General features: G+C 37.3%; 1 pseudogene; it reads left to right on the forward strand.

The window, feature by feature from the left end:
* The first annotated feature begins 36,070 nt into the window (after positions 1-36,070).
* Positions 36,071-99,006, forward strand: LOC103288804 (ATP-dependent RNA helicase DDX54-like; annotated as a pseudogene).
* Positions 99,007-144,179: the final 45,173 nt, after the last annotated feature.

Below are 144,179 nucleotides of genomic sequence, written 5' to 3' on the forward strand. Positions count from 1 at the left end.
TCAGAGGGGATATCAAGGCACAAGGATCTGCAGCCTTTATAAACTGTAGGGAAAGGGGACTCAGTGGGACTCTTTCCCCCTCCCCATGTTGGAGTCTGTGCTGTGAGATTCTTTCTCTTTCCCCCTCCCCATGTGAGAGTCTGTACTTGTTCTTTGATAAATTTCCACCTTTACTATACCACCTTTCTTCCGTGATTTCATTCTTCGTCTCCACCGGACAAGCGCTGGGGAGACCATCCTGCCCAAGGAAACACCACACGTTTCCAGTCCAAAATTCCCGTATCAATATGATGAGGCCATCCATTTAAAAACAAATAATGAAGCAATGAGATAAAACTCAAAATGTGAACATAATGGCCTAATTATACCCCCAGGACATTTTCAAGGCTTGACATGTACTAAAAGGTTCTAAACCCTAGGAGAGTGATTAATATATTTTACATTATAATCTTTTCACCCATTGGAATCATTTCAAGGGTAAGAAATGAAATTATTAGAAATAAATATTACACACAGAGTTAAAGAGGATCGTTAGGCAGTAAAAAGGACTGCATAAGAATTTGAGAACTTCAGTATAATATTCCTAAGTGTGGATTTAATTGATTTGGTGTTAGAGGATACACCTTCCCATTAAATTGAGCTGTCATTCACATTAAAAAAAAGTGAGAATCCTGCAGAAATTGTTTAATTAATAGCCTAGAATTCCACCCTTGAGAAACACTCACTTTCCCGTACTTCCACTATAATATCATGCTATTATATACAGTTGCCTTAGGTTTCAGAGTCTGCTTACTGAGAAAATTGTAAACTCCCTCCAGTTTCCTTCTTACAAATCTTGCCATCCTATATAGAGTGCATGCTTCTAGGCTGTAAAGCACTCTTGGGGGAAGGGTGGAACACCATATAAACAAACATGTTTTTCTAAAGGAGAAGTCCCTGAAAGTTTTTAAGCAATTTTCCTACTTATTTGTACAGATTTATCCTTACTATTACTAAGAACTATAATACACAAAGAAATGAAATAAAGTGGTTTAGTTCTTTTAATTCATTTAGTGTTTGTTCATTCACAAGCTTTTCCACTGTTCTGTATAATTCTGTAGACATTAAATAATAGTTGTGATTCAATAATGAATCCTCAAATGGATTGTACCCATGGATTCTAGGAGCCTAGTATAAAAGAAGTAATGCAGTTGCTTTGTTAGAGAAAGGACAGGCTATTAACAAAATGTGTAAGGCTGTTTCAAATAGATACACTTATAATGTATACCTTTTTAAAAAATATTTTTATTGATTTTTTAGAGAGGAAGGGAGAAGGATAGAGAGTTAGAAACATCTGAGAAACATCACGGATCAGCTACTTCATGCAGGCCCCCCACAGGGGATAGAACCCGGAACCCGGGCATGTGCCCTGCACCACACCTGGCCAGGCCAGAAATAATGATTCATGTGCAAAAAGCTAAAGAAATCTAATTTTTAAGTACAGTCCTTTATCTGAAATATGAAAATTCTAAAGCTTCTGCTATTTCTGATAAAAGTTTCCAAAGAGTAATGTCATATATATCAATTTAAGAGTAAACTATTGTGGAGGCAATTCAATTTATTGGTTCACTTCATCTGGTGATATTGGCAAGCTCAGTTATTGTAATTGGTAAAGGAAGATTAAGAAAGGAATATTATCTGACCTACTGGAGATCAAATTAAGATATAGGGCAAATTGGTGCAAAGAGTAAAACATAACTTTTATTGTACTTATATTTTCACTTCTGTTGCTTCTGTTTGTATTTGTGTATTTTATCCAATTCTTTCAAAATATTTCATAGAAGAAATGTGAGAGTTAATGCAGTTTAATAGATTCTGAAATTGTATTGCTGAATGGAGTTATATTCAAAATTTTCTGAGGTGGATTTTTGGGTTCACTGCTTTCTGAAATGAACTTCAAGGCTGTCTTGAATCTCAGGCAGGATAAATGAAGCCGGTACACTTGAGAATAGATAGATGACAGCAGGTATTTACTACCTGAGTAGTTAAATAGATATTTGTAGACCAATTTTCTTTTCACTGTGCTTCACCAACAGTAATTTATAAAGTGTAGCCATCGATTAATTCAAATTGCACATGTCAGGTTGAACAAAATATTATTTTAACAGCTTCTAACACTGACATTTAAAATGTGGACTGTCTCTTAAAGAAGCTAAGTGGATTCGGAGGCTATTTTAAGGAGGAAAGAACTTTTAAATCAGAATCTTTTAAAAAGAGATTTAAAACATTTTTTAAACTTTAAATGGATTTTTAAAAATACAGACAACAAATTATATTAAATGTGTAGTCTGATTGTGCTCATTTCTCTTTAATGTGTTAAATCAATAGCCCATTGTACATATACAGTAGGTCATATGTATTTATATGTGCATGTTTGCATTGTATACATTTTATGAATATGTTTTAAATGTTTGATATTTTCTCATATTTATATATTTTTAAATCCAGCTATGTTAAAAAGGCTGCTACTGATCATGCAGCTAGAAATAACTTGTTGACATCATGAATAGCTGGCTTGAATACAGTACTGAACTCTGAATGGGTGCAAAAAATAATAGCCTTCTAGAATAAGGAGGCGATTTTTGCTTACTACTTCTAGCTGGAACACTAATTCTAGGAGCCATTTAGAAATAATGCTGTTTTATTTATACTCATTATAGGCCATGTAATTTTGATAACCTTGGTTATTATTTTAATATTATTATAATAAGCACATTTTTTCTGATATTGCATTAGTAAACTAATATGGTAATAAAGATTAACACATAGGAACTTAAGTACATAGTTTAAATATTTGAGAATGATAATTATAATGTCTCATAGTTGTATAGTAAGTTTGACTTAATTTCATACCAACTATTTTAATTTGTTTTTTACTTCTAATATTTCTACTTCAGTAATTCATGTATAAAAATAGTATGTGAAATAGTAAAAAGCTGATAAAATTGTTCAGAAAATACTGAAATGCATAAATGATTTATTAAAATAAATTAAAACGATGGTATTAAAAATCATTTTCTAAAAGTACATGAATGAAGACTAGTTCATTGAATAAATTGTAAGGAACTAATTAACTGGTCACAATATCTAAGTTTTATTCAGACTAAATCTCAAAACTGTTTATTCAGTTGTAAAAGTTTTTGATACTTCATATAAAAATATATGACTTGACATTACATGTCTCTCTGTTATTGATTTCTCCAGTAATCCCAGTTTTGATTTTCATTCTGCCATTTATCACCCAACACTCATTGGTCCAGAGGTCACAGATGGTGTGCTAAACTTGGAGCCACTAGCTGTGGCTACAATGCCCACAGCAGCTAACTAGATCATTTGGCATTAACCCATCAACAGTAATGTACTCTATTCAGCCCTGTTAAATATGAAGTCCAAAAGACATGTTAATAAGATTTATCTCTAAATTTAGGCATGGTTTAACAAGGCCTTGATTATATTAATAATGTTGACTGATTTGGCTTTCTTGATAATCCACTAATGTTTTATGGCACTAGATAATTTTATTTAATAAAATACTTATCTTGATAAGGAGTCGTGATTATATATAAGGTAATATATATATTAGGTAGTTTGTCTCATTCAATTAAATTAGTATTTTCAGTAGCCATATTCTGAGAAGCTAATGAAATTCTGTGCAGTTTATTGAAATAATGCAGAGCAAACTTTATCTTTAAATGAATGGCTATTGACCTTTAACATGAAAATCACTACTCTGAGAAGAGTAAATGTGACAGAAAATGAACATATGAGGTTTTGTTGCTCAAAGTGTTTATCCAAATGTTATATTTTTAAATCGCAGATAACAAATTTTATCACATTGTTAGGCATAATTAATTTCCTCTTCATATTTTAAATAAAATATAAATGTATTCATATTTTATTTTAATGATAATATATTTTTAGAAACTCACAAAATGGATAAAGATAAGGCAAGGTTAAGAAAAATCAAAAAGTGAAAGTATTCATACAAATAAATAGGTCCTATTTCTTTAGACATAGTTTTCAGTATATAGGACCTTCACATTCTTTGTTTCAAGGCTGGTCTCTATTTTTTTATTTTATTTTAACAGTGTTTAATACTTGATTTTTTGAGAGTTCTACATTTACAAGATTTGTACATGTAAATGAAGCATTGCTTGACAAATATCCTACTTCTTATGATTCTTGAGTTTTTTTAATGTCTCAGTCCCCATCATACAAGTCTTCCCTGAGTATCACAACTCCTATCATGAAAGGGCCAGAGAATGAATCCTACCAATCCTTTCTCAGAGTGCATCTTTGTTTTCATGATTGGGATGCATTAAAATTGTAGCATAATAATCTCCAGGTCCATCCCTGCTGTTTCAAAGGATAAGAAATCCTTTTTTTTTTTTTTTACAGCTGCATAGTATTCCCTTGTGCAAATGTACCACAGCTTTTTATCCACTCATCTACTGATGGGCACTTGGGCTGCATTGAACATAGGAGTGTAAGTATCCTTTGTGACTGTTTCAGAATTCTTAGAATATATTCCCAGAAGTGGAAGCACAGGGTCAAAAAGCAGTTTCAATTTTCCATTTTATAGGAAATTATATAATTCCCCTGCCCATTTCTTTATTATTGCCTAGGAACTAAGAATGGTTTACCTTTCCTCTGAGTTGAACTTTCAAGTTAGTAAGAAGAGTGTAAGTAATATTTATGGCTTCCCATGCCACTGTGTCAATAGAGTTATCATTAAGCTTGAATTTACAACTCTAGTGTAATGACAAATTTGTTATTTTCTAAATGAGATGTCAAAAGAGTGGGTTGGGAGTTACATAGGAAAGAAGTGATTAACAAGACTTCAGGTAGTGCTCTTATAAAGTCTTCAGTTTCACAATCTCATGTGAAACACATTGTAATCTACTGATTGGACTCCTGTGATTGCTGTGAAACCATACAGAGAACAAATACATACCTAAAAATGAAATCCCTTTAACATCTACAGATTTCTCTGAAGAGCAGCTGCTTTGGTTCTATTCCTCTCTTATTTACTTTGCTTCTGCATTGGAAACCTCTATTGCCTAGAGATTTTCCTGGCATCATGGATATATTTAGCAGATTTTGGATTGCTTTGTATAGAGAATTTAGGTTATCTGTCATTAATGTTTGTCAGCCAGATAAGCAAAATAATTTAAGTTGGGAGAGAAAACCTAATATTTGTGTTACTAAAATATTTTTACCATCATGGATATTTGTGTGTATTTTGATACCCAGATGAAATTTTTTATTTTCTACTATAACTAGCACAATTGAGCAAGCATGAACCATGGGATAGCATTAAAAATTTTTATTCTTTCCTACTGACCATTTTAAATTTATTTAATAGAGAACGTGTTTGTTATGACAGTGAGTAGAAAATTGTGGGACAAATCATTATGGGTTTTTTTTTTTTTCTTTTTTTTCATTTTTATTAAGATACTAGAGGCCTGGTGCATGAAATTTGTGCAATGGGGGGGGGGTGTCCCTCAGCCCAGCCTGCACCCTCTCCAATCTGGAACTCCTCGGGGGATGTCCGACTATCAGTTTAGGCCTGATCCTCTCACAATCCGGGACTGCTGGCTCCCAAACGCTTGCCTGCCTGCCTTCCTGATTGCCCCTAACTGCTTCTTCCTGCCAGCCTGATCACCCCCTAACCACCTCCCTGCCAACCTGATCGATGCCTAACTGCTCCCCTGCCAGCCTGATGGCCCCCAACAGCCCTCTCCTGCTGGCCCGATTGCCCCAAACTGCCCTTCCCTGCCAGCCGGGTCACCTCCAACTGCCCTCCCCTGCTGGCCTGGTAGCCCCTAACTGCCCTCCCCTGCCAGCCTGGTTGCCCACAGCTGCCCTACCCTGCCAGCCATCTTGTGACCACATGGGGGCAGCCATCTTTGTGCAAGGGAATGACAGTCAATTTGCATATTACCTCCTTATTATCTATAATATATAAAAGCCTGATATATAAATTTTCCCCACAGAAGTTCGACCAGGAGACCAATCATTCACTATGATGTGCACTGACCACCAGGGAGCAGCGCGGAATAAAGAAAGGCCCTGGCCGGCGGCCAGCAGCCAGGGAAGGGAGGCTGCGGCCAGCAGCCAGAAGGCCCTGATCAACCCTGATTGCTGGCCAGGCCTAGGGACCCTACCCGTGCACAAATTTCGTGCACCAGGCCTCTAGTATAGAATAATTGACATATAACATTATATTAGTTTCATGTTAACAGCATGATTCGATATTTGTATGAATTGTGAAATGATCACCACAGTAAGTAAGATTATGGGTAGAAAATGGGGCAGTAAAAGATTTATTTGACTTTGTAGTAACCTAAGATAGCCTCAGATACTCTGCCTAGGTAAGGATTTAAACTTGACTCTCATGTAATACATTTTCTGGGCTTGCAGAGACTCCGTACTGTTCCCTTCCACCTGTAACTTAACATTTCACAGACAATTAAGATTTCATTACTCTAGCTGCTGCTCTTTCCTCAGCTCTTTAGGAGGTTTTTCATTCTCCCTTATCATCTGAAGATTTAGGGGGATTTAATAGTAAGTCTAAAATCTTTTTTATAAATTTCATGTCTGTCCATGGTAAGTACAATTTGCCATGATGCTGATAATGATACTTTCTAAAACATTCTTTCTCCTTTCTCTTCCTCCTTCTTTCCCTCTCTCCCTTTCTCTCTCCCCTTCTCTCCAACCCCTTCCATATTACCACATCCCAAGAGTGGTAGAAGCTAGTCTTAGGTTCTTCTGGCCAAAACCTAAAGCATCCCAGTGAACATGGAAGAGGAGTACCACTCTTTCTGAATTGTCTCACTGTGCCCTTCTCATTAGCTGTGAGGTGGGCACACATTCCTGTTTCTCCTCGTGAATGTTGAAACACACAACAAAGTAATTTTCTGCAAATATATTTTTCTTTAACTTTCCCTACAAAATATATTTTTAAATGCTTTGTATATGCATGCAGTTAATGAGAGAAATCAACTCATCTCAATAGTTTTAACTTTTTGTTTCTAAATATGCATATTGATTCACCTCCCATCTCATGTTGATATCTTATACATTAGACATCTTAGGTACCAGTTGAAACTTTCACTTTAATATATTGTAACACTACTGTGATAATTCTTTTGTTGATGGTGTGGTTAACCAATCATTTGAAGTCATAGAAAATCGCTGTGTGTGCTTGATTACAACTCATGCCGACACCCTTCTTATGTAATCTATAATAATAAAAGCGTAATATGCTAATTAGACCGGACAGCTGAATGACCTTCCAGATGTCCTTCCGATGTCCTTCTGGATGATCTTCGGATGAAGCAAGGGCTGCGAGGACCAAGGCAAGCCTCCATGGCTGCGAGGGCTGAGCCCCTTGCACGAATTTCATGCATCTGACCTCTAGTATTCAATAATATTACTTGTTAAAGTAAAATTGTTTTATATTTAACCCAACTTTAGTTTTATAAATTTCAATCATTTAAACATCTTAATGTGAAGATGGACATTTTAGGTCATTAAACAACTAGGAATTACTGATATTAGGCATAAAAGCAAAGAACATAAACTGAGGAGAGTCCAAGAAATTATTATAACTTTACTTCATTAAATCCAATATTATTCATTAACATATACAGCACATTATGCATCTAAATTCCGGTATTTCTGCTACTAAGCAGGAAGACATGTATCTTTGCCAGGAAGCTGTACCACTTTGAAAATGTATGATATAATGTTTTACAATCAAAAAAGGTAGTTCTTATGAAGCTTCCATCATTTTTTTTTTTTAAATTGGAGAGAACAGAGCTCTTCAGAGCAATGGTTTCTTTTTTTTCTTTTTTTTAAATATATTTTATTGTTTTTTTACAGAGAGGAAGAGAGAGAGATAGAGAGTAAGAAACATCGATGAGAGAGAAACATTGATCAGCCGCCTCCTGCACCCCCCCCCCCCCCCGCCACTGGGGATGTGCCCGCAACCAAGGTACATGCCCTTGACCGGAATCGAACCCAGGACCCTTCAGTCTGCAGGTCGACACTCCATCCACTGAGCCAAACCAGTTTTGGCAGCTTCCATCATTTTGTGAACATTACTTAATGGTATAAAAATCTGAACAGAATGTCTACAGTGAAGGGAACAGAAGTCCAAGGAAAATATTAAATATTTTCCCTCTTTATATGGATATTACTCATTTTCAAAAATTGTCATTTATGTGAGACTGTGGATTTCATAATACACTCATCTTACTTGAGATAAGAATAAGTTTGGGCATTGCCCTTGGGTAAGGTTATCAACCTGTTTGTCATTGTTACTGATTTGATTTTTTGCTACTTTTATGCAAAATATTTTATGTTTCCCTAAAACATATTTTACTGGTGAAGATAACTCTAGCAAACTAAGTTTATACTTTGCTGGAGAAGAATTTCCTAGTTTTCAAAAAGCATTACAAGTATTTTCGCTTTGGCATGGAAATAAGCTGAGATCCATCCCCAAGTATGAGGTGTAGATGCTCCAAATGGAAGGATTTTTCTGCAGGAGAAAGGATTTCATAGCCTATTTTTTGCTTACTGTAAAAGTTTGACTAAAATATTTAATTATGATATTCTGACATTCTAGTCATTTTGTGTATATTAAAAATAAACAATTGTGCCCTAGCCGGTTTGGCTCAGTGGATAGAGCGTCGGCCTGCAGACTCAAGGGTCCCAGGTTGGATTCAGGTCAAGGGCATGCACCTTGGTTGTGGGCACATCCCCAGTAGGGGGTGTGCGGGAGGCAGCTGATCAATGTTTCTCTCTCATTGATGTTTCTAACTCTCTAACCCTCTCCCTTCCTCTCTGTAAAAAAAAAAGCAATAAAATATATTTAAAAAAAAACAAACAAAAATAAACACTTGAGCTGTCACTTTGTTTTTGTGGGTGGGGTCTTTAAAGCAATTGCAAATATATTAAACTATGGCATATGATATATATATATATAAATATTTAGCATTTGTAAAAATAAGTTGGGATATTTTAAGTATATATGAAAATTTCATTTACTTTAGATGATATAGAAAAAAATTAAGGAGTACCTGACTAAAATGGCATCTAAAGTGATGCTTTTAGCAAGATGAGAAAATTATTGAATTATGAAACATATGTGGCCATAGTCACTAATCTTAAAAGTGCTGTCAGTCTGTGGCCAAATAAATCATTTTAAAAATGTAAATTCTATACTTTTAAAAGGATCATTTAACATATATGCTTTAGCAAGCTTAAACTTTTAAGGAATTTAAATATAGAAATGCAATTATTTGTAAGTGGCTAGCTTTGGCAAATTTTGAATTGCCACATAATTTATAATATATGATTCATAAACCATATTAACAATTTTTTGAAATGTAAAACCTGTTTTTTTTTGCTAATCTTGACTTTTTTCTAAAAGAAAAATATCTATAATAATAAAAGCATAATATGCAAATCAACCGAATGGTTGAACAGCAGAACCATGGTCCAGATGACCTTCCGGACAACCTTCCAGACGAAGCTAGGGCTGTGAGGGCCTACCCTTGCACAAATGTCATGCATCAGGCCTCTAGTAAGTGATGAACTTGGACTCCCTGTTAATAGCTTCAATTTGTTGATTATTGATTATTCTCTTAATATCAGGTGCCAAATACATTTTAGGAAATAGTTAATAAGATTCTCCTATTTTAGTAGCTATACTAAATATTGAAAATGTAAAAGTAAGTGAGTAGTTTTCATAAAGGAGGGGGAACTGCTTAATAGCTGAGTTGTCAATCAAAGTTATTATTTGGTCAATAATTTTGGTTCTATGGATGCAAAGACAAGTAATGCAAATATACATTTGGGTACTCTCTCATTGTTGAACACTTTTTACCTTTTCTAATTTTATATAATTGTATGATTTTTTTCCTCTTATATCATATATATTAATTGATATTTATAAAAGATAATAAATTAATAATAACAAAAATTGCTCCTTCATTATTTTAAAGGAAAAATGATTCATGCAATGGGATTTATTTTAAATATACACTTTTTCTTTCAAGTAAATTAAAGACACTAGTCAGATATTCAAAGTCACCAATTTCAGATATTTTTCATGCAGCTGTAGTCAAGGAGATGAATCACTTTATTACTGCACAAGATAACTTATTCCTTTTTCAAATTTGTGAGGAATTTTAGAGTAGAGCTCTAAAATCCAACCTCACATATAATGATCAAATACACATTGTTAGCACTTAGTCTAAGATTCTTTCAAGTTCTGGTAAATTGTCCTTCAGGTAAAAGATGAAGCCTGATTCTTCAGGCATACAGGCTTTAAAATTATCTTTCTTATATGTCTCAGTTTTATAAATACGTTCAGTTGTTCCCAGTAGCCACACATCTCTAGATGCCCAGTTAAATCGCTAAAGGGATTTACATGCAGGAGCTCTTGCAGAATTATGCTGTAAACTTACCTTGATTTACATTTCAGTCTAGAATAAATTATTTCCTTTTTAATACACAGACAGCTTCAAGGTATGAGTCTTTAAAAAAGGAAACTTTTTTAAAAGGATATTTTCTTGATATTTTCTCCTTATTTGTAACAGTCAACACCTATTCTTTTTTTTAATTTGTTCTAAAATGTTAATAACAGCTGAATTAGATTTGATTCCATATTTATCTTTCAATTGAATTTTAAACTTCTCAATATTCATAGAGTAGAAAACAGTCAATATACAAAGAGATACGTTGATTATCTAGAATCTTTATAGATATAGCCTTCAAATTCATATCAGTGCAGTTCACATTTGTCTAATTTAAAGGGTGTTCTAGGGTGAAGCTTTGAAGGGTTGCAAGCTCCCTTCTTCAAGATCAACATTTATGAACCCAAGTAAATGAGACAAAAGCATGTAAGAGATAATTAACAATAATGACAAAAAATTAGAAACCTTTGGGAAATTGGAACCTCTTATAAATGTGTGTGTGTGTGTATGTGTGTGTGTGTGTGTGTGTGTGTGTGTGTGTGTGTGTGTGTGTATGTGTGTTAGGGGAGAATTTATTGCTGCAATCTGGTGTGAAACACATCACATCTAGGGGCAATAGTGAGAGTAGTGTTTGAATGGAATCTGAGAAGACTGGTTCTGCCCATTTCCCCATACCACTATTACCTTCTAATGATAATTTCCTTACCACAGAATTTGGGAACAGCTTTCCAGGTCTCCCATATCAGACCTATCAGGCAGGGCAAAATCCTGATGGGATGAACAGTTTTTGAAAGCATTTGAATACTGCTCAAACTGACTTGAGTTCTTGTATTATTAGTTTGTTTGGGTAATAGCAAAGGGATGTGGTCCTTACTGGGTCTGTGGTGGTTGTTGGGGGTCAGTCATCATCATTCTAAGACTAATTATTGCTTATCTCCATTCTCCAACTCAACTGGAAGGATGTGTGCCTAGTTTTATCACTTCTTCAATATGTTTTCTGTAAGAGTGGCCATTGTGGTATAGTGTGCTGGAACGAGTCTGCCGCTGCTCCTGATTAGCCAGCTGTGAACCTCTCCTCCCAATTCTGGATTCAGTGATGAAACTTTGATAACTTGACATCAACCATGGTGGGCGTAATTAACTACAGTGATTGAAAAACACCTCAGATCACACTTAAAAAAAGATTGATGGTACTAGTAGATAAAAGAACACAAAAGGTTAGTATATCTTATAAACATATGCAAATATTTTTAAAATGTAATAAAAAACTACAATATATACTAGTATATGAAGGACAATATGTCATGCTTTATTGGCATCTATCCCCAAAATGCAAGATTTAAAAATCAAGTAATATAGTTTGTCATGTTTACAATCTAAGAAAGAATAATCATATGACCGCATAAATTACAAATGCAGAAATACCTGTTGGTAAAATCTAACATTCTTTCCTGCTAAAGTCTCAGTGAACTGGAAAGTGAAAAGAATTTCCTCAAACTGATAAAGGACTTGAGAAAACTTTCTCCTAAGATCAGGAACAATAAAAGGATGATAGTTCTTACCAATATGGGGCGAGGGAGGGGGATTCAAGCCAATGTAATATGTGAAAGAAAAGAAATAAGAGTAACCAGGTAGGAAAGGGAAAAATTGGAAAGGGACATGAAGAAGCTGTTAGGTGCTTGGGTGTAATGGATATTGTCACTATCTTGATGGTGGTGATCACTTCATATGTCAAAACCTTTCAAGGTATACAATTTAAACATATTCTGTTTCTTTTTTTTTTTTTTTTTTTTTTTTTTTTTTTTTTTTAAATATATTTTATTGATTTTTTACAGAGAGGAAGGGAGAGAGATAGAGTGAAACATCGATGAGAGAGAAACATCGATCTGCCTCCTGCACACCCTGCACTGGGGATGTGCCCGCAAAAGGTACATGCCCTTGACCGGAATCAACCTGGGACCTTTCAGTCCGCAGGCCGACACTTATCCACTGAGCCAAACATATTCTGTTTCTTATGTGTTAATTGCAAACTAATAAAACTGCTAATAAACGTTGAGATAATCAATTTATGCCCACTAGCCTGACAAAAAGATAAACAGCTAAATAATGCATACTTTTGTTTTGAAGGAGGAAATAGTAACTATCTCAAGCACTGCTCTTTCCTGGAGTAAAAGTAATAGTTGTTCATTAAATAAAATGCACATACTCACTTTCACACAACATAAAACATAGGAGGGTATGAGCCAGGATACTGATTACAGTGTTGTTTGTTATGACAGGAAGTCGAATATAACGCTGGTGACCATCACTGTAACAGTACCTAGGATAATGTGACTGATGTACACAGTTGAATACCACAAGAGACTTGATGAGTATATTAACAAACTAGAGGCCCGGTGCACGAATTTGTGCATGGGTGGGGTCCAGCCAGCCCACCCCAATTGGGGTAGGGGGGTGATTGGGGATGGGCTGACTGGGGGGAGGGGCCACAGGCAGTTGGCTGGCTGGCCCTGCCCCCTGGTCGAATTCCCAGTCAAACTCCCAGTGGAGGGGACAATTTGCACATTAGCCTTTTATTATATAGGATAATGGATTGAAACAAAGAAAAAGTAAAGCAACAAACCGATGAATCTATAAATGGAATGTGGAATGAAACAAGCAAAAATATATAGCAAATTATTATACAGGATCATTTATATTAGTAAAACCTTTATTAAACTAAAGAAGGACATATATTTTAGCATGATACATACCAACAAAGGATATACATCAAACACATTAGCATGTTGCCTGTTGGAGTAGTTAGGGATTAGGGAGTGGTAAATAGAAAAAAAAAAGTGTGAGGAAATAAATAAAATTTTTAAAAAACAGGTCTTGAATAAGTTAATGATTATAATATTCATGAGCTACATAACTCAATACTTTAAATGTACATTAAACATAATAATTAAAACAAAATAAAATATTAATTGCCCCCACATGTTCAGCAAGTATTGGTATTACAGACCTGGTCAAAGCCATTATAAAACCACTGATTGTGTATTGGCCTTGTTTCACTGGTCCTATCAGCAAGTATTGGTATTACAGACCTGGTCGAAGCCATTATAAAACCGCTGATTATATATTGGCCTTGTTTCACTGGTCCTATTTGATGCCACTTTTTTCGTTATTTTGAAACCTGAGATTTAACAAGGCAGGTGAGGTCACAGCTTGGTGAAGTAAGTAGAGGAGTGAGAGTAGTTCCTAAGGGGACTTCTAGAATAGCTCAGTTGGCCCCCCTGTTAGGGAAACATGCTAAGACCATTGTCTTGTATAAATTCCATTAATGAGATTAACATCATTTCTGGAATTTCTCAAGATGTTCCTATATCCTTTCCAATGCACATTCTTTTAAGAGGGCCCAGATGCAAGAGAGGAAATCTTGGTGTAAATAAATGCTTCAAACAGGAATTGTGACTAAAGAAGGAGATACAAATCAAGGAAGCGGGGGATTTCAGGACAAAAGATCTTTCTGCAGTTTGTCATTTGATGACTGCTAAGACAGGAAAATTAGAATCAGCTAAGATTTCTCACTCAGTTGAGTTGTGCCAAGTTCACAAAAAGCCGGAGGAAACAGATAGGGAATAGAGCTCTTTGTCTTTTTTCTATTGGCTAGATGGAACATAGGTTTTTTTGCCACTGTGTCACTGCTAACCATAGATGTTCTCAGTTAAATCTCCAGGGACATCACTGAGCTGCACGGGAACAGTGAAGGTAGCACTAGGCATTCAGAACTTCTGGCAGAGTGTTCTTCCTTTCACCTCTTCTCTCCCTCCACACATCCTTAAGAAAGAGGATACAGGGCCGAGCTTTTTTACAAAAGGTTCTTTAGGAATTTTGTAAAAAGTAGGATATTATATGTTATCAGTGATGTCTACAAAACAAAGAATATGGAATAGATGCCAAAGACTTTAGAAATAAGAGTAGAATGATAGTGGATGAGAAAGAATGTGGAATTAAGGAAAAAAGTCTGTCCTTGCTGAGTTTCCCTAAAAGTTTAGCTAACATATAATGTGGGGCATGGGAAACGCATTGAAAGAAATATAAGCCAGTATGGGAATGTCTCATTCTGTTTTTTAAATGGTGAGTAAATGTGCTATGACAAATTCATGTACTAAATACCTTCCGTTGCAAGCAACAGTATCCTGAAGACTTCAACATGTGTGAAAGATTTGAAAGCTGATTTATTTATAATTATCATTCAGAAAGTACACCTGAAATCTAGCTGAACAGAAGTCCTACAATTAAGAATATAAAGAAGAAGCCACATGGAGATTGGTAGAAGGGACCAGAGACACAATGGGCTGGTTCCACACCCACGTGTGGTGGATAAAATTCAGGAAGGATATCTCGGCTGTAGAGGTCCCCACCTGAGGAGCAAGGGGTCCCAGGCCCACACCAGGCCTCCAAGCCCAGGGTTCCAGTGCCGGGAAGGAGAAGTCCCCATAACATATGGCTGTGAAAACCAGTGGAGATTGTGCTTGAGTGAGATGGAAGGATGCTGGAGTCCCAAGCAGTATCTCCTAAAGATTCCACACATGGATTTACTCTGACTCACTGGCTTTTAGTTTCAGTGATGGGGCATTTATTTGTAAAATCAAGACTTTCTTATGAATTAAAAACTCAAATTTTATTATCCTAATATATAAAAAGCCAGGGGCCATCACGACCTAAATGACCAGATAAACAACCAAACAGCAGGCTGCCAGTGGGAGGGAGCTCCCCCCCCCCCCCCCCCCGCAGCCCCATTCTGGGTGCGGCGGCAGCGGGAGGGAGCTCTGGGCCCTGGCCGGGGCACGGCAGAACTCTGTTTCTCATGCGATCGGGGGCGTTGCCGGCTTTCAAACCAGGCCCTGACAGGAGGGAGGAGGGAGCCCCATTCCTCACAGAATCAGCCATTGGAAAGCTTGCATGAATCCCATTCCCCTACACCCCAGACCCTGATCTGACACTGGCCTCCCATTTAAATTAATTCGAAGACAGTTTCCATTATGCCAGCATTTGCGATGACTATTAATAAATCACAAGGACAAACTCTAGACAGAGTAGGAACATTCCTACCTGAACCTGCTTTCACACATGGTCAGTTATATGTTGCTTTCTCTCGAGTTTGAAGAGCGTGTGATGTTAAAGTTGTAAATACTTCATCACAAGGAAGATTAGTCAAGCACTCTGAAAGCACTCTTAATGTGATATACAGGGAGATATTAGAATAAGTTTAATCAATTTATCAGTTATTGTTTGTATCAGTGTTGTTTTTACATCATGTTTTTGTTGTTTTTATATCATGTCTTTGTTGTTATATCATGTTGTGATTATTTATTAATAAACTTATATATTATTTTCATATATATTTTACTAATTTTCTTTCATCTCTGACAATTCTATTATAGAGAAAGGGCAAATAGCAATATTACAATATTTTCTCTCATTAATTCCCTATTAATGTGCATGAATTTCGTGCACCGGGCCACTAGTGTGTGTGTGTGTGTGTGTGTGTGTGTGTGTGTGTGTGTGTGTATGTATATGTATATATATATATATATATATATATATATATATATATATATATATACATATACATACACACACACACACACATACACTTGAGGCCTGGTGTACAAAATTCATGCACGGGGGGGGGGTGTCCCTCAGCCCAGCCTGCACCCTCTCCAATATGGGACCCCTCGAGGGATGTTCAACTGCCCGTTTACAAGGATCGGGCCATGGGGGTGTGGCCAACCTGAGTGAGGGGTTGAGGGCTGTTTTCAGGCTGGCCACACTCCTTTCAGGGTGACGGTCTCCACTGGGGTGCCTGGCCAGCCTGGGTGAGGGCTGATGGCTGTTTGCAGCCTCGCCAAGCTCTCCAGTGGGGACCCTCATCCCATGGGGGTGTGTCCAGCCTGGGTAAGGGGCTTTTTTTCTCTCATTTTTTTTTTTCAGTGCCTCCTTGAGCTGAGGCCAGGGCAGGCTAGAAGCAGGTATCTGGGATTTATTTATCTTCTATAATTGAAACTTTGTAGCCTTGAGCAGAGGCCGGGGCTGGTTGGAAGCTTGGGTTGCCCCTGGAAACCTAGGCTCCCAGCCCCTCCTTGAGCAGAGGCCAGGGCCAGCTGGAAGCAGGTATCTGGGATTTATTCATCTTCTATAATTGAAACTTTGTAGCCTTGAGCAGAGGCCAGGGCTGGCCAGGGAAGACAGGAAGCTTGGCTTCCTCCATTGCCAGGGACAACCGAAGCCTCCTGCTTGCTCCAGCTCTGTGGCAGCTGCCATTTTATTTGGGTTCATTTGCATACTCGCTCCTGATTGGCTGGTAGGTGTAGTGGAGTGATGGTTAATTTGCATGTTTCTCTTTTATTAGTGTGTGTGTGTGTGTGTGTGTGTGTATGTATATATTTATATATATATATATTTGCATTGTGATTATAAAGGGATTGCAGTGCTATGTTCTTGTTTCTGATGCTGTTGGTCCATGAACCAAGGAAAGACTTGTTAACTGTGTTCCCAATCCAAGAGGATGTAATTCCAGCTGCCATATATATTTCTCAGTTAATCTGAATCAAATGCATTCATTTCCCACTTATGTTTAGAAACAAGGCATATGTTGTTAAGCATGCATTTGAAATATACAGACCATTAATCCAACCTTTTAAATCATGTGAACTTTTACCTCATTTTCCTCTTTTCTGTGTAGCAAACATGATGCTTTTCTGGTAATCATTGTTTAGATACTGACCCTACTACTTAACTAACTCTATATCCTAAATAAATATTTCAATGTGGCTCCTTTTATGTCCCATAAAATATGAAAATAGTTTCTTATTCTATCAAATAATTCCTTGTTTTTAAACTAAAATTCTGTTGGAGCATAACACATGCACAAAAATATACAAATCACAAATGTTAGTTCAGTAAATTTTCTCGAAGTAAATGCAACCTGGAACCATAAGCCTGATAAGAAAAATATAATTAATGTACCCAGATGCTCCTTCTTGTGCTCTTCCAGCCATCACTCTTCCCTAAAGAAGTCAGTATCCTGACTTCTGTCACCATTGCTTAGATTTACCAGTTCCACATCATTTATTTGTCTGGCTATTTTCAGTTAAACTTATGTTCCTAAGATTTATCTATGTCATTCATGGATTGTAACAAAGTTCACTCATTTATTCTCATGAATGTACATAGTTCCATTGCCTTAGTATCAGAATGCTTTTTAGTTACTCTACTTAACATTGTTAATCTTTTTTTTTATTTTCATCATTCTTGTAGGTGTGTTATATTATCTCATGTGGGCACTTTATTTTGAAAAATAAATATAACTTTATAAAGGCAAAGTTTAGTTGCAATAAGTTTAATATTATTATGATTTAAGCAGACTTTATTCTTCAAATATTTATGTGCTCTTAAAATGAACCAGGCATCATTCTAAGCTCTAGGTATTATGAGGGATAGAAGACAAACTTTTCAAGTAAACAAAACATCAAATAAAGACAAGTATTATAAATAACACGAATCAGTTTTACCAGTGTGTTATAGTTTATTTATTAATCATGAGATTTAATTTATTTAGGCAAAAAAAAACCCAAACAACTTTGACAGTTTAATGTTTGGATATATATCACTTCTACTACACCAATTATTTGGACCAGGAAGGAAATCAGAATGTTCTTCCTACTGAAACCGAAGCCCTTGAAATTTTCTTTTTTCCTGTTAGGGCATTTAGACGAATAATAACTTATATATATCAGCTCTTTTAGTTGAATTTCGGACTCTAATGTAAAATATTGGCTGAGATGTATACTTACGTATTCCCTTACCTTTATAATTGATCACTTATATTGTTACCAGAAAGGGACCTGGCCCTTGTCCTGTCTGTCTAGGACCAGCCGGTAGTGTGTGGGTTCTTGATTAGTACAGGAAAAGTTTCACAACATGAGTCCAGATGACTATACGGGAACATTTATTATAGCTGAACACTAAAACAAGAGAGGGCTTAGCATGGAAGAAGCAGTAGGAGAGCCTAAGCTGAGCTGCCCTAGCTCTCTAGGAAGTCAGAGAAAAAGGGACTTGGAGGTCAAGTTCAGGGGCCTAGCCACTGCCGATGAGCTGCCACTGTCCATTGCTCCCCAGGTTGCAAGTCTTTGGGGTCCTTTAGAGTTTAGGAGATGCATGCCTCTGGGGAAAAAGTGGCGGGAAAGGAGAAAGGAAATGGTGGTTCTGCTCCCCAGAGGAAGAGCAAGGGGTGAGTTCTTTTGTCTCCAGGCTTTATCTCCTTCTCCCAGGCTGGAAACTTAGGGGAGGTCTCAGGAGAGGTTTTTAGTAGAATATTCATCAGTTTTCTAGGGGTGTGCTTCTCCAGGGCCATGGTCTTCATTGATTGGTCAGTGTCAGGGCAGGGGGTCATCAGTTATCTCAGCTGGTCCTGGTGTTGCCTACCTGGTTTTGTTGCTTTTCTGGGTCTGGAGCTGAAATACAACTGAGGCCTAGATGTTATTTCTAGGGGGATGATCTTCTCTATCTGCTGTAAATGTCTCTGCTAGTTTGTTCAACTATCTATCTCAGTTTCCCTATTTCACGTGTCCTGGCTTACTGGTGTGTCTCAATATTAGTTTATTCCTCAGATCCAAAGAGATTTTATTATCCAAAATGTTGAGCCAATATTCATCAGTTGTCTTTATCTACAATATGTGTTTTAAATACATATTTCCAATGATCAATATGACATTAGCTCACCATTAAATTTACATAGATTGTGTATGTACATATATAAAATCTATAACTTGTATACTAGTATATGTAGCTGAAAGAAAACCATCGATTTTTAAAAAGAATTTAATAGATAATTTCTACAAGTCCTGATAGGCAGATGAATTTTTTTCAAAAGTTTTAAGTGATTTTAGCTATATTAGCATAAAGCTTAACTTATAGTAGTCCCATTACATCTCTGCACTATTAGAATGCTGAAACATTACTGTTCTATTGTTCATGCCACTGTTAACATTACCTAGGTAAAAATTACTATGGATAGATAGTGTAACCCAGATAGGGTAGGAGTTAGATTAAATAATGTATGAAGAAACATTGAAAGGAGATGGATAGTTTAAAGAATAGTTAAATGGAACACAGAATTCTCTCAAATCTGAAATGCCTGTCCTTCCAATGAAGAACACTAGTTATAATTATTGTTATAAAAATCATTTTTTCTGAAGACTATATTTTTCCAGAAAATTATATATTCTTTTCTAAAAATGTGTGACTCTGAATGAAGAAAAGGAATCCCACATATTCTCAGTATATCTGATGCAAGTAATCATAGAAAATGATTAACCTTTATAGATCCCTCAACAAATTTTGGAAATTATTTTGAATGTTTAAAATTCCTGAAAGGAGAATCTATAAAGAAGAACAATAAATCTGGAAAAAATTAGCCAAAAAGTTTCTAAATAATAATAATAAAGAAGAAAGAAAAAGGACAAAAAACATTGCAATGTTATTAAAGCAGATAATAGTTATTTTAAATGTAAAAATGAGTAATAGTCTGAAGAAATATGTTTGTTCTTCAGTAGTTTCAAGTTGAAGAGCTAACCCTAAACTGAATGTCCATCATTAGTTCAAAAACATCAAATCAAGATAAGGTAACAAAAGCCTTGGGAAAATATTGATTTAAACCCTGAAAGTTAATTTAAAGATAAGATGGATAGAAAAAAGAGCTTTTAAAAATAAGGTAAACCAGAGAAATTGTAGTTTGCCCTTTATTTGTCCATTATGAATTTAGAACTGTAGAAAGTTAAAATCTATATATGTATATATCTATGTATATATGTATGTACTTTTATACATGTACTTACGTTTTTATTATTAAAAGAGGTAGGAGTTAAATTATATTCATATAATATAAATGTAAACATATAGCATCTCATTCAGTTCCATTAACCTACACACGTTGGGCACAACATACCGGCTCTTCAATAAGTTTATTTCATTTTTTATTTTTTTATTTAAATTCTCTATTGTTACTAAGTTTATTTGTTATAGGAAACAATTTTTATGTTTAAAAATTTTCTTCAGTGTTAGCCAAATTTTTATAAATGGACTACAAGAAATAACTTTCTGTCACATCAGACCAAATGCTATCTTTATCAACCCTCTTTTACTCAATATGTAAAAGATAAAAATCCCATAGAAAATTGTCCACTTATAGTGCTCTTCAGAAGGAAAATTTATCAGATATATGCAAAGTTTACAGTACAAATAAAAACACATGTACATCAATATTGTATTGTTTCTCTACTAACGGTAATTATTTTAAACTGAGGAAAGAAGTGTAGTTTAAAGTACATATTAAATGTCTTCATTAGTCATTAAAGGCCTACATAAATGATAGAGTGCCTATATGCCAATGCCTTTGATAGAGATGTAAATAAATTCACTACTGTCGAAACCCAAGTTCTAATAAACACAATGGATTACTTAATAAGATAAAGTTATACAACATAAAGAGAGTTCTGGGAACCGAGAAGGGGGGCACCCCACTCAGTCTGGGAAATCAGAGGGGGTTTATTTTAAAAGCATCATAGAGAAAGTGCTGTTTCAGCTGAATCTGGGAAGACAAATTGACAGAACGAAGAATGTTGTTTTAGGAAGAGAAAACAATGGCAAATGTACATAGCGAAAGAAAGCAGACATTTAGGGAAGAAGAAATAGTTTAAATAAAAGGTGTGGCATCTAAAAAAGCAGTACATGACTTAAACAAAGAAGACTCAGCGTGCAGTGTTAAAGAGAATAAGCCTGATCTTGTACTGTTGGGTGATCACTGAAGAAATATAAACACAGTCTATTTTGCATTACAGAGACTGCTGTCTAGTTGTGTGGGGTGTGTACTTGAAGGGGACAGTACTAGAAAAGGTGACTTCAATTAGGAGATATGTTTTTGACATAGTGTATAAATGATAACGACCATAATCGGGCATTGTCAATAGAGATGATAAAACTAGATGCATTTTTATATAATGAGAGGTATAACTGAAGATATTTAAATGATAATGTATGAGAGCATTGCAAATAGGATTCCCTGAGAAGCAGACTTTGAGATCTTTTATCACAGATATGGTGTCAATACCTCTAGAAAGGGGAAAGAAGTAGGGACAGGCAGAGCAAAAGAGGTCTGGGGTACCGAGGCTGAGATTGCTGGTCAGAGATATCCTGCATTGGGCTGAACTGAATGAGGTTTTATACTCCCTAAAGTCCAGGCGTCCTCAAACTACGGCCCGCGGGCCACATGCGGGTATTTTTGCCATTTTGTTTTTTTTACTTCAAAATAAGATATGTGCAGTGTGCATAGGAATTTGTTCATAGTTTGTTTTTTTAAACTAGAGTCCGGCCCTCCAACGGTCTGAGGGACAGTGAACTGGCCCCCTGTTTAAAACGTTTGAGGACCCCTGCAACAATTAACCATTGGATGTAGGCCACACTCCCAATAGCAGGACTTTGGCTGAGGCAGCTCACTGATTCCAAGGCAATTTCTGAAGGGGCAGACAGTGGAAACCTGTCTGTTGACAGCCTTCCTAGTCCCTGGGAAACAAAACTGCAGAGATTTGGGAGAACACCTTTGAGTCCATCACAGTAGGTTTAAGAGAGAAAGAGCATCCAAGGTTGACTCTAACATTTACAGCTTGAGAAAACGATTCTGGAGTGATTCAGTAGAAGAGGTTTGCAGAAAGAATGACAGTGTGTTGGTGGGGAATTGTGTCTGGCTTAAATAATTCTGTTTCAGACCTATTGAATTTGACTGAATATTTTTAGGTAAAACTGTTAAGAGTATAAGATTTATAATACCTTTGCCATGGTCCACATCTCTGCATATACTAGGTAGTTTAATTGTATTAAATTTCAGTTGTCAGCCAGCATAAATAAGTGCATTTAGTAATACATGGGAAAGGAAAATGATGAAAACTGAAACACATCTCATTTACTGGAAAAACAAAGCTAAATACATGCATATCTGGGAAAGAGTCAATAACATCTTCATCATTAAAATATAATGTTAGTTTGCATGAACAGTGAGGAAGTATAGGAAGTCTTTCAAAAAATGTTAAGCTAAAAGATACTAAATACTAAAATGTTTTATATTAAGAAATTAAATCACATTAAGTCACTCAACATTTTTATCTAAAAATAGCTGTGGGTCACTGGGGTTTTAATGCTATAGCTATTTACAGAACCACCTTCTGGAGCTTCCTGCAGAAAGTAACCATTTTTTAGTGCTTTGTCATGGCATTTCATGAGATGTGGCATGATACCTTGTAATAACTTCATTTTCCTCACAAGGAAAAAAAAAATGAGGCTACTGCACAGTAAGAATTTACAGTAAATCTTACAAGAACTCAGTAGCTTGGCATTTATGGCCCATTGCTTCCTTTTGATTTAGCAGGTCTGCCCTTCAATATTTCTCTTCTCCAAATACTTGCCCAACTCTGTTTTTAAAACAATTTATACTTGTGGCACATTTTGCAGCCTTTGGTAGTTTGTGGCATATGTTATTGTGTCAGAATGGTCCCACTCTAGTATATTTAGAGAACCTTCTGGACATCTTTGGTAAAACTCAATTATTTTAAGGGTCTATATCTCCAAGAAGGAAGGGCATGGTACTATCTAAAGTTATTCCATGCAGGGAGTTTTTTCTTTAAATATTGCTATATATTTCACTTTGGGTTTGAAGGAAACAATATCTGGAAGTGGCCTTGGTGAAATTTTTATTCTTTATTTTTGAACTGGTTAAACTAGGAAGTATGAATGTTAAACTAGAAAGATATGCATGATAAAAGTAAAATATTCAATAATTTTTATCATAGGCTTGAATTCCAACATTTTTAAGAGTATCTTAAATCTTCTATATATTGAACTAGACTTACTTTGGAGAGTTGCTAATTTTCATTTGAGTATACATATTTCTTCTATATTTCTAAATATCCACTGAGGTTTGGAGGTGTTATTTAATAGCAGATGACTCATAACTATTTAAGATTTTACTTTCAATTCTATTGAAATTATTCTAGTAATAAGTTCTAATACTTAAGAATTTCAAATAGATCTTTATTAAAAGCTGGCATTGTCCCAAAATCCTATTACTAAAAAGCACTTTGAATTATTGGGAGCTATTTGTAGGTATATATCAAGGAATTTTCTTTCATAATTAAATTTATATGGTATAAAATAATGTGTTTCCTTATAAATGTAAAACATATATAAATATAAAATTAGAATGGAAAGACTACCCTTTACACTTTTATAGTTTGTTCCTCACTAGTTTATTAGTTTTTTGTGTTTGTTCTTTTTTTATGGTAAATGTGCATTTGGGAATTACATAGAGCACAATTAATTTGTATCTTGTTTTTCTTTAATTTGGTGATATATAACTCAATAACTAGTTATGTTTAAAATGTTCCCAAAATAGTTTACAAATAAGAATGGATCTTGTTTAAGATAACTAAAAACAATGGGAAGTATTGCTTTTGCTGTATACACCATCCTCGATATCCATATGTGATTTGTATAGCATTTGAGTGAATTGATATATTGGAGAAACAACTCAGATAATATTATGAAATAAAATTAATTTCATCTTTTCATTTCTTAGGGCCTATGATATACCTACTTTATTATGTAGAAATCCCTTAGCCTAAACTTAAAAGACTGCGCACAATGAGGATTTCTTCAAGCATATATAGCCATCCATGATTTGCACACTATATTTCCACCTCTTGAACAATGAGGCTACCTCTTCTTTACCACCATTAACTCAAAGGTATAAATTGCCAAATGTAACTTCACAATATTATATGTTGAGTGAGCTAAGCAATGTATTATTTCATTTTATTTGCATGAAAAATATATAAAGTAGGTATTATTATATTCACTATTGTGTAATGAGGAAAATGAAACTCAAGTGAAAGCTAGAGTTGTTTTTTGAGTTTTGTTCTTTCTGAATCCAAATAGAAAGGCAGAGTATAAGATGCAAAATGTTGCGCTCAGACACATCAAGCTTTCTGCTTCTGTAGAGCTTTCATGAGATAGTTGTTTTTTAAATAGGTAAAAAATACAAAAGGAGATCATTTTAAACACTGAAAAGTGTTTTGAAGATCATACTAGTTTAAGTCAAAGAAAAACTCCATTAGGGGATAACATCTGAGTTAAGATATGAAAATCTAGCCATGGAACTATTTAAAGCATATTACTGCAAGCAAGAAAATTAGGAAGTATAAAGATTCTAATGGAACTGAGCAGAAATAATGATTCGTGTGTATAGTGGGTAACCAGGGAGAATCAAGAATGGCATCATAGGGGAGATAATACTTAAACAGGATATTTGAGGAGTTCACCTTGAGAAAAAGGAGATGCCAGCTCACTTTTAGAATTGGAGTACCTGAAATATTCTGGGACAAGAAGCAGACAATAGCTGAATGCCATCATATGTCAGGGAAAAGAATGTTAACTGGATCTATATAGTGAAGAACTACAACATCTATGAATGAGCCAGTAAATAGTTTGAAAAGAGGCTGATGTGAACAAACCTGCACTCATAGCATAGGGATATTTTGTAATCAAAGCTACATAATAAAGTTGAAAAATCAAGAAAAAAAAAACAAAAACTAAATGTGAGTCTGGTACCAGCACTGGTAAGTGATGGGGTGTGTGGTGTGTGGTGTGTGGAAGGAAGGGTGGGAGAGAAGTATAAAAGAAGGATATTAAATTAGTCCTCGGGAAGATTAATATCCTTTCCTAGACCACTGGTAAAGAAATAAAAGGGAGAAAACATATTAGCTAAGCATTTAATGGAATAATTAACTATTTCTGGGTATCAAAGTTGAGTGTGCTTTTAGAAGACAACATAGACAAGGCTGCTGGATCACACACAGAACAAAACAACAACAAAAAATGAGTGAAGCATGTTCAAGATTGACATATTCTGTCAATTAATCTAAGGGCATAAAAGATGATCCTTCTTTTGTCAGAGAAAGATAAATATCACATGCTCTCACTCATTTGTGGATTATAATGAACAACATAAGCCAATGAACAAAAACAGATCCAGAGACAGAGAAGCATCGATCAGATGCTCAAACCTCAGAGGGAAGGGCGGGGAGGATGGGGGTAAGGGGGGAGAGATCAACCAAAGGACTTGTATGCATGCATATAAGCATAACCAATGACACAGACAACAGGGGTTGAGGGTGATGGCAGGATTGGGGAGGTGGGGGGGCAATGGGGGGATAAGCACACATTTGTAATACCTTAATCAATAAAGAGGGAAAAATTACTAAGTTAAAAAACAAAAGAAGAGGTTATTGATAATCTTTAATGCAGAAAATTTAATTGTATGCCACAAAAGGACTAGGATGATAGGGAGAGGAGAGTATGAAAGGAGATTATTGATTGGTAATTGTTCCTCTTAGCCAATAATTATGTTACACAAATATTGCAGAATGCCTAGGGGAAAAGGCATAGGAAAGACATGGAGGGGGCTACTCATCATAAACCGGAGAATAGACGAAATAGCTGCTTTCATGATATTTGTACAGCTGTTTGTGGTTGGACATATTACATGATTTGTAAAATATTAAAGTGTCTAAAAATTATATAAAATCTAGAGCTGTGACCTAAATGTGCATTTTAATGCTTAATAAAATTAGAGATGTTTTTCTAGAGATAAATTTAAAGGTGTGTGACTTCCTGTGGGGATTGCCTATTCTAAACTATCGCATGCTGAAAGTACTGATAATACTAAGAATAAATTTAATAATATAAATAAGCTTGAATTTTAATATTTACCTTAAGTTTTCATTTATTTTATCCATTCTCATTAATAATAAAGAATGATAAATAAATGGAAAAAAGACAGATTATGTTTCCTTCAACCAAAATAGAACTAATACTATTTTATAACATTGTTTCCCAATCTTTTCTCTCTATATAATTTTTAAATAGTTTCTTCATTTTACATAGTCATTATTTGTGTATATATGTATGTGTCTTGCAAGTTAGAAACAAACCATCAGTAAAGGGCTTCCCATTGTCATCTGGTTAGCAGGTTGATCAAACGACAAAAATGTAATTTGGAGCTTTCTTTTTCATTCCTGACACCAGCAGTCTTAGGTCTGCTTTCTGAGATGGAGATTTGTAGGCAGTAAGTTTATTGGGAAGCAACAACACATGAAAAGAAGAGAGAAAAGCAGGATTTGGGAAAGACAAACTCAATTCAGTTTCAAAGTCTTCAGGTGATTTCATGAGATGTGAAGCTGAGATGTCCCTTCGGTTCTCTTGCAGTTGAGGCAAGGATGCTGAACCTTCCTGCTCCTGTATTGCCTGTCATTTGATGCAAGCTGCCTAAGGGGACAGGGTGTGCCTTGGTCAAAGCAATTCCTTTTGACTGAGGGCCATTCATAGAGTGAACTCCAACTGTTAGCAGTCAACAGGGAACAACCAGTATTTGTTAAATGAGTAAGTTTTACCTCTGTATCTTAGGCAGACAAAATTTCTTATCTATAAGCTTCCTTTGTTGGCAAGAGAAGTTTATGTATATCACCTTTTCATTGACGGTATAAGCTCAGGGGTCCTAGCATCATGTTAGACTTTAGCCTTATCTCCAACCTGAGAGAGCCCTCTTCCCCCATTCCTTGATTGGTCATTGGTTTCCAATGTTTACTTTCCTTGCTGTAGACATTTGTAATGCATCCCTTGATCCCCAAATTACTATACTAATTTCCACAAATTGTTTTGTACTCCATATTGCATTGGCATTTGTTTTGTTTAATTCATTTAGTTTTATAAACACCTAATATTCTTTTTTCAACTGTTCAAATAATTTTAAGCACAGATTTTTAAAATCACAATTTAGAAAAATTAGATAATTTTTTATAGACCTAGTGTTGAAATGTTAAAACTCAAGCATGTCCTTACACATATACTGGCTATGCCTCGGGAGAAAGGCATAGAAAAGACATAAAGAGGTTTATTCAATGTAAATCAGAGATGCTTAGTAAGTAGATGACATACATCGAAAACATTGACTATTCTTAATGTTTTTAACTTTTCAAAAAGATATGTTTTTATTGATTTTAGAGAGAGAAGAAGGGAGAGGGAGAAAAAACATCGATATTAGAGAAAAGCATTGATCAGCTGCCTCCTGCATACCTTCAACTGGGGATCAAGCCCACAACCTGGGCATGTGCCCTGACTGGAATTGGAACTGGTAATTTTTCAGTTCATGGGACCATGCTCAATCAACTGAGCCACTCCAGCTGGGCTCTTAAGTGTTTTTGTGAGCTTTGTAAATTATTTCATTTTTGGTGTGGGGATTTGTCAGAGCATATAGCCTATCTGTGACTTTTGGTTATTTGATAGGCCCATTGATTATCTAGAAAATTTGTTTTGATTTTCTTTAATTGACTGGAACATGACAATATCACTATTCTATAATTTATTAATCCTCATTCAAGGACATGCTTTATTTTAGAGAGAGAGGAAGGGGAAGTGAGAGAAACATCAATGTGAGAGTGAAACACCAAACGGTTGCCTCCTGCATGCGCCCTGGCTGTGGATCAAACCCAAAACCTGAGTGTATCCCCTTACTGGGAATCAAGCCTGTGACACACAAGTAGTGTATGGGACAATACTCTAACCAACTGAGCCACACCAGCCAGAGCATATTCTGTGCATACATTACTAACTCATTCTTTTACAAATTTATCGGTCACTTTTTAAAAATGTTATGTGAATTGTGATATGCACATTACCCTTTTCACTGTTTATTAATGGCCCGTTTATTTGTTTTACCCAACAGCACAAAAGCAGTAGATTTAGTTTTCATTTTTATGAACCAATTGACCTTTGCTTCCTAATGGGGACAGCTTTGAGTAAAAAGCTGTCAGTTTTTAAAAGCAATCCATTAAAATCCTGTAAACCAGTTCTCAGAATGCTATTGGAAACACACACACAGACACCACATTCATGAATCACTGTCTTTGTGGCCACTAACAATGCCTCCCACTCCTGCCCACCATCACAAGGACAACACTGCTGGTTCCTCCTTCGTGGTCCAGAACAAATATCTTCTCAGTGTCGTATCTCATTGTGATTTGTATCTCATTGTATGATGATGGTAGTCACATTATACTTTTCATTTTGTCTTTCTCCTTCACTAGCATAAGACTGTCTAGAAAGAAACAAAGAGATCTAATTAAATTTTATTTAAAAAAGTACCTAGCATAGTTACTTGTACCTGGTAGATATTCATGATGAATATTTAATGACTGACCGTTGCCCTCATTCTTTCAAATGCTTTCAGTATACATAGATATTTTACAAATACCTGATAATTTATTTATTTACTTACTTATTTTGCTTTCAAATGAAAGTAACCACACAATGTGTGATGATGAAGGCAGATTATATTGATACAGCTATACACCAAGGAATGCCAAAAATCAATGGCTACCACAGAAAGCTAGGAAGAGGCATGGAGTGTGAGTCTCAGAGGCAGCATGGATCTACTGACACCTTGAATTTGGACTTCTAGCTTCTAGAACTGTGAGGGAATAAATGCGTCTGGTATTTTAACCCAATGGTTTGTGATACTGTGTTACAGCAGCCCTAGGGACATCTTTTAGTATATACAACACAAAATAAAAAACTATCATAAAAATATCTGATTTTTGGAAACAGATATATCATGATGTACATCTATATAAAAAATTGCTTTGATCAAACAATCTGGGAAATAGTGAATATTATATCTCTTTTTTGTAAATTATGGTGGTTTTTATGTGTCAACTTGAATGGGTCATAGATACCCAGATATTTGGTCAAACATTATTTTGGGAGAGTATTGTTGGATGATATAAACTGAAATTAACATTTTAACTGGTATAAAATAGCAGATTGTTTTTCATAAATTAAGCATGACTCATCCAAATTGCGGAAAGCCTGCATAGAACTAAAAGGATGACTCTTCCCCTAGTGAGAGGGAATCTCCAGTTCACTGCCTTCAGACTTCATCTGCATGTCTCCGGCATCTCAGGCCTGTGGGATCACAATTCAGATTTGAATTTGCCAGTGTTTGTGCTAAAAAGTATCTCTCTCTTTCTGTCATATACATATAATATATATATATATATATATATATATATATATATATATATATATACACACACACACACACCCTGAGTGGCCAGATTATTATGATCTCTGAACACATAATAACCTGACCACTCAGTGTGTGTGTGTGTGTGTGTGTGTGTGTGTGTGTATGTGTATATATATATATATATATATATATATATATATATATATATATATATAGAGGCCCAGTGCATGAATTCGTGCATGGGTGGGGGCCAGCCTGGCCAGAGGGAGGGGACATAGGCGGTTGGCTAGCCTGCCTGCTGGTCAAACTCCTGGTCGAGGGGACAATTTGCACATTAGCCTTTTATCATATAGGATATACACTGAGTGGCCAGATTATTATGCGTTCAGAGATCATAATAATCTGGCCACTCAGTATGTGTGTATGTGTGTGTGTGTGTGTGTGTGTGTGTGTGTGTATCCTATACAATAAAAGGCCAATATGCAAATAGACTGGTGGAACAACCGAACAACCATACAACCAGTTGCTATGACGTGTGCTGACCACCATGGGGCATGCATGAAACATGGCGGGAATCAGCCACAGCAGGATGGTGGAACAGGTGAATGGGTTGCCAGACCAAGGCGGGGGTGCCAGTCATTGTCATTGGGGCGAGTCTCTGGTGGTTACTGAAAATTCTTTGCTCCCACATGCCGCAGTCTGGCCCAGCGCTCACAACCGCTACCGATGCCCAGCACTGGCCCCGATCGCTCAGAACCATAAGCAGGTGTGAGCGGCAGTTGCTGGCCCTGATCTCCCTGAGGGCTTCTCCACCTCCCCCTGCTCCTGAGGGGAGATCAGGGCCGGCAGCCGCCTCTCGCACCCACTGCCGGCAATGGCCCTGCTCATACCTGCTGCTGCCCCAGAGCCACTGCTTGCAACCATTGCCAGCGCTGGCCCCTCTCGCACCTGCAGCTGGCACTGGAGCCACCACTCGCACCGGCTGCCAGTGCCTGGCACCAGTTCCAATTGCTCCGCACCATCAGTGGGTGCAAGCAGCAGCTGCCGGCCCCAATCATCCCTGAGGGCTTCTCCACCTCCTCCTGCTCCTGATGGGCAATCGGAGCAGCAGCCGCCACTCGCACCTGCTGATGGCATGGGGCAATTGGGGCAGGTGCCAGCAGTGTGTGCAAGCTGAGCTGGCCCCATCAGTGAGTGGGAGTGGCAGTGGTGGGAGCGGGGCTGCTGGCAGAGAGAGAACCAGGGTCCGTGGTAGTAGGGGCCAGGTGGGGGCGTGAGGATGGGCCAAGACCCGCCCCTGTGCCCACGGTAGCCTTGCGGCCCACAGTTCCTTTCAAGGTGCACAAATTTGTGCACTGGGCCCCTAGTATATGTGCATGTATATATATAAAATAAAAGGCTAATATGCAGATCTACCAGCGGAACAAATGGTGGCTATGACACACACTGACTACCAGGGGGCAGATGTTCAATGCAGGAACTGCCCCCCTGGTGGTCAGTGCGCTCCCACAGAGGGAGTGCCGCTCAGCCAGAAGCCGGGCTCATAGCTTGCAAGCATAGCGGTGGTGGTGGGAGCCTCTCATGCCTCTGCGGCAGCGCTAAAGACCCCTCAGGGGATGTCCACCAGCCAACTTAGGCCCGCTCCCAAAGGGGTCCCAGTCTATGAGAGGGTGCAGGCCGGACTGAGGGACCCCCCACACACACCCTGCCAGTGCAAGAATGTTGTGCACCAGTCCTCTAGTATATATATAATCTCCTGAATAATACAGACATTTAAGTTTATTTTTATATATTGACTCTGAACAATTCTATAAGATTACTTATATGACTTTGTTTAACTCAACCTTTTTTGAAATGTGATTGCTACAAGGTTAATTCACTGGATTCCTATAACAGCACATAAATTCAGTGCTGTGATTATATGTTTATATACTAGAGGCCCAGTACATGAAATTTGTGCACAGGGGGTGTGTGTGTCCCTTAGCCCAGCCTGCACCCTCTCCAATCTGGAACCCCTAGAGGGATGTCTGACTGCCTGTTTAGGCCCGATCCCAACAGGACCCTCTCACAATCCAGGACTGCTGGCTCCCAACCATTCATCTGCCTGCCTGCCTGATTGCCCTTAACCACTTCTGCCAGCCAGCCTGATCACCCCCTAACTACTCCCTGCCAGCCTGGTCGATGCCTAACTGCTTCCCTGCCAGCCAGATTGCCCCTAACTGCCCTCCCCTGCCTGCTTGGTCACCGCTAACTGCCCTCCCCTGCAGTCCTGGTCACCCCCAACTGCCCTCTCCTGCTGGCCTGGTCACCCCTAATTGCCCTCCCTTGCCAGCCTGGTTGCCCCTAACTGTCCTCCCCTGCCAGCTTGGTCCCCCCCTAACTGCCCTCCCCTGAAGGCCTGGTAGCCCCCAACTGCCCTCCCCTGCTGGCCATCTTGTGGTGGCCATCTTGTGTCCACATGGGGGCAGCCATCTTTGACTACATGGGGCAGCCATCTCATGAGTTGGAGTGACAGTCAATTTGTATATTACCTCTTCATTGTATAGGATATTCAAAGCTGAAGTTATAGCTACAGGGACCTTGTAAAGCAGTGTCATATTTCCAGTAACTTTTAGTATTGTCTGTGACACATGTAGCTGCTCAATTGTTACTTAAAAGCCACAACTGCCTGAAAGAATATACTAGTAATATTATGGCTTTTCAAGTGACAGAATTTCTTTGGGTCCTGACCAATCCATGTTACAATGTTCTGTCCTTTCTGACCAGTTTATGAACCCAAAGTATAATGTCCATTGTTTGTTCTGAGATTATAAATTATGTTTTAATTAGAATAATTATAATATGCCAAAAGGTCTAGTTTAATGGTGGTATTAGCTATATATGCATTCTGGTTACTTTAACAACAGTGGGAAATCTTTGAACAAAGATTGTATATAAGATTATATGTAAGTGCAACCCACAACATTATTATGTGAATGCAAATAACAAAAAGCACCAAATTACTATTCATACAACTGGACACAATATGTACTATGCACAAAATGATTTTGGTTTCACAAGAACACATTCATTTGAGAGAAATGGGAATTTTATAGACATGATCACATTGAATAGGTTCTGCATGCTGCCTTTTCAAACATGAAACCTTCTCATAATTATTCTATTGTTAACTAGCTTTTTAAAAGCTATTGATTCACTACTTCTATCTGATTATTTCTGTATTTATTCAAGATTGACTTGTACTACATTTTTATAAACACACTTAGTAATGCAACATAAAAACATATTTACACAGTTTTATAGAATTAACTGTAGTGCCTCCTTGAGAAAATTTCTCTCTCTCTCTTTTTTTTTTTACATTGAATGATATATTTTTTTTATCATTTGCTTTGATTATTTTATGTAAGTACATGTCCTTTTTGGGGGGGGATTTCTGGTTTGATTTATTTCTTCATATATATCTACTATCACATTAATCCTTTTGATTCAAGAGCTTAATGGGAAGGATAGCTATTCTGGCCTGAGAACAGTACTATGAAGGAATTTGGCATTACAAAATCAAGAAACGAACAAATCATGTCAGGTTTCCATCTTCCAAAAGGCTAAGAGTGTAAATCATGAGAAGGTAGGAAACTGATGCACTTGAGAGAACAATAAGGATGAAAGATCACACGAGGGGAAACTGGTTTGCCATCTATCTGAGACAACCCCTTACAAAAATAAAAGGGAGAGATTTGAAGGTATTCTTAAATTACACCAATAAAATTTGGTCCTGGGTGTTTTTCTCTCCAATTCTGATGCTACCATTTGAATTGGAGGATTGGTTTTAATTTTGATTCTCACCTGTGTATTTCTAAAATGTCCAAATAGGCAGATTTATTTTTTAAATTAGTTCTTTTTCAGTGGCTAATACTTGATTACATTAGTTTGAGGGACTTATTTTGTGATATTGTTGCAAGTATTAACCTAATCATTTTGTGAAACTGTAATTCTTTCTAATGTCCAAGTCATTCATATTGAAGAATTAAGTGACTAGACAAAGTATCTCTAACTCTTAAAATCCAGAAGGGAATTATTCAATGAGCTGTAAATTGTCTCTTATTACTATTACTTCAAGGTAATATTCAATATGTGAGCAGCCAAGTTCTAACATATTGTGACAAACAATTCAGTGTTTACTAAGAAATAACAAAAAAAAAAATTAACAAAAAATGTACAAATATATTTAGGTAATTATTCAAAAATTAAAGTGTTTAATATCATCAGAAGGTAATTGCTAGTTTATTATCACTGATGAGAATACAGCAGGAAGCTTTTTCTCTGTTGAATTTTAGGTAGCTAAAGGAAAAGGACTAGGCAGAAAAATACTCTTTTTTTAATTGCATTAAGTAGAGATGCCTGGGTATGTTGTACTTCTCACAAAATGAAACATGAACGCTTGAGTAACTGAAGGGATAAAGGTATAAGAATTTTGTTTGAGAGAACACTAATTTGTTTAAAGGTATTCATATACTAGATTTGAATTATAAGATAACATGATACATGAATTGGCACAGCAGGAGAAAGCAAAATGTGTCCATTATCTACATATTCTTTCACAACTATATTAATTAATGAGTGTCCACACAATATATTTCTAAAGTCATCAGTTTACCTTTAATTTAGAAAAAAATCAGTTCATTCATCAAATTCATGAGCAACTCTGATTTTTAAAAAAATTCATTTTACTTATTCCTTTCACCTTATTCATCCAGTCCCCCAGCCCCTTCTGACAGCTGTCAGTCTGTTCTCCATGTCTATGAGTCTGTTTGCATTTTGTTTGTTAGTTTATTTTATTTATTAGAGTCCATAAATAAGTGAAATCACATGGTGCTTGTCTTTCTCTGACTGGCATATTTCACGTAGCATAATACTCTCCAGGTCCATCCAGGCTGTCGCAAAAGGTAAGAATTCCTTCTTTTTTATGGCTGAGTAGTATTCCACTGTGTAAATGCACCCCAGCTTTTTTATCCACTCATCCACTGATGGGCACTTGGGCTGCTTCCAAATCTTGGCTATTATAAATAACACTGCAGTGAGCATAGGGGGTGCATACTAGTATATTCTTTCTAAGGAAGAAGATCCTTTGAAAATTAGATGTTCTGAAACTAACTTATGGTGTTATATATGTCTGATTTTGTATGTAGGTGTGTACTAACGTATTGCAGATCTATAGTACACAGAATAAATGCTTGGAAAGCCCATGAATACTTAGAGTGTATGCATGATACAGCTTGATTTTATTTTACCAAGTATTATATATTTATTTGGGAGATAAATTTTATTAAAGTGTTTAAAATATGATGTGATAATTAAAATGCAATAATTATTTTTCAAAAAGTATCCACAGTGTTTAATTCATTCTGTGTTATGACAATTTTTTGGAAATTTGTATTTCTGCTGATGCTCTCTTATTAAATGCATACATGTTAAGTATTCTTCTGTCTTCTTGGAGAATTTTTCCCTTTATCATTTTTCCCCCATCTATATATAATGCCCCCCTGATAACTTTCCTTACTTTGAATTCTGCTTTTTTTTGGAATTCATATATCTACTCCCACTTTCTTTTGATTAGTGTTAGCATAGCATATTTTTCTTTATCCGTTTACTTTTAGTCTACATGTGTCTTCATATTTAAAGTAGGTCTCTTGTACATTGTAGTCATTTTTTTTTTAATTCCTGGTTCGATAATTTCAACATCATACATATATGTATGTATGTATGAAATAACAAAAAGCTTGGAATCACCACAAATACATATATATATATTTGCCTTTTAGCAAGTCTTGCATTTATTTTCTCTGTAGATTCAGGCATGATGTATCGGGTAAAGGGAACTGTTGTGAATCAGCTTCGAGTAATGTGGGAGTAGCTGTGGGGAGAGAGAAGAGGATTAGGTCTTTAGTGTTTCTGTGCCTCTGGATGTGAACTTCACCTATGCTTCCTTCTCCATCCCTCCCAATCTTCCTTAGGGGTGACAGGGTGGCTTCCTTAGGGGTGACGGGGTGGCTGGAGTGGGCTAGTTAGATGTTTTTCTTCCTGCACAGGGAAGGCCGGGACCAGCTGGGTTTGATGTTTCCCTCCTTCACAGGGAAGGCTGGAACCAGCTGGGCTGGGTATTTCCCTTCCCCCACAGGCCTTACACTCTGATGAAGCCTGGGCAGTTCAGGCTCCGGTTAAATAGTTTCTCCTGAGGGCAGGCCTGATTAAGAGCAGAATGTTCTGGCGTCTATAAAAGTGGCTCTCTCCCTCCCTCCCTCCCTCCGTGCAGAAGCACAGGGGAGTTTTTCTCTCACACGCTGAGACTCTGGTAGCACTCTAGGAGATGAAGCTCACAGTGGTGTGGGGACTGATGACTGTGTCCCGCTGGACTTTCTATCTCACAGACCTGTGGACACTCAGCCTCCAGCAGCTTACCCGTTACAATTCAGATGTCCCTGCCCTGGACTGGCCGCGGGTGATTCTCCCTCAAGGCTTGCTGTTCTGGTAAGTTGTGATTTATTTTATTTGTCTGTCAGACTCTCCAGGGTGAGGGGCAGCGGTTTGCCTGTGACTTCACTCCTCTTACAGATCTAAGAATTGTCGGTTTTTTTTTTTTTTTAGCTTCATCGGTTAATGGTAGGACAGAGAAGCACTTCCAAGCTTTAGTTATTTCTTTAATGGTTTAAACACATTGCCGTTAGCTAATGCTGTTCAACAGTACTAAAACCATAGATGCACAAGCAAGTGACATGCCCCGCAGATTTAGTGTACAATGTGAAATGTAGCATTCATAGAGTGTGAATTTGAAAAGGTATGTTCGGGTTTGCTTTAAACTGATCCTTGAAGCAAATGAAACACTTTCCCCAGATCTGTGCGATTTAAGGTTGAAACTTTGGTAAATTAAATCTCACCATGACCTTGTGTTTCCAAGTTACGGTAGTGATAAATAGATTCTTAAAAATTGTTTTCAAAACCTGTATGATACACATGACAATTAAGTCAAACAAGCGTGTACTTTATGGGCAAAATGATTTCCCATTTATATAGTAGGTGACCATGAGCAAGAGATTTAATCACTCTAACATTTGGCTTTTCCACTTTCAAAATGGAGTGACATAAATTACAGTATTTTGAAATGATTAAATTATTTATAATTTAGAAAGTGCCAAGTAATACATATTATTTTATTGTCTTATATTAATATAGTTCTTCCCAAAATTTCCTGCTTATCAGAAGTATGCTTGTTAAAATTTTGATTTCTAGATCCTACCTAAGAGATACTAAATCAGAATCTCCAGTAAATGTGCAGAGACCCAGCATACATGTGTTCCTTATAAAAGTCATTGAAGAAATAGGGTATATTAGGTCTCAGCTGAGCACAATTTGGCATTTCCAATACAATGAGGTAGATTACGTTAGCAGTGGAAAAGCTCATCCCAAACGAGATTTGGTGAAAGATTTGGGATTTATTTTTTTATGTATGTTGATTTTCACAAGAGTGTTCCCACAGTTTAAGTTTCCTTAATTGAATTGTGTCGAAAGAAGACTCATGTAAAAGTTTAGGGCCATATGATTATTTTTTGGAATAAAATACCAGACATGGTTATACTGAACTGTCTTCTGTGGAAAGCTCACCTACATTGCTCACCTACATTCTTCTTATTCCAAAATGTGAATCAATGATAGTTATTTAAGCAATAATAGTTCATGAAACTGGATTGTTTTAAAAATATTTATGTAATTTTAGTCTGGTATTTCACCTGAAGGAAGTGCTGTCACTTGGCATGCATGAGTTCCCTCTCTCTCTCTCTCTCTCTCTCTGCATTTGCTAAATTATTCAAGTATTTTAAATGTATAAAATAACACTTGTAATTTGCAGAATTAGGAAAATAATAAAAGGAAAGAAAAATGAAACACAAAACAGTGAAATAAATGTATGGAAAAAGATGCAGCTTTATTCTAAAAATGATATACTAAAAGAGGCCAAAATATTTTCAGTAATTTAGAAGTATATATACTTTTCACAAGTTTAGTACATATATATTTTAAAAGACATGTAAATAGGTGTTTTTTTCATTATTTATACCTGTACCAAAATAGTGTGAGATACTTTATTTCTCTAACCTGGGTAATTTTAGGTTATTTAGACTCTGGTATTTGGTTAAATGAAACTTAAAAAAAAACAAAAAAAACAGACCAAATATAACATTTTGTAGTAACAATAAACAATGACCTTTGCCATAATATGCAAGTATTCTTATATTAAAACAAATGAACAAAATAGATTTGAACAAATGTGTAATGTAGGTGAATCTTAGCAATTGTAAATGAACAAAAACAAATTACATGAATTATTCTGCATTTTTTAAAAGTTAAAAACAATAGCACTTGTATACTTAAGGGATGCATCTATAATAATAAAAGTGTAATATGCTAATTAGACCAGACGTCCTTCCAGATGACTTTCTGGACAAAGCCGGGGCTTCGAGGGAAGCCGGTGCCGGCCGCCAGGGGAAGGAAGGCCTACTTTTGCACTAATTCCACTACTCTTACATCGGACCTCTGGTTTTAATATAAAGGCAAACTGAAAACAGGACTTCTGATAAGGGTTTCTTTGTGCAGAGCAAAGGAGGGGTATGTGATGCAGTGGAGGCACTAGCCACCAAATTTTGGATATGGGTTACATTCAGACTGTAGATTTGGTTTCGTATTAATTAATTTTCATGACCAAATGTGTTAAATAGCTCACTAAATAAAAGTGTGCCATTAATGGAAAAATAATAAGCATGTAATAAGAACCAAGGATTGTGATTAATAGGAATCCAAAAGAGAATAATCATATTTTATTATTTTAATTTATATTTTAATGACTACTATTGAGTTTGAGATCTTTTCAAATATTATTTGGCCCCTTTCATTCTTTTTCCTCTCTTTTCCATTGTTCTATATTACTATTTTTTCTTTAATTATAACAAATTGTTTTTTTCATGAAGGGGCATTTTCTATTGACATTAAAATACAAACCATTTTTTTATTTTTCTGGCAAGTTTTACAAGTGTCATGTACACTATTGTAATTTATTTTAAAACTAGCATTCCCGTTGCAGGAAAAATCCAGCAATAGGGTTTCCTGCTGCACTCTACCCCGCCCCACCTCCGCTCCTCCCTTCTCCTCCCCCTGGCTTGCTTGCTTCTCTGCAGCTTTGCTCCCTTCAGCATCTCTTGGCTTCTTTCTAAGCTGTCTTGATATGCCAATTAGCCGCCATCTTTGTTGGGATAATTTGCATACTCGTCCTGATTGGTTGGTGGGCGTGGTTTGACTGGTGGGCGTGGCTTGGGTGTAGCAAAGGTGCGGTCAATTTGCATATTTGTCTATTATTAGGTAGGATTACTGACATGAACATGCTTGTTTTCTCTACTAAGAACACTTATCTATTATATGCATTTAGAGGAGAGACAGTTTTTGAATTACTTTTATAAAAGTTAAATAATTGCATTTGTTATATCAAAAATATTTAGATGCTTGCTCCAGTTTGTCTTTTATTCTGATTTGTGCATGTAGGTTATATATTTTGCCTTATTTTAGAAGTTTTTCCTGCATCCTCAATAGTTTTGGAAAGTTCTAGAACATTTTATATGTCTATCTAACTCGCCATAAGTGAATTTAAACTCATTTAACTGCATTAGCAAATATCAAAAAGGAATGTTGCATTTGAAGTACCTAAAACTATTTATATCACAGTGTTGTGTTTTTAATTTGTAACACAAGCAGTCATATATGTACCCATAGATTGAAATCTACAGAGAAAATAAGGACATTTACTGAAATTAGAAGATTTATCAAAAATAAATTGCATTTTTTATGTGTTCACTGAGTTTAAATGTTAATGAAATTCTCCCTTTCAAATTATATCCACAAGGCAAATATTAGATAAGAACATGTTATCATGGATAAAAAAAATATTGAATTGCTCATTTTACACTTAATAATCTGGAACAGAGATGTAGGTCAATGGGGGGAAAAGGGTAGTTTAGACTTTACTGTTGCTTAGATAAAGTGATAGTTCATTCGGAGAGTTAATCAACCTTGGGCACACTTGGAAAAAACTGATTTCTTTTTATTCCAAATGCCAACTGAACTACAAAGGGTGACATTTTGAATATTAAAAAATAGGGAAAATGGATTTTTTTAAAAAACATATCAAAATGTATCCTTCCATTGCTCAAAACAATGCTCAGGATCCTGACTTTTCTTACATTTTCAAGTGTTCTGGTTCAGTTTCATTCAAATTTTCTAAGCAGATTTTAGTAGAATTAATCATATCTTGCCACAATGGTGCTTGTTATAAAGCCTCAGTAAAATGGAAGCCTCCCCTACCACCAACCACCATCTGTTCTCCCAAAATCACTCTCTGCAAGTTTCTGATGGCGGTAATGCAAGATTCTGGTTTAGGTAAATGTGTTTCCTTGAGAGAGACAAGTTTAGACAGTGCTGCTGGAGATGTGATAATTTGCAATATGTTCTTCATTTTTAAAAAATTCATATAAATGAAGGTGAAGGAAATTACTAAAATTTGAATCATCAAACAAATAAATCATAAAGATGACAATAGAGAATTACCAAAGTGGATGTTGTGATGTATCTCATGTTTAACTCCTGGAACTTATACTAGTTTTATTCATAGTCAGATAAAGGATATGGGTTTTATTAACATTAAAATAAAATTTGCCTTGAGTCATGTTTATTGTAATTTATTTTGAGGACATACCAGTATTATTTAAAGCTATATCTGTTCTCTTAAAATACAGGGATTGGTAAAAGTAGGTTTACAATTGGCATATGGAAAAATAATACAAGAATAAACTTTGTTGCCGAAACCGGTTTGGCTCAGTGGATAGAGCGTCGGCCTGCGGACTGGAAGGTCCCAGGTTCGATTCCGGTTGAGGGCATGTACATTGGTTGCGGGCACATCCCCGGTAGGGGGCGTGCAGGAGGCAGCTGGTCGATGTTTCTCTCTCATCGATGTTTCTAGCTCTCTATCCCTCTCCCTTCCTCTCTGTGAAAAACCAATAAAATATATTAAATAAATAAATAAATAAAATAAATTTAAAAAAGAATAAACTCTGTTCCATGTACTCAAACTATAAACCTACTTTTCCTCACACCTGTATGTGCATTGGAACATAATTATTATTTAAATCCCAGTAACTTAAATAGTACACTGTTCTAGAGATAATAAATTATAATGATAGTTTAAAAAGGTATATGGAATGACAGAAGAAATATAGGTAGCTATATAGATAAATTTCAGACTAAAATACTAAAATACAAGTATTCGTTTATGCTGACAACCCTTTTGGCTTACCAAATGACATTGTGATCTATATTTGATTCTCTCAAACAGATGGAATCTCAAAAGTTTCTTTGCTGCATTCAGCCATATGACATCATTACCCATTTTATTGGTGACCTCATTGTTATCTCATTATACATATCCATATAACTTAAGTAGAATCTCATATAATTTGTAATTAAATTTTATGTATTATTCAGGGTCCAACCAAGAAAACAGAAATTTAAATAAGTATTTAAGTTGAACAAATTTACTATAGGGCATTGATTGCACAGGTAATAGGGTTGCTGAGATGTCCAACAATTCACTCTGATCCACCCCCAGAAAACACTAGTACAGTGGTCGGCAAACAGTGGCTCGCGAGCCACATGCGGCTCTTTGGCCCCTTGAGTGTGGCTCTTCCACATGGCCTAGACGAGTCTGTTTTGAAGAAGTAGCGTTAGAAGAAGTTTAAGTTTAAAAAATTTGGCTCTCAAAAGAAATTTCAATTGTTGTACAGTTGATATTTGGCTCTGTTGACTAACAAGTTTGCCGACCACTGCCCTAGTAGGAAGCAGCAGAAAGCTGCTGCAGGAACACAGGGAGACAGCAATGTTACTGAAGCTCAGGTCTGGAATCAACTGGTGGAAGCTAAAAAGGCAATAGTCTGTCAGGCTAGAGATAGAGCCATAATGGAGATAGCACTGCAAGCAGAAAGAGGGGACACTGCAGCTTCTCCTCTGTCTTCCGATTTCCTTCCAGTGTTCCCCTTGCCAGGAAAGCGTGAAGCCACCTGACCTGGGAGCCTAGGAAAGGATGCCTCAGCCACATGCTGGAGTCTCAGGCACTTCCTTATGCAACCTTATGCCTTCTAAACAGCCTTGAGTTTAATATTTTCTCAAATATTTCCATTTTATAAAAGATTTCTGCTGAACGCACACAATATTATGTCCTGCTATGTCAGATAACATCAAGTAATTCTGGTAAGCATTCAGTTAATAGCATTTAGATATCTCTCAGTCAGGCGTGCCTCTTCTACTAGAACTGACGAGCTTGAAGGTACTGGTTAGCAGCTGAAGTCGTGGCTTTATCTTGAAACCCTAAGGATCTTTGAAATAGTTCTCTTTTGGAATTTGAAAAGGCATTGATTTATCAAAGTCCTTTTAAGCACCATTAGATGTACTGGTTCCTACAACCCGAGTGCCCTGAAATTTTGTATGGTAGAGCTGGAAATTACTTCAAAGCCTTTCATTCCCTATTCTGGGCCTCGCTCATCACTGGCAACATATTTTGGGTTCCCTGGAATATGGGTCAGAGCAAAACCTGTAAATCCAAAGAGATTCAAAAATCAATTAAAAAACCTGTCCTTTATTATGTTTATTTATTTTCATTGAAGTTTTGGGGGTGAAACATTGGTTAATAAAATTATATAGGTTTCTAGTATATAATTCTGTAACTAGAGGCCTGATGCACAAAATTCATGCATGGGTGGGGTCCCTAGGCCTGGCCGGCGATCAGGTCCGATCAGGTTCCCTCCTTCTTCCCTTGCTGCCCACACACCACCACTGCATGGTTCCCTGCCTCCCTGCCTCCTCACTCCCTTGCTGCCTGTGCACCCCCACTACCGGGTTCCCCCCTTCCCTGCCCCCCTCTCCACCTTCCCTCACTGCCTGAGTCCACCGACACCCACCCCCAGTTCCCTGTCCCAGCCTGGGGCTTGGCCCCGATTGGGCAATTGGGACCTGCCAGCTGGGGGAGGGACCAGGAGGTTGGCCTGGCAGGCCCCAATCAGGCGATCAGGGCCTGCCAGCTAGGGGAAGGGGCCAACTGCCACCACAGGGAGGGTGCTAGCTCTCAGCACCCCTGGGAAAGGGGTCACATATGCCGCCACCCACCCCCGGTTCCCTGCCCCAGCCCGGGGGCCTGGCCCTGATCAAATGATCGGGGTCTGCCAGCCGGGGATAGGGACCAAGAGGTTGGTCAGCAGGCCCCATCCACGATCGGGGCCTGTGGGCTGGGGACAGCTCCTGAGTTGAGCGTCTGCCCCCCTGGTGGTAAGTGCGCGTCATAGCAACCAGTCATTCCAGTCATTCCATCTTAATGGTCACTTAGGCTTTTATATATATACACACGCATTCTGTATATTGTATTCTGTTCACTACCCCAAGTCAAGTCTTCTTCCATGATCATTTATCACTCTCTACTCTCTTCTACCTCCCTTCTCCTCTGGAAATCACCATACTTCTGTCTGTGTCTATGAGTTTTTTGCTGTTTGTTTGTTTTTGCTTAATCTCTTCACCTTTTTCACCTAGGCCTCAACTCCCCTCCCCCATGACAGCTGTCACTTTGTTCTCTAAGAGTCTGTTTCTATTTTGTTAGTTTGTTTTGTTCATTAGAGTCCACATATGAGTAAAATCATATGGTACTTGTTTTCCCCTGACTTGCTTCTTTCACTTAGCATAATGCTCTCCAGGTCCTTCCATGCTACTGCAAAAGGTAAGATTTCCTTCTATTTTACAGCTGAGTAGTATTCCATTGTGTAAATGTACCACAGCTTTTTTATATGCACTCATCCACTGATGAAAATTTGGGCTGCTTCCATATCTTAGCTATTATAAATAATGCTGCATTGAACATAGGGGTGCATATACAGGGTATTCCCAAAACGTACAGCTGATAGTTCAATTTTGAAAATGAAATGCATTTTAAAGAACACTGTCCTTATACTTTTTCAAAGTGTGTGTATATCATTTTGGGGGACACCCAATATTCATTTGAATTAGTTTTTTGAATTTCTATGGATATATTGCAAAAAGTGGAATTGCTGGCTTAAATGCCAATTTCATTTTTAATTTTTTGAGGACATTCAATACTGCTTTCTGTACTGGCTGCTCCAATCTGGATTCCCACCAACAGTGCACAAGGGTTCCCTTTTCACCACATCCTCACCAACTTTATTGTTTGTTGATTTACTGATGATAACCATTCTGACAGGTGTGAGGTAACATCTCATTGTGGTTTTAATTTGCATCTCTCTGATGATTCGTGACATTTTGCATCTTTTCATATGTCTATTGGCCATTTGTATGTCCTCTTTGGAGAAGTATGTATTCAGGTCCTTTGCTCCTTTTTAAAAAATTTGATTGCTTGTTTTTTTTTTGGTGTTGAGTTGTATAAGATCTTTATAAATTTTGGAAATTGATTCCTTATCAGATGTATCATTGGTGAATATATTTTCCCATTTATTGGGTTATCTTTTCATTTTGTTGATGGTTTCCTTAGCTGTGCAAAAACTATTTAGTTTGATGTGGTTCAATTTGCTTATTTTTCTTTTGTTTCTCTTGCCCAAGGTGAAATATCAGGAAACATATTGCTGTGAGAAATGTCTGACATTTTACTGCCTATGTTTTCTTCTGGGAATTTTATGATTTTGAGTTTAACATTTAAATCTTTAATCCAATTGGAGTTTATTTTTGTATATAGTGTAAGTTGCTGGTCTAGTCCCATTTTATTTTGCATATATCTGTCCTATTTTCCCAACACAATTTATTGAATGGACTATCTTTACCTCATTGTATGTTTTTGCCTCCTTTGTCAAATATTAATTGACCATAAAGGTGTGGGTTTATTTCTGGGCTCTCTATTCTGTTCCATTGATCTATATGTCTATTATTATGCCAGTAGCATGTTGTTTTGATTAGTATAGCTTGATATTAGGTAGTGTGATTCCTCCAAATTTGTTCTTTCTCCAGGTTGCTGTGGTTCTTTGGGTCTTTTGTGGTTACATTAAATTTTTGGAATATTGTTTTTAGTTCTGTGAAACAGACCATGGATATCTTGAGAGGAATTGCATTGAATCAATAGGTAGCTTTGGGTAGTATAGACACTTTAATGAGGTTCCTTTTCCTGAATATACTTCCACTTATTTGTGTCTTCTTCAATTTCTTTCTTCAGTTTTTTATAATTTTCTGAGTACAGGTCTTTTATATTTTAGTTTGACTTTATAGGTGAATTTTATAAAACATTCAAAGAAGAACTAACATTTATTCTTCTCAAACTATTCCAGAAAAACTCAAGAGGGGGCAAGATTCCCAATCACATTTTACAAGGCCAACATTATTCTATTTCCAAAACCAGATATAGCTAGGACAAAGAAAGAAAATTATAGGCCAATATTCCTGATGAACATAAATGCCAAAATTCTCAACAAAATACTAGCAAACTTGATCCAGCAATACATTGAAAAGGTCATACACTATGATCAAGTGGGATTTATTCTGGGGAAACAAGGTTGGTACAATATAACCAAATCAATAAATGTGATACACCACATAAAATGAAGACTAAAATCACATATCATATCAATAGATACATAAAAAGCACTTGATAAACTTTAGCACCCATTTATGATAAAAACTCTTAGCAAAGGGAGAATAGAGGGAACATACATCAATGTAATAAAGGCCATATATTACAAATCCATAACCAACATCATACTCAGTGGGCAAACACTACAAGAATTTTCCTTAAGATCGGGATCAAGACAGAGATGTCTGCTTTCACCACTCTTAACATAGCACTGGAAGTGCTATCCACAGCAATCAGACAAGAAGAAGAAATAAAAGGCATACAAATTGGAAAGGAGGAAGTAAAAATGTCATTATTTGCAGATGACATGATACCATATATGGAAAACCTTAAAGGTTCCACCAAAAAAAAAAAAAAAAATGCTAGGTCTGATGAATGAATTCAGTGAAGTATCAGGGTATAAAATAAATATCCAGAACTCAGTTGCATTTTTAATCACCTGTAATGAACTATCAGCAAGGGAAACTAAGAAAACAATCCCATTCATACATAAAGAAGTCAAGAACAAGACAGCTACATGTTTTAGCCTCAACTGTCATAAAAGGAAGGAGATGGGCCACACTACTAGAGGGTTTAAGAAGAAACCTTTCCCCCCATAGTCATAGTAATCTTATTACTGTGGTAAGAGTTGCAGTAGACATTTATACTATTGAAATTCATATTCCTATCTTGAAAATAATAACTTGATTAGACCAGTTTGCTCATTTTCCAGACACTTAAATATAGAAAAACTCATAAACCATATTGACTTACTAAATGTACATTAATTTTTTTTCCAATTAGATACTTAGGAGTGTTTTTCAAAGCATGCATGCATCATTTAGAATAAAACCTCACTATCCATTCACAAAAGCTATCAAATTTTCTGCCAGACTTTACTTTGAATAGGTCCTTTACTCTTTTCGCTGGCAAACCAAAAGTGGTGCAGAATTTTTCAAAAAGGCAAATGCAGAGAGAATTGGATGCTTATTCATAAAATAACCAAGGAAAACAAGTTGGATATGCAGAAATACATTGCAGAGCCAATTCACAGTCAAGCAGAACTTAGAAAAAGCAGCCAGGTATGGCAGATCTCCCACTGAGGTGGTCCTATTTTAAGCAAAGCCCACAGCTTGTGAATAGAGTCCATTATTTCTTCGTATTTTAATTCAATAGAAATAGAACAAAGCAGTTTCCAATTCCATCAGTAAATTAGGTGGAGCTGAACTGAATGGATTTATGCAGGCAAAATATGATAGCAAGCAAATGGAATCTTTGAGAGAGGGTGATAGAAAGTCAAGGACAACAGGGGGGTGGGGCCATGCGTGGGGAGGGGTTTGGGATGGGAATGGGGGGATGAGGACAAATATGTGATACCTTAATAAATAAAGAAATAAAAAAAAGAAAGAAAGAGGGACAATTATTTTAAATCTTATTTTGTTTTAATATCCCATTTGATTAAAATAAATTTCAAAATTATCCAAGAGACATAAATTAGATATCATAAGATCAATTTGAAATTTGGCAGAAGCATGCAAGGCAAAGGCTCAAACTGTAAAGCCAGCCAGGAACAACTTAGGTTTATACAATCATTTAGATTTTCTAAATTCTAGCTCCTAATATATTGTATAGATAATTTTGTATGTCTAAACTGTGTCACAAATATTTTTTGATTTTACTTCAGTTATTAAAACATTTTGTTAAAAAATTAAGTTTCTTACCAAATGAATATTTGTGTGTGTGTGTGTGGGTGGGGGGGGGGAGGGTTTGTTTGTAACTTTTGAGCGTTTCTCTCTCTAGGCATAATTAAAATTTTAAATTGTTTTCTTTCCAAAGTTAACATTAGCAGATATGTATATATTTTTTAAATTTAGCATCAATGTAATATAATTACAACCCTAATTTTTTGCTTTAATATAATTTGAAAGAATCCAGATCTCATTTATCAACTAAGATATGCAGCACAAAGGAATCTTCCAACTAACTGCGTAGCTCACAGCCCTGAGCATGGGTCCTGGTCAATGGCCCACAGGTTCATTTCCTTCTCACTCAATAGTTGCTTTCTTGCAAAAAGTTTGAGGGTTTGCCATAGTCTCATGGCTCAGAAGAACATCATCACAAAAATCAAACATAGAACCAGGAAACTGTGTATTAGCTTCATCATATTGCATTATTGGCATACTGGTAAATAATAATACAATGCCTGAATAATTTTTGGCACCACAATCAAGAGAATGATTTAAAATAGTATCTTGGCAAAGTCAGTAGAAAACTATTGAATTTAGAATTAGTTTTACACGTTCAGTTTATTTGCTTCTAACTGTCCTTGAAAGGATAACATGTAAATGTATAGTAAAGTGCTTCATGTGCCACAAAGATAGAGAAGGCTAATTTATAGAGAATGACTTAAAAAAGACAATGTTTTACAGAGAGTAGTGAGGGAACACCTCACTAAGAACATGCATCTGAGCAGAGAGCTGATGAACCATGAAGCCAGGAGAAAGTCTTGTATATGAAAAGATTATAGAAAAAGCAAGAGCAAGTTCAAGGACTGTGACATGTAACTCTTGGTAAAATCACAGGACATTCAGCAGGTTGTTAGTGCTGAAAGTGGACACATGATAAGGAGAATAGTATAAGATTTGATTAAAGGTAGACAATGTATAATAAATTTATATTAATATTATATAATATTTATGTTAAATATTTCTTCCTAGCAGCATTAACTCAATTTTAGTTAAAAGCTCATAACATTGGATAAATATAAGTGCTAGAAAAATCTAACTTTGATTGTCAAGATATGTTTCCTTATATAAATTATACATATATTTCCTGATTTGAATTGAAAAATATTTAGAAGTTTAGATGAGATTTTTCCCATCTTTGTTTCCATATTTTAAAAAGTATGAATCCAACAATGTCCTTTTATTTTTCTTGTAACCTTTTCTTATTTATGAAGTATCTGACTTAAGTTAGGATCTTTGGGCACTCTTTAACAAATTATCATGTGATTTAGAACAGATTATACATTTCTATAACTTCTTTAGACTACAAACATATTTGCAATATTCTATGTCATTATGATAAAATGTGTTTCAGTGAGAGCATTATTAAAGGAAATAAATATTTGAAAATTTCTTTAAGGCCTCATTTCTTATTTTTCCTTTTAATTATACTAATTTACATTTGGATTTTTAATTTTCTTGAAGTAATTTCAAAATTACAGGATAGTTATAAAAATAATAAAAAGAGCTCCCATTGACTCATTATTGGGCTTACCTAAATGTTAACATTTTGCTATATTTTCTCTATCATTTTCTCCCTGTGTACATATGTGTGTGTTTATAACATTGTGAACCATTTAAGAGTGAGTGACAGACATAATACTCTTTTACTCTTAAATATTTCAGTGCATATTTCCTTATTAAAAAGATACTTCATGCATAACACAATATAATTATCAGTTGTACACAATAATCAATTAATTGTTTAGAGAACAGGAAAGTTGTTTTTAAAAATGTCCCTTCACTAGGGTTCCTCTGGTGTTTCCTCATTATTCGATTCATGTGATACAATTTTTTACAGGGATATCAGAAAAGTGATGCTATATTTCAGCAAGTATCAGACACAATTTTGAATTGTCCCATTGTGGTGATGTTAATTTTAATCACATGTTTAAGATTATGAGGCCACATTTTTCTAACTGTAGTTTATTATTTTTTCTTTTGGATTAAAGGGAAGACATTTTGAAACTGTATATATGTACTGTTTCCATCAAATATTCACCCATTTATTTTAGTATTTGTTGATGACTAGAGGCCCAGTGCACGAAATTCATGCACTTGGGGTGGGGGATGTGTGTCCTCAGCCCGGCCTGTGCCCTCTATGGGAAGCAGGCCTAAGCCATCAGTCAGATATCCTTAGCACTGCCCTGGAGGTAGGAGAGGCTCCCACCACTGCTGCTGCACTCTCCAGCTGTGAGCCCGGCTTCTGGCTGAGCGGTACTCCTCCTGTGGGGGTGCACTGACTACCAGGGGGCAGCTCCTGCATTGAGCGTCTGCCCCCTAGTGGTCAATGTGCATCATATCGACTGGTCATTCTGCTGTTGGGCCAAAACCGGCTCTCCGACATCCCCTGAGGGGTTCTGGATTGCAAGAGGGTGCAGGCCAGGCTGAGGGACCCCACTGGTGTAGGATCAGGGCAGGGGAGGGATGCAGGAGGTTGGCCAGCCAGGGAGGGACTGCAGGAGGGCTCCAGGGCATGTCCTGCCCATCTCGCCCAGTCTTGATTGGCCAGACCCCAGCAGCAAACTCACCTACCAGTCAGAGCACCTGCCCCCTAGTGGTCAGTGCACGTCATAGCGAGCAGTTGAGCAGCTTAAGCATATCATTAGCATATTATGCTTTGATTGGTTGAATGGCTGACTGGATAACCACTCACTTAGTGTATTAGGCTTTTATTATATAGGATATTTACCTGAACTAAGTATTAGCAGTAAGATTACAAAACAGTAATTAATAGAAAAACTCAAATTCTGTGCTTATTAGTTAGCATCTTATTATAAAGACAAGTTTTTGTTCCCTCCTGTAAGTTAATATTATTATAGAATCAAGAATTCCTATTAAATTCAATAGGTTGTTATTATTTATTTCAATATTAACTAAAATCATCACAGATTTGATCAGTGGAAGCTCCTTTGACCTATCTTCTCTATCCTTCTGACATACCCTTAGCATTCTTTTTTGCTAGATACAAAACACTTTTAATTTATTTACTAGAGGCCCAGTGCACAAACTTAGTGCATGGGTAGGGTCTCTAGTCCTGGCCAGCGATCAGGGCCGATCTGTGGGGCAACTGGCAAGGCAATCGACCCCTCCGCTAGCACCTGCTTTGGCCAGCCTGGCGCTGCCTGCTTGCCGGCCCTGCCTGTTCGGTCTATTTGCATATTAGGCTTTTATTTTTATTAGGATTTTTCAATTACATATCATTCTTTGAGCATTTCCTTACAATTTATAATATTACCTATATTTTCTCAGTGATGGCATAAGATATTACAGCCTTGTCCATATTTTCTGTCTCATTCCTGAGAAATGCCTTTCCTAAAGGTGCTGTTTCCTTTTAGTGGAGAATGCTAACTAAAAACCAAGATATCAGCCTTTGTTATATTCATGGCTGCTAAGGTTCCATTGCTTCCAAATCTTCTCATTGGACAGAGCTAGGGGGAAAACTATATGTATGTGTGTATATGTACACATATGTTTATCTATACCTGCATATCTATCTACCTACCTACCTATCTGACAAATCATGAATTCACAATGGTACCTCTAAATTCAATTCAACACCAAGAGTTCTTTCTCTGTGTGTGTGTGTGTGTGTGTGTGTGTTTCACTTTTACATATATGTAACTTTTTCACTGGGAGAAACCTGGCTTTCATTATACTCATAATACGTTAAAGACACAAACAAGCAAACACAAACTACTGCAAACAAACTTTCCTAAATAGAGCTCATTATTTTCTTACACCTTTCTTTTGTTTAAGACTTTCATTAGGTGAATCTCTCTTGGAAATTTCAGAAAAATATAAGTCTTATGCCCCTGTAACTTTAAAGAAAATTTAGATTTATTTTTTTCATTGTGTAGGTAAGATTATTAAACCAGCAGTACAGAAATATAACTCTGTTATTCTAAAGTCCCTCTGAGTTGGTGTGAGTAGAAGTTGGTTCAAATAACCTACATTATTGACTGCACATAAGCACATCAAAGCCTTATTAAAATTTAGTTCTCTGCATCTGAACATATATTTCAGAATCCATGGCCCTTGGAGATTGTAGGAGTACCTTGAAAAAAATAAAAAGCCAGTCTGGCTTGGAGGATTTTAGAAGACTTTCTTGGCATTAAGAAAATTTAAAGTCTCTAGGCATTTTTAAAATTCCTTTGATATCATAATGTTTAATGATACATTGTGGGAGTTAAGGCTATATATATCCTCAATCCTAGCTCCCTAGTGGACATAATTAAGAGAGGTTTCAGGGGGTAGGGAGAGGCAAGATTTCACTTCTATTGAATTTATAATTTAACTGCCAATCTTAATCTTCTACCCAATACCATAAAATCTAATATCACTTAAAATAATATGGGGTAAATATTTTTGAGAAAATCAGCCTGCCACTGTTTCATACACCTTATTTTGGAAATGGTTACTTAGCTCTACATTTTCTACTAAGACTCCCTCCCCAAAGTTCAGAATTGATAAATCATACAGTTGCCCATTACAATGTAATTAACATAAAAATAAGAGGCAAATTAAATTAAAAAATGGCAAAATTGGAACAGGTGCACATTTTATTGCTAGGGAGTCTATTAATGAGTAAAAGAAATCAGTTGAAATTGCTTATACCCACTTTATTGGGCTGAAAAGCAACATTTTATGCTTGTATTCATTTTTATTGTTGCTGAAACAGAATATCACCAATATAGTGGCTTAAAACAAAACAAATTTATTATGTTATAGTTTTGGAGGTCAGAATCTAAAATGGGTTTCACTGACTGAAAGCAAGATTTAAGCAGGACTGCATTCGAGGCTCTAGAGAAGAATTAATTTCTTTGCCTTTTCCAGATTTTAGAAACTGTCTGCATTCCTTGACTCATAGTCCCTTCCTCCATCTTCAAAGCTAGCCCCATAACATCTTCAAATGTCCCTCAACTCTCTCTTCAGCCTCTTTCTTCCACTTTGAAGAATACTTGTGATTATAGTCAGTCCACCTGTATAATCTAGGATCATCTTCCCATTTTAAAGTCAACCAATTAGGCCCTAGCTGGTTTGGCCCAGTGGATAGAGCATAGGCCTGTGGAATAAAGGGTCCGAGGTTCATTTCTGGTCATGGGCACATACCTTGGTCAGGGCATGTGCAGGAGGCAAGCAATGGATGTGTCTCTCTCACATCGATATTTCTCTGTCCCTCCCTCTCCACTCTCTCTATAAAAAAAAAAACCCAAAAAACAAAAAAACAGTGGAAAAATATCCTCAGGTGAGGATTAACAAAAAATAAAATAAAAATAAAGTCAACCGATTAGTAACCTTAATTCCATCTGTATCTTTAATCAGTGAAACAAGGTTACTTGGGGTCTCAACTCTTGGGATTTTTCTTTTAATGGGTTCCTGTAGATTTCTATTCTGTTTTTACCATTGGGGGTAAAAAAGAGGTAGTGTTGATTTTCACTCCAATATGATTATTGTTATGTTTCCTGGAGGAAGCATTTCTTGGAATCAGCAGAGCTCTAAGAAAAGAAAAAAAGAAGTCAAAGTACTACACATAGGATATTAGATTTAATAATGAGAAATTAAACGTATCTTTCTACTGCTGGAGTGTCACCTGGACCTGTAGTCTGTCTGTAGATGAAAGAGCACTGGATATTGTGCACTATTTCAAAGTATATAAAATTTAAAGTGTTGTCTTCTAGCTGTCACAGTTATTGAAACTTCAATAGGTCATTTCAGTATTTTGTCAGACCAGCTGCTTTGCATTAAGTTAATACCAATAAATCCAATGTGAGTGAGTCCTTTGCCTTACTCATTTTCTATAAAACAAGTCTTTCTGTGAAATAAGTTCATTACTATAAGGTGCATATTACTGAGGCCCAGTGACTGCTCAGGTATATAAGTAAATATGTCTATTAACCAATTCATATTTTATCTCTCCTTTCTACTATTATTTTAGATGAGGTTTGTGAGGAATGTTTTGATTTCATAATTTCACTATATCCTCTCTTTCATATATCAAATTCTCAAGTTCAAAGATACTAAGTCCTATAACTAAAGTCAAAGAATTAGTAAATGGAAGAACACATTTTAACCCTCATTTTCTAGTTCAAGTCCAGTTCTCTTTATGTGACATTAGAGTTGATATGAAACTAAATTAAACTATAACAATAATAACTGCAATTTATTAACACACTGTGGGCTAATGTAATATTTTTTACTTTAATTGTATGCATGGATAGTTATTCCCAAAACTTCAATATTTCTTAATATCAAATACCACAAAAAATATTTTATTCCACTTAAAAAAAGTATTTAGAATTTGCTTTCAGTTTCAAGAGCTTATATTTTCATATTTTTTGTTAAATATCCTGAGAGGTTTTATTCTTACCTATTAGTTGGCTTGAGCAAAAGGTGTGGAGTGTTAAATAAAAAGATTATTCTAATGAGATACAATAAACTGAAAATAAATAGTAATACCTGTTTACATAAAACTCCAACATTGAAATATTTCTCCTGTGATTTAACTTAAAATTATGATTCTAATCAAGATGGCTTAAAATGCACAAATAATTTAGCTTGCATTTTCCATATAGAAAAATCAATTTGTAAAAGTGAAAAATTAAACAATGTAAATAAAACTAAAAGAGATAAAAACACAGGCATCTATAAAACGGTTGATGTAGAGAATTAAATTTATTTTCCTTAAAATTCATATCAAATTTATACTCTGGATGAACACAAGTTATCCTATATTGAATTCTGGAACAGAAAGAAAGAAAAAGTAATGGAAAAACTGGGAAATCAGAATAAATTCTAAGTTTAGTTAACAGTATGATACTAATGTTTAATTCTTAGTTTTGAAAAATGTATCATCCTATCTAATATCCTATCTAATAAAAGGGTAATATGCAAATTAACTGTCACTCCAACACACAAAGATGGCTACCCCTGTGTGGTCAAAGATGGCTGCCCCCATGTGGACACAAGATGGCTACCACAAGATGGCCAGCAGAGGAGGGCAGTTGTTGGTGATCAGGCCAGCAGGGGAAGGCAGTTGAGGGGACCAGGCTGGTGAGGAAGGGCAGTTAGGGGTGACCAGGCTGGCAAGGGAAGGCAGTTAAGGGCCATTGGGCCAGCAGGGGAGCAGTAAGGCATCGATCAGGCTGGCAGGGGAGTGGTTAGGGGGTGATCAGGCTGGCAGACAGAAGTAGTTAGGGGCAATCAGGCAGGCAGGCAGGCAGGCGAGCGGTTGGCAGCCAGCAGTCCTGGATTGTGAGAGGGTAGTTGGACATCCCTTTAGGGGTCCCAGATTGGAGAGGGTGCAGGCTGAGCTGAGGGACACATACCCACCCATCCCCATGCACAAATTTCCTGCACCGGGCCTCTAGTGCCTATATAAGATGTTAACATTAGAGGAACCTAATTAAATTTAGTCTTTTGGTAAATCTAAAGCTTGCTCAATTGAAAAATACTATTTTATCTAATTTATATATGTTCAATATAAGTGTGCCAAATTAATTACTTTTGTCTTAACTCATCCAGATAATAACATTTTTCCACTTGATTCCAATTAGAAATAGAGCTGAATATTGTGTAAAAGAGAAAAGTGTTAGTTTTATTAATATTGAGTGTATCTTATCAGAATATAATTAAGATGAAAGGTTAGTAAATTTAGATAAATTAAAATAGTCATGTATGTTGTGATATATTGTGTATGTATACTAGTAATGGTGACGATATTGATTGTAAAATTATCAGCTCCTACTGGTAAGGTCATGTAAGCGCAGATGTCATAGAAAATGTCCATTACATGCAAATACTGAAAATATTCTCCATAGTTGTAAATTAAGTGCATTCCTTATCTAAATATAAATACATTTTTCACTATGTATGTGTGTTCCAATACTGAGTATATTTGATCTGTCAAAAAGGTGCTGCAAATTTAAAAAGAGATAATTTTGATATATTCAGTTTACAAAAAGAACATAGCCAAATACACATAACTCACTGTTGAACACCAAGAAATTATAAATATTAAGGATATAAAGCTATTTTTATTAATATAATTTAAAAACTACAATGAGGTTATATTGATAAATTTCTAAGGATGGATCTTAGAACTATGTCAGAAATGCAGTCTGAACTCACATGGTAAGCAAATGATTTTATCTTTTATCTATAGGTAAATGATGCTAGTAGTGCATGGTTTTGCCAAGGGTAAAAATTCTTAAAGAAATAGGGCAAATTTGTGTACTTTTGTATATTTAAAAATCAATACTTTAGTTATGGGATTTAAATTCTTGGCTGCCTTATTAGAATCATTTAGAGTAAGAATTAATTGTAAATGAAACCATCTTAATAAATATCTCACCATGCTCAGAGCAAGCCAATATAGGAGCTGTGATACTTAAGTGGAAATCGATAAAGATAATTGATGGAGAAACACATAGCCTTCTTTAAGATCACGACAAAAACTTCAAAGTTTAGTCATTGAAAGCTTTGCAAAAGGAAAAAAAAACACCTCTTTAGACGATGACAACTTAAATGTGGTAGTCACATGTAACGTGACAAGATAGGCACATGTAAGCATTTATATGTGCACTGAAACAAACCGCTATGAAATGTGAACTATTTCATATATAAAGCACATGTCATGATAAAGCACTTTACCACCAGAGATGAGAACTACCTAATATCTTTCTGTCCTATCTATTAAAGACACCTGGTAGGGAATGGGGATTGGGGTGGGGTTTGATGAGAACAGTTTGGAAGAAAAGCAATAGGAATAATCTTTATCTGTTTCCTCCTTGACTACATGTACCTTCATCCACAAAAGTCAATCCATGTACTTTCTATTATTCTCAATTATGCAGTCTTCTTTCTTCCCACACTTCCTCTCATAAAGTGTTTCAACTTAATATTAGCATAAACATTCCTCTTCAGCAATTCAAAATAACAAACTTAATATCTAGCTTCATTACTAATTCCTGTAATCCTACTTAGAGAAAGACATATTTATATTTCTTTTTTGAGACTGATCATTAAGGCCTAGAATTTCATACAATTAATTTACTAGATGACAAAAAGTTTCTTTGAAATTTTACCATATATACAAGTATTCTAATAAATAAGCTATCTTCTTAGGTGGGTACCGTGAAGCAGAGTAAACAATGGAATGCTGATTTTGCTGATTCCTTTTGCAAAATAAATCGTCAGCAAGTTTTCATTTAAAAAAATTATTTTAGCCGAAACCGGTTTGGCTCAGTGGGTAGAGCGTCGGCCTGCGGACTGAAAGGTCCCAGGTTCGATTCTGGTCAAGGGCATGTACCTTGGTTGCGGGCACATCCCTGGTAGGGGTTGTGCAAGAGTCAGCTGATCGATGTTTCTCTATCATCGATGTTTCTAACTCTCTATCCCTCTCTCTTCCTCTCTGTGAAAAATCAATAAAATATATTAAAAAAAAATTATTTTAAAGAATAACAGCCTTTTCCCTTGAGACTAGATTCCACAAAGGATTCCTTCTTTCCTATCTCATAGTACAAACTTAATGATTTTTCATTTTTTTTCTGAAATACCTCTTTATTAATTTAGCATATTATATGTGTGGGTAACTCTTAAATATTTTGCAGTCTATAACATACATACTACATCCTCTTTGGTATATACTGTATATCTAATAAATGAAGAAGAAATTGTTGAATACATATACATTTAAATATAAATTCCAGTCATTTCAGTAGACAACAAATTTTGTTATTTGTAAATTATAATCTCAGTCACTACATGTATAGTAAAAGTAATTCCCCTTTGTTCTTCTCTTATATTATTTATAAAATATGAAGATAAATATTATATATTTAACAAAATACAGTTTTAATAATTATTTCCTTAGTTTTTCTCACATTTCTTTTCTAGTAAAATTCTCCTCAAAATGATGTAAGAAGTTAAAAAACCTCCAAATGCATTTTAATAAATATTTTCCATGACCCCTTATAAGTAAAAAATATTAAGATAGTTTTCTTTAAAATAACCCTGATCAGATCAGTCTTTTTCTTATCTCTAATGCTGTCAAAATGACTTAGCCTCAATTAACATTGCATTTTTTACTCAGAAATTGTAAAATATTTCATTTCATCATCTTTAAATTTGCCTGTATACATAGACAGGAAAACAGGCAGCAATAATCATTAAACATGAAAAGTGACACATTTCCCTGTACTGGTAAATAGCAGAATGGCATAGGACAATGGTAGGAGCATGCAAGTGAGTGGATGAATATATTGACAGTTTCCTTTTAACAAATCAACACTTTCCAACATTAGCTAGCAAAAAACAGGCACTGGGACAGAATACTTAATGGCAGATGGATTCCTATTCCCTTTTACAAACCAGAATAAAATGAATGAAATAAAGTGAAATATGTGTGGAGTTAGACAGAAACTCAACTTTAGAGACTTAATTAACTACGTTTAGTAGTTAAGAAAATGATATTGACGCAAGGCAAACACTTCCTTAAATCACCTTCAAATGGGAATCTGAACCCTTTTACAAGATCTTGACAATTAAGTAAGCTTGTTGTTCCAGTATAGGTGTAGGATATATTGTGAAAGTCCCATGGTGGGGAAGACTTCTTTGTTATGTGGTCAGTTGGTGCTCAGATTTGTTTATGCTCTATCTTTGGGTTTACAAAATGATAAAGAAAATAGAACTCAGACTTTGAAACAAACAAAAGTACCTCGGTTTCATTTTGATACTTGGATAGCTGAGATTTCTGAGAACTCTCAACATTATGATAGTGGTTTCTTTTTGTTTTTTTTCTTTTTATTTATTTATTTATTTTTTTGATAGTGGTTTCTTAACCACCTGTACTAAAAGTGTACCATATTCTAGGTAAAAAAAAAAAAAAAAACAAAACAAAACAAAAAAAAAAAAAAAAAAAAAAAAAACACCATTTAATTTCAATTCAACATAGAGATTTCCAACTATGATCTATACACTTAATACTAACGCATCATATTTCAAAAGAAACATCTCATTTGACCAAAAGAAAATACTCTCAGTGGATGTTTTTCTATTCTACCTCTGAGTAAGAACTAAGGGAAACAAATTTTTCACTGTTAATAATTGATCACTTGAAATCTGTATTTTGAAATCCAAATGACACATCAATCTACTAAATTCTTCAGTAATCAAAAATGTTAACACTCTCACATTCATTTTCTTCTTGAAAAATATAAGGTTAGTATTTCATGCAAATTTCTTTAAACCAAACAAATGATCCTTGCATGAGAGCATCCATTGAGTACACAGTCCAATTGTAAAACTTACAGAATGTCAGGTAAGCCCTAATTCTCTAGTTGAGCCCATAGATTTCTATTAAATCCTTTGGGCTCTATATACTTGGATCCATTCTCCTCAAAAGTAGGTAGTCGATTCTCACCTTTGCCTACTAGCAAGATGGTAAGATTGTCAAAGCTTCTGCTTTGTTTTTCAGTAGCTTCCTGCTTCTTTGATTATGTTTCTGACATACATAATTTTAAGAATCTCGTTCATACTTCAGTGGGAAAATCAGTGAGTCTGTTTCATTTATCTGTGCCTGCTCCCCCTATCCTAGAATATTGGGCACTCTATTCAGAGCCTTCAGAGCCCTGAACTCCATTTTGTGACTTCAGCAATCTTAAGTTTGGCCCAAATTTCCATTTCCTCTCTGCTACTTAGTGACAACTCAGCCTCTGACAGTGCACCTGTCATAGATAAATGCCTTGAAAACAGTGGCTCCGTTCTCCTGCGTTTCCTTTTCCCTGGGATCTTAAACCTTGAAGCCCTAGTTTCTGTAGAGGCAAACTAATGCTTTCATTCATAGGTTGTGTATTACCCAGCTTTCTACACTGGTTTTCAGTGGAGGGGTCAGTCATCATAGGTAGCTCCATCTTACCCAAGAACAGCAGTATGGTTCCTCTTCTTATGCATACCCTGCATTTTCTTTTTGCCCCATTTCTAAGCATACAATATGCAGCAAGAGCTAACAAATAATGTAGAAGGGTATAAGACACACATTAACAATTAAAATACTTAGTAATTCATAATTGTTTCTGAGGTGTTCTGGCCTTAACATTTTATTAGATTTCCCCATGTACGATGCTGTTTTACAAATGTTTTGAAGTTGATAACGGGGCTTTAACTTCTGTGGTGAGCTAGCTGGTCCCAACTTTTCCTGCAGCTTTTACTCTCTGTACTTTCGTTTTATGTACAAGTCTGCTTAGACAATGTGGTACAAACAGAAATATAAAAGCATTTTTAACTTTTCCTTCTCTGGAATTCATCCAAATTAAGGTAAAATCTATTTTTTCCCCACCTGTATTTTTCAATAAGAAAACTCTTACTATACCTTTCCCCACTAAATCTGTATAGAAAGGTTAACACTCAAACAAATTAAAATATTTGGAAACAGTCCCAGGCTCCCACATAGGCATATAAAGGGAATGCTGCCATGGAAACTTTTTACTCTACATACATAAAAAATATTCATGGTTATTTTAGCATTGCTCTTGTCATATTTCACAGGTGCCAATGGGATTTGCAAAAATATATCCACTTTTACATAAAACATGAGTTGTAAAAAAACAACTATTGCTTTGAGATAATAATTGATTCTGGAAATTGCTCACATAGTAATTGCTACATTTTCCTTCAGATTTGAGAGTATGATTTTATGGAATAAAATTAAAAAATTGAATACTATTTGAACTAAGTGAGGTGTGCACCAAATTGAATTTATCATAGGAGAAAAATACCCTTGACTCAAATTTAGTCACATGTAAAAATGTTATTTCTGATATTACATGGAGTTATAGGTGAGACTATTCATAGAATGGAAATTACCAGATAATATATTTAAAGTGTTTTGACTTTTCAGAGTGTAGGTATGAATTTATAAATTATCTATCCTATCTAATAAAAGAGTAATATGCAAATTAACATCACTCTGCTATACCCATAAGCCACGCCCACAAGCCAATCAGGAGTGAATATGCAAATAAACCCAACCAAGATGGCTACAGCCACAGAGAGCAGGAGGGAGGCTAGGGATGCCCCTGGCAATGAAGGAAGCCAAGCTTTCCACACACCCTGGCCTGCCCAGGCCTCCGCTTAAGGCTACAAAGTTTCAATTATAGAAGATACATAAACCCCAACAGAAATGGCTGCAGCCACGGAACAAGCAGAAGGCTTGGCTCCACTCCAGGCTACAAAGTTTCAATTGTAGAAGATAAATAAACCCCAGATACCAGGGCCTCTGCTTGGGTTGCCTGGGGGGCGTGGCCAGCCTGCAAAACACCACAGGCCCCTCACCCAGGCCACCCCACACCCCAAGGGAACCCCCACCCTGATCCAGGACATCCTTCAGGGCAAACCAGCTGGCCCCCACCCATGTACCAGGCCTCTATCCTATCTAATAAAAGAGTAATATGCAGATTGACCATCACTCCAACACACAAGATTGCTACCCCCATGTGGTCAAAGATCCTGCCCCCATGTGGACACAAGATGGCCACCACAAGATGGCCAGCAGGGGAGGACAGTTGGGAGGGACCAGGCCGGCAGAGGAGGGAAGTTGGGGGTGACTGGGCCTGCAGGGAAGGGCAGATGGGGTGGACCCAGGCCTGCAGTGGAGGGCAGTTGGCAGGGACCAGGCCTGCAGTAGAGAGCAGTTGGAGGGGGCCAGGCCGGCAGAGGAGGGAAGTTAGGGGTGACCAGGCCTGTAGGGGACAGTAGTTAGGGGCAAACAGGATGGCAGGGGAGCAGTTATACATCAATCAGGCTGGGAGGGGAGTGGTTATGGGGTGATCAGGCTGGCAGGCAGAAGTGGTTAGGGGCGATCAGGAAGGAAGGCAGGTGAGCAGTTGGGAGCCAGCAGTCCTGGATTGTGAGAGGGATGTCCCAGATTGGAGAGGGTGCAGACTGGGTTGAGGGACAGACCCCCCCCCCCCATGCATGAATTTTGTGCACTGGGCCTCTAGTATATATATAAAAGCTTAAGCAACCCAACGACTAAACAACCAGTCACTATGAAGTGCACTGACCACCAGGGGGCAGATACTCCAACTGGTAGGTAAGCTTGCTGCTGGGGTCCAGCCCAAGGGACTTAGCGAGATGGGCCAGACACCCCCTGGAGTCCTCCCGTGGCCCCTCTCTGGCTGGCCAACCTCCCATGTCCCTCTCTGGCCCCGATCATGCACCAGTGGGGTCCCTTGGCCTAGCATCTTCTTGCAATCCAGGCTGAGGACCCCCACCCCAAGTGCACAATTTAGTGCACCGGGCCTCTAGTACTGTATAATAAAAGGGTAATATACAAATTGACCCTAACAGCAGAACGACCAGAACGTCTGCTCAACCAGTTACTGTAAGGCACACTGACCACCTCTCAGTCCCCTTTCCCGGCCAGCAGGCTCCTGCGTCCTTCTGTGGGTGGCAGGGGACGCGTGTGGCACCAGGCCAAGGCCCCCGCCCTGCCTGTCACCCCACACACACAGCATGGTGGGGACGGGGACGGCGAGCAGGAGGGAATGGCTGACCTCGCGGTCCCTATCCCTGGCTAGCAGGCTCCGATTGACCGATGACGAATGGGAAACTGGGGGTGGGGGGGGCGGGGCCAGCTGCAGGCAGCCAGGGAAGAGGGCCCTGATTGCAGGCCAGGCCTAGGGACTGGACCTGCACATGAATTTTGTGCACCAGGCCTCTAGTAGAAAATCAATTTCTCTTGTTTTGAAGGAGATGCTATAACATTTTTACTTGAAATATTCCTCAGTGTGTTTATTTAATTTTTATGGTTATAAAGAAGCTTTTTGTGTATATGAGTTTTTGTTTGTTTTACTTATTTATTTGTTGCTTCCTGTTTTACATCCCACATATGAGTAAAATCAAATGATTCTTAACTTTTCCTTTAGGTGATGGGTATGCAATGCAATAAACAGATGATGTATCATAAAACTGTGAACTTAAAACCTATATAATCTTATTAACCAATGTCATTCCAATAAATTTAATTATAAAATTTTAAAAATAAACTTTTTAAAATTTAGAAAAGTATAAAGCCATTTATTTGTGTAACTTTAAACAAATTGGTAGTTTCTTCTTTTATTACAAACAGGTAGACTAATCAAAAAGAATTGCCATTTTTTTGCCTTCATTATTTTTTGTTCCTCTTACTTCATGAGAAATAGAGGATGTAGCACAAAACCTACATACCTGGCTTCATACCAATGCACCAGATCTTTAAAAAGTTCCATTATGCTTTAAGAAAATGATACATAGACACAGTTTTAATTAGCTATGTGGTTTTTTTTGTTGTTGTCATGTTGGGTATTTTTTAAAAAGGCAAATACCATCTGTCTACAAAAGTTTTAGAAAATTCTTTTGAAATTCATAAGATTTATATGATTCTTAAGAGTTTCATAGGAAAGATTATAATACAATGATTCCTGATATGATACCATGAAGCAAAGGCTATGATTCACTCTAAATTAACTACCCAAATGAAAATTTGAATAAAAGATAAATATGAAGAGGTAAAAGCCCTCTCCAAATGCAATATGTAAAAGACTTCTGCCCATTTTCCTTCCTGACATAAGTCCATAAATGTCCCCTTACATTAGTAATAATATGGGAACGAGTTCAGGAAAATCAGACTTCAAGTTGACAATCCCATTAATTCAGATTTGTTTGTTTTGATTGTTTAAATTGCTTATTTTAATCTTCCATCACTTTTTAAATATAAATATTCAGAATTACAAATGATTTTATATATCCAATAGAAAATTAAAAAGCCAACAGTATCAAAGTAGGAGCTAACATGTATGCTAATAGTATCTTATTCTGTTGGTTTGTTTAATTTTGCATATTATATATACAATTTAAATATATATTCAAAGAAATTTTACTTTTATTATTGTAGTTACCACAAAGATCATATAGAGAAAATTTCTTAATGTAACGCTTATGACCTCCATATATTAGTTTCAGCATTTATTGAATTTCATTCAAGTGAAGTCATACAATACATATATATATATATATTCTGATTTTTTTTTTTTACTTTTCACTCAAACTTCTGTGATATATACACATTTTACACTAAGAGTTCGTTCTTTTTCATTGTTGTGTCATTTTCCCTTACATGAATAGACAACAATTTATTTATACTTTTTCTCATTGATGGTTATTTCCAGTTTGGTGTTATCACACATATAGTTGCTATGAACATTCTTGTGTATCGCTTAGGATGGAATTGACCTGCCATAGTGCTTAACTTTAGTTGGTGCTGCCAATCATGTTTCAGAGTTATTGTACCAAGTTGTACTTTCATCACCACTGTAACAATGAGACAGTTGATTCATATCCTCTCTAATACTAGTTGCTCTCATTTCTGTTAATTGTATCTTACTCATTTGGGTGCAGTGGTTTCTCAGGAATTTAATTTTTATTTCCCTGATGCTTGAAGCAATTTTTCATGTTCTTATTGGCTAACTGAATATCCTCTTTACTAAGAACTCATTCAAATTATTTTTTGTTTTTTATTGTTCTATTTTGCTTATTAGTTTATTACAAATATATTTCACTCACAGTCATTTATTGGATATATGTATATTAAATGTCCTGTCCCAACCTGTGGCTGATTTTTCTTAGAATGATTTGAACTTTGAAGTAGCTGCATTGGTTTTATAATCAAGAAAGCATTTTTAATTAAAAAAAGAATTATTTTACATTATTCGTTTTAATGCCACCTTATTGAACATATTTTTATGATTACTACTTATTGTATTTTGCTTAAAATAAAGACTTCCTTATTTAAAATCAGGATCCTAATTTTCTGCATTTTATCATAGAAGCTATATTATTTTACTTTTAGGTCTATGTCTATATCCATCAGAAATTAGTTTTACTTATTTTGTGATTATGACTTTGTTTTTTGAAGTTACTCCAAACCTAGCTGACTCTTATTTATTTCACCTTCCTGAGAAATCCTCCAAAAAACCAGTTAAAACATTACCAGGTTATTAATACACATAGGATGTGGATAGTAATTATTGTTTTTAGCTGCTGTTACACATATGGATATCTAATTTATTCAGAACAATTTACCAAAAATATATTTACCCCCACTAGATTTCAATGGCATGTTTATCATTTATTAGTTGACTATCTAGGTAAGGGTCAGCTCTTCAATTATTTGTTTGATATTATTGGTCTAATAGCATTTACCACCAACATAATGTCTTTATTACTATAGCTTTATTAAAAATCTTGATATCTGATATGTAAGTCCTCTAATATTATTTTTCAATTTTACATTAATTCCATTATCTTAATCACTTCTAATTTCCATGTTAATTTTTAAAAATAAGCTTATCAATTTTCACACAATTCTGCTTGGGATTTTGACAGATTGTATTGAATTTTTTGATTGATTGAGAATTGATATTTTTCCATGGTTGAGTATTCCAAAAAATGAAGGCTAGAGAATTACTTTAATTTTTAAGGTATTTTCCAAATTTTTATTAGCAGTTATTTTAAAATTTTAACTAGTGAGGTCTTATATATCTTCCATTAGATTTGTTTCTTGTTATTGTTTATTTTATCCTATCATAATTCTATATTTTAAAATTTTGGTAGTATATAGATATACAAATTCTATTTTATATTGAACCTTCTTTGAGCATCCCTGGTTAAAATACTTATTCTAATAATTTCTGTATATTCTTGGATTTTCTACATACACAAAAAATTTCACTTCTACAAGTAATATCATTTATAATTAGTAGCAGTTTTATTTTTTTGCCTACTCTCTTTAAACTTTTATTTTTTACAGTATGTCTCACAATGTGACTTATAAATGCATAACGTATATAAAAGATATAATGCTGAGTACTGAATATTGATTAATTCCATGTTTTGCACACACCTCCTCTTTGAGAGGTTGGGAAACCAAAAATGTTATCTAGACTCTAGTGTTGCTGGGGCTTTGGAGGCACTCGTATGAAATCTGCCACATGTAGTGGTGACAGCACCTAGAGTGGCAATATCATAACTTGATTTTCTTATCCCTTAGACAAAGCTTTGTGTCTATATTCTAACTGCAGGTTTACTTGTAGAAATGACAGAAGTGTCTTACTCAATGGGTTACAGGCTTAAAATGTTAAGCCTGTTCTCGCTAACAGTGGCTGCCATGTGAGTCAATTCTTCATTATTTTGGATCCAGGGCAATAATTCCAGTGGATACTCTTTTTAACATGGAATTTTGTCTGTTTGATACTGCCAAGTTTTCTATTGAAGTAAAAGAAAGAAGTCCAGGCTACTCTAGTGATCTTGTGACATGTTGGAAGGATGGAGGAAGGGAAGGAAAGGGAAGAGAGAGAGAGAAAGGAATAAAAAGGAGGACTAGAAGAAGGGAAGGAGGAAGGGAGAGGGGGAGGAAGGGAGGGAGGAAGAAGGTATGGAAGAGCAGATACCAGATATTTAAGTTGTAGGAACCAACTTGGATATCCAGCCCAGTCAACCCTCAGAGGACTATAGCACCAGTTGCTATATGACTAGCACTGCAGGTGAGAACAGTGCAGCTGAGCCCTGTGAAGCTACAGAACTACATAACTAATTTTTTTCTAGGCGTTTTTTTTTGTGTTTTTTTTTTTTTTTGTGGTTTGTCTCACAGTAACAGAAAAATGGAAATTGCTATAAGGAATGAGGTGTTGGCAAACAAAAAACCTAAAATATGTGGCATTGGTTTTGGAACGGGAAAACAGTAAGTGGGCAGGAATGCCTTGAAGAACTTATGACAGAAGCTGGAAAAATACTGAGGACATAGTTATTAGAGTCTGGATGGAAACAGCCTGTGTTAAGGAGTGGTGGAAAGTATAGTAAAACAGTCACCTGCTATGACTTGGAAAATAGAAAATGTACTTAATGAACTGGTCAATCTGGCTAAGGATATTGCCAGCAAGAATGTTAAAATGACCTTTGAGATTTTATCTGTGTTTGATTAAAAACATATAGAGAGGAGATGATTTAAAGAAGGAACTGCTTTTTTTTTTTTTTTTTTTTAAGCAAGTTATCCTTGATGTCTTTTCATCCTCAATGTTCTCAAAGTAAGTAATGTCCTCAGGGTAAAGATCAAATTTAGGTAACTTCGAGTAAATTGTGGGCTGAAAGAAGTTTAGATTAAGGATGTTGCCTTAAAATTCTTTAATACATTGTAAAGATTTAAGGATGCATTTCTTGTTATGTCAGCTAGACAAAAATGACTATTGAGGAACTTAAGAGTATGCTTTCTAGACTCTCTGCTGGAAAAATGGCTTCTAAGAATCATTTGGCTGTTGTACAACAGCAATTTCACACTCAGCCCATAAATCCCACTGAGACAGATCCACATGTCTGTTTGAGAGGAGTTTGTCTTGAGAAAATTTGTGGGTGTGACTGTGGTTTAATGGTAAGAATACCAATAAGATTGATAGGACTAGCACAATGATTTTAAGAGAATTGGATCAGTAAAAGCACCATTGGCTTGGACTAAAACATGCAGAGCCAGTTTTTGTGTTTTTGTTTTTTTAAGTATTTAGGGCTTTTAACCTTCAAATGCCAAGAAACAGATTTGGAAAGCTACTCAGCTCCAAAATAGGAACCATTTATCGCAAAGAAGGATAACTCAGAGTGCAGAATTAAAATCCAAGGAAAATCAATTCCTAAGAGCAGGAATGATACTAATCAAGGAACTTGTAAAATGTGCCTATGGAGATTAAAACATTTCTATGAGGCAGTGTCTACTATTTGATTCCATGTTACCTACACCTGCCTTACCAATACACAGTGGGCCAAAAATATTTTTACAGTTTTACCTTTGGAAAATTATACAATCCTATATAATAAAAGCCTAATATGCAAATTGACTGAACAGCAGAACAAGTGGCAGAATGACTGGTCGCTATGAAGCACACTGACCACCAGAGGCCAGATGCTCAATGCAGGAGCTTCCCCCAGCCCACAGGCCCCAGGCCAGCCAAGGCGGGTGCCAGTGGGGGCTCCTCTGATCATCCCACCAGTTGCCTAACAGATCAGCCCTGATCTCCGGCCAGGCCTAGGGACCCTACCTGTGCAGAATTTTGTGCACTGGGCCTCTAGTAATCAACAAATAATATTACAAGAATAAACTGTGTTTCTTGTACTCACAACTATAAACTTAATTTTGCCCCACTATATATATGTTGGGTGTAGATAACTTGGCTCTTTATTTGATAAGTCTTCAAATATAAAGAACCATCCCCATTGACCCAAATTCTCAGCTCATTGGTGTTCTTTCCATCTAATTTAATTGAAAATATTATGCATAATCTTTCTGTTTTACTCTCTTTTTTTCAAACTAATAGGATTTATGAAAGCTAAAAGAAGCTATCTATGTCCCCTACTTACTAATAAGAGTATTCTGTTATTTAAAATAGTTTTCAAGGCATTCCTGGATTTTGAATTTGATTTTTTAGATAACTTTCTCTCTTTTTAAAAATTATTTATTCATTACTATGTATCCCAGATCTTAACATTTGATACTCTTTTCAGACCTTATAAATTAGTGCCTCATAATATGGTATTATAGCTGTCACCTTAAATATTCGTTCTTTTCAACATTTTGTAAAAAAAATCTTAACTACCCACACTTGATTTAAACTTTGACCTGAGGCCACATAATATTGGAAATGTCCTGGATTTCATCTTTACCTTGAGGCCATTTCTTACTTTGAGAACATTTTTTTCCACTGGAAATACCATTTAGAGGACCATAACTGTAAGTTTTCTAAAGCATTATCTTTAAGTTATTTTGTTTATATTATTCCTTGAAATCTAGAAAGCATACATAGTAAATATGAACTCTATTATTTGGCAATTAGAAGCCCCAAGACTTTAGATTTAATTTTCTTCCCTAAAATCTTATATCCACTTTCACCTGGTTATTCCTAAGTAGTCAGATAAAGCTGTAAACAGTATTTTCCAATATGAATGTGTTCTTGAATCATACCGGGGAGGCAGCATTTTAATAAAAGTATATCAGAAGTTCTGTTTTGGGTCTACCCTTTTGAGGGCTTATCATATGATATGGGATAAAATCCTATCTAATAAAGAGGGAATATGCAAATTGACCATCACACTGTCATAAAGATGGCGGTGCCCATAGCCACAAGATGGCGGCACCCAGTCCTTTCAGCCCCACCAGAGTACCCCAGTCCTTTCAGTCCCATTGGGGGGGTTCCGGCCAGCCTGGCCACAGGGAGGGGACATGGGCAGTTGGCCGGCCTGCCTGCTGGTCGAACTCCTGGTAGAGGGGACAATTTGCATATTATCCTTTTATTATATAGGATAGACACTGAGTGGCCAGATTATTATGCATTCAAAGATTATAATAATCTTGCCACTCAGTGTATTTATACAACATTCAGCTTCTTCTCTTTGTTTTTCCTTTGATATTAGAGCAGCTAGGCTATCTAAGATGATATTTAGCAATTGCTGATGAAATATATTATGCTGAAGGACTTAATATTGCTAGTGGAGAAAATATATTAAATAGATTTCCACCTGTAACCTTGGTTTAAAGATTAACCTTTAAAAATGACTTCTCATGGTTTCTTAGTGTTCTTACATTTTAATATATGTATTCTAAGAATAATATTTTATTTCAGGTAAAGTTTTCATTAACATAGACTTTAGTCTTTCCCTTCCCAGGGCTTTTTTTTTTGAAATAAGGACACAAAGAGACCTTAGTCTTTTATGCTCTGAATATTTTGGTCAGTGTTTTATGCAAAAAGAATGTATGATTGTATTGCTGCTCCTATTCCTCTGAGTAAAATAAACTGTGCTTAGTGGCAAATGCTGTATGTTCCTAGAACTGCAGGGCTTGGATTCAGAAATCGGAGCATGGACATACCCTAAATAAAAACAAGTGGCTATTTGGCAACACTGTCTGGCCAGGCAGTTTGTCCTGACTGTTTTGTCAATAAATTATATTTAGAGCCCTGACCGGTTTGGCTCAGTGGATAGAGTGCCGGCCTGTGGACTTAAGGGTCTCAGGTTTGATTCCAGTCAAGGGCATGTACCTTGGTTGTGGGCACATCTCCAGTGGGGAATGTGCAGGAGGCAGCTGATCAATGTTTCTCTCTCATCGATGTTTCTAAATCTCTATCTCTCTCCCTTCCTGTCTTTAAAATATCAATAAAAGATATTTTTTAAAAAGAGCAAAAGTTCTCAATTTAAAAAAATTATATTGTGAATTGCATCTAATTTTCTAATAAAACTTTAACAAGATAAATAAATGAGGAATGTATAGAGAAATCATTGGAGTTATTTGAAAAAATGTATGAACCAAGGATACTTAAAGATTCCAGCTCATTTCATTTTAATAAAAAAGATAGATTGGTAGATAGATAATAGGTATGTGTAGATAATAGATCTACCTTTTAATATATGGCTACATTAAGGAAGTCTTATAACATATAATGGAAATATAATATGTAAACATAAAACAAATCAGGATTCGCAGAGAAGTCTAAGTGACAGTGGTCACAGAAAAGAACCAGGCATTAAGGAAGGCTTCAAGGAGAGTAAGTTATCTGTGGAGTAAATAGTAGGATTAGGTCAGTTGTAATAATATATGAAAGATCAGTCAGTGGGCTTCCAAGATCAATTATGATGATAACCACAATCTTGTTTAGTTCCCTGCAAGTTTTCTCTATGTCAGTGATTATTACATTACTAGAGGCCTGATGCACAAAATACGTGCAAGAGTAGGCCTTCCTTCCCCAGGCTGCCAGCATCAGCTTCCCTTGGGCACCTGGGACCTGGGCTTCCCTCGCAGCCTCAGCTTTGTCTGGAAGAATGTCTGGTCTAATTAGCATATTATGATTTTATTATTATAGATTAACTAGAAGCCAGTGCACGAAATTTGTGCATGGGGGTGTGTGTCCCTCAGCCTAGCCTGTACCCTCTCCAATCTGGGACCCCTCAAGGGATGCCCAACTGCCCGTTTAGGCCAGATTCCACCGGGCAGTCGGGTATCTCTCTCAATCCAGGACTGCTGGCTCCCAACCACTTGCCTGCCTGCCTGCCTGCCTGATTGCCCCTAACCGCTTCTGCCTGCAGCCTGATCACCCACTAACCACTTCCCTGCAAGCCTGATCAATGCATAACTGCTCCCCTGCTGGGCTGATTTCCCCCAATTGCCCTCCCCTGCTGGCCCAGTCACCCCTAACTTCCCTCCTTTGCCAGCCTGGTCACCCCCAAGTGCCCTCCCCTGCAGGCCTGGTTTCCCCCAACTGCCCTACCCTGAAGGCCTGGTCCCACCCAACTACCCTCCCCTGCTGGCTCGGTCACCTCTAACTTTCCTCCCTTGCCAGCCTGGTCGCCCCTAACTGCCCTCCCCTTCTGGCTATATTGCCCCTAACTGCCCTCCCCTGTTGGCCTGGTCGCCCCCAACTGTCCTCCCCTAAGGCCTGGTTCACCCCAACTGCCTTCCTTTGCAGGCCTGGGTCACCCCCAACTGCCCTTCCCTGCAGGCCTGGGTCCCTCCCAACTGCCCTTCCCTGCAGGCCTGATCACCCACAACTGCCCTCCCCTGCCGGCCATCTTGTGGTGGCCATCTTGTGTTCACATGGGGTGGCCATATTGTGTGTTGGAGTGATGGTCAATTTGCATATTACCTCATTATATAGGATGATCTGTAACATGTGTCATGTGTGGATAATGGTCTTTATTCTTGCAACAGTTAATAGAAATAAAGGGTACACCAAAACTGCATGAAAATAATGCAATCACATTTTAGGAAAATACCCAAGAAAGATCACCCTCTAGTATTTAATTAACTCTTCATTTTGGGGTCAGATTGGTATCTAAGTGAATTTACTGTATACAATGGCCAATATATAAAAGAGTTATCTTCTGTAATGTAATTTAGAGTAGAACCAGAGACTCACTGCCTCTCTCGCACATTGAAAATCTTTCACATTTGTGTTCCTCAGCACTAATTACTTTTACTTCAAAAGTATTAACAACATAATTTAACACAGTGTACTGTTAATATATCCATTATTGGAGAAGGCAAGGAGTAATGAATTTGTGGATAATGGATTGGTTCCACCTCTAGGTATCAAAACTTTTTGAGATTTTAACAACCTCATTTGGCATGCAAGTGGGCAATTCTGGTGCAGGTTTAACACTTTCTCCCTAATTTAGGGGAGGCTTTGAACTTCCTTCAGAAGCATTGTTTTTGCAGGAATATTTAGCTTCATAATTATTTCATGAATTAAGAAGCAAAACACTGTGCATTTCACAGCTATCAGGAGAAGCAACATGTGAGCATAGACAGGAGTAATCAGTCACAGATTTGGAAAAGAGCCCTTTGCAGACTGACTTCAAGGCATCCTCAACAGTCCTGTGGACTTCAGCCACACTCATTAACAATTAGTCTCCATATCTAGACATAGCAGATGGCAAATTGTTCTCCAAACAGTAAATACAAAAGTAATTTTGAAAGTCAGCAAACAAAAATAACAGTAAAAACGGTCTTAGGAAAGTTTTCCAAGCTAATGGGCTAGCTTGTGATGTTGAGAGTCCTATGTCATCCAGACCAGACTAACCATAATCATACACACACAAAATAGCATCATATAACACTACTGTGTTGCAGGGACTCTGCTTTTTAATATACTATTTCATTTAATTTACACAAACAGGAAAGTTGGTTATAGCTTTAGATATTTATTTATTTTTATCCTTAACCAAAGATATGTTTTTATTCATTTTTAGAGAGAGCAAGGGAGAAACAACCTTTTGGTACACGGGACGATGCTCCAACCAACTGAGCAATCCAGCCAGGGCAGTGGATTCTATCTTTAATTTATAAACTTGTTTTACTGTTATGAGGAGTAGCACATCAATTAATGTCATATAACTAGAATGTTAATTCAAGTTGGTATTTGTTCAATTTCATAGGCAGTATGCTATTCTTAATAATAGTACATTAGGAAAATCTTTACATCTAGAATTTTAAAAAGTGGTTTGGAAAAGAATAAATTACAGTGGGTTGGCCCATTCCTCTTATTTCCTCTGGTTGTTTTTCACAAAACAAGATGATTTAAGATATGTATGCTTTATTAAATCAGTTGTTTTCTACAAATGGTAACTCTGAAATGATGAGTGGATGAAATTAAAATATTGAATGTATTTGATTCTGGTACATTGTAACAAATACTAGAGGCCCATTGCACGAAGATTCATGCAATAGGCCTTCCTTCCCCTGGCTGCCGGCACCAGTTTTCCTCTGGCACCCGGGACCCAGGCCTTTGCTCTGGCCACCACCTTCCGAGTTCACTCCAGCTGGAGCCTTCAGTCTTCACTCCAGCCAGAGCGCAGCTCCTGTAGTTCCCTCTGGCCCCTGCCATCCCCCTCATAGCAGGCGTCCTGTCCTGCCCAGCCGCTCTGCACTTGAATGCATGATGCCCAGAGCAGTTGGGGGGCAGGGCCGACTCCATCTTTGTCGGGTTAATTTGCATACTCACTCCCGATTGGCTCGTGGGCATTGGGAAGTGACGGTCAATTGGCATATTTCTCTTTTATTAGTGTAGATTAAAGGAAATCATACCGTGTTGTAAACATTTCTGTGGGATCTTTATACACCACAGAGCACATCCAAACATGACTTGGCTATTATACAGGTATATAAAATCTTGAAAGGCTAATGCATATTGTTTTCCACTAGGGAGCTAAGCAGAGGAAATAACTACTTTGAAAGTTCAGGAAAGGTCTAGAAAAATAAGTTAGCATAAGTTTTCTAGTCAGAGAAATTCATCACTGAAATAATAATTTGGAGGTGAAGTCAGAAGACTGGACTTTTTAGAACTACATCTCAAGAATATGATTCCTATTATAGGGGAATTATTTCCTTTAACATATTGGCAAAGTACAGGTAGAGAAATGGAGAGAGGTGCAGAGAGGATAGATGTTATTTCTATGCACGGATGCCATAAAAAGGGCCAGAAAGAGAAAATGCCATGGCTCTCCAAAGAAGGTCTTGAAAGAGAGTGACAGCCACTTAGCACTACACGTCCCAATTGCAGAGACTTCGAGGAAAGTCCTTTTTGCACCTCCATGAGTACCAGAGGAACGTGGATTCACTCGGGCCTCTCCTCTTACATAAACGCTCACACACTCCCTGGACCACCTTCCCTATGCTGCATTGTATGCTTCACTTCATCTTCTCTGAATCAGTCCTCTCTTTGGGGGTCCTTATTTCTGGCTTGGATTTTTCTTTTGTACTTTCTTCCGCATGCACATTGTATAGCCTTTATCAATTATGTTATCAAAGAATGCCCCCCCCCACTATATTTGGTAAATGCTGGATATTTCCTTTCTGGTTATCAGTGTAAATACAATGTCTCCTTAATTTAAGAAAGCTATTTTATGTGTTCCCTATATGTGTAAGAGTTTTTCCCTATTATATTACCATGAAATTAATATTCTTTTTCATGATCACACTAAATTTATTTTCCCATTACTCAGAGAAACCAAGACACTTTTATTGAAACATATGGTATACTAAAATGGAGACAATTGTGATGGTGGTTAATTTTTAACCATTTGATGCTTAATATAATTTACAGAGTCAAAGTTGTAGTTTAAAAGAACAGTTTGTATATAGCATTTGGAAATTGGTGATTATTATTGTTACTTAATATTTTGTTCTTTTGTGATTCTAGATTTATATTCATGATCTCATTATCACTTAACATAATATATATAAAACTCCAGATTGATTACAAATTTTGAGATGTCTGTATAACATGAATGTAGAAATAGAACATGAAGAAATATTGAGATACTAGTACATTAACAGAAGCTGTTTTTGAAACTAAAGTACAATAGGGTACTCTTATTAAAAAATATATAATTTTCATCTCTTTGATGCACATTTATTTTCTTTGTTTTTGCCAAACTTAATGTTACATTTCCTGTGCATAATGATTGAAAATAATAAAGTAGAAACTTAATTAGGAAGAGAAAAGTAATGTAATTTAGACATAATACATTCATCATCAAAATCCCCATATAACAGAATTAACTCTCAAAATCTACTGTGGATGGCACATTAAAAGACTTGACTTCTCTGATTAATTAAGTCCATTACCAAAGGAGATCACACAATTGTTTACTTAAATGAGTGTGAAGAAAATTCTGCATAATTCATATAGTAAAACACAGATTTTTAATCTATACTCTTAAGTTTGGAGCTGCTACAGATTCATCTCAACATATTATAATCTGTAAAAGATTATTGAGGAAACATTTTAACCAAAGAGAAGATGCAGCAAATATAAAGTTATATTGGATGGATTCATTATGTACCATATTATAACTCAGATTATAGTAATTTTAATTACAAATATTTAAATAATACAACTATCTAAAATTATTGTAATTTCAAATATATACATATCTTCATTGCAATCTAGGAAATTTATGATGAGTATGTCAAATGCATCATTGAGGAATGACAACAAAGACTAACTGCTTTGCTCACTTAGATATAGCAGCCAGAGGTAAAGTTGAAACACAAATTCTGGTTTCTTTAAGTCTTATGTTCTTCCATCACGAAATGACATTGTGTAATACAATCTAAAACCTTGGGAGGATCCTCCGGGGATCATCTTTGTTAGGCTTGTGCTTTCATGCAAACCTAACTATTTATAACTGATAGCTTCAAGAAGAGATCTGTGACCTTCCTTATTGCTTCATCTCCCAGTAGAAACCCTTTCCTTCAGTTCCAATTCATTTACTTATCTATGGCTCCCATTAGCTCTGAAGAACAATGAGAGAGAAAGTGTGAACAAGCACAAACATCCCTGAATGTATATTTTCTAATCAGCAGCATTGCCTTTATTCATTTCTCTGAGTCTAGCTATTTTTAAAAAGTCAAAATGTTAAAAAATTGATATGTTGTTTTTCTGATCATTGAATATTATGCTTTTCCTTTATAAAGTTATTAAATTCTTAGAGCAATTTTTATCAAATATAATTTCTACCTTGTAAATTGTTTTATATGTGGGTCTTTCTCATCATGAGTAAACATTAGTAGTTCCTTTTTCATAAGACCATAACTTTATTTTCTGAAATAAATTACAGTTTTATGGGATATTATTTTTCTGCCTTCCCTTCTTAAATAGTCTACATACTTAATATGGCAGCACACTAATAAAGTAATATTGAATGAAATCACTTACCACTTGTTACAACATGGATAAACATAGAGGGCATTATGATAAGTGATATGTCAGACACAGAAAGATAAATACTAGTATCATATATCACTTATGTATGGAATCTAAAAACAATAAAAAAATGAATAAAACAGAAACAGATTCATAGAGAACAAGCTGATGTTTGCTAAAGGCTGTGGGACATAAGTGAAAAAAATAATTTCATGAATTCTATGGAAAATTGTATTGGATACTGATCAATACATGTTTATTTAAATATGAAAAATATAGATAAGATGATTAGGGTGATTTTTCAACTAATATTTTAAGCATTTTTTTGGTCTTTTTAGTGAATATATTTAATATAAAAATATTTTGCTGAAATTTATTTTTCTTTGTGTATTCATATCCTACCTAATAATAGAGTAATATGCAAATTGACCATACCTTCGCTACACCCACAAGCCACGCCCACCAGGAAACCTTGCAGGGACGCTGGGGGTCGGCCGAGCCCAAGGCCGGGAAAGCCTTGGACAGAGGCTTTCCCAGCCTTGGGCACCAGCGGGGAGCCTGCACAGATCGCAGGAAACCACTGGGGGTCGGCTCCTGCGATCCTTAGCAGGGAGGCTGGGTGCAGCAGAGCCCAAGGCCGGGAAAGCCTGGAGCGGAGGCTTTCCCTGGCCTTGGGCACCAGCAGGGAGCCTGCAGGGATCGCAGACAACCACCGGGGTTGGCTCCTGTGACCCTTAGCAGGGACGTTGGGGTGCAGCAGAGCCCAAGGCCGCTGCCCGGGGCCAAGCCCCGACCCTGAAAGAAGGCAGAAGGCGGTGGCCACAGCCAAGGCCTGGGTCCCCGGTGCCGGCAGAAAACTGGTGCAGGCAGCCAGGTGAATGAAGGTCTATTGCACGAATCTTCGTGCAAACGGGCTACTAGTTAATAATATAATGATATATATGCATAATAATGACAGGATTTAAGAGATTTATTCTTTATTCACAAAAACTTTTCAGATGATGAAAATTACGTTTTCTTTCTGTTTCTTTCCTCTTATTGGTAAATTGCAAATATATATATATGTGTGTGTGTGTGTGTGTGTGTGTGTGTGTGTGTGTATATATATATATTATATATAATTATTACAATAAAGATACCTAACTCTCATCAGCTTAACCATTTGAATGGAATTGGCGTGCTTAAGAGTGGGACAACCTTATATTATTCACCTTCTGCTATGATGAAAATGAATTACACAGACTAAAAAATGATTAAAAAACCAAACAAACCCAGATCTAAATTCCAGATTAAGGAATTACAAAGGATAGAGGAACAAAGTAAATTGTGCAAGAAGAAAACACTGAACTATGGAATACTTAATTATAATTGGCCTGGTCACTACAAAAAAAATCACTGGCAACAATATCTTTCATGAACTGTTAATATGAACAAGGGTAGCAGAACATCACCTGTTTTCCATGACTACAGCATAACTAGAGTACAGGGAATATCACAAACTTTAAAGTACTTTTAGTGAATGGGGAAATCAGTCACACAGTAACTTTCTGAACTGATTTAAAACCTTTCAAATAGTTAGTTTAGGATTGACCACAATAGAGGAGACTCTGTCAGGTTCCTCATAGAGAAGACACACAGATCTTATCAAAGAGGGTTCACACCAGAAAGGGAAAGTGCAGCCTGAATTAGAAATTCTTGATAAGAGGTGTAAACCCTGGAGGATCACTGCACTCGATATTGGAGAAACAAAATAAAAGGACTTGGAAATTGTGTGGAAACAAATGTAGCGGTTTGGGGATGTGTCCTACCTGGGAATGTAAAGGCAAATTGTATGGGAGGCTATCCTTTAAAGGACTGAAGGGAACAGAAAGAAAGGAAGCTCTACAGAATCTCAGCAACCATCACAGAGAAAGAAGGCACTGGCTCCTCCAAAGTCTCATTTATGGAGAAACTTTTATGGGGAAAATAAAGCTTAAACTAGAAAGGAGAGTAAACAGTGTGATGTTAAAAGATTTGCTGAGTATAAAACATTAATCATTTAATGTCAAATTGGGTAAAAATACTCTGACTTTTGTCTTCTTATCCACTCTTTTAATTATTATGAGTTTCGTCCTGCAGTCACAATACATGAAGCCAGAAGTCTGAACTAGTTTAAGGGTCTGTGCCACTGAAAAAAGTATTTGAAGGATCTCTTCCAATAAACTGGGCTTGTTTTCTGTAATCCTCCCAGGTTTGTAATGCAACCTATTGACCCTTGAATCCTCCTCTTTTATGAAGGGAAACTCTCATAATATACTGAGAACAGTGCATAAGAAAGCAAAAGTTAAGTGTCTTTACCCAATTTGAATTGAGGGATCATTGTCACCCTCAGTAATTCTGTTAACATTCCATTTTGTACTCTGCTTTATAGTTTTTTAAATTATTTTTAAATGTAATGTATGTATGTTGTCTTATGGTACCTTTGTTAGAAAATGTGGTTATTAACATGTAATCATAGATAAAAAATTTAAAACTGTATTTTATAACTTTATTTGTACTTATAATTAGTTGAGTAAACCTTATTTGGGTCCTGTTAACCCACAATAAAAAGCTTAGCCTGTAATAAAAAGTTAAAGGCATTTACTTGAGCAAATGAGGGATTGCAGTCGGAAGGTGTAGATGAAGGCAGCAAACACGAGCTGTGCTCTAAAGGGAACAGAGAAAGGCAGGGTTTACAAGAGCTGTTCTCAGTTAGGTTCTTCATGTAAATGAGGCCTTATGGGCTGTGTCAGCTGGGATGGCTAGGCCCATTGGGCAAGAGGAGGATGCAGGTTGTTGAAAGGGATGAGTTGCTTTCAAGATAAAGCAGGCAGAAGATGAGGAGCAAATAAAGTTCATATATGTCCATGTATCAATCATTGATCCAGGATGTTTGCAGTTCAGCCTTGAGCTGAGTTCATCAATAGGTCAGCAACTTAACCACAGTTCCAAGAACTGAGACATGAAACTTGCATAAGTCACATTTCTCAGTGGCCTCCTGACTCCATTTTAAGTGATTCTCTTACTAGTGGTTATTGCATTTTATTTTCTCCATTATGAGCCCTAAGATGATTATTTCTATACTAGTGACCCAGTGCCCAGATTCATGCACATTGAAAGGAAGTTAATTAGAAGGTGGCCGGCGGGATGGAATGGGGACAGACGATCCGGCCACACCCTGGAGTCAACCTCCCACGGTCCCTCCCCTGCAAGCCGTACCTGGGGTGGCGCCGTGGTTTGAAGGGCATTTGCAGAATGAGTGGGGTCCCTCAGCCTCTTGCACTGAGGGCATTGGGCCAAAACCAACTCTCTGACTCCCCGGAGGGGTCCCAGAGTGCGAGAGGGCATCCTGCAAAGTTGCTGTCGTACAGGGTGTGGAACACAAGCAAATAGGCAGTAAACCAGATTTGGGCCGACAGTGCCCCAGCAGCAACATAACCCACAGCCGAAGGTGGATTCGTGTGGCCCCGTGAGGAATTGGGCTCCCTCCTCTCTGGTTTCGGGTTGTGTCACTGAGGACCACAGCTGCCAAGTCATTGCAGCTTGGCAGCTCCTGCATTGAACGCCTGCCCCCTGGTGGTCAGTGCATGTCATAGCAACTGATCGGATGGTCGGACATTTAGTATATTAGACATATGTGTGTGTGTGTGTGTGTGTATTATGCTAAGTAAGTTTTTGTGGGTAACTGAATTGTGAATTGATGAATTCAAGTATTTGAAATGCAAAAATCCTTTCTGATCATATAATTCTCTATTTAAACTTTACATAGTTTGGAAACTAACTGGAAAATATGTCTTCTATAAAAAGGAATTATTAGAATTTTGGATCAATTCTAAAATAAAATATAATTCCTTGAGTTTTTTTTAATTGAATGCAATATGAAGGCAGCAAATGTGTTTAGAAATCTTATTTTTTTTTATTTATACTAAATAAAATCTTTCATATCAATGTAATTTAAAGCAATAAGTTGTACTTCATAGCATGTTTATTCTTGAAAGCACTTAAGACTAAAGGTTCTTTTTTTATCTTTAAAACATCCTTTTCCTGTTTTTTTTGTGTATATACTTGTATGTGTGTGCAAAGCACATACTCTTGAGCACATATTGCTCTTTCTTGCATCTTATATCCTTAACATCTTCCTTCTTCCTTAACATCCTTAGATAATGTGTCAGTTTACATTCCCATTAAAACTGAATGGGAATGCCTTTTTCTCCATATCCTGTCCAACACTTATGTCTTATTTGATTGATAATAGCCATTCTGAAAGGTGTGAGGAAGTATCTCATTGTGGTTTTGATTTGCATTTCCCTTAATAGCTAATAAAGTTTATCATCTTTTCTGTTGAGCATCTATTATCTGTTGGCCATTTATATGTCTTTTTGAGGAAAGTGTCTGTTCAGGTCTTCTGCCCATTTTTTATTTAGATTGTGTGTGTGTGTGTGTGTGTGTGTGTGTGTGTGTGTGTGTTGTTGTTGTTGAGTTGTATGAGTTCTTTCTGTATTTTGGATAATAACCCCATGTTGGAGCTGTATGTAGTCCCATTCACGTATTTTTGCTTTAATTTCTTTTGTCCTAAGTGTCTTGATGGATGAGTGGATAAAGAAGATGTAGTACATATATATCCTATATAATAAAAGTAATATGCAAATCAACTGAATGGTGGAATGACCAGTCGCTATGATGCACACTGCCGTGAGGAACCGCCTGATTTGCACCCCCAATGGCCCACAGCCCCTCCCCCTGGCCGGCCCACCCCCGATTGGCCAACCCCACCCGGGGCCCAGGCGTTGAGCATCTGCCTCCCCTCCGCTTGGTCTCCGCAGGCCGAGGCCACTCCAGCAGGTGAGCTGTGCCCACATCTACAGCGCCCTGGACCAGACAGCCCGCAAGATCAACCTGGCCAAGTTCACCCACGGGCAAGTGCTCCACACTCATCGTGACTGAGCTGGTGGCTCAGGGCCTGGACATCCCACTGCTGGACAACATCAACTTCAGCTTCCCGGGCGAGGGCAAGCTCTTCCTGCCCCACGTGGGTCGTGTGGCCGGGCTGGCCGAAGTGGCACACCTACTCTTTGATGGCCGCAGATGAGGTCCCCAACCTGCTGGACCTGCACCTGTTCCTGGGTCATGCCTCCACCTTTGCCCGCCTCCAGGAGGAGCCCTCGGGTGCAGTCGGAGTGGACGGCGTGCTGGGCCGGGTGCCACAGAGCGTGGTGGACACGAGGACCGCGGCCTGAGGAACACCCTGGAGGCGTCGCTGCAGCTGCGGGGCCTGGGCTGCGGGCGGAAAACACCCAGCAGCAGTATGTGCGCTGGAGGCCAGTGTCCTCCATCAAGCGGGTCAAGGAGCTGGACTTCGCGGGCCTGGGCCTGCACCCCCTCTTCAGCTTGAGCTTCGAGGAGGAGGAGCTGCAGCAGCTGAGGCTGGTGGACAGCATCAAGCAGTACCACTGGCGGGCGGCCATCTTTGAGATCAAAGCCTCCAGCCGGGACCTGAGCAGCCAGCTGATGTGGCCAAGCGGCTGAAGGACTGCAAGGCCATGGCCAGCTTCCAGCAGGGCCGGCAGGAGTGGCAGGAGGGCCTGGCTGGCCCAGCCCCAAGCTGCCCAGGGTGGCAGGCAGAGCAGCCTTGAAAGGAGGAGGAGGGGGAGGGGAAAGGGGGGAGTGGGGAGGGGGGAGGATGTCTTCACAGAGGCTGTGGGCCTCTAGCCCATGCAGCCAGGACCTGAGCGGGGAGCCACGAGGTAGAAGGAGGAGGCCCGGCCGCTGGACCAGGATTTCTATGCCCCCTATCGGCCCAAGGACTTCGACAGTGAACGGGGCCTGAGCGTTGGTGGGGACAGGGGTGCCTTTGAGCAGCAGGTGCCTGGCGCTGTCCTGGACCTGATGGGGGACGAGACCCAGAACCTAACCAGGCGCTGGCAGCAGCTCAAGTGGGACCAGAAGAAGTGGTTTCTGGGACCGTCAGGACAGGAGGACAAGAAGAAGATCAAGACAGAGAGTGGTCGCTACATCAGCAGCTCCTCCAAGCGGGGCCTCTACCAGAAGTGGAAGCAGAAACAGAAAATTGCCATAAGCTCAACGCCTGAGCCCCAGTGGGCCGCCTGTCGGAGGCGTTGTTTGGGCCGGATTCAGTCAGGGCATGTGCAGGAGGCAACCGATTGATGTGTCTTCCTCTCATTCATGTTTCTCTCTCTCGCCTTCAATGACAAATGTCCTCAGGTGAGGATTAACAGCAACAACAAAAAATGCATATATACATAAATACATGAATATTGGGGGGCTAGGGGATGGGGCCCCACAGGTGCACGAATGTCATGCACTGGACCTCTAGTATGTGTGTGTATACTCAGCCATAAAAAGCATGAAATATTTCCATTTGTGAAAACATTAATGGGTCTTGGGTCTTGATAGTATCATGCTAAGTGAAATAAGTCACAGGGAAAGGACAAGAACCATATGATTTCACGCATGTGGGATATAAAACAGAAAACAACAAGCAAACAAACTCATTGACACAGACAATAGAATTGTGGTTACCAAGGTGTAAGGGTGTTGGGGGAAGGATGCATAAAGTAAAGGGGGTCAAATATATGGTGACAGAAGAGACTAGACTTTGGATAGTCTTTTCATTTGTAAAATTATTATATATAATTGAAAAGTACCTATTAACATTTCTAAAAATAATTATCTATATTTTAATGTGTCTGAATTCCTATCATTCATAATTTCATTAGTCTTGAATTCAGTAAAAAAAAATGAGCAAAACTAAATATAATTAAGTTCATCAGTAATTTCAGTAACGATTGGTGGAAAATACCTTTGGGATGTGAAATATGTCCTGAAAATCATAAAACACAGGAAGAATATAATTATATACAACTCATTATACTCCTTGAAATTTAACCATGAAGAAACAATAAACTTCAATTTCTACTTTATTTACTTAAAGTTTCTTTTTTCAGATCATTTTAAAAGAAACATTTTAGTGAGAAATGGAACAGAGCTATAATTCTACTCATTTACTTTTTGTTGATCACATAATATACAGTTTTTTTAAACTGTCTTCTGAAATTGCAAAAATCAGTTTTCTATTACTTGCTTAAGGGTTGTTTTTTAGTATACAATCTTGCATACATTTACCTTTTAAATTTCAAAGTTTGAATGAATACAAAATACTTTCCATAGAAGAAATTACAATTCATTTAGGGCTAATTAATTACATGAAACATTTTTTATTTTTCTATATTTCCCAATTCTCATACAAATCATTGTTTATGTGAGCATATACTAGTATATCTAGTTTTTAAAAATGAAATGGCTGGGCAGTTTAATGTCAGTGGGTCTGGGTTTTGCTTCATATTTCAAAAATGGCTCCTTTTCATAGCAATAAATTACAGTTCTGTATAGGGATATAACCATACAGTGGCAATTATTAACATTTAAAGTGAATTTTCTTATATTAGTAGAGGAAAAACAAAGGAATGTAATCTACAAACCAATAACAGGCAGCACTAGTATATGTCATCAACTTCTTAAATTCATATTATTGGTAGTCAAAATGTTTACAGTGATGAATGAATATATTCATTGGTTGTTACTATTTTCATTGTACTAATGCTGAATTCATTAGATTCAAATCTTTTCATGTAGCATAAGGGTGTTAACTATGGAAAACGAAGCAAAAATTCCTAGAATTCAGCAGAGAAGCAGGAGGAATTTCAAAAACAATATAGAGATAGATTCTAGACTAGAATTAACTAAAAGAAGTGTGAGAATAATTAAGCCTCAGTGCTCCTGAGAGAGTTGGAAAGGCACAAAAGAAAAATCTTTCTTTTTGAATTTCACAGAATATTTAAAAGCAGGTAAACCCAGTTTTAGAAATTTACATTTGTCATTTAATTTGAACCAACACAGACACTTCTGTATGATGTACTTGCTGTTTGTGAATACGTTTGATGCATTGTCATTGTCGGTATAATTGTTGTTTTAATGTTATTTGTTTTTGTCCTTTGTGGAGGAAAGTACTTATGGATCAGATCATTAGTCTTAATCCTGCTTTATTCTTAGAAAAAAATAGACAGCAAATTTGGAATAACTTAAATTCAAGGAGATCTATATATCTTTATCTGCATCTGTATAATCTTATCTATATTATATCCATATCCCTATCTACATCTATATAGTGCATAGGCTTTCAGTCTGACCTTCCAAACTGTGAACTACTCTAGCATAAAGCCTGACCTTGTCATTCTGAGTCAGCTATATTGATTTTTCCCCCAAGAAGCAGTCATTCATGTGATTAAATTTTGGACTCTAGGTCTAGACTACCTGAATTTGAAATCTGAATCTGCCCCTAACAAGCTTAAACCCTGAGTATCTCTCTGATCTCTTTAGTGGCAATGACAGTATCTTCCTATAAGTTAGAAGAATTGAATGAATAAAAGCTCTTTGACTAAAACTGTGGTATGTTATTTGTTAAATATAATACAATAAATTAAAATACTTGATATTATTTTCCTAGTTTTAGCATGAATGACAAACTCTCATTGTTATGTGTGTAAAAATGTAGAAACATTTTGAATAAATATTGAAAAATATCTGAAAAGCACAGAAAATGAAATATCTCACTTGAGAAACCTCACTTTTATCAATGTTGTATATTTTAATACAAATATCATGATACTATTCTCTACCTTATTTTTCACCTACTAATATATCTCTAAGTGCATTTTGAATTGACACAAATATGTTTTTCTAATTCTGCATAGTATTCTATCATATGGAAATGTCATAGTTTATTTACCCTATCCTCATTTAAACATAGTTTGGTTTCCAATATTTGATATTTTATACAATGCAGTAATACTCATTGGTTTGCCCTAGCCCGTTTGGCTCAGTGGGAAGAGTGTTGGCCTGTGGACTGAAGAGTCCGAGTTCAATTCTGGTCAAGGGCATGTACCCCGGTTGCAGGATTAATCCCCGTCCCTGGTCAGGGTGTGTGTGAAGGCCACCAATCAATGTGTCTCTCTGTCTCTCCTCATCCCTTCCACTTTCTCTAAAAAACCAATGGAAAAATATCATCAGGTGGTGGTCATATATATATATATATATATATATATATATGTATATATATATATATATATGTATATATATATATATACACACACACACACACACATATGTATATATATAGATATATATACACACACACACACTAATAAATGTAAATAAAGTATTTACATATTTAAATTATAGATATTATGTATTGCACTGTAACATCAGCAAGAAATATTTAAGGATATCTTTCTACTATAAGTCAAGCATTGAAAGGTAAACAGCTATCCCACCATTGCAACTCCATTCTCTTGAGAAGAGTGTGCCATTAATGGGTGTGAGCATCAGGTTAATTATGTGGCTAAACTACCAGCTTAGGTAGGCCAACTACACCAATAAATAGGTCTGTATAGTTCAAAGAATCTATATCTGTTCAATTTGTAGCATTGCTAGTGGGAGTCTCTTCAGCTGTTTCATTGATGACTAGGTTACTTAAAAATTGGAAGGCATTTCATTACAGAATGCAATAGATGCCAACTTTTTGAAACATTTAAAACAGCAGAAGCATAGCTTAAAGGCAGAGAAAAAAATGAATACATTAAAGTTTTTCCTTTCATTTTGTTCAATTTGTTAGAATATCTTTCCAATTTTTTGAAGAAGTAATTAATATGCCTTAAATGAAGGGATTTAGACAGGGTACTTCTGGAACTTGGTGTATCATCATAAGCTTAAATTATTATGAGGCAATTATTTATGTTTAGAGTTTAATACTGTTTCCTATATTTGACTTTTTAATAGCCTATACACATCAAGTTATAAAGACATTATTTATGACTTATAAACTAAAACTAATTTATATTTTCCAGCTTCAATATTTCTTTTATGACAAACACATCATAGGGTGAATACATATATTGTTAAAGCCACATTGGATTTTTGCCAAAATCAGAGTTTTGTACAACAAAATAAATTATAATACATTAACCCTAGGTAATATGTTTTGTACATATGTGAATTCAAAGAACAAAAATAACAAATTAAGCAATGAAGTCCAGAGAGCAGTTCTTATGTTTGCTATTACAATAGTTCAGTCCCGACAGTTAATATAGCTGGTGAGGGGGGCGGGGGGGAGAATTTTTTTAAAATTATATATGATGAGTATCTGATGCTCTTTTTGATATTAAGAAAAGTACTCAAAAAGTGAATCAGGAAACATATTGAATTTTGGGGTTAAAACCAGGTGCTTCCTCTAATAAAATTTTACAAATTGCAATTTTGCTAGCCCCAGTATTTTAGTCAGTTTTAAAGATATAGTTCTAAATTATAGTTATATTTCATAAAATGTTTATATAATAGACTTACTATTATCACTTTAAATTAGTAGTTTTTAAAGTTCTGTCTTTATTTCTAACACGGTAAATATCTATAGGTATAAATCAAGTAAATAAAAAGTTTTGTTCTTCAATATGTTGTACTACTCTAATAGGGTCTTAAAATTTAAAAAGTTTGATAACCACTGATTTAAAAAGTAAAGTTCCACAACAACTACTTAGTCAACTAATTCATTTAAGCTCTTCTTAAGGATCATTAGTTTTTTTAAAACAATTGTGATTTAAATTATTGCTAAAATAGATTTGGGGTTGGGAGCTCTAAATGTGAAATAATGAACCATATGAAAATTCTGTCATCATTATCAGTATTACTACCATGCTATTTTGAATACCATGGCCTTGTATAATTTCATATTAGGTAGTGTGATTCCTCAAACTTGGTTCTTCTTCTATATGTAGTCTTATAATTTTTTAAAATTTACTTTATAGTTGAAAGTATTATAGATATTCCCTTTGACCCTGCTACCGCCCCACCCCAGGCCTCTTTTCTTTTTTTTCTGTACAGAAGTGTTTTAGTTTGATGTACTCCTACGTATTTATTTTTAAGTTTGTTGCTTGTGCTTTAGACATCATATCCTGGAGGCTGCTTTCTTGATGTTTATAGCAGTTTCCTTTGTTTCATTTGGAACCTTGTACTACATAATACAACAATACAAATAGAATTATATAGATACTGACAATAGTGTTATATAAATTCCTATTTTCACATGTTTGTTTTATTAAAAGAAATATTTATAAAAAGATGCTCTCTACTTTGTTGCCAGGGAGTAAGACTTCTTTTTTACAAATTGCAACAATACTCAACAGAGATAGAGAGGCTGGAAAGAGTGTTTAGTTCATTCTTTTGTTTTCCATGTTCTTTTAAAAAATATTTTCAATACTTCTAAAAAGATTCTATTTTTTTTAGAGTAAGACTAACTTATATTTTATAAATTATATAAAGGCTCCTCTGCGGGCAGTTGAATTATGCAGCACATCTTTCTACTTTATTGCAGGTTGTAGGCTGGCCAGCTCCATAACCTCCTCTATTCCTTTGTAGTAAATGTAGATTTACTGTTTAATATTTATTGTTCAAACTCTACTTCATACTGTGGCTTCTTGCTATAAACATATGAAAAATAGTTCTTATGCATAGTTAAGTAAATACTCTATTACTCTGTAAATAAAAGTAATCATAGTTAGCTCGTTTAAATCTTGAGATGTTTTTATTAATAGTGGAAATTGGGATATAATTCAAATATTTTATTAACAGCAGTTTTTCAAATAAAATAATATATTTGTGAAAACAGCTTCTGAAAGACAAAAATTCATTTAACAATAGCACACAATTACTTGTATTGTAAGCATTTCTGTTACATTATATGTCAGGTTTTCTAATGATAACATTTTTGAGGATCACAGCAATATGAAATAAGAGCTATATTTTAGAGCTAATATAAATGTTGCTGAAATGTTATTAAAGATAAGTTTTTAATTGGAGATATATGTCGGTGTTTCACCTTTTAAGTAAAGTACACTACTAGTATACCAGTTCAATGAATTATTTATTGAATTGATTGAGGTAACACTGGTTAACAACATTATATGGATTTCAGGTGCACAATACTATCTTTTTAAATGAAGTGCTAAAATAAAATGTATAGGATAATGAATATATAAAACAGATGGTCCTGTCTGTCTTTTTGTATTTTATATCTTTAATGGATTCATGCACTATCAATCCATTTAAATTACAGAGGGGGTAACCATTAAATAGTTTTCCATTCTTCTTCACTAAGGATAGTTAAAGATGCTTAATAAAATTTGCTAATTTTGTAATGCCAATCCCCCCAAAATAATGTATCAGGAGGGAGTATTTCTGCTTCATTCCTTTTGTTTCCAGACAGCATCTAATGAGCTGGAATGATCATAATTGGCAGAGTACAATGCATTGCAAACATGTTGCTAAGGGAATTCTCGAAATGTCAAAAAATGTACCTTCTGCCTGGGAAATCAAGTAAGCCAGTGGAACTTGTATTAAAATAGAAATAGTTAAAACTTGATGTAATCATGCTTTTTTCAAATGATGAAAACAAAATAGCCTTGTCAGAAAGATAAAACTTTGCATTACACTATTTCATAACTACTTATGTTATATGCAATGATCAAAGTGATATTTTACTAGGCAAAACAGCATTCATCATTTATGTAATTTAAACCAACACAATTTCTAACAAATATCTTACATTTCCTTTTTAAAATATAGAATCAATAGTATATAATAAACGCCTAATATGCTAAGTGTCCGGTCATCCAGTTGTCCATTCAACCAATCAAAGCATAATATGCTAATGATATGCTAAGGCCACTCAACGGCTTGCTATGACATGCACTGACCACCAGGGGACAGACAGTTGACTGGTAGGTTAGCTTGCTGCTGGGGTCCGGCCAATGGTGACTGAGTAGATAGGCCGGACATGCCCTGGAGCCCTCCTGTGGTCCCTCGCCAGCTGCCAACCTCCCGCATTTTTCCCTGGCCCTGATCGTGCACCAGTGGGGTCCCTCAGCCTGGCCTGCGCCCTCTTGCAATCTGGGACCCATTGGGGGATGTCAGAGAGCTGGTTTCAGCCAGATCCTACAGATCAGGCTGAGGGACCCCACTGGTGAAAACATAAAATAATTGAATATATCAAGTTGCCTTTAAGTCATCAAAATTATAATATTGGTTTTAAATTTTTATTGTACCTATTCTATATTCTTTCTAGTTAAAAATCAGAAAATAACAATTTTTAAAACTTTGCAATCAAGTGAAAATAAAATCTTTGTGATACACATTTTAAATATTTCTTGTCAAAATGTGTCCAAGAATATCTCATTTTTACATACTCAATATTGATTTAATCATGATTCATATTAGTAAAATCATGTGTTTTTGGTGAAGGCAAATCTCTAGACAAAAGTATAATTTTCTATTTGTGAACATTATTTTTTCAAATGTTAAACACCTCGAGTACCTGTTATCTTTGCAAGTTATAGCAACACCAGGTAAGGTTCAAAGTATCTCTTGATTATTCCTCTCTTCTTATTTTTTGATACACCTCATTAACTGATTCATTCTTTAGCATTCTTTAAGTAGAACTAGTTGTAATCATTTACTAGCACCTTATTGCATAGTGATTACTTTTAACAATAATGGCTATTGAGAGAGTGAGAGTGAGTGAGGGAGCAAAAGGAGAGTGTGTGGACGTGTGGGGCGTGTGTGTGAGTGAGGGAGTTATATTCTGCAGGAATTTTTGGTGGCTGGAGGACTAGGCTCCCCTAGTTGGGAAGCCTCTGCTACTACTACTGCTGCAATCTCCACCGGGGTGGCTCGCTCTGCCACAGAGACCATGCCATTTTAAAGGGGAGAGCTGCAGTGACTGGGAGCCTATCCTCACCTCCTCCCAGGGTGCCCTCAGAAACCACCCTGGACCCTATAGCCACACCAGCCAGGGACCTGCTGCCTCAGCTGCGAACCCACAAACACTGAGACTTCAGCCTCCCCAACCACGGGCTCCTGAACAGTTTTCCGGGGGGCGCGGGGGGGAGACAAAATGGCAGCTGAATAGGCAGACATGTCCTGCATCTTCTCCTGGAGCAGATAGAAGAAACAACTAAATCGAATAACATCCACCCAGAATTGGCAAATTAAACATGGCTGGTGAGATGATCTGTGGCCAGGAAAGACAGAGCACACCTGGAGAATGAGAGTGAGCCACATAACCAGAGACCCTGAGAGGAACAAAAGTGGGGAAACAAAGAAACAGCCCTCATAGGAAAGAAAAGGAGGAGTCACCAAAAAAGGAAGTAAACGAAATGGAGACAAGCAATTTGTCAGAGAAATAATTCAGAGCAATGATCATAAGGATGCTGAAAAGGATAGAAGACAAATTCAACAACATGTGTAAGAATCAAGAGGAAATGAAGAAGAATAAAGAAGAAATGAAGAATGACATCATTGCAATAAAGAACAATATAAAGCATCAACAATAGAACAGAAGAATCTGAGGACTGCATCAGCGAGCTAGAAGACAAGGTAGGAAAAAACACCCAAGCAGAGCAGCAACTGGGGGGAAAAAAACACGTAAAAAGCGGGAGAAGAACCTAAGGGAGCTTTGGGACAACATGAAACAAAACAACATCCACATAATAGGGGTACTAGGAGGAGAGGAAGTGGAACAAAGAATAGAAAACTTGTTTGAAGAAATAATGACAGAAAACTTCCCTGATACTGGGAAGAAAAAACTCACACAAGCTGAAGAAGCACACAGAGTCCCAAACAAGATGAACCCCAAAAGACCGACAGCAAGACACATCATAATTAAATTGGCAAACCCCAACAACAAAGTAAGAATCTTAAAGGATGACAGAGAGAGAAAGTTACCTATAAGGGATCTCCCATCAGACTATTGACTGATTTCTCAACAGAAGCACATCAGGCCAGAAGGGAATGGAATGAAATCTACAAAGTGATGCAAAGCAAGGGACTGAATCTAAGAATACCATACCCAGCAAGACTATCATTCAAAATTGAAGGTGAAATAAGGAGTTTCATAGACAAAAAAGGGCAAAGGGAATTTATTAGCACCAAACCAGCAATGCGAGAAATGCTAAAGGGTCTGCTGTAAAAAAAAAAAAAAAAAAAAAAAGAAAAGAAAGAAAGAAATAGGAAGCGAAGAAGGAACACAGGCATAAAGAATAAAAATGGTGACAAACAAGTACCTGTCAACAATAACCTTAAATGTAAATGGATTAAATGTTCTAGTAAAAAACATAGGGTAGCTGAACGGATTAGAAAACATGACCAATACATCTGCTGTTTACAAGAGACCCACCTCAGAACAAAGGACTCACACAGGCTGATAGTGAAGGGCTGGAAAAAAAAAATTTTTAGGTGAATGGAAACAAAAAAAAGGCTGGGTAGCAATACTTATAAGTGACAAAATAGGCCTCAAAGTGAAGGCCATACCAAGAGATAAGGAAGGCCACTTCATAATACTAAAGGGAACAATTCAACAAAGAGCATATAACTCTGGTAAACATATATGCACCCAATTCAGGAGCACCCAAATTTGCAAACCCAGGGGCAGGATTGTAGAATCCTGTGACAAGTTAGAGTTCACCTTTGTGGCCTCCACATATGGTAAGAGACAGATTTACTATACATAGTAAGCATTGATTATTTAAAATGAATTACTCATAGATGCACTACTGATAAGTAATACTTTTTCTTCTACATCATTAGTGTGATCACAGCTTTTGTAAAATTTTCTTTCTCTTGATCCAGATAATTGTCAGTTTTTCTTATAATTTAAAGGCTACTCAGTGAATATTCATGGTAGAGAAAAGCAAATTCTTTTGTTTATGGTATTTAAAAATAATGGAGAAAAAGTTAATGAAGACAAAGTTCACCTGAATGTGATCAGTGCCCTTATAAGAGATATTATAGAGAAACTAGAGGTCCAGTGCACAAGGTGGGGTCCCTCGGCCTAGTTGGTGATCAGAGTCGATTGGGGCCATCTTGCCCAGTACCAATTGGGGCTGATCAGGGCCAGCCGGCTGGGGGGAGGGACCATGGGAGGTTGGATGACTATGGGAGGTTGGCTGTGGGAGTGTAACGTCCACCAATGCGCCTGCGTTGAGCATCTTCCCCCTGTGGTCAGTGTATGTCATAGCAACTGGTGGACTGGTCATTTGGTCGTTTGGGCATTTGGTCGCTTAGGCTTTTATATATATACTAGAGGCCTGGTGCATGAAATTCGTGCATGGGGGGGGGCTGTCCCTCAGCCCAACCTGCATGCTCTCCAATCTGGGACGCCTTGAGGGATGTCCGACTGCCCGGTTAGGCCCGGCTCCCAACTGCTTGCCTGCCTGCCTTCCTGATTGCCCCTAACCGCTTCTGCCTGTCAGCCTGGTCACCCCCTAACTGCCCTCCCTGCAGACCTGGTCACCCCTAACTGCCCTCCCCTGCAGGTCAGGTCCCCCCCAACTGCTCTCCCCTGTAGGCCTGGGTCCCCCCCAACTGCCTTTCCCTGCAGGCCCGATCACCCCCAACTTTCCTCCTCTGGTGGCCTGGTCACCCCTAACAGCCCTCCCCTGCCGGCTTGATTGCCCTCAACTGCCCTCCCTTGCAGGCCTGGTCCCTCCCAACTGCTCTCCCCTGCTGGCCATCTTGTGGTGGCCATCTTGTGTCCACATGGGGGCAGCCATCTTTGACCACATGGGGGAAGCCATCTTGTGTGTTGGAGTGATGGTCAATTTGCATATTACTCTTTTATTAGATAGGATATAGATTCCCATACCCCTTTCATCATGTGAGGTAACCATGGGAACACAGCAGGCACTGAGGAAGCAAGGGCTCACCAGTCCTTCTTCCCAGCCTCTAGAAATGTGAGAAGTAAATGCCTGTTGTTTGTAAGCCACCCAGTATCTGTGATGTTTGTTATAGCAGCCCAAGTGGACTAAGACATTGTTTGTAACCATTTGATATATATTAATTCATGAACACATAGATGGTAGTTTTTTGAGATAGTGGGGTAACTACACATAAAACCTCTGGTTGGAAAAGAGGAAAACACAGATTTGGCATACAGTTGTACTTCTCAGGAAATTCATAGAAAACAATAAAGGGGCATTTTTTATAAAGCAAATTTAACATGATACTTCAACATAAGGAGCAGGAAAATTATTGCTCCTAATGGATTTTGATCTTTAATTATTTCTATAAGATATTATCTATCTTCTAATCTATAGCTTTATCTTAATAATTCTAACTTCCTCTTTATTTCAAAAGTCAGTTTTCTTCCAAATAAGACTATAGTCACAAAGCATTCTCAACATATTCATTATATAATTTAAATACCTATGGAAAATGAGTATATTCTGACATGAGAGACCTAGTTGAAATCTTCCAACCACCCATAAGCAAGGCATGGTAACTGTAAACAACAAATGACATATAAGAGTAAATAAAAGTATAATATGGTTACTTGTAACAGCTCTTGTAAGGATGGTGAGAGATCTAGATTGTGATGGAAAATAATAAGAGTTTTAGATTAAATGCTTTAGAAATTTTTTTTGAGTCAATAATGGAATTTTAGCCTTACCCGTTTTGGTTCAGTGCATAGAGCATCAGCCTGCAGACTGAAGGGTCCCTGGTTCTATTTCGGCCCAGGGTACATGCCTGAGTTGTGGGCTCGATCCCTAATAAGGGGAGTGCAGGAGGCAGCCGATCAATGATCATCTCTAATGATCATTTCTATCTCTCTTCCTCTCCCTTCCTCTCTGAAATCAATAAAAATATATTTAATTTTTTTAAATAATGGAATTTTAATTTTAGTATTAAACTTTATCATGCTTTCTATGAAAGCAAGTTATTATATATTCTGTTAAAGTCTAATTGTCCAAATTTGAGTAACTCTCTTGTTTTCACCAGATATAACCTTAGATTCAGTGAGTCTAAGAATAAGAAAATTCTAATAGAGATTTTATAAATATGTTTGTTTATATGATTTTTTAAATTTTATATTCTAATATCCAGATATATATGGCTGTTTTGTGTTTAAAAATTAAAATTAAAGTAATTACATTCTATGCAAACCAGTTTGTGCACTTTAAGCAAGAGGCAAGTTATACACTAATAAGAAAAAGCAATTAGTGCGATTGATAAATTAGGGAGAAAGCTACTTTAAGCTATTGACTCAAGACTAAATTTCTGTTGTCTTAAGCCACCAAGTGTGGAGCAATTTGTTACTGAAACCGCAGGAAATTAATACACCCCTTCTCCAGATGAGGAAATACGAGCAGAGCAGGTGTTCCATATCACTATCGAGAGCATTTATGCCATTTCATGTTTAACAGATTTCATTACATTATCTTAGAGAATTAGAAAACAATGTCAACATTTATAAACATGTATGTAATTATACCATTTAGAAGGTTTAAGATATAGAGATCTAAAAAATTGGTATTTTAATTCAGTAGTCAATAACTGCCTTTTTTTCAAGTCTTTTGAGGATTATTTTAAAAGATTATGAATATTTAAAACTAGAAAATTTTACCTAGAAAATCAAAAGGGGACTGCTGCTCAAATTATAACCAATATTTTAATGAACATCTTTCCATATAATTTTCTATAAATAATATAATTTGTATAAATTAGATATAAAAATGCTGTTTATCAAACATGTGTAATGGACATTTTTCGCATATAGGCTTTGTCTATTTCATGTCAGTTAATAGAGATGCATGTCATTCTTTAAGCAATTTTCTTTGGTAAGGATATACATAATTTATTTTAAGAATATATTATTGATTGATTTTTAGAGGCTTTCCAAGAGTCTGCTCTGAAACAATGCTGCAGGATGCATCTTTACACATAAAATATTTAGGCTCCAAATTGTTACTTTTAGTCAAATAAAATATGTGGAGCAGAACATTCAAAGGCATGTGGATCTCAGTAAATTACAGCACCTGGCCTTAAGGAGTATTTCTGTGTTGTTCTGGCAGATAATGATAATAAAAAAGTAAACCAACATAAGTTATTCTACAAATTCGGTGCGTACTTGAGGAATGAAATTATAGAAAAAGACTGGAATTTCTTTTAAAATGGAATTTGGGGAAGCAATCTATTGTAATTTCTTAATGAAAGGAAATTATTCTAGCTCTTTGGGATCTATTCACTGTTTTTTTGTTGTTGTTTTATTACTGCCTGGTGAAGTTGGAGCATACACATGCTAGCAATGCTAACAGTGTGGGAATAAGCATATAGAGTTTGGTGCAGGGCAGAAGAGAAAGCAGAAGTGATGCTCTGGTGAAATAGTAGTTTGGGAGTCATCCTATAGATGGAATCTTTACAGTGCTGGGGGCAGTAACTGAATATTGGGCCTCCTGGGCTGCTTCGGTATTTACTCCTCTTTTCACTTCTCTGGGTCTTTGTGTTTTACTTTCTAAGAAATTTCCTCAACTTTAGCTTCCTTTTGGCTGATTTTTTTTGTTCATTTTTGCTCTATTGATTTACTTTTCAAAAGCTCCCTTTAGGTTGAACGTATTTAACCTCTTTGCTCTTTTAAAATTGACAAAAGAAGAGCTTTGAATATTCAGTTTTGTTTTCCAATGTAATATGTATATTCTTCAGCTTTTTATTTTATTTTAATTAAATGTATTGGGGTGACATTGGTTAATAAGATTATGTAAGTATCAATTCTACATTTCTATGATACATGATCTGTGTATTGTATTGTGCGCCCACCACCCAAAACCATCTTCCATCACCATATATTTGGCTCCCTTTACCCTTTTTACCCCACCAACCACTTCTTTATGGTAACCACCATACTATGTCTGTATCTATGAGTTTCAGTTTTATGTCCCACATATGAGTGAAATCATATGGTTCTTAGCTTTTTTTGACTGAATTATTTCACTTAACATAATATTGTCAAGGTCCATCCATGCTGTTGCTAATAGCAGTATTTCATATTTTCTTATGGCTGAGTGGTATTCCATTGTCTATATGTACTACATCTTCTTTATCCAATCATCTATCAAAGAACATTTTGGTTGTTTCTGTGTGTTGGCCACCATGAATAATGCTGGAATGAATATAGGGGTTCATATATCTTTGCAAATAAATGTTTTCAAGTTTTTTAGATAGATACCCAGAAGAAGGGTGCTGGGTCATATGGTAACTTTATTCTTAATTTTTTGAGGAACCTCAAATGCTGTTTTCCATAGTGGCTCTACCCTTTTATATATCTACCAGCAGTGAATAAGGGTCCTTTTTCTCTACAACCTCTCAAACACATACTATTACTTGTCTTGTTATTCTAATAGGTATGAGATGGCATCTCATTGTAGTTTTGATTTTCATTTCCCTAATAACTACTGAAGTTGAGAATGTTTTCATATATCTGTTGGCCATTTGTATGTCTTCTTGCGAGAAGTGTCTGTTCAGGTCTTCTGCAAATTTTTTATTGGATTGTTTGCATGTTTGGTGTATTGTATGAGTTCTGTTTTTTAAAATTTTATGTATTGATTTTAGAGAAAGACAGGAAGGGGCGGATGGAGGGGGAGGGAGGGAGGGAGGGAGAGAGAGAGAGAGAGAGAGAGAGAGAGAGAGAGAGCGCGCGCGCCATCAGCTTATTGCTCCACTTACTTATGTGTTCATTGGTAGATTCCTGTATGCGTCCTGACCTGGATTTGAACCTACAACCTTGGCATATCAGGACAATGCTCTAAGGCATTACCCTTACCCAGAAGTTTTGACTTCAGGTCAAAGACATTAGTACATTATTAAACTGTTTTTTAAGTGTTTTTCCCTAAGGCAGTGGTCGGCAAACTCATTAGTCAACAGAGTGACAAACTGCTCTAACTAACTGAGCTCCCCAGTACGGGCCCTGTGTAAATTCTTTATATATTTTGGATATTAACCCCTTTCAGAGCTGCTTTTTGCAAATATCTTCTCCCATTCAGTTGGCAGCCTTTCTGTTTTGTTGGTGGTTTCTTTTGCTGTATAGGAGCTTTTTAATTTGATACAGTTCCATTCATTTACTTTTGCCATTGCTTCCCTTGCCTTTGGGGTCGAATTTATAAAATTCTCTCTAAGCCTAAGTTCCATAAATTTAGTACCTATGTTTTCTTCTATGTAATTTATTGTTTCAGATTGTATAGTAGGTCTTTGATACATTTTGAAATAATTTTGTACATTGGAACAAACTGTAGTCTAGTTTCATTCTTTTGAATGTGGCTTTCCAATTTACCCAGAACCATATGTTGAAAAGGTTTTCTTTTCTCCACTGTATGCTTTTGATGCTTTAGTCAAAAATTATTTGCCCACATACATGTGGTTTTATTTCTGGATTCTCAATTATGTTCCATTGATCTATGTGCCTGTTTTTCTGCCAGTGCCATGCAGTTCTGATCATCATTGCTCTGTAGTATACTTTGAGTCGGGTAATGTGGCAGAAACATGTTTTTAAGAAGTTAACAATAAGAGATAAAAGTTTAGTTCATAGAGTAGAAATCCCAACATTTCAATTTAACCTTCTCCTCTGATTTGAGTTAAATTCTTTTTTTCTTTTTTTTAATTCTCACCTGAGGATACTTTTTTCTATTGATTTTGTTTCTTTTTTGAAAGAATGGAAGGAAGGGAGGAGGGGTGCGGGGGCCTGATGCGGCGGGGATCTCCCTTTTCCGTGGCCAGCACGGAGAGAGATGAAACTGGTTCTTGATAGAGGCGTCCAGGGATTGAGAAATAAAGAAATAAAGAGACACAGAAGTAGATGCAAGCTGGGTCCCAGGTGGGTCGCTGACTTCTTCTGCTGGAGAGACAGACGACTCCCTGAGCCACGCAGCACATTTATTTATACTCCCATATACAAGGGGGGTTCACTGGAAAACTTAAGATTAAAGGAGCTTGGGAGGGCCCAGGTGTATTTCATTTCCTCTTTTCCCGTGCTAGACTGGTTCCACATCTCAAAGCCCTCTTCCGGAATCTAGACAAAGGTAAGCCAGGAAATGACAACACCTCCGCACTCCTGGGGCAGGGGTGCAACTGACATGACTCTGTCAAATATCTTGGGCTTAATCAACAGCAAGCTAAAGAATGTCCATGTGTCTTCCCAGGGGGCCCTCTACAGAGGGGGAGAAAGAGAGAGAAATATAGATGTGAAAGAGACACATCAAATGGTTGCCTCCCGCACCATGCAGGGGATCGAGCCTGCAACTGAAGTACCTGCCCTTGACCGGGAATTGAATGCACGACCCTTTGGTCTATAGGCTGGCCCCTTAACTACTGAGCAAAACTGTCCAGAGCATCAAGCTAAATTCTTTAGTTGAAAAGCCAACTCATTGAAATCAAATATAATATTTTACTTCTGAGTATTTGTGAAGTACTTGGTTAAAGAGTGATAGGGAAAAATGAAGAAAGAAAAACTGTCATCTTTTTTTCATTCCCCAAAGTTGTTTCTTTTTAATAAACCAAGCAACTACAGATAATTTAAAGTTTAATATTTTTGACTATAGATTTAAATGTAATTACTTGCTTTTCTCTGTTCAAAGAATAGTTCTCGCTGTCCACATTTGCTTCAATACTGCATGGTTTGTATTAGCCTTTAGGGCAGCAGAATGAATTGTTGCAGGTTTTTTAATTAGCTATGGTTCTAAAAGTCAGACATTCAGAAGGCAGAATTCACTGTCAGAGTGAACATCTGATGAAAGCACAAATGCACTTGTAGAATAAATCTGTTGCTGTAGCAACCAGTCCTCATTCTCTACCAAAAGAGGAAAAAACAAACAGAAAAGAAATAAATTGCTTCAAGTTTCAATTTAGAGAGGTAAGTAACCCACATGGAATTATGGATAAAATCCTTAAAGTCAACATTTTAACCAATAATAAGTGATAGCAATTGATAGTAATTTTTGAATCAACCCATAAGAAATAGGACGTATAATTTCTAAGCTTCTGAAATTATGCACTTGGGGGCTAAAGAAATGTGCTTACTTTTGACAACCAGTTTATTTTTTCTTAATTTCTTTAAAATGTATCAAAAAATCTCATGAAAGCAATTTTCTCTGAGTATATCTGTTTCTTCCCTGGAGGTTCAGAGCCAGTCTCCACTGATGTTGTAGATTGATACATTTTCTTCTATATTCAAATACATTACATGAGCATCTTCTTGAGGATTAGAGAGAAATGGACCTTTTTTGAGTTATAGACAAGGTTCCTGGCTTCTAGTAACCCAATAAATCTAAGGAAGAGATCATTCATACAAACAAGTAAAATACATTGAAAGGGCAGAATAAAATGTGATTCTAATACAGTAAAAGGCATTAAAAATGAGCTGTAGGTCCAAGTACATTCTAGAGGGCACCACCTAAAAAGCACATATTTGGAATGAAGTGCCAGGGGAATATTATGTGAATTCTCCGTTGGTTTATAGGTATCTGGTATGTTTATCCTGATTAAACTAGGAAATGTCCAGAATGATGTGAAAATTTTAGAAATATCTGATGAAAAAGTCATGGCCTCCTGGAAGGAGAAAAATAGGTGTCTCTAAGCCTATTATCTGGTTTGGCAAAGGGCTTGAATGTGAGAATGAAAAATTATCTAGATGAATATAGGCTGAAGAGAACAGGAGGGATCAACCACCACAGTCCTTCCGTCTAAAACTCCTCCAAGAACAGTTGTAAAACCATCAAAATACCTTATCTTCTTCAGAAAAAGTAGCCTTTTTCTTTATCTTACTAGAATTTGCTACCTATATTTGCTACCTATATATAGCTCTACTAATCTGAAATTGATTTTAAAATTCACAAATTACATAAAGAATGATTTTTAAATGGCTGTGTCAGGGTTTTAATAGAGATAAAAATCACAATATAAAAATTCTTACAATGCGTATTTATATTTAGTGTTAGCATTGTCTCGGTATATTTTAGCTAAGATTGCCTAACAAAATAACACTTTAAAAATTATAATGTACTTTTGTTTGTGTAACTTAAGAAAATGAGAAGGAGCTATACTATATATTTAGTCATTTGGAAAAAATAGAAATTTCAAACGTGTATATCTACTCGGGTTTTTTTTTTTTTTTTTTTTTTTTTTTACTATGCTTGCTTGTTATCTATTACTAGAGGCCTGGTGCACAGATTTGGGGATCAGGCCGAAACCGGCTCTCTGACATTCCCCGAGGGGTCCCAGATTGCGAGAGGGCTGTTATTGGGTGATGTACCCCAGAATCGGACTCCCTCCTCTCTGGTTCCGGGTGCATCACCCGAGAACCACAGCTGCCAAGTCACTGCAGCTCAGCAGCTCCTGTGATAAGTGTCTGCCCCCTGGTGGTCAGTGCTCATCATAGCTACTGGTCAGATGGTTGGACTGTTGCTTAGACTTTTATATATATAAACTAGAGGCCCGGTGCACGAAATTCGTGCACGGAGGGGGAGCTGTCCCTCAGCCCAGCCTGTACCCTCTCCAATCTGGGACCCCGCGAGGGATGTCCGACTGCCCATTTAGGCCTGATCCCACTGGATCAGGCCTAAATGGGCAGTCGGTTATCCCTCTCACAAACCAGGACTGCTAGCTCCCAACTGCTTGCCTGCCTGCATTCCTGATTGCCCCTAACCGCTTCTGCCTGCCAGCCTGATCACCCCCTAACCACTCCGCTGCCAGCCTGATTGATGCCTAATTGCTCCCCTGCCAGCCTGTTTGCCCCCAACTTCCCTCCTCTGCCGGCCCGGTCACTCCTAACTGCCCTCCCCTGCAGGCCATCTTGTGGTGGCCATCTTGTGTCCACATGGGGGCAGGATCTTTGACCACATGGGGGCAGCCATATTGTGTGTTGGAGTGGTGGTCAATCTGCATATTAGATAGGATAGAGGCCTGGTGCAGAAGTGGGGGCCAGCTGGTTTTCCCTGAAGGGTGTCCCAGATAAGGGTGGGGATTCCCTTGGGGCATGGGGCAGCCTGAGCAAGGGGCCTGTGGTGGTTTGCAGGCCAGCCACGCCCCCTGGTGACCCAAGCAGAGGCACTGGTATCTGGAATTTATTTACCTTCTACAATTGAAACTTTGTAGCCTGGAGCAGAGCCAAGCCTCCTGCATGCTCCACCGGCAGCTATTTCTGTTTGAGTTAATTCTCCTTCTATAATTGAAACTTTGTAGCCTTAAGCAGAAGCCTGAGCCCAGCCAGGGTGTGTGGAAAGCTTTGCTTTCTCCGTTACCGAGGGCAACCCTGGTCTGGTCTCTCCAGCTCCGTGGCTGCCGCCATTTTGTTTGAATTTGTTTACCTTCTATAATTGAAACTTTGTAGCTTGAGTGGAGGCGTAGGCCTGTCAAGAGCAGGCGGAAAGCTTGTTTCCCTCTGTTGCCTGGGAAACCTTGCTCTCGGTGGCTGTAGCCATCTTGGTTCGGTTTATTTGCATACTCGCCCTGATTAGCTGGTGGGCGTGGCTTGGGCTGGCGGGTGTGGCTTGGGTATAGCGGAGGTATGGTCAATTTGCATATTTGTCTATTATTAGGTAGGATGGTGATCACAGTTAGCACTTCTTGGCATAAGTCTGTTTCTCTTTATGCTAAAGTATGTCCACCTTCTTTGTGATTGGAGTATAGTTAAAACTGGAATTCTTGTTCTCTGTATTTTGTTTGTAGAATCTATGTAACAGTTTTTTCATCATGTTTATTAGTGTGAACATTAAGGAAAACTCTCATGACTGAAAAAAAGTGGGAATTTTTTTTATACAGGGGTGAGCTTTGGTTGATTGCATAGGGCTGCCTAGCTCAGGGACAGGAGCCCACCAGGAATAAATGAAATCACTGGTGGGAGATGATGGAATAAAACCTCTCTATTAAAACTGCAGAGCTATTTACAAACTGGATCTGTTCATCTCTCCTGATAATTCCTCATGCTCTTATGGGAAGAAATGATCGAGACAACTTCAGGCATTTGAAATGATGTTTCAATATGGAAGTAAGTGTAGCCTACATAAGCTTTTCTGAAAATATCCTTGTTTGAGTTTATGAAATTAAAAAAAAAATGCTCCTAAGTTTCTGTGAAAGTACTGGTACATGGTTTGTTGTTTTTTGCATATTTAATCTAGAAGAGATGTAACTACCAAGCTGTAACTTACTCAAGGTTATAAAGTCAAAAAATAAAAATTCACAGAGTGCATATTTGTAAATTAAATTTAGTAGTAACTGGTTGGTTGCTTTCCAAAAGTTTTCTCTTCGGGCTAATTGTAGGCTATCTAATATCTGAAAAATGCTGTTTCATATATCTGCCCTATTTTAAGTTGTTTAAAGTGGGAGGGTAAATCTAGTTGCTGTTACTTTATCATGTCCAGCGGCAGAAGTTTATTACCGAGTTCACAGTGCTGATACATGGAATGTTCCAGGATTTATATCTCCAGACTTGTCAGATACACATCTGTGCCACAATTTAATAAGCTCTAATAGATTTTTCAGCCTAATGGTAGCATGTGTTCTTTTTAATATCTACCTACCAACATAAAAGCAAATAAAAAGATTAAGGATTAATAAGCATTGTATAGAGGTCCTTTAAAGGTCATGCAAGGAAGGAAAGCTCTGTGCTTTTTAACAATGGTCAGCAAGGTTTGAATTCTTAAACCCATCTAAGTTTTCTAAACCTCCTGAGTTCGAAAAATAATGTTTAAAACTTTGTTTGATCAAGCATTCTCATGTTATTAAATGACATTCATTTTCTTTCTGCTTGCAATTAAAGTAAGGAAATGTTAAAATAAAAAGTATAATATGATTAATATACATTTTAACTAAAGAATTGAAAGATGAATATAGGCTGTTGAGGGTAAGCTCATCTTAAAACATTTGAGATGTAAGTTAATGTGGGTAAGCTCAACTTAAAACACATCTGAGATGTTATCTTTGTTTGAATAGGGGTTACAAAACAAAATGAAAATTGATTTTTAATTATGACTTCAAATATGTAGGTTCAGACACTAATAAGAAATCCATGTTTTTATTTTGCAAATAAATGCCTGTTAATTTAACTCACATACATCATTTTAGGAATAAAAGCTGTTAATATAGAGATTCAGCAACTAATTCCGTAACCCAAGAACACTGCAACCTACCATTCACCTAAAAACTATTTAATATATTTAATATATTTGCATGTGTGTAAAACTCTCAAGAAAATAAGTAATGGGATCTTGGGTATGCCATTAATGAATTTGCAATCTATTAAAAACATGTAAGTAAGTATGTACATATAGAATAAGAAATAACATAAGAAACAAGAGAGAAACACTGATTTCTTAGATACTATTATATTTGATTGATGTGTTAAGAAATATAATACTTAATTTCTTAGATACTATTATATTTGATTGATGTGTTAAGAAATAACATCGTTTTAAAGATAGGATAGTAAAAAAAAGTGAAAAGTAAAGTAAAATACTGATATAGTGGTGAAGTGAGAAGGTCTTAAATAGATGTAGGAAAGAAATAAAATTTATTTTGAGATAAAAAAATGCATAACTTGATTTAAGAATAAAGCAGGAAAGAAGTTGACAAACAAAATATGTTTGTTGAGTCAGGGCCATCATCTGTAGCACCTTGAATGCTAGATGACTGTGTGCTTGACATGAAATTAAATCATACCTCTGCATCTCCCTACAGATAATCAAGCTAGTAGGAACTAGGTATAAGATAACAGTAATAATCAGAATGCCAGCTTTTTTTTTTTTTTTTTTTTTTTAATCACAGATCAGGACTGTAGATGTAGACTCGCTTGTGGCTCAAATTGTCTCTCTTGTCCAAGAGTATTCTCTGTGAATGTATCTAAAAATGTGGGTCTTAGGAGCTAATGAAGAGTTAGCTGTAGGGAAGGTTACCTAGATAACTACTAAGAAGGTACCCTGTCATGTGGGGTATTGTCAAGTATTAGAAAAAGGGAGGTGGCATATAAGCATGCCCTTTGACAAAGATAAACATGACTTTTAACATATATGAATGTTATTTTAACACTTGGCACTTAACACATTTATTAAATCACCTATATTTGTGAATCTTAAAGCATACACTATTTTATAAGCCCTTTTTAAAAAAGTAAGGTAGAGTTTGGAAGAGACAGATGAAATAAAGTCTCTGAAGCTTAAGCTTATTTAGCTTCAAAGGAAATCATGTCACAAAATAAAATTGCCATGACCTGGGTGATTTTATGAGTATGGTATTCTGGAAGTCATTTGCACATTCTATTTTGACAATTGGTAATTCTCCATATTTGGTCTAGTTTTTGTTTGATTTTTATTAAAAATCACCATTTCTCCTCAAAACCATCCATAGGGAGAATCCATTATGTTTTAATTTTCCCCCTTTCTTAATCTTCATGAGCATTATTTCTAACTCTTTTAGCTGTAATCTTTATAAGGCACAACCTCACTCTGAATATCCACAAAGTGGCCTCTTTCTTAATCCAGTTACTCAATTTTTATAGTTTATTTAACATTTATCTGTTTTTCTTTTGTTAGCCTTCCAAGTTTAAAGGCTATGCAGTTCACAAAAGTGAGGTTGAAACTTTTGTGTAATAACCTTTCCACACATTACTTCAGCCAGTGCTTGTTACCTCCTATGAAGGGGAACTGAATTCTGAGACTACCCATTGCATGTTTCCAAATTTTATTGTAATACACACATACACCCACAACCATTCTGAATATTTTGGTAAAACATTTTCCCCTACTTTAACAATGATTTGAATGGACATTTTGTGGTCATTCTGCCTATAATTAGCTTTTATGTAAAGCTAGCTAGACTGTTTTTGTATCCATTCATTTCCCACAATTTTTTTCTTTGCACACTATCCTGTAATATTATGCTCTATTTCCTTTCTGTCTTCTGCAAGTCTTCACTCACCAAATCATTTCTAGTTAATTTTCATTCATTATTTATTCTTGATTTTTGAATCCATCTAGGAACAGTTCTATAATACATCCTATCTAATAAAATAGAAACATGCAAATTGACCGTACCTCCACTACACCCACAAGCCAATCAGGAGCAAGTATGCAAATTAACCCAAGAAATATGGTGGCGGCCATGGAGCTGGAGCAAGCAGGAGGCTTGGGTTGCCCCCTGCGATGGAGGAAGCCAAGCTTCTCGCCTGCCATGGCCAGCCCTGGCCTCTGCTCAAGGCTACAAAGTTTCAATTATAGAAGATAAATAAATCCCAACAAAGATGGTGGCGGCCACGGAGCTGGAGCCAGCCGGAGACTTGGGTTGCCCCCAGCAATGGAGGTAGCCAAGCTTCCTGCCCACCCTGGCCAGCCCTGGCCTCCACTCAAGACTACAAAGTTTCAATCATAGAAGGTAAATAAATCCCAGATACCAGGGCCTCCACTTGGGTCACCGGGGGGCGTGGCCAGCCTGCAAACTACCACAGGCCCCTCGCCCAGGCCCCACACCCCAAGGGAACTGCCACCCTGATCCGGGACACCCTTCAGGGCAAACCAGCTGGCCCCCACCCGTGCACCAGGCCTCTATTCTATCTACTAAATGAGTAATATACAAATTGGCAGTCACTCCAACACACAAGATGGCTGCCCCCATGTGGACACAAGATGACCGCCACAAGATGGCCTGCAGGGGAGGGCAGTTGGGAGGGACCAGACCTGCAACGGAGGGCAGTTGTGAGTGATCAGGCCAGCAGGGGAGGGCAGTTGGGAGGGACCAGGCCGGCAGAGGAGGGAAGCTGGGGGCAAATGGGCCTGCAGGAAAGGGCAGTTGGGGGGGGTCCCAGGCCTGCAGGGGAGGGCAATTAGGGACAATCAGGCTGGCAGGGGAGCAAGTTAGGCATCAATCAGGCTGGCCTGGGAGTGGTTAGATGGTGATCAGGCTGGCAGGCAGATGTGGTTAGGGGCAATCAGGAAGGCAGGCAGGTGAGCAGTTGGGAGCCAGAGGTCCTGGATTGTGAGAGGGATGTCTGACTGCCTGTTTAGTTAAACGGGCAGTCAGACATCCCTTGAGGGGTCCCAGATTGGAGAGGGTGCGGGTTGGGCTGAGGGACACCCCCCCATGCACGAGATTCGTGCACCGGGCCTCCAGTAGAATAATTATTATAGAAGCAAACAATTTATGTAGCATTCACCATGGTCTAGTCATACTGTTATAAGTATATAAACTTCTAAGTAAACAGGACACTATAAGGGAGATAATTTTATTGTTCCAGTTTATTGTTACAGATAAGAAAACATGTGTAACTGAGGGGTTACACAATTTCTATATTGCATAGTGTCATGCAGCTACTAAGTGGTAGAACTGTGATCAAAAATCAGTCATGTTTATTTTCAAAGTCCTTACTTTAACCACTATCCCATGCAAATCTAATATACAAAGGCTTTCTAATAAAAAGGCCAAGTCATAGTTATTACAAACAGGAACCAACACTCTTTCCTCTCTAGAATCACTCCTTAATTTGTGGGTCCCAGTGCAAAAAGAAAATCTGAGTCCCCTTGTTCAAATAGTAGCATATGTCAAGCAGTAATAGCAAATAGCTCAAAGAAATTATGTTAAAGGTACTAAAATATAAAACATTTTCCTTTGTGAACTCTCCAATTGCCATGGTGTACTTTATTTAGTACTTACTGCCATTTTGAGTAAGAAAAATTAAAATTTTAAGACATTACCATTATTTTTAGTGTTCAACTTTATATTGTGCAATGACAGTTTAAATGAAAATATAAGATTATTTCACTCATATGTAGAATCACCAAAATTAACAATTTTTAGCTCGTCACACATACGAGTATTTCATTGTTACTAGGACAGTGGAACTCCACAAAATTAACATGACTTTTTCTTTCATTTCTGATATAAGTTAGCATATTTTACCAACACTCTTCCTTTGGCCTACAGATGAATGAGGAAGGGCTGAAAAGTAACGCTGGGTAGCCCTATCTTTCATTTGGCGTCATCATTTCTGTGTAAGTGGTTAGTTAGCTAAGTGGTTATCACAGTATGAAAGAATATGATAAGTTCCCTTGGCTGCATGTGTCTCTTAGAATGCCTTTATCTTCTTTCTGTGGTCAAACGAGTTCTGGTTGGAACATGACCTTGTAGGCTGTCAGTGTCTGTGCTTGCTCAGTTGTAGATGTGACACATCTATGGCATTTTTATGCAACAATAATGGACTCTCAGAAAGAGAAACCAAACAAACAACGCCATTTACCATTGCAACCAAAAAATGTACACACTTAGGAATGAACCTAACCAAGGAGGTGACACTCTTCCTTCCTACTTGTTTTGAGTCTCACTGAACCCCGCACTTCATGTTTGCACCACAATAGTGTGTTTATTCTTGCAGGGCTTTGTGAATGAGGTGGCAAGGAATGGCAGACAAACATAGTGCATAAATCTCCTCTGCTTACCCATTTGTTCCATTTGCTCATCTGACATCATTTTTTAAAACACAGCAGAGAGTGAAAGTGAAGGGGCCTTATGAATGCGAGCCCTGTAAGATTGCACAAGTCATGCCCATAAAGTTGGCCCTGGTCCTGTTTACTCACTTTCATTTGACTCTTAGTTTTTATACATATTAGTATAATTTGTATATATTAACTTACTTATGGTATACAGGTAGGCTTATACATTAAATTATTAATGGTGCTTATATTTTGAGGTGATAGAGATGTCAGGATACTTATGTCAATATGTATATACTAGGGGCCCAGGACACGAATTCGTGCACCTTGAAAGGAACTGTGGGCTGCGAGGCTGCAGTGGGCACAGGGTCGGGTCTCGGCCCATCCTCTGCGCCCCTACCTGGCCCCTCCCAGCATGGACCCTGGTCCCCTGTCTGCCAGCAGCCCCACTCCTGCTGCTCCCACACGCTGACAGCACCAGCCCCGCTTGCATCCGAGACAGCGCAAAGTGATTGGGGCCATTGTCAGCAGTGGATGCAAGAAGCGGCTGCTGGCCCCAATCGCCCCTCAGGAGCAGGGCGGGGGTGGAGAAGCCCTGAGGGGCGAGTGGGGCTGGCCTTGGGTGGCGGCAGCAGATGCGAGCACCGGGTGGGACCATGGAGCACAGGAACAAAGAATTTTCAGTAACCATCAGAGGCTCACCCTGATGACAGCAACCAGTGCTTCACCTTGGTCTGGCGCCCCTGCTCACCTGCTCTACCATCCCACTGTGGCCAACACCCACCATGTTCTGTACATGCCCCCTGGTGGTCAGTGCACATCATAGCTACCAGGTGTTTGGTTGTTCAGTTGTTCCACCATTCAGTCTATTTGCATATTAGGGATAGATAGATAGATAGAGAGATAGAGAGATAGATAGATTAGAGGCCCAGTGCATGAAATGCATGCACAGGAGGGGGTGTGTGTCCCTCAGCCCAGCCTGAACTCTCTCCAATTTGGGACCCCTCAAGGGAGGTCTGACTGCCTATTTAGGCCTGGACTGCTGGGTTCCAACTGCTTGCCTGCTTGCCTGCCTGATTGCCCCTACCACTTCTGCCTGCCAGCCTGATCAGCCCCTAACCACTCCCCTGCCAGCCTGATCAACACCTAACTGCTCCCCTGCTGGCCCGATTGCCCCTAACTGCCCTCCCCTGCCGGCCTGGTTGCCCCTAACTATTCTCCTCTGCAGGCCTAATCATCCCCAACTGCCCTCCCTTGCAGGTCTGGTGCCTCCCAACTGCCCTTCCCTGCTGGCCTAATCGCCCACAACTGCCCTCCCCTGCAGACCATCTTGTGGCGGCCATCTTGTGTGTTGGAGTGATGCTCAATTTGCATATTACTCTTTTATTAGCTAGGACATATACAGATGATCATTCATGTATATGTACATATATATACACATGCACTTGTACATATATGCACACACATACAATATTACATCATATATATATATATATATATATATATATATATATATATATATATATGAGTTTGATTATTTGCTTGTGGTTGATGAGCATGGTATAAGAATCTATTTCCAGAACACTTTGTTATATGTTCTCAAACACAGATTTTAAACAGCAAAGGAAATATTGTCTCAAGGTTTAAAAACAATCTTGAACTTTAAGTTAAGTAATATGTATTTGACAAAAGTTTAAACATCCACTAAATTTCAGCTTAAACATACCCTCAGGGAGGTTTAGGCTGCTTATCCTATCGTTCGGGCACTTTTTTCTGACACAATATTTACCTGACCATATTATTATTCATGGACAAATTTCATTATTCACTTGTCGCTTTCTAAATTAGACTGTGTAGTCCATGCAGCAGGATCTGCTTTTTACTTTCAGTTCACTTGGCAGAACCTAATAGGCTTGCTATCCTTAATATGTGATCAGTACAATTTAATATTAAATTAATGAGTTTGCTAAATTTTTAGATTTTTTTTCTCTTAAATATGATGATAGATATGTTTATGTTTAACTGCATGTGGTTGGGTTTAAAAAGTGTTAACTAAGAATTTTCCACAAAAAAACAGCTAAAGAGAATTCAGAATATTTCTGCTTTGTAGAGTTAGACATCTGTAACTCCTCAGGCCAATGTAAGGAAACATCTGTGAAGTACACATTAAATTGTTTTCTAGGGGAAGCAACCAACCAACAAAATCTACCATATTTACAGCCAGAGTGAGATGGTGCAGAGCCAGAAGGGAAAACAAAGTAATTTACAAAGTGAGAGATTTCTAGAAATGGAGTTGTGATTTATTGGTCTGGCCTCAACATTGATGCCATGGCTGAATTTATCAAAGTGTGTTGCTTGACAAGAGAAAGTGCAAGCAGGGATATTTAACAGAATTGCAAGGTTTGCCAGTTTTCATCTTAAACTTTAATTAGTTAATTCAATGCAATATTAGTAGAAGAAATTCAAAAGTATATGAAATCTACCGTGTGAAAATAGCAACGATTCAGAAAGAGCTATGAAAATTTTATTTTTTTTAGCCTGTAGTCAAAAACCTGGTCAACTCTATTGTGACAAGGAGGATGAGATGAGCAAAGGCAATACTGAAAGAAAGAAATGGGGTAGATGGTAATTGGCATGAGACCTCTTACTGCTTTTTAATCTCTACCTTCTATATGACTTATTCCAAACAAATGTCACCCCTGCTTCAACCACCATGACCCTCTCTGTTCTGATTTTATTTTAAGTAAACTTTTAACAAACATTTTGCTTGGAATAATTATAATTCCATTTTACCATTCTTTCAGCTTCTCTTGATGTTAACAAAGCCATAGTACATTTATCAAAACTAATAAATTAACATTGGTGCATTACTATTATCTAAATTGCAGACATTCATGCTTCACCAGTTTCCACTAATATCATTTTTCTGTTCTAAGATCTGATCTATAATATCACATGTAGTCATCATATCTCCTTAGTCTCCTTTGACCTGTAAGTCCCTTTTATACTTGTTTTTCATGACCTTGAGAGTTTTGAAGAATACTGCTCAGGTACTCATTTTTTTTGTTTGTTTTTCTGATGTTTTTTTATGGTTAAACTAGCGGTAAGAAGTTTTGGGGGGGAAATCTATATAGGTGATTTTGCTTTTCATTTCATCATGACAGAAGATGCATAATTTCAACATGACTTACTATTCTGACATTAAGCTTGATCACTTTGTTAAGATCTTCCAAGTGTGTCCTGTAAACGTATTATTTATACTTTTACCTACTATATGCTATGGAAGTAAGTCACTAAGTCCAGACAACATGAAAGAGGAGAACAATTAAGCTCCATCTCCTAGAGGGAATTTTTTCAAATTTTTTTCTATAAGGAAGATTTGTCATGTCTGTTTCATTTGTTTACTTAATACTTAATTTACGTAAGTATGAGCTTACATACATTTATTTTATACTTAGGTCATAATTTAGTATTCTATTATTTACTTCTTGCTTTATTTTTTTTTTTTTCAGCTTTGGCTGTTGGAGCTCCTTCACATTGGCTCCTTGTTTTCTTTTGACATGTTCCATTCCACTATGATTCTATAAATTCAACGATCCTACCTAATAAAATGGTAATATGTAAATTACCATCACTCTGCTACACCCATGATTGGTCCAGTGGGAGGCGCAGGGGGCAGGACTTGGGGTGGCCGGGGTAGCCGATTGGGCCAGCGGGACGCTGAGCTCACGTCGCCAGCAGCTGCACGAGCTCGGCGTTTGCGCCATGGCTGTGCTGCGGAACAGAAGGGGCCTCTGGGGCAGCGAGCTCACGTCCCGCCGTGGACCATCAAAAGCAGGGAGCTGGGTGCCTGTCTGCTCCAGCACCAGGCCTTTCAGAAGCCTCTGCCGAGCCAGAGGCTTCCGAAAGGCCTGGTGCACCAGCAGACAGGCACCCAGCTCCCCCGCAATCGAAAGTGAAAGCGTGTAGGAGACCCTACACGTGCATGATTCAATCATGCACTGGGCCTCTAGTTTTAGATAATTATAGATATGTGTGTATATCTGGTATATATATATATATATATAGCCTGCTGAGGAGGACTAGAGGCAGTGTTGATCCAGTAGCATTAACCACACTTAGAGCCCAGATTTGCGTTTCTAATACCATCTTTCAGTAAAAGGAATGAAAGCTCTTTACAACATGACTGATTCCTGAACTAAGAGGAAACTAAGAGTAACCAACAAGAAGAGGTAACATTGTATAACGCCAAAGAAAGTTTGGGGGCATGTCAAAGAGAAAAATGAGTCAAACTAAAGGAGCTCCAATGGCAAAAGCTGAAAAAAATAATTTTTAACCAGAATTTTCTTATTCTGTGACAACCTCCAAAATTTTTGAGTGTAGATTTTTTCTGAATTCCTTGTATTAAAAGAAAAGAATTGCCCTAACCAGTTTGGCTCAGTGGATAGAGTGTTGACCTACGGACTCAAGGGTCCCAGGTTCGATTCCGGTTAAGGGCATGTACCTCGATAGCTGGCACATACCCAGTAGGGAGTGTGCAGGAGGCAGCTGATGGATGTTTCTCTCTCATCAATGTTTCTAACTCTCTATCCCTCTCCCTTCCTGTTTGTAAAAAATCAATAAAAATATATTTTAAAAAAATTTTTAAAGAAAAGAATTCCATCTCTCTCATATTATATATATATATAATATATATGTGATATATATATTTATATGTAAATATATTTTTTCTCAAATAAAATTTTAAATCCTTGAGAGCAGAGTTTGGATTTTTACATTTTAATTATTTATACATAGTTATTACTCATACTAGTAGGTAATTAATAAAGAAAAATTAAACACTATGATTTGACATAAAATCAATGCAAGATTGACATGTTTTTGCTTTTCTATTATCCTATCTAATAAAAGAGTAATATGCAAATTAACCATCACTCCGCTATACCTATACGTCACGCCCACCAGCCAATCAGGAGCAAGTATGCAAATTAACCCAACCAAGATGGCTGCAGCCACAGAGAGAGCAGGAGGGAGGCTTGGGTTTCCCTGGAAATGGAGGAAGCCAAGCTTTCCGCACACCCTGGCCGGCCCAGTCCTCCGCTTAAGGCTACAAAGTTTCAATTATAGAAGATAAATGAATCCCAACAAAAATGGTGGCAGCCATGGAGCTGGAGAGAGCAGGAGGCTAGGGTTGCCCCCAGCGATGGAGGAAGCCAAGCTTTCTGCACACCCTGGCTGGCCCAGGCTTCCACTCAAGGCTACAAAGTTTCAATCATAGAAGGTAAATAAATCCCAGATACCAGGGCCTCCACTTGGGTTGCCGGGGGGTGTGGCCAGCCTGCAAACCACCACAGGCACCTCGCCCAGGCCGCCCCATACCCCAAGGGAACCGCCACCCTGATCCGGGACACCATTCAGGGCAAACAAGCTGGCCCCCACCCGTGCACCAGGCCTCTATTCTATCTACTAAATGAGTAATATGCAAATTGGCCGTCACTCCAACACACAAGATGGCTGCCCCCATGTGGACACAAGATGACCGCCACAAGATGGCCTGCAGGGGAGGGCAGTTGGGAGGGACCAGGCCTGCAAGGGAGGGAAGTTGTGGGCGACAACTTGGCCCCCACCCGTGCACCAGGCCTCTATTCTATCTACTAAATGAGATAGCAGAGGGCAGTTAGGGGTGACCAGGCTGGCAGAGGAGGGAAGTTGGGGGCAAACAGGCTGGCAGGGGAACAGTTAGACATTAATCAGGCTGGTAGGGGAGTGGTTAGGGGGCAATCAGGAAGGCAGGCAGGCGAGCAGTTGGGAGCCAGCAGTCCTGGATTGTGAGAGGGATGTCCGACTGCCAGGATCGGGCCTAAACAGAGAGTTGGACATCCCTCGAGGGGTCCCAGATTGGAGACAGTGCAGGTTGGGCTGAGGGACACCCCCCTGTGCACAAATTTCATGCACCAGGCCTCTAGTACAGTCATATTTTAATAGAAGTCATTTATTTTTCTTAAGATTTGTCAGAGAGAATGAATAGCAAATACCCAAAGGAATATACTTCTAGTGTAACAGTAGAAATTTCTCAGCTAATATCTGTCTAAATATCATAAAGTTTAAAAAATAATAAAATGGTCCGTAATTATTGCAGTACCATTTATAATAGCCAAAATATAAACTAAACTAGTGTTGTTACACAACACATTTGGTTTTCAAAGGTATTACATGAAGGCCCCTTTAGATTTTTATGCCATTTTCATAAAGGGTAAATATCCACTCTAAATAGTTTAACCTATTCTTAGTGCTATTGGATTCTTCGCAATTAAAACTCATTTCTGATATTCATTATTCTAATTAAAGAATCACAGTGGTAATGCAAGATATGAAAGCTGAATCTTTCTTTTGTAACATATATTTTTAGATTGTGGACTTCCTGTTTAAATACCAGGAGTAGGAATTCCTTTAAGAGGCCACCAAAACTGTCTTTAGTGGATAGCTTAAACTAATCAAAGAAGATAAATATGATACTGCCAACAATGAAATAGTTCAAATTAAATTACACAAAATCATACGCATCAAAATAAAATTATAATTTTGATCCTAATGTGGAAGAGTTGAATATTATACATAAGTTTTATAAAAAAGATGTAATATAAAAGATGTTATAATCTAAAAGCCACATAACTTATGTGCAAAAATGAATTTTTGACTTGTCCTTGAAGATCTATAATATTGACTTTTCTTTTTTTTCTAAAATGTGCAGACATCTATTTAGCAATCTTAGTTGGTAAGTTTTATTATTAATTGACATTTTACCTGCTTATTGACTTTCACAGACTATAATGTAAACCGTTTAAACATAATTATGCTTAGTGAATCATTTTATATCCACTGCTTTTCACAGTATCAGGACTTTAAATTTAATAAGTATGTCATAGGTAGTACTTTTCAGAATACAATTTATTCTCTTTACAAATTGTCATCTGGCTCCTTTCCTATTTTATATTACTAAGAATAGGCAATTGCTAAATATTTGCATTTGCAATGTGTGCAACATCCCAAATGCAATTTGTCTGAACCTGGAAATAGGAAGGCACTTAACATGGTTAGCTGGCTTTCTTTGTATCTCTTCAATTACAACTAATAAAATAATTGAACAATTGGAACAGAAGCTAAGATTCAGTAAGTATGGCCACACAGCAAGATGTACTGCTGAATATCTGGCCTGTTTTTCTTTTTCTTTTTAAATTCATTCATTCATTCATTCATTTTAATTAAATTTATTGGGGTGCCATTGGTTAATAGGATCATATAGGTTTCAATTGTACATTTCTATGACATATATATTGCATTGTATACCCACCAGCCAAAGTCAAATACTAATCAGTTACCATATTTTTTACCCCTTTTACCCTTTTCTACCTTCAACTCCCTTTCCTCTGGAAACCACCATACTGTTGTCTGTGTCTGTGAGTTCTTAGCTGGCCTGCTTTTAAATTAGTCTTAATTATTGACACCTATTTATATATTTATGTTGAATGCACTTGCCTATTGGAGAAAGTAGAAATAATGAATTCACTAGCTCTTTTTATTTTCACAATGTTTAAAAAAAATGTTATTGTGGTCATTGGTATTTTGTGCTAACATCAGCTCATTTTGCCATTTACTTTTCTGACATTATTTTCCAAAATTTTGTGTGTCAAGCATTGCTCTTCCTAATTCATATATATATATATATCACCTTATTTTCCTTCACAACTACTCTTTCTCTTCCAATGTCACATTCTTCCAATGAGACACATACTAAAAAACCATTTTTGTTTCCAATTGGAGATTTCTTTGGCCATATCAATCTTCATAGCTTAATTAGCAGCAATCAACATGAGTTCTTAGATTTTCCAAAAATTTCTATTTAGAAACATATTCAGGAAAGTAATTCCATTGACTCGCCTAAAATTACTTCTGTAATATTGCAGCTGAAAATCAGCAACTCAAATGTCATATTTTTTCTGTTTTATAACATATTTTTAGGCATTATTCCAATTACTGAGGACACAAGAATAAACTAGGAACACATTTTTAATTCTTAGTGGCCTGATATTCTAGTAGGCAATAAAAATAACCAGTAAATAATTGAACAGAAAATTTTCAGAAAGTAAGATGTATGATGAAGAAAATAAGATGGTGCAATACAATGGAGAGTGAAAGTAGGAAACTCTTTAGACTACTGTGTCCTGAGATGTGTCTCTGTAGAGATGTCCCATGAAGTAGTGGGAAGAGTGTTAGAAGAGAGAGTGTAGCTCTGTGTTGTATAGTAAGACCTGGACCAGGCCTCACTAACCCAAATTTTCAGTGAATCCACTGAACTCATGAATGTTTAATATAAGTAATTTTTTTAAAATATGGGAATAAAAACATGTATATGGATTTTATGTTGAATTAAATTACTGAGGGGAACAAAAAATATGAGAATGCTCCAGAGTCACATTCCATCCATATGTAGTACTTTTCTCTGTCATCTAATTGTAGGTATATTAACATATTTATAACTAGAGGCCCAGTGCAGGAAAATCACGCACCGGTAGGGCCCCTAGTCCTGGCCGGCAATCAGGGCTGATCAAGACCTTCCTTCCCCTGGCTGCCAGCTGGTGGCTGGGGCCTTTCTTCATTCTGTGCTGCCCCCTGGTGGTCAGCACATGTCATAGCGAGCAGTCAAACTCCCAAGGTGACAATTTGCATATTAGCCTTTTATTAAATAATTAAGGCGGAAGAGAAAGCACAATAAAGATGTGTGTATAAGAATGTGTATTTTAATTTAACAGCACAAAATAGTAAGTGTTATCCAAAGCACTAAATATCATAATAATTATGATACAAAAACTACTCCAAATAATGTGTTTGTGTGTATCTATGTATCTCTCTATATACAGGGTGTCCCCCAAAAAAGGATACACACTTTAACAGCTAATAGCTCAACCTTGAAAATGATATGTATCTTTAAAAATATGTCTTTATTGATTTTGAGTGGAAGCAAGAAGGAGAGAGATAGAAGCATCAATGAGAGAGAATCATTGATCACCAGCATCCTGCACACCCTTTACTGGGGATTAGATCAGACTGCAACCTGGCATGTGTCCTGACCAGGAATCAAACCGTGACCTCCAGGTTCATAGGTTAACGCTCAACTATTGAGCCATGCTGGCCAGGCAAAAATCAAGTGTATTTTAATAAACACTGCCTTTATAATTATTCAAATTATGTGTATGTATTATTTGGGGACATCCTATATATCTTGGACTATCTTTTATTTTCAACTAAGAACAAGGAAATTGAGTAGTGGCAGTTATAAATATTAATCACCCAAAGCAAAATGGAGTAAAGGAGGGATACTGGCCTTGATATCTGAAATATTCCACCATTTGGTACCTCAGGAACAGCTGTGAAATTGGTTAACTTCTCTATGATAGTTTCATCATGTCTGAAATCAATCTAAATAAATGATTGAGGATTTGGGTTAAGAATTTTTGAAATTGTATGGTAACAGTGATATAGAGAACCACTAAAAATGTGTTGTTATTTAGAACACATAGGTTGCACTTAAAATGTTTGGATACAAATTCCAGCTTTGCCATTTAGTTGTTTTACTGCATGCTTACCTGGAGAAAGCCACATAACCTCTCTAAGATTTAGAGTTTTCAGAATTAACAAGGGGTGATTATAATAGCTCCTATACTTACAAATGTAGCAGATTTTCATTATATGTGTAAAAGCATGGAGCCAGTCTAGTATTTTCAATGTGATATGAGTTTATTGCTTACCTTTATTACTTTTTCTTTTATGCCACTTCTATTTTGAATAATTGATTTTAAAACATCAGTGGGAGAATAAAGAGTTTAAGTTTTTTGGGGTAGCTTTTTAGTTTGTTATCAAAGTTTGTTACTGTGGACAAAACAAGTTTCAAGGATTTTTCTGAAGATTTTAACCTTTTTATACAAGCTGCTTCTTGATATCAAGTGACCTGGCTCTATTATAGATTCCTCTACACTCACAGTCTTAGGGAAGAGAAAGGTCCCAGACACAGTCACAAACAATAATTTCCATAGTTCAAGTGTTGACATTTTCAACCTACCTTTTCTCTCTTTTAAATGGAATGGTTAAATGTGAAGTTCATTTTACCAACTGTAGGTATTACAGCTAGTAGCAAAGCTTTTCAGCATCACCACCGCTGCTTGGAAAACCACTCATCTCTGTTAAATGTCTCCCTCTTATCTGCTCTTATCAGGGCTGTTCATTCTCATCCTGTTTCAGTGGGCTCCACATCCTAAAATTACAGGAGAAAGACGCTTCTCTTGGGAAATCTGCTGCTAGTATGCCTTGCACTTTTGGGTTTGCACAGAGATTGCAGGAGCACACCTGAAGGCTCTTTTGTATTGCAAAACTTTTTTCTTAAATCTCTAACTGACCTTAAAACTAATCCAAGAGAGGCTCCAATAGGACATCTTAGTGCCAATCACTATACTATATCAAATTCATCTCACCACTATAAGGAGAGCTCATTACCTAATATATATTCCAGCTAATATATTATACAGTGGCTCTTGTTCACCAGTAGCTTAGTGAATCTCCCAATAGATAATTGCTAGTATTGGAATGGGCAGGTAATATAAAAAGTATCAACAACTGTTGTCTTTGTTTAATTTTCTCATCTGAGCTTGTGGTAACATGTTATGACTGTATTCAAAAGAAGACCCAGCTCAAGACATCAATTAAGTATTGTATGAAAAGCAAATGCCATATACAGCTGTTTGCAGAATAATACATATAAACATTTCTACCTAGTCATTGCAATTTAAGTAAAGTGATCTAAATCCATGAAATCATCAGAGTAAATTTAACATGTAAAGTACAAATCTGGAGTTGAAGCCCTTAATATGAACACAGAAAAGGCATGTTTTATGTACTTTCTCCAAGAAGAGGCCAGCAGTGTCAGCGATGCATTATACAAAAAGTGAGAAAACATTATTCTCTTACAGACGTTTAGAACAGTTAGTTGCTATCTTAGCAAAAATAAGGTAGATTAAGCCATGAATTTTGAGTTTGAATTATGATATACCTGAGGAGCCTACATGATTGAGGGCAGGACATAACTAAACTATAGATCCCATTTTGTTGAATTGACAAAACCTGTTTAAGAACAGCATCCACATATCTCTGTGTCTGAGGATAAAGTTTTTAGGTAATAATCTATAATAATAAAAGCGTAATAAGCTAATTATACCGGACGACCTTCTGGATGAAGCTGGGGCTGTGAGGGCTGAGCCCCTTGCACGAATTTTGTGCATCAGACCTCTAGTAATTCTAGAAAAAAGGAGCAAGCCAGTCCATGATATCACTGTGCATACAACAGAGAGAACGTCAGTCATGAGACAGGAGGGTGTAAAGTGAGACAGATACAAAAAATAACAACCCTTAAGGCCAAGTTTGCAGATAAATTGCTAAGTTTAAATGGTAATGTAAATGAAATGGCATGGATTCTGTTCATTAATATCACACAGAACAGTTTATGCAGAAAATAAATTGCTCAACAATTTTTGATAAATTGCCCAAATACACTCAAGAGACTGTCTTAATATACAGTGTTGTGGTATACCAGAGAATTAGTAGAGCCTTGTAACAGGAGCCCAGGAACCAGCAATAATTTATTTAGTGCTATCAAGTAAAACAGACAATCAACTTATAGAATTCACTAATACCTATAGAAAAATAAGTGGATATAAATATCTTTATAATTTTTATGTAAGGTTAACATTCCGGAAACTTTAAGAAACTTTAAATCTAAAATGTTTTGAAGTCATTCTAAATGAATTACATTATTTTAAGTTACTACTTTATTTTCTATAAAATTTCAACTTATGTAACATCTCAAAGTTTTGCGGTATTAGTATTAAAAAGGGGAAGTCTTCTACACTTTTGTATAAAATACTGTTCAGACTTAGCAGCCAAGGAAAGCAGACTTCCTTCTTCTAATAAGTTTTATAAACCTATTTTATCCTATTTATTTTTATCCTAAAATTGTCATATTTGCAGCTTGGAGCATACTTGTGTTCAAAGAGGTCAAAGTGTTCTCTCTTTAATTATGCAGATAGCTGATTATCTTTGAAAACATTATTTTGTCCATAAATTTAAGAAATAAGTTTTATTCCAGTTTTTATAGCTGCTGAAGTAAAGTCTTAGTATGTTTCTTATGTCAGCATTTATTTTTATAAAACAATGAATTAATAATGTCCCTTGATCATTTTTTAGAAAACATGAATTGCACAATTTATACTAAATGACTTTGCAGCTGTATATTTATCAACTACTTCCTATAAAAATTATATCTGTATTATTGGTACACCAATATAAAAATTAAATGAATAGGAATTTTTAATACAAAGATTCATTTTCAGTAGTGAATTGTATGTGATATTTTCAGTAAACCAGAGAATTACTTTAAATATGTTTTGTTCTACTTGTTTTCAGTCTCAGTAGATAATAAAACAAAATAGTAATTTTGTTGGAATAAATAGGAATCTATTGTATTAACTATCCTGTGTGCTATGAATTGAAAGACTCACTTGAAATAATGTGTTTTTTTATAATGCTATCTGATTTTCAGGTTCATTGTTACTGTACTTGGTCATTTATAGAAAACTTCAAGTTACATACATGTATCAAAAGGGTAAATACTATTTATTTAGGTGTAGTGTACTAATCTCAAGATAGACCTAAATCCAATTTAAAGATGATTTGATTTTGTAGACAGTAAGAAAAACAGATAAATCAAAATGTGAACCAATTCAGTTGTCATATAAATCAGCAGATAAAAATAAAAAATTTGATCATGAACTGATGTTTGGTCCAGTTATCAGTTGTGATGATCTGTTCTCGATGTTATAAGAATTGGGCTTTAAGTGGCAATTTTGTACATTTTTGTGGTATGAAGAAATCATAGCAACTTGTAGGATTACCATTCTTACCTTCAGACTGTCTCTTCAAATGGCTATGTTATGTTATTTAAATGCTTTAAATCAGAGAAAAACAATCTATTCTCAAGATGTTTTGGAAGGCAGACAATATTGCCCAGGGTCATTACACATGACATTTTAGTGTTTACTCTATACACCTTGAAAATCTATTTAGGCTCAGTCTAAATAAAGGCATGCATAGTCTGTGTATTCTTAGGGAAAAAAAAATTGTGGGTTTTTTTTTTTAAATAATAAGTTTAGGAATATTATTCTATTTATCTAGAGCTATTACTCTATTTAAAAGAACATTCAAATTTGGGGTCTCTGGGTAGATTATATAAAGAGTAAAAATAAATTTACTTAGCAATTCATGGGACCATAGGCATAAAAGTTATATAAAGTATCCAGAAAGTTGTAGCCTAGGATATAAAAAAAAGAAGGGTCTAGTTAAGCCACAGAATACAAAGTAGTTTTAAGAAGGAAAGAGGACTTATATAATTCATAAAGCAATTTTAAGTGAGGAAAAATGCTGCTTAAGTAAAGCATACTGCAGGGAGAAAAGTGAGAATCCTAGCCTGGAGGCCTAGAAAGTGAAATAAAATTGGCTTGAATTATCTGTGGGTCATGAAGCAGAAGATTTTAGTTATATTTCAGAAATAAATAAAATTACTTTGGAGCAGTTGTTTCAAATGGAATGGAAAATGATTATAAGGTGAAATTTGTAAGATAGAATTAACTGATAGCTGGCAACCACGGAGCTGTAAAATGTACTGAACTTCAGGTCGCAGTCTGACTCTGATTATCTCAATCCTCACAGTGTCTCTGTGAGTCGGTGTCTATTCCCATTTTCCTGATATGATACTGAGTCCCTCTGTACTATGTCATCAGTGGGTCATAAATCATGTGATTATATGTATGTGTATATCTATTACTGGATTTTCTATTATTATCCATTAATAAAGTTGTCTACCTTTATACAATACCACACTTTCTCAATTATTGTATACTAGAGGCCCAGTGCATGAAATTCATGGACGGGCGGGGGGGGGGGGGCGATGTCACCTCAGCCCAGCCTGCACCCTCTCCAATCCAGGACCCCTCAGGGGACATCCCTCTCATAATCCTGAACTGCTGGCTCCTAATCACTCTGCCTGCCTGCCTGGTTGTCCCTCACTGCCTCTGTGTGTTGGCCTGATTTCCCCTAACTGCCCCCCACTGCCGGCCAGGTCGCCCCCAACTTCCCCCTCCCTGCTGGCCTGGTCACTCCTAACTTCACCCCTGCCGGCCTAGTCGCCCCCAACTGCCCCACCTGCCAGCCTGGTCACCCCTCACGGCCCCTTCGTCAGCCAGGTCACCCCATGCAGCCTGCTATTCAGTCATTTGGTCATCCTTCACTAACCCCCGCTGCTGGCCTGGTCGCCCCATGCAGCCTGCTTATTCAGTCATTTGGTCATCCCTTGGCCCAGTCCTGGGTGGCTGGGGGGCTGAGGGGCTGAGGGGACTGGGTGCTGCCATCTTGTGGCTCTGGGTGCTGCCATCTTTGAGGGCATGACAGTCAATTAGCATATTCCCTCTTTATTAGATAGGATTCTCATATTTTTGACAATGTAAGTCTTATAAATTTGCTTCCTATCCTTCTCTTCCTTCATTTTCAAGATCTTTATTATATTATTCTCAGTTCTTTAGAGTTATTATTCTATATAAATTTAGATTCACGTCCATTTGAACAAAAATCTTACTGGTATTATTATTTTTTCATAAATTTAAATATTAAAAATGATATCTTAAAACATTTTTCTAATTTTTAAATTAAATATGATTCTCCATTTATTTAGGTGTCTAATAATTTCTCTCAAATTTATATACCTATTTAGATTTACTGTTATATAAAATTTCGAAGCTGTACATATTTTAAATTTTATTTCCCATTTATTTGTTGTTGGTATATACATATTCAATAGATTTTTGTATCTTTTAATTGTATCTATTACTATATCCAATACTAAATTCACTTATCTTTATATTAATTTGGATTTTGTTGGTACATGTTTCAATGGCAGGCAAATAATGAGAGTATTATTTATTTCTTTTATGTATTTTTTTTTCTCTTTTTCTTATTGCACAGGCTAAGACTTCTAATATGTTATAGAAAAGTATTGATAATGGGCATTCTGTCTCATTCCAGATCTCAGGGGTCAGTACTTCACTGTTTTTTATGATATTTGCTTCAGGATAACAATGAATGTATTTTAATTTGGTTTTTATAATGTATATTTACTTTCTAAAAGAAACAAAAGATATGTTTAACTCAAAAAAATACATAGACCCTTTATCATTTAATATTTCCAAAAGTTATTTTGCCAGATTCTAAATTTCTTTTTCATTAGTGTTGTGAATCTTTCCATTTAAAAATAACCTTTTCCCCCAACAGCTTATTGTTCTCTAAAAGCTGTATATACCTCTTGTTTCTCACTTTTCCCACAACTACTATCTCTATCCCTCATAAATTCTCCCCAAATCTAGTTTAAAACATCTCAGAAACTATTTTTGGAAACATCACACATAGTAGACATTATTTATTTCCAATATGTGTCCAGGGTAGTGTATGCGGATGTGAGGAAAGGTGGAGGAGAAGAAGCATGAGTTACTAAGGTAAACACATAAATGTTATGCACATCGATAAGCACAATAATAGAGATTGGTATTAATAACTGCTGTCAAATTTGGTGCTAATACAGCCTTATTATATGGCAAGGAATTCAATAAGTTTTAATTGCAACAAACATTGGTAATTTTTCCAAATAAAATAGCTTTGTTACTCTGATGGTAATAGTAATTCTTTCATCTCTCTGGGATTCAGTTAGAAAAAGAGAGAACACCCACCCAGTTATTATATCAAGTTAAATTTAATATAAGGAACTGGTTAGAACAGGACTGGGGAAACAAAAAGGCAAAAGGATGACAACCTGGTAACCTAGTGATAATAATGCATAAAGGAGCAAACAACAGCATATATTGTAGTTACTAGAATCCAGAAGCTTAGAAGACCCCTAAGAGCAGGTGTGCAGATTTCCAAAGAAGGGATGCCAGCCAGCTGTTACTGAGAGAACAAGATGAGGTAAATTCTGTGATTATGGGACAACACTGGAAACTCATCCATGAAGAAATGTGGTTTTCAGAGTCTCAACTCCAGCTTCCCAAAGCAGGATACAATTGTGGGATTGGAGCTAACGCACAATACCTTAATAATCAGTAATTCAAGTCTCAATTAAATTTTTATGAAAAGAGCAAACAAAGCAAATAAAGTATTCATTGAAATCTCACCACTCAAAGAAAATAATTGCTAATATTTTGGTAAATATATTAAACATTAAGCTATCTTACCTAATAATAGACAAACATGTAAATTGACCATACCTCCGCTACCCCGAGAGCCAATCAGAGTGAGTATGCAAATTAATCCAACAAAAATGGCGGTTAATTGGCATACATAGGCGCACAGTGCCTGTGTCCCAGGAACATCCTGGCACCCAGGACACTCTGAGGGAGGCCCAGCGTGGGCCCTGAGCAGCCTGGGAAGGGCCTGAGCCAGGGGGCTCCTGGGCATGGCCAAGCCTGCGATCAGAGCCAAGGGGGCAGGAGCGGAGCTGGCGATCAGCCAGAGGCTTTAGGACTGGGCAGGGGCGGAGCTGGTGATCAGAGGGAGCTGGGGGTCCCCTGCCCAGCCAGAGATTGGTGTGAACTACAGAGGAAACACCTTTTCTGACTGCTCATTGGCTAAGCTTCCTGTATGTCACTGGTAATATTCTTAGTAACTTGGGTAATAAGAATCCAAAAAGGTGATCTAGGGTTTTTCCACCACACTTCTGGAGAAAAAGCCTGCTGCTGGAAGGCTAAGAAATGTCATATCCTGCCCTAGCCGGTTTGGCTCAGTGGATAATGCCTCAGCCTGCCCACCGCAGGGTCTGGGTTCAATTCTGATCAAGGGCATGTACCTAGGTTGCAGGCTCCTCCCTGGCCGGGACCCAGATCAGGGCTCATGCAGGAGGCAACCAATCAAAGTGTCCCTCTCACTTTGATGTTTCTCTCTGTCTTTCCCTTTCTCTTCCACATTCTCTAAAAGTCAATGGAAACATATCCTCAGGTGAGGATAAAAAATAAATAAAGAAATGCATATCCTATGAAAGACACATCTTGAAAATGCCTAAAGAAAGTTGTCATTTTTTCTTGGTGAAGGGACTAGAGTCTGTGTTGATGAAAACACCTTGGTGGCTGTGGTGACTGACAGTGGCTGCAGCAGCGGGGTGATGGGTCTGGTGCCTTCCCCTGATCAGCCGGGTCGTCTCCCACAAAGGGAGGCCAGACTGTGGCTTAGGCCCACTCCCTGGGGGGAGCGGGACTAAGCCGTCAGTAGGACATCCCCTGAGGGCTCCCAGTATGTGAGAGGGGGCAGGTTGGGCTGAGGGACCCCCCCACCCCCAGTGCACAAATTTCATGCACCGGGCCCCTAATAATTTATAATCTAGCAAATGTATCACTTTTAATTTAACAAGGTCTTGCAGTTATTGACCCTTCTTTATTCAGTGAACAATATGTCATATATTTTTCCATGTCAGTAATTTAAATGTACATTATCATTTTAATGACTGCCTAGGATTCTGTTATATAAATATACTCTAATTTATTAACCCAACCCCTATTCTGGTTTTTTAGGGCAGATTTCAGTTTTTCACCATTATACTTGTAAACAATAGTTTAATAAATCCATGATGACAGAAGCTAGCTGACATGTACAATTATCTCCCTAGTATAAATTTATATTTGAAGGATAGTTGAGCAGATGATATGCACATTTTATATGATGTACAATGTTAAATTACCCTTCAGAAACTTTGGAAGAATTTCTACTCACAAATTGGGCTTTAAAACACCTGTTTCTTCCATGTTACCAAAAATGGATTTGTGGATGTTGGTGGTTTTTAAGAATTCAATAATATTTGAGGTTATTAGTAAAACTAAACATTTTCACATTTTTATTTTTAGTATGGGTATTGTTTTTACATCAACTAGGCCCATGTTCATGATGAAGGACTAGTTTTAAGTATGGATTTGTAAGTTTTGGAGAATTAACAATATATGTTGCTACAATTTTTTATCCAGTTTATTGTTTATTTTTAGAATTTCTTTGCTATGCAAATGATTTTTAACATGTTACTATCAAGCAAATGTAGATCAATTATTCCTAATGAAAATGCATTGTGTTATATAAGGTGTGCTTTAAGTATAAAATACACATCTGATTTTTAAGATGTAGTACTAAATAAAAACTACAATGAAGAATTATATTTTTATAGATTACATGAAATATATTATTAAAATGATTTTACTTTTTCTTCTTTCTGTGGCTACTGGAAAATTTAAAATGTATGGATAGCCCACATTATGTATCTTCTATACAGAGCTGATTTAGACCATCAAAGTCCACCAGGTTGGGTGGAGAGAGGCACCAAGGTCTTCTAAGATGCATATGTAAAGAATCTGCATTGAGGGTGTACTGAGGTGGAAGGGTTAAAAAAAAGGTTGTTGATTCATCAACCAACATGGACTTCTAAACATGCAAAAACTTACTAGACATATTTTATTTTTATCCTGAATGGTAAAGGGTTATTTTTGCTCTTCCTGACTAAAATATTAGTAGCATATGTTGTCTTCCCATGTTTAAACAAACCAAAAAAGACAAGTAATATTCTAAGTCATAAGTATCCAGAACATTTCTATAGGAAGGTGAAATGCATATTAGTTACCTCACATTATATGATTATAGGAATTTAAAAAATCTAACAAAGAAGTTAGTATGTACCTTAGAGTGCCCCTTATAAATGCAGTTTTCAGTTGTTTTTACTTGTACTTTTGATAAGTTTTGATCATAATAATTTGAAGTTGAGTTTTCCACTATATTTCTATTATAAAGAAATATGAAGTAATGAGTAAAGGTGTGTGTGTGTGTGTGTGTGTAGGCAGCCTGAAGTAGTATGGAAATGTAGCTTTGTAGATAAGAGTCTAAACACTTTGTGGAATAAACTCTAGTTGTGAGTTAGATTGTGTTGTCTAACCTTTCTGAATATTATGTTCTTCTATATCTGCATCTCTAAAAATAATAACTACAAATTTAGTTACCTGACAATTTGTTGTACTTACTATGTTTTCATTTTTTAATGTGTTACTACATCAAATGCAGTTTGGTTACTAAAGCAGTAAGCCATCGGTTTGGTAATCTTAAGTATACCCTCACTTTAAAAAGAAATATATATATATATATATATACATACACACACATACACACACACACACACACACACACACACACACACACACACACATATACTTTTATTGATATTAGAGAGAAAGGGAGAGAGAGATAGAAACATCAACGATAAGAGAGAATCATTGATTGGCTGCCTCCTGCATACCCCTTACAGGGGATCGAGCCCACAACCCAGGCATGTGCCCTGACTAGAAATCCAACCATGACCTCCTGGTTCACAGGTAGATGACCAACCACTGAGCCACTCCAGCCAGGCAAGTATACCTCACTTTTGTCCTGAGAGAAGATGGTTTCTTTTTCATTAGACCATACAAAATATTTTTTTAGAGTTGAAAGACTGAGCAGCTCAATGAACATGTACTTATTACTTCTTATAACAGAGTTAAACAATACATGATCCTGTGGTAAGAATACTTATGGAGGAAATCTATAGAGCATGTTAAATCCTTGTAATATGGTGAGAGAGAGAAAATGCAAAAAACAATGAAGCAAGAGCTAAAACAGAAAGGGATATAGATAATGTACAGAGGTTTAAACATGCTGATCCAGAAGATCAAAGAATCTACTAGAAAAACAAGAATTTCCTTGTTTTGTGAAATGAAGAAATTTTAAATGAATAGAATTAATGCTCTGGTAGACAAAGAAAGGCAATCCCTAGTATGGAAAACAAGAGAAAATGCAGAGGTATACATTTTTTAAAAACCATATTCCTAGGTTAGTAAGGAAACCATACACATGGAACATGCAAACCTCAAAATAAGGGCAAAACTGATTTAATGTGGTTGGTAAGACAATGTTTCAAGGAAATAGCTTTCATGTACCATGATTTAAATACTGTGCAGTAGACCCAGTGTATGTTAAAAGATTGCATGCAGCATCTAATTTAACCTACACAAACATCAAAATGCCTGCTACTTATCTCAGTTTTTACAAATGAAAAGTCCCAGACTCAAGTAATTAGGTGACATTCCTAAAGTGGAAGAGCTAGAGACAGAGGCCAGGACTTGAAGCAAGTTTTATATGACTCCCAAGATTGTGCTTTTAGCAATTGTGTGGACAGAAACCCACCTTAAACTGCTTTCCTTATCCTTCGATGACACCATGGGGCAACAAACTGAATTTTAATGTAGAAGGCTAGCAAGGAGAGTGGTATTACTTATTATAAATAAAAAGTGTACGCTACATTTCTGTTACTACGTATTTTAGGTTGATTTGGTGATTATACCTAATTATCATCAGTGCCAGGTTTTGCAAAACAAATGGCTATTTTTAATGACCCTTTTGGAAAGCTCAAATCCGGGTAAAAGTTATTATTATTTATACTTATATTCAGTTATACCTGCTGCCTCCATATACAGTATTTCAGTATTATTGAATTACATAAATGATGGGTAGGGTGGAAATGAAATTATAAATGGTATATATTTATTTTCATCATTATGATCACATTGACTAAAATATTTTTAATTATAGAAAAATAAATGAAACTATTATCTATATAAATGCTACGGAACAGAATTTATGCAAAAAAATAGACCAAGCAGTTATCATATTGACAGTAAATGCTTAGTAAATTCTTTTTTGTGCTGTTACACAACTGTCTAGAACACTCTGGTTTTTTGTTTACTCACTCACCACCTGTTGGAAAAACAGCTGTCTATACCCATAGCTGAGACAAGGAGAAATCAGCGGCATCTTTCAATTATGCAAAGTATATTTAAACCGTTATACAGAACAACCTTGACTATCCTGAGAACCTGGCAGAGAAAGGCTGTTCAAGGCAGCAGCATGGAAATAATGACATTGTGATTTTTTTCCCTAAGAAAGGGCTCTGTGCTGCTAAACTTTTTAGGGGTGGGAGGAAGCACTGAGGTAAAAATCTCAAAATGGGAACTTTCTCTTTTAGCTAGAGGCACTTCATTGTTAATTGTGTTTGAGGGATAAATCCTTCTGATTATGGATAGCCATTTGGCAAACTTTAACAGTGAGAAAACACTGACTACTAAAGACTAACGAGGGAAGGTTATAGAGTCATCATTTAGCACACCTTAGAACACTTTTCTTTTATTTGTATATTAAACATCTTTGGTGCACATTAGTCTCTAGGAGTATTTTATGTGAGGGGATTCAGTTTATTTGGATTTATTGTTAAGCATGTGATTTATTTAAACCATAGCAACACGATGTATTTATCCTATTATTGAAAAAAAGTCTTAACAAAGGTTAAAACCAACAAAATAGTAAATAGAGATTGTAGCTAACTAAGCAGGTTATGAGATTCCTTATAAAACAGATATACCCCTTTTATATTGTTTCTATAGTCTTTAAAACCAACTGTTAATTCCCTATTTCATTGATTGTATCAAGCCCAGGTGAAAATATTAATCTTATCTAGAGTAAAAACAAAAGGTATTTTGGATTTCCTATGATTAAGAAAATGATTATTTCAATAATTTTAAATATCTCTAAACTTTATAAAATTTATTGCAATCTCAATACTATCAAAACCATTCTTTATATAGGTCAAAGATAAGATAATGAAAATCAGATATTCTAATTTGCATTTGAGAGCTCATTAGATATAACAAAATTAGTATTCCTAAATAAAGACCTAATGACATGGTAAGCACAGTTATTATAACAGAAAGATACTGCTTAATTCTCTATGAAATTTGTAGATCAAAATTCTATCTATAATTAATAATTTCATTTTATTCAATTGCCCTAATCAAGCTACTCTTTAATATGGCATAAATTTAATTTTGTTACTAGTGCCTTGTAAAGCCTCTGCAGATTGCATGAGAATATAAAGTAGTACTAAAGAGGAAAGAGACAGAAACATTTTGTTTTTCTATTTCAATTCAATTTTAGTGGGGAAAATACTGTTTTTACTGATGATATTATGGTATAGTTATTCTTTCAATAAATTTGGGATTGCTTTAAACAGCTGTAAAAATATTTATCACTAAACACATCTCCCAAATCAAAGGTATGCTAAAATTATAGAAATGCATTATGTAATCATTAGAGGCCCGGTGCACAAATTCGTGCACGGTGGGGTCCCTCTGGGTGGCCTGCAGGGATCAGCTGAAACCCGCAGTCCAATGCTGCCTGCAGCTCCTACCTGCTGCTCCTGCTCATCCTGACCCCACTGCACCTGCTGTGGGTTCGTGCCCAATCAGTCTGGATTGGGAGAGGCTCACGCTGCCACAGCAGTGCTCGCCAGCCGTGAGCCCTGTGTCTGGCGTCCTCTCAAGGAGAGTGGCCTGCGGGATGGGGCTGAAACTGGCTCTCTGACATCCCCCGAGGGGTCCCTGGAATGCGAGAGGGTGCAGGCCATGCTGCGGGACCCCACTAGTGCACGATTGGGCCGGGGAGGACCACAGGAGAGCTCCAGGGCATGTACAGCCCTGTCTCACCCAGTCCCAATTGGGGCCGGCCAATGGGGGAAAGACGCGGGAGGTTGGCCAGCCAGGGAAGAACTATGGGAGGGCTCCATCTCGCTCAGTCCTAATCGGACGGACCCCAGCAGCAAGCTAACCTACCAGTCAGTGCATGTCATAGCAACTGGTTGACCAGTCAACTGTCTGCCTCCTGGTGGTCTGTGCACATCATAATGAGTGGTTAAGCGGCCTTAGCATATCATTAGCATGTTACGCTTTTATTGATTGAACAGCTGACCGGTCATGGGACGACCGGACATTTAGCATATTAGGCTTTTATTATATAGGACTAGGGCCCCGGTGCACAAAATTCATGCACTGGGGGTCAGGGGTCCCTCAGCCCAACCTGCCCCCTCTCACATACTGGGAGCCCTCAGGGGATGTCCTACTGTCGGCTTAGGCCCGCGCCCCACAGGGAGCGTACCTAAACCACAGTCTGGCCTCCCTTTGTGGGAGGCGACCGGGCTGGTCAGGGGAAGGCACCAGCCCCATCACCCCGCTGCTGCAGCCACTGCCAGTCACCACAGCCACCAAGGTGTTTTCATCAACACGGACTCCAGTCCCTTCACCAAGAAAAAATGACAACTTTCTTTAGGCATTTTCAAGATGTGTCTTCCATAGGATATGTATTTCTTTATTTTTTATCCTCACCTGAGGGTATGTTTCCATTGACTTTTAGAGAATGTGGAAGAGAAAGGAAAAGACAGAGAGAAACACTTTGATTGGTTGCCTCCTGCATGAGCCCTGATCTGGGTCCCGGCCAGAGAGGAGCCTGCAACCTAGGTACATGCCTTTGATCAGAATCAAACCCAGACCCTGCTGTCTGCAGGCTGAGGCATTATCCACTGAGTCAAACTGGCTAGGGCAGGATATGACATTTCTTAGCCTTCCAGCAGCAGGCTTTTTCTCCAGAAGTGTGGTGGAAAAACCCTAGATCACCTTTTTGGATTCTTATTACCCAAGTTACTAAGAATATTACCAGTGGCATACAGGAAGCTTAGCCAATGAGCAGTCAGAAAAGGTGTTTCCTCTATAGTTCACACCAATGGAGGGCTGGGCCCTGCCCAGGCCTTAAGCCTCTGGCCGAAGCTTTATGCCTGGGCAGGCCTCTCTAGCTCCCTCTGATCACCAGCTCAGCCCCTGCCCAGGCCTGCCCAGACCAAAAGCCTCTTGGGCAGGAGCAGACCCCCAGCTCCCTACAATCAATCGCAGGAGGTCTGCTCCTGCCCAGGCCGAAAGCAGACCCCAGCTCCCTGCCCAGGTGATCAATCGCAGGGGGTCCGCTGGTGTACCAGGCCAAAGAAACCCCCAGCTCCCTGCAATCGATGGCAGGGGGTCCGCTGGTGCACCAGGCCAAAAGCCTCCAGGGGGGGCTTTTGGCCTGGAGCCGGAGCGGACATCCAGCTCCCGGCTTTCGATGGCAGGGGAGCTGGGTGTCCACTCGTGCACCAGGCCAAAAGCCTCCGGCGCCTCTCAATGGCTGGATAGGCCACCCCGAGTCCCGCCCCCGAGCCTCCTGCTGGCCCAATCATGGTTGTAGCGGAGTGATGGTTATTTGCATATTATCCTTTTATTAGGTAGGATAGTGTTTAGGTTAATAGAAAACTTACTTTATAATTAAAGCTAGACCCATGGTCAGCAAACTGCGGCTCATGAGCCACATGCGGCTCTTTTGGCCCCTTGAGTGTGACTCTTCCACAAAATAGCACGGCCTGGGTGAGTCTATTTTGAAGAAGGGGCATTAGAAGAAGTTTACGTTTAAAAAATTTGGCTCTCAAAAGAAATTTCGATCGTTGTATTGTTGATATTTGGCTCTGTTGACTAATGAGTTTGCCGACCACTGAGCTAGACCATCAATAGTTGCAATCAGATTAACTCTAATTATTTAAAAATTTAGTATTTTACAACTAAATGAATACCATAAACCTGAGGGAATATTTATGAATAGTATTTTCATCATTATACATTGATGATAGACATTGGCATATAGATGATATTTAAACTACAGTTTGAATGAGATCTCTTAGGAGGAAAAATAGGTAGATGAGAAAAGAAGGTCCATCACAGATGCTGGGAACTGTTTGCATTCAAAAGTGGGAACTTAAAGTGACTGAATGCTAGCAAAAATGTAGGCTGGAAAAAAATACATACTACCCATCCTCACCCAGGGATGGAAGGATTGATACTTTGCATAGTACTGAGGGGAGAGTCATATGAGGATGATCATATTGTCATATTGCTCTTAGCCATATGACAATATGATCTCATTTCTTGTGCTTTATTATGCTTGTGACTATTCTTCTAAACATACCCATCACTTGAAACAAGTCTCCTTTCTTGGGGTTAATTCACCTTATTCACATGTTGGAAGAGGCCATGACCCGTTTCCTTTTTCTTTCATGAAGAAATGATTTATACAGTGATGCATGCTACTTTAAAAACAAGTTATGAAATTAATATTGTGTTTTCCTAAGGTTACTCCCTAATTTGTTGAGTCCACATCTGTCATGAATTTGTTTTATGATTGATTTACTAGTTATATGATTAAAAAGTGGCAAGGATCCTCTTAAATTATTAAATCACAAATAAACTGCATAACTCTTGGCATGATCGCAAGGCTAAATCACCCTCAGGTTGATTCATTAGATTGTGAAACTAAGAATCCTTGTATGAAGAAATAAACTGAACAGCTGCTTGTTGTTGACTTACAGCCCTGTTGTAAATAGCTGAATAGATGCTGTCCTCTTGGGAGATTAGTATTTAATCTTTAACAGGAAATTTCAATGCATTCATCCCTCAGGACAAGTACACAGCTGTAAAATATGAAAGCTAAGGCACCTCCCATGGATGAATAGTCCCAACAAGGAGCATTTCTCCACTTGAGACACTTATCATTTAAATGTGTTTACCAGATCATTTTGCATCAGGGTCTGCATCAAGCGGGGAAATGAAAGTTCAGAGCAGCTGAGTTATGGAGAAGGGCTGGATAAAAATTGACAGAAACAGCAGAAAGATCTAACAGTTTAATTACCAAGGACAGATTCTTAAAATAAAGTGATGTGTGTTTCATACTGGAATAAAGGTCAGTTATCGGGGGGGGGAGGGGGGGGAGGTTAAACTGGCTAAATCATAATTTGGAATAATAAAATTGGACAGAGAGGAAAAAAGAAGAAGATATGTTAAATTTGGAGACAGATGGTCCCAATTATTGTGATATTATTTCAAAGTATTTAATTTAGAAAGTTAGAATCAAGTTGATACTATTTTAGAGTGTTTTCATCACTCTACAGAAATAATTACTTCTTATCACCTTGCAGTAGCCATTTAAAAAGCAACAGCTACATAGTATTTTCACTGTTCAGACCTCCCCCCTTATTTTTAATTTAAGTCTAGAATTTTCAAAGCTGGCAAGAAAAAAATTAAAGGAAGGGGACTAGCCCTGTAGCTACATGGAATAAAGGCCAATTTCATTGAAAGAGGTGTGGGAAGCTGTCAGTAAGAGCTGACACTGACATTTCAACAAAGAAAAGAAAAATGACACAGTAAATGTTTTAGAAGAATTTGCTCATGGTTCTACCTTCACCAATTTGTGCATAATGTAATCCTGGAAATATGTGATATTTAATATGTAAGTCAGCTAACTTGCATATGCATAAGGAGAGATTATTAACAAAAAAAACTTTGAAATACATTAGAAAATGTTTAGTTTCCCTTTCCCAGATGAATACCATAGTTGATGATATGCTTCTAGGATTTTAAATATATATTATTGCCTGGATGGCATGGCTCAGTAGTTGAATGTCAACCTATGAACCAGGAGGTCACAGATTGATTCCTGGTCAGGGCACATGCCCAGATTGCAGGCTCAATGCCCAGTGTGAGGTGTGCAGGAGGCAACCGATCAATGATTTTTCTCTCATCATTGATGTATCTCTCTCTCTCCCCCTCTCCCTTCCTCTCTGAAATATATATATTAAAAATATATATTATTATTTTGTAATTCAAGTCCTTTGGTTGATCTCTTAACCCCCACGTCCCCTGTCTTCCTTCTGAGGACTGACGGACTATTCGATGCTTCTATGTCTCTGGATCTATTTTTGTTCATCAATTTATGATATTTATTATATTCCACAAATGAGTGAGATCACGTGATATTTTTCTTTCTCTGACTGGCTTATTTTGCTTAGCATAATGCTCTCCAGGTCCATCCATGCTGTTGAGAACGGTAAGAGTTCGTTCTGTTTTATAGCAGCGTAGTATTCCATTGTGTAGATGTACCACTGTTTTCTAATCCACTCATCTGTTGATTGGCACTTAGTTTGTTCCCAAATCTTGGCTATTGTAAATTGAACTGCCATGAACATAGGGGTGCATATGTCCTTTCTGATTGGTGTTTCTGATTCCTTGGGATATATTATTAGAAGTGGGATTACTGGGTCAAATGAGATTTCCATTTTTAGTTTTTTTGAGGAAACTCCATACTGTTCTCCACAGTGGCTGCACCAGTCTGCATTCCCACCAGCAGTGCAAAAGGTTTCCTTTCTCTCCACATCCTCACCAGCCCTTATTGTTTGTCGATTTGTTGATGACAGCCATTCTGACAGGTATGAGATGGTATCTCATTGTTTTTCTTTGCATCTCTCAGATAATGACTTTGAGCATGTTTTCATATGTCTCCTGGGCTTCTGTATGTCCACTTTCAAAAGTTAAGTCCCTTGCCCTTTTTTTTAATTGCATTGTTTATTTTCCTCTTGTTAAGATATATGAGTTCCCTATAAATTTTGGAGATTAGGCCCTTATTGGAGATAACATTGGCAAATATGTTCTCCCATGCAGTAGGCTTTCTTGTTTTATTGATGGTTTCTTTTGCTGTGCAGAAGCTTTTTATTTTTATGTAGTCCCATTTGTTTATTTTCTCTTTAGTTTCCATTGCCCTAGGAGCTGTGTCGGTAAAGGTATTACAACATATGTCTGATATTTTGCTGCCTATGGATTCTTCTAGGATTTATATGGTTTCCCATCTTATGTTTAAGTCATTTATTTTGTGTATGGTGTAAGTTGGTGGTCTACTTTCATTTTTTTTTAATATGTACCTGTCCAGTTTTCCCTACACCATTTATTGAAGAGACTTTCTTGACTCCATTGAATTCTCTTGTCTCCTTTGTCAAATATCAATTGAGCATAAGGTCTTGGGTCAATTTCTGGGTTCTCGTGTTCTGTCCCATTGGTCTATATGTCTGGTCTTGTGCCAGTACCAGGCAGTTTTGAGAACAATGGCTTTGTAATATAGCTTGATATCTGGTATTGTGAACTCTTTCTCAAGACCACTGTGGCCATTCAGGATCATTTTTTGTTGTTGCATATGAATTTTTGGACAGTTTTTTTTTTCTAGGTATATGAAATATGCCGTTGGTATTTTGATGGGGAGTGCATTGGATCTATAGATTGCTTTGGGTAGTATGGACATTTTAATTATGTTGATTCTACCAATCCATGAACACAGTATATTCTTCCATTTGTTTATGTCTTTCTCTATCTCTTTTTTCAATGTCCTGTAGTTTTCTGACCAAAGGTTTTTACCTCCCTAGTTAAGTTTATTTCTAGGTATCTTAATTATTTTTGTGCAATGGTAAGTGGGAGTGTTTTTGTGGTTTCTCTTTCTGTAAGTTCATTATTTATGTAGATTTCTTGGTGTTGTATCCTGATACATCGCTGAATTCATTTATTAAATCTAGTAGTTTTTTTTTTATGGAGTCTTTAGGGTTTTCAATGTACAATATCATGTCATCTGCAAATAATGACAGTTTTACTTCTTCTTTTCCAATTTGAATGTCTTTTATTTCTTCTTCTTGTCTGTTGGCTATGGCTAGCCCTTCCAGTCCTATGTTGAACAGGAGTAGTGAGAATGGATATCCCTCTCTTGTTCCTGTTCTAGGGAAAATGATTCTAGTTTTTGCCCACTGAGTATTATGTTGGCTGTACGTTTGTCATATAAGGCTTTTACTTTGTTGAGATATAATTCCTCTATTCCCACTTTGCTGAGAGTGTTTTGTCAAATGCTTTTTCTGCATCAACTGATATGATTATGTGATTTTTATCTCTCAATTTGTTTATGTGATGTATCACATTTATTGATTTGCTGATATTGTACCATCCTTGCATCCCTGGAATAAATTTCACTTGGTCATGGTGTATGATATTTCTAATGTAAAGCTGGATCCGATTTGTTAGAATTTTGTTGAGGATTTTGGCATCTATGTTCATGAGGGATATTGGCCTGTAATTCTCTTTCTTTATAGTGTGTTTATTTGGTTTTGGAATTACGGTAATGTTGGATTCATAGAAAGAGATTGGAAGTGTTCCTTTCTCTTAAATATTTTGGAATATCCTGAGGAGGATAGGTTTTAGTTCTTCCTTGAATGTTTGGTAAAACTCCCCTGTGAAGCTGTCTGGCCCAGGGCTTTTGTTTTCTGGAAGATTTTTGATTACTGCTTTAATTTCTTCCATAGTTATTAGCGTATTCAGATTTTTTTTATTCTTCCTGATTGAGTTTTGGAAGGTCGTATTTTTCTAGGAATATGTCCATTTCTTCTAGGTAGACCAGTTTGTTGGAAGAGAGTTGCTCATAGTATTTTTTTTTTTTTACAATCCTTTGTATTTCTGTGGGGTCTGTTGTTATTTTGCCTCTTTCAGTTCTGATTTTTTTTGGGGGGGTACTCTATCTTTACTTCTTTGTTGGCCTGGCTAGAGAATCATCAATCTTGATTATCCTTTCAAAGAACCAGCTCTTGGTTTCATTGATCTTTTGTGTTTGTTTTTTTGTTTGTTTTGTTTTTGGTTTTTATGGGTTTGTTTTTTTGTCTCTATGTCATTTATTTCTGCTCTAACCTTTATTATCTCCTTCCTTCTGCTCACTCTGGGCTTTTCTTGTTGCTCTCTTTCTAATTCTTTAAATTGTAGATTTAGTTTATTACCAGTTTTTCTTTTTTTTTTTTTTTTTTTTTTGAGGTAGGCCTGTATTGCTATGAAGTTCCCTGATTTCCCCCTTGAATTTTGAATGATATCCTTGCCAGATTGAGTATTCTTGGATTCAGATCCTTGCTTTGAATCACTTTGTATACTTTATTCCATTCCTTCTGGCCTGATGTGTTTCTGTTGAGAAATAATTTGATAATCTAATGGGAGATCCTTTGTATGTAAGTCTCTGTCTCTCTCTTACAGCCTTTAATATTCTCTTTGTCATTAACATTTGCCATTGTAACTACAGTGTGTCTTGGTTTGGGACTTTTTGGGTTCATCTTCTTTGGGACTCTCTGTGTTTGAGTGTCTTTTTTCTTCCCCAAGTCAGGGAAGTTTTCTGTCATTATTTATTCACATAGGTATTGTAATACTTGATCCCCTTCTTCTCCTCCTGACACCCTAATATATGTATTGCTTCATTTCATATTGTCCTAAAGCTCCCTTGGACTCTCTTCATGCTTTCTAATTTTTTTCTCCAATTGTTGTTCAGATTGGATGTGTTTTATTGCCCTATCCTCTAGCTCACTAATTTGGTCCTCCACTTCTTCTAGTCTACTGTTGAAAACCTCCATCGTGTTTTTTATTATAGCTATATTATTTTTTATTTCCTCTTGATTCTTACATACATTGTTGATTTTCTCATCCATCCAGTTTATGAACTGTATGACCCTTACTCTGAATTCTTTTTCTGACATATTGCATATCTCTGTTTCATTTAGTTTCTTTTCTGCTGCTTCCTCCTATTCTTTCCTTTGGAAGTTGTTTCTTTGTTTCCCTAATTTTGCTGTCTCTTTCTTCCTCTGGGCTCCCTGCTTGTGGTCTGAGGGGTTGAAGCCCCTTGCAGTACAATGGTCCTGGACTTGCTAGCCCCGGGGATGGTCTGACTTGAGTTTCACACCTTTATTGTCTCTGTCCTGAGTTTGGAAGAGATGGATCTAGTCTCCCATGGATCTAGTCTCAGGGTATAATATCCTGAAATCTGCTGGATTTTATGGTACCTAACAGAAACCAAAGAGAAAAAATATCTGCCCATTATTCTTGAGGAGTCACTCCTGTTTGATGGTCTCCTCCTAGACAAGAAACTGCACAAACTATTCATTGTCACTCAGTCATAAGCTGGTCTTGTCCACTATAGTGTATGTGATTTTGATTCCAGAAATAGCAACACCCTGTTTAAATATATCTCCTCAATTATCTGTTTCTCAGGGTTGGTGGGGGCTGGTTCACAGTTCCTATGGTGTATGACTTTCTGTGAGGGCCCAGAGCCCTGTGGCATGAAATTCACTGTGCAGCTCCATCCCCTAAGACTGGATGGTACCCTGGGTCCCTCTGGCAGTGCACTTTCAGCATGGTCCTGTGACCTGTGGTTAGACACACCAGGTTTCACCAGCAGCTCTGACTTAGGCTGAGGGTAGGGAGTGCGCCAGGTGACAGTTCTGTCTGTGCTTGGGACAAGGTGTGCACCAGCTGAAGGTTCTCTCTGTGCTGGTGGCATAGCACACACTGGGTTGCAGCTCTGCCTGAGCTGGTGGTGGAGTGCACACAGTCTGTGCAGGACACAGGCTCTGTCTGCTGCTAGAACTCTCAGTCTGTACCAGGGGATGGATGCTCACTGGGCAAGGGTTATGTCTGGGTGGGGTGTAGCAAGCACCTGGCTGCAGTTCTGTATAGGGATCAGGATGGAGCGGGGAGTAGGGTACCCGTGGCTTGCACTTACAGTGCAGATACCTGAAGCATGGCATCTTGGGACACTGGTTCGGCCTCCGGCTAGGAGGCACAGCTGGGGAGGTCTGTCTGGTACACTCTCACTGCAGGTGTCTGGGACTCACATTGGAGTACCATGCTGCTCATTGCTCAAGCACGGTGGTGGTTACATGAGGGTTATGGCTGGGAAGCAGCTCCCTGCACAGGTGTGGGGGTGCTGTACAAGGTCAGTCTGGATATTGGTGTGGCAGCACTCCTGGCCTCCATTGCTTCCCTCTACAAGTTGGCATGTGTTCTGCGCCAAAGCCAAGCCAGCCTGGGTGTGCCCGCGGCAGTAGCAAGGGCTCCTCGTCTAGGCCAGTGGTCGGCAAACTGCGGCTCACGAGCCACATGCAGCTCTTTGGCCCCTTGAGTTTTTAGCAAAGGCCAGCTTAGGAGTACCCTAATTAAGTTCATAACAATGTACCTACCTATATAGTTTAAGTTTAAAAAAATTGGCTCTCAAAAGAAATTTCAATCATTGTACTGTTGGTATTTGGCTCTGTTGACTACTGAGTTTGCTGACCACTGGTCTAGGTGAACCTGATCTGCCAGTACCTGGGACTCCTGAGAAATTCCTCGCTTACCCATACACACTCCACATATGTCCACACTTGCCCCTCTCACTTCTTTACTCTGTCACACTCTCTCCTTCCCTGCCATCCTATTGGCTGCCATGTTGGAAATCCTATATATATATATATATATAATTTAATATTTTTCTTTTTACTTACAATTGTATCCTCTTCTAGGGCATGCATATGATGTGTATTCAATGACTTGATACCAATAACAGGTCTTAGAACTTCTAATAATCTCTTAATTATGCTAATTGTATAAGACATTCATGTAACTATTTTCATCACTGTAACTGTTTTATAACATTATTTAAAATAAAATAAAATTTTCAAAATTTAATAATTATTTTAATTATTATTGTGTAGACAAGAGTTCATGTGAATGAAAATAAACTGTGATCTGGCAAAGAGTGCCATATATGACAGCTAAAAATATTGGAGAATTAGTTGAAATAGAGAAACCTCTAAATTCAGCAAAAGGATTAATGTCCTCAGTGTGTACTGAAGGGAAAGTAGAAGGTTTGAAAACATGGTGACATGAAGCCTAAATAACAACAGAATCTATAGCTCATAATTTTAGTGGAGATTTAAAAAGGGTATAAAAGGTAAAATTAAAAAGAAATCATATAATAGAACTAAAGTATAGCTTTGCAGAAGCAAAATTATCCAATATAAAAGAAGTGTATCACATATATGATGAATAATTATTTCAGAAAACAGAAGAACTTTGAGACATATTACACTACAACGTATTTGTACTTTCAAGAATTTCTTTTAATAAATTCAGAATAAAAAGTAATAACATAGGAAAGTTAATTCAGGAATTCTTAACAGTTATTCAAAATGCCATTGGAGATGTTTAAACTTCATTTTAAACAGTAAAATCTAGATTATATTTTGCAGAAATAAATAAATAGCTTTTGTGAAGCTTGGAATCTACAAAAAATATAAGGGAAAGAACATCTAAAAGAAAGGAGCACATCTTGCTTAAATCAACCAATAAAACAAACCAAGTACAAAACATTTCTAAGGATGGAAAAAGAAATCCAGAGCATAGACAACCCATGCTGAAGTCTAGAGTTGTTTTGTTTCTAAGTAGTCATTCATTTGTGTAACATAATTTTATCTCTAATATTATTTTCAATAGCTATTATTTTTCAAATGGATCTTTAAGAATGACAATTAAGAATGATTGAAATCACAACACTGAATAGGCTTTGCTGTAGTTCACAATTATTTTAATACTGCAAGATGACTTATTCAGTAATTTCCATTTGTCAGAGGGAATTGCTGATCTTAATAAAAAATATATTATTTGTTCAAACTGATATGTATAATTATGGATAAAATCCTCTGTGTTTAAAATTACTTAAAACAATTATTATATAACTAGAGGCCCAGTTCACAGATTCATGCGCCAGTGGGGTCCCTCAGCCTGGCCTTCGCCCTCTCACAATCCGGGAACCCTCTGGGGATGTCAGAGAGATTGTTTTGGCCTAATCCCCACAGGCCAGGCTGAGGGACCCCACCGGTGCACGAATCCGTGCACAGTGCCTCTAGTATGCATATAAGATCTTTGGTTAATCTCTTCCCCCTCTCCTCCCTCCTACCTTCCCTCTGAGATTCATCAGTCTGTTCCATGTTGCCATGCCTGTGTTTTCCACTCCTGCATTGAGCGTCTTCCCCCTGGTGGTCAGTGCGCATCATAGGTCCCGGCCAGTCAGCCAGTTGCTTAGGCTTTTATGTATATAGATGACCAGGCTATGACTTTGCCCATAAAATTTACTTAAAGAACAGTTATTGAGAGTTCAAGTTACTCTTGTATCCCATTGTCAATGGGAAAAAGGTGAATTACTAGGACACCAAAACTGGAATTAAAAGAGTCTGTAATGAGTAAATCTTAGGTAGAAGACAACTAAGAAATTCAAGACTACAATAGGTTTATTGGTATTTTTCCTGACCTTAGTGGCAGACTAGAAGTTCTTGATTAATTGCTTCTTACTTTATAACTAGAGGCCCGGTACACGAAATTCGTGCACGGCGGGAGGGGGTGTCCCTCAGCCTAGCCTGTACCCTCTCCAATCTGGGACCCCTAGATGGATGTCCGACTGCCCTCTCACAATCCAGGACTGCTGGCTCCCAACTGCTCGCCTGCCTGCATTCCTGATTGCCCCTAACCGCTTCTGCCTGCCAGCCTGATCACCCCCTAACCACTCCCCTGCCAGCCTGATTGATGCCTAACTGCTCCCCTGCCAGCCTGTTTGCCCCTAACTGCCCTCCTCTGCAGGCCTGGTCACCCCCTCCAATTCCCCTCCCCTGCAGGCCTGGGTCCCCCCCAACTTCCCTCCTCTGCCAGCCTGGTCACCCCTAACTGCCCTCCCCTGCAGACTTGATCACCCCCAACTGCCCTCCCTTGCATTCCTGGTCCCTCCCAACTGCCTTGCCCTGCTGGCCATCTTGTGGTGGCCATCTTGTGTCCACATGGGGGCAGCCATCTTTGACCACATGGGGGCAGCCATCTTTTGTATTGGAGTGATGGTCAATTTGCATATTACTCTTTTATTAGATAGGATAGAGGCCTGGTGCATGGGTGGGAGCCAGCTGGTTTGCCTCGAAGGGTGTCCCATATCAGGGCGGGGGTTCCCTTGGGGTGTGGGGCAGCCTGGGCGAGGGGCCTGTGGTGGTTTGCAGGCCAGCCATGCCCCCCTGCGACCCAAGCAGAGGCCCAGGCTGGCTGGAAGCAGGTATCTGGGATTTACTTATCTTCTATAATTGAAATTTTGTAGCCTTGAGCGAAGCCAAGCCTCCTGCTTGCTCCGTGGCCACAGCCATTTTTGTTGGGATTTTTTTTTTTTTATATTATATTGATTTTTTACAGAGAGGAAGAGAGAGGGATAGAGAGTTAGAAACATCGATGAGAGAGAAACATCGATCAGCTGCCTCTTGCACACCCCCCACTGGGGATGTGCCCGCAACCAAGGTACATGCCCTTGACCAGAATCGAACCTGGGACCCTTGAGTCCGCAGGCCTGACGCTCTATTCACTGAGCCAAACCGGTTTCGGCTTGTTGGGATTTTTTAATCTTTTATAATTGAAACTTTGTAGCCTTGAGCAGAGGCCAGGGCAGGCCCAGGCCGGCGGGAATCTTGGCTTCTTCATCGCCAGGGGCAACCCAAGCCTCCTGCTCTCTCCAGCTCCTTGGTCGCCACCATCTTTGTTGGGATTTATTTATCTTCTATAATTGAAACTTTGTAGCCTTGAGCGGAGGCCAGGGTCAGCCAGGGCAGGTGGGAAGCTTGGCTTCCTCCATCACCAGGGGCTACCCAAGCCTCCTGCTCACTCTAGCTCCGTTGCCACCACCACTTTGGTTGGGTTAATTTGCATACTCGCTCTGATTGGCTGGTGGGTATAGTGGAGTGATGGTGAGTTTGCATGTTACTCTTTTATTAGTGTAGATTAGTCACATTAGGATATTTTCTTTTTAGCTATAGTTTGTTCAATGTTTTATAGTATTTCGTGTTATGAATGTACCACAATTTCCGTATCCACTCTACTGATGGACACTTAAGTTGTATCGAGTTCAGAACTCTGACAAAGAATACTGCTATGGACATTCTTATACTTTCCCTTTGGTGCCCGTATGCAGTTTTTTCTGTTTTATATTTACCTGCAAATAGAGTTGCCAGATAAGATACCTAGATAAATGCAAATTTCAGATAAACAACAAAAACCATTTTGGTATATGTATGTATCAACTAATGCATGCATGCACATATACTAAAAAGATTATTTAATGGTACCTGAGGTTCACATTTAACTATGGGTCAGGTATTTTTGTTTGCTAAATTTGGCAACCCTACCTAGAAATAAAATTAAAATAAAAAATAAATCTCTCTTTATACAAGCTTTCTTGTTTTCTTCTATGAGCTTTTTTTGTTAGACTTTTCACTTTAACACATATATCCTCTTTGTTTACAATTTTGTTTGTATTATGAAGTTTTGTTTGTCAATTTTAATGTTTTTTTAAACATATTTTTATTGGTTTCAGAGAGGGAGAGAGAGAGATAGAAACATCAATGATGACAAAGAATCATTGATTGGCTGCCTCCTGCACGCCCCCAACTAGGCATGTGCCCTGATAGGAATCGAACTGTGAACTCCTGATTCATAGGTCGATACTCAACTACTGAGCCACCCCAGCCGGACAATTTTAATGTGTGGTTGTTTGTTTGTTTTTTTAATCAAATGGCTATCCAACTATACTAGAAAATTTTATGGAAAAGACCATTTTTGTCTCCACTATATGGGGATTTCAAGTAGAATAACATAACTCTATAGATCAATTAGGGAAGAAATGACAGATACATTCAGTATTCAAACATTGAATGTGGAATACCTTTGCACTCATTTAGGTATTTTCTTGTTATGAATATATTTTATGGTTCTATGTCTATATATTGAAAATTTTGTTTATCGTAAACCTAAGATATTTTGTTGCTACTTACATAGTTATAATTTTGTAAAAATTTGCATAATTTGTATGGTACTCCCCACCCATATCTATCAATCTTTCCATATACATTTAATAGTTGTGATTTTTGTAAAAAAATTAGTAGTTATATCCTGGCACCTGACTGTAAGATCTGTTAAGGTAAGAATTACCAGTATGCATAGTTTTATTCATCATTATATAAACAAGGCTAGTCAATGTATCATAAATAGTAGGCAACCAGTAAATATTTGCTGCAATCTTTGCAAGAGGTAACTAATCCCAATGATTTGAAAATTGGTCCATGGTTCTATTTACATAGAATATTTGGTTGATAACATACATTAGAAACACAAATACCCAATGTCACCACCTGCATAGAAATCTAGCATAATTGCCTTATGCTAGAAGTAAAGTTCATTTGAATTTAGGAGACAGGGAAGAAAAAATTAGGGAATAATTATCTATATGACAGAGTAGGGGAAAGGTGGTGGAATTGATTTCAGGTGGCACCCGGGGAGGCCAAGGCAGGCCTCAACCTGATACCAGGGTCCAGGCTCTTGTCATGGCTCAAGAAAGAATTCAAGAACATTACAGAAGGATTTAGCAAAGCACAGTAATTCATTAAAACAATAGTATGCACTCAAGAAGTGAGAGTGGGCCGAAACCGGTTTGGCTCAGTGGATAGAGCGTCTGCCTGCGGACTCAAGGGTCCCAGGTTCGATTCCAGGTCAAGGGCATG

This window comes from Eptesicus fuscus, chromosome 4, assembly GCF_027574615.1.
Source record: "Eptesicus fuscus isolate TK198812 chromosome 4, DD_ASM_mEF_20220401, whole genome shotgun sequence".
Taxonomy (NCBI): Eukaryota; Metazoa; Chordata; class Mammalia; order Chiroptera; family Vespertilionidae; genus Eptesicus; species Eptesicus fuscus.